The 144,179-nt window shown below is 43.8% G+C and overlaps 4 protein-coding genes across 10 annotated transcripts in view; 3 read left to right on the forward strand and 1 right to left on the reverse strand.

The window, feature by feature from the left end:
• Nucleotides 1-1,737, forward strand: part of LOC106584450 (DNA-directed RNA polymerase, mitochondrial) — a 48,936-nt gene extending 47,199 nt beyond the window's left edge. The window contains exon 21 of the mRNA XM_045706004.1: nt 1,314-1,737. Within this exon, the coding sequence (XP_045561960.1) occupies nt 1,314-1,363 (50 nt within the window). The 3' untranslated portion in view covers nt 1,364-1,737. The remainder of the gene's footprint in view (nt 1-1,313) is intronic.
• A 23,444-nt stretch (nt 1,738-25,181) lies between these two features.
• On the forward strand, nt 25,182-32,654 carry LOC106584459 (homeobox protein DBX2). 2 transcript variants are annotated; one of them, XM_014169816.2, is made up of 5 exons: nt 25,182-25,326; nt 25,428-25,780; nt 28,599-28,688; nt 31,279-31,463; nt 32,070-32,654. In XM_014169816.2, exons 2-5 carry the CDS (start codon nt 25,489-25,491, stop codon nt 32,352-32,354), a joined length of 852 nt encoding a protein of 283 aa, XP_014025291.1. In that variant the 5' UTR covers nt 25,182-25,326; nt 25,428-25,488; the 3' UTR covers nt 32,355-32,654. The 2 variants fall into 2 exon arrangements, with proteins under 2 accessions (XP_014025291.1, XP_014025289.1); XM_014169814.2 differs by having other exon boundaries at nt 25,182-25,780.
• An 855-nt stretch (nt 32,655-33,509) lies between these two features.
• On the reverse strand, nt 33,510-72,813 carry LOC106584456 (RNA helicase Mov10l1). 6 transcript variants are annotated; one of them, XM_045706427.1, is made up of 8 exons: nt 72,582-72,813; nt 45,071-45,164; nt 44,205-44,345; nt 41,262-41,705; nt 40,811-41,043; nt 34,973-35,207; nt 34,351-34,616; nt 33,510-34,195 (listed from the first exon to the last, which is right to left on the reverse strand). In XM_045706427.1, the coding sequence occupies exons 6-8, from the start codon at nt 35,152-35,154 to the stop codon at nt 33,885-33,887; spliced, it is 759 nt and encodes a 252-aa protein (XP_045562383.1). In that variant the 5' UTR covers nt 35,155-35,207; nt 40,811-41,043; nt 41,262-41,705; nt 44,205-44,345; nt 45,071-45,164; nt 72,582-72,813; the 3' UTR covers nt 33,510-33,884. The 6 variants fall into 6 exon arrangements, 5 of the variants coding, with proteins under 5 accessions (XP_045562383.1, XP_045562384.1, XP_014025287.2 ...); XM_045706429.1 differs by lacking the exons at nt 33,510-34,195; nt 34,351-34,616; nt 34,973-35,207 and adding an exon at nt 44,533-44,578 and having other exon boundaries at nt 38,726-41,043; nt 41,262-41,369; nt 41,563-41,705; XM_045706428.1 differs by lacking the exons at nt 44,205-44,345; nt 45,071-45,164; nt 72,582-72,813 and having other exon boundaries at nt 41,262-41,369; nt 41,563-42,099.
• Nucleotides 71,453-110,368, forward strand: LOC106584478 (NUAK family SNF1-like kinase 1). The gene is made up of 7 exons (XM_014169848.2): nt 71,453-72,807; nt 81,037-81,157; nt 90,467-90,618; nt 98,890-98,955; nt 99,179-99,298; nt 104,902-105,034; nt 105,538-110,368. The coding sequence occupies exons 1-7, from the start codon at nt 72,517-72,519 to the stop codon at nt 106,620-106,622; spliced, it is 1,968 nt and encodes a 655-aa protein (XP_014025323.2). The 5' UTR covers nt 71,453-72,516; the 3' UTR covers nt 106,623-110,368.
• Nucleotides 110,369-144,179: the final 33,811 nt, after the last annotated feature.

The following is a 144,179-nucleotide window of genomic DNA, read 5'->3' on the forward strand; positions in this document are numbered from 1 at the left end:
TAAGTGTGCCTTGAATTCTTAATAAATCACAGACAGTGTCACCAGCAAAGCACCCCCACACTATCATATCTCCTCCTCCATTCTTCACGGTGGGAACCACACATGTGGAGATCATCCGCTCTCCTATTTTGCGTCTCACAAAGACACGGCAGTTGGAACCAAAATCTCAAATTTGGACTCATCAGACCAAAGGAAAGATTTCCACCGGTCTAATGTCCATTGCTCGTGTTTCTTGGCCCAAGCAGGTCTTCTTACTAGTGGTTTCTTTTCAGCAATTAGACCATGAAGGCCTGATTCATGCAGTCTCCTCTGAACAGTTGATGCTGAGATGTCTGCTACTTGAACTCTGAAGCTTTTATTTGGGCTGCATTTTCTGAGGCTGGTAACTCGAATGAACTTATCCTTTGAAGCAGAGGTAACTCTGGGTCTTCCTTTCCTGTGGCGGTCCTCAAGAGCCAGTTTCATCATAGCGCTTGATGGTTTTTGTGACAGCACTTAAAGAAACTTTAAAAGTTATTTGAAATTTTCCGCATTGACTGACCTTCATGTCTTAAAGTAATGATCGACTGCCGTTTCTCTTTGGTTATTTGAGCTGTTCTTGCCATAATATGAAATAGGGCTATCTTCTGTACACCACCCCTACCTTGTCACAACACAATTGATTGGCTCAAACACATTAAGAAGGAAAGAAATTCTACAAAATGAACTTTTTAAGAAGGCACACCTGTTAATTGAAATGCATTCCAGGTGACTACCTCATGAAGCTGGTTCAGAGAATGCCAACAGTGTGCAAAGCTGTCATCAAGGCAAAGGGTGGCTACTTTGAAGAATCTCAAATATAAAATATATTTTTTGCTTACTACATGATTCCATATGTGTTATTTCATAATTTTGAGGTCTTCACTATTATTCTACAATGTGAAAATAAAGAAAAACCCTGGAATGAGCAGATGTCCAAACTTTTGACTGGTACTGAATGTAAATAAGGTATTTCCGGGTTTTTTTGTACCTTTTTTTGCTTTGTCACTTTGGGGTATTGTGTGTAGATTGGTGAGGGGTCTGAATACTTTTCGAATTCACTGTATATAATGGTAGGGAGAACATTGACTCCTCCTATATAGTGTCCTATAGAAGTCAACAGCGTTGCGTTCACTGCGGCTCCAAAGGTAGATGGATATTAGACTTGATCAAACACTCAGAATTGGACCACAATATTTGACCGATCAAAACGTAGACAATCATCACCCATTAATGTATCCTCCACTACGTCCCACCCCTTTTCCCTGACGTGAGGTTGTGTTCTTGTCTCCCAGGCGACTTTGATCTCCAGCAGGTGAAGGAATCCACTTACTTCTTCAGCTAAGAGGAACAGACTGACAATCAGACCAACAGGATTCAAAAGCCAATGGATGAGATGAGTGGGATTGACAGACAGTGAGGCTGAACACTGAGAGGGCTGTGTGGGGACTGGGAGGGCTTGTCTCCCTCAGCCGTCAGATGATTGATCCACTGCCCGCTGGGTGAAGCCAAGGCTTTCTGCAACAGCTCCATCACACATAATGACATTTCCCCTTTTACCTTTTGTGTGTGTGTGTGTGTGTGTGTGTGTGTGTGTGTGTGTGTGTGAGAGAGAATGAATGATATCCCTTGTCAGAAAATGTGAGCGTTGTTATACGTGTGTGTGTGTTCCGCGCACCTCTGTGTCCTCCCATAATAAACACCTTCACTATAAAGAGACTTCGAAGAATGTGAGTGATCAGTGTGTTCCCTTCCTATCTATCTCTGTCCACAGTGTTCTGATCTGCCCGTTCCCTCCCTCCCTCTAACACCTGGCTGATTAAGCACATGATAGTGCCTCTCATTGATTGAGGCACCCAGGAAGAGATGCCCACTCTGACATTTAGAGCCACACCTCATTTACCTCGCAGGTTTCCACTGGAGACAGTTACTCTCACTCACAGAGAGAGGGAAGAAAAATAGTAATGATGGATGGATGGATGGATGGATGGATGGGAAGGTGGCTGTGAGGGAGGACGTCATGAATTGTCCTCACAAAAACAATTCAGTTTTCTAAAAATATCTGCAGCTGCCATCTGTCTCCTGAGATTGTTTACCAAGTCCTCATAATGTTCACAAGGGATTACAAAGAGATAATATTTACTCTATAGGTGTGGATACATCTTATTCTGAGAATAACTTTAACTCCAATGCCTTGTTTCATATCAGAGCCATCTGTATTCATGCTTCATGCCACAGTTGTTGGATTGGGTACATTTTCTAATTTAAACTGAACGGGCTGGTTTTTATTCGCCCGTCCCCGATATGCCTCTCGCTGTGCTATAAACCTGTTGATTGTGAAAGGTCTGTTACCACTGACATTTCAATGACAAGCAAACCAATCGAGCGTCATCGAATGGCATAAAGCACTCCCCTACATGTCTCTTCTCCCCGGCAATGTTGATGTTCAAGGGAACAGCTCTATTTGTTACTGTGAAGTGCTTTCAGGTTCTCAGACACTTACGCATATCCCCTTTCACAACTTGGTCACTGACGCATAGCGGAGAGCTCTGTCTGCAGGACCTGAGCAGAACACTATGGAGTGGATAGTGAAAGGGTTTAAGTTGTCAGATCAATAGTATTGACTCATACGGGGGGGAGTGTGGGGGGGGGGAGAATGGTTCACTTCTGAGAGGGATTAATTTTTTTTTGTCAGTGAGCATTTCTCCTTTGCCAAAATAATCCATCCACGTCACAGGTGTGGCATATCAAGAAGCTGATTTAACAGCATGATCATTACACAGGTGCACTTTGTGCTTGGGACAATAAAAGGCCATTCTAAAATGTGCAGTTTTGTCACAACACAATGGCACTGATGTCTCAAGTTTTCAGGGAGCGTGCAATTGACATGCTGACTGCAGGAATGTCCACCAGAGCTGTTGCCAGATAATTTAATGTTAATTTCTCCAACGTCGTTTTAGAAAATTTGTCAGCACGTCCAACCGGCCCAGACCACGTGTAACCACGCCAGCCCAGGACCTCCACATCCGGCTTCTTCATGTAGCCTGGCGAAAGTAAACAGGACACAAACTAATTTGGGGTTTATTCTGTCGAAGCATACATTTTAAATAGGATAATGTAGAAGGGAAATCTCCACAAGATGAAGTCACCAAGTAAAGTTCAGTCTAAATTACAACCAAGTGAAATAAATCTGTTTTAATAAAGTGCATAAAACAATGAGTACAATAAGTACCAAGTGAAATGCCTAAACGGTAGTGGCTCTGCTTTCTATAGAAAAACAAAATACAGAGACCACAATGTTCAGTTAGAATGGACTTTCTAACATTTCAAATATCTGGGTACAAGATGTCCTTAAATAAAATGATAATGTGCATGACATAATTATTATAATTTTTTTTTTAATTGTCATAAAATATGAATACTTGCCAACACACATGATACCCTAACCCCATATGGAACAATAGATCCTTATCTCACCCATACTGTACTGGGGGAAATATCGTATCAACAGAAGTTACAATACTAAAATGAAACAAAATACAACACCCTGAAGCTTTACACGAAGTAGAATGTCATTCTGATAATTACTCACGCTTCAAATAATGTTATCAACTCCACAACGTGGTTCTTAGAGCTCTGGTATTCAGCTAGCAAGAAGCTAACTTCGTCATGTTAATCTGAAAGTATCAACAGGTTAACATGACCGTCTGGCATAAATATTACAAAACAAACTTATACAGTGCAGATGATGCAAAATATGATATTCCGGTACAAGAGTAAGACAAAAAGTATAATTTTTTTCCACACTGAGCATGCGCAATCCCATAACCGCTTGCTCACCTTATTTATGGATCTCTTAAAGGAACAGTACTATCTAGTGGATATAACTGAGTGCAGGCTCCCAAGTGGGTGGGCCTATACCCTCCCAGGCCCACCTAAGGCTGCGCCCCTGCCCAGTCATGTGAAATCTGTAGATTAGGGCCTAATTAATTAATTTCAACTGACTGATTTCCTTATATGAACTGTAACTCAGTGAAATTGTTGAAACTGTTGTATTTTGTGCTCATATTTTTGTTCAGTATACAGTGCCCTCGGAAAGTATTCAGACCCTGTGACTTTTTTTCCATATTTTTTTTTTCTTCTCAGCAATCTACACACAATACCCCATAATGACAAAGAGGAAAAAGGTTTTCTGAAATTTTTGCAAAAAAACAGAAATACTTTATTTAAACATAAGTATTCAGACCCTATGCTATGAGACTCAAATTGATATCAGGTGCATCCTGTTTCCATTGATCATCCTTGATGTTTCTATAACTTGATTGGAGTCAACCTGGGATAAATTCAATTGATTGGACATGATTTGGAATGTCACACACCTGTCTATATAAGGTCCCACACTTGACAGTGCATGTCAGAGCAAAGACTAAGCCATGAGGTCAAAGGAATTGTCCGTAGAGTTCCGAGACAGGATTGTGTCGAGGCACAGATCTGGGGAATGGTACCAAAACATTTTTGCAGCATTGAAGGGCCCCAATAACACAGTGGCCTCCATCATTCTTAAATGGAAGAAGTTTGGAACTGCCAAGACTCTTCCTAGAGCTGGCCGTCCGGCCAAACTGAGCAATCGGGGGAGAATGGCCTTGGTCAGGGAGGTGACCAAGAACCCAATGGTCACTCTGACAGAGCTCTAGAGTTCCTATGTGGAGATGGGAGAACCTTCCAGAAGGACAACCATCTCTACAGCACTCCACCAATCAGGCATTTGTGGTAGAGTGGCCAGACGAAAGCCACCCAGTAAAAGGCACATGACAGCCCGCTTGGAGTTTGCCAAAAGGCACCTAAAGACTCTCAGACCATGAGAAACAAGATTCTCTGTTCTGATGAAACCAAGATTGAACTCTTTGGCTTGAATGCCAAGCGTCAGGTCTGAAGGAAACCTTGCACCAACCCTACAGTGAAGCAGTATGGTGGCAACAACATGCTGTGGGGATGTTTTTCAGCGACAGGGACTGGGAGACTAGTCAGGATCGAGGGAAAGATGAACGGAGCAAAGTACAGAGAGATCCTTGATGAAAACCTGCTCCAGAGCACTCAGGACCTCAGACTGGAGCAAAGGTTCCCCTTCCAACAGAACAACCACCCTAAGCAAACAGCCAAGACAATTCTCTGAATGTCCTTGTGGCCCAGCCAGAGCCCGGACAGGAATCCGATTGAACATCTCTGGAGAATCCTGAAACTAGCTGTGCAGCAATGTTCCCCATCCAACATGACAGAGCTTGAGAGGGTCTGCAGAGCGAAATGGGAGAAACTTCCCAAATACAGGTGTGCCAAGCTTGTAGTGTCATACCCAAGAACACTCGAGGCTATTATCGCTGCCAAAGGTACTTCAACAAAGTACTGAGTCAAGGATCTGAATACTTATGTAAATGTGATATATATACAGTGCCTTGCGAAAGTATTCGGCCCCCTTGAACTTTTCGACCTTTTGCCACATTTCAGGCTTCAAACATAAAGATCTAAAACTGTAATTTTTTGTGAAGAATCAACAACAAGTGGGACACAATCATGAAGTGGAACGAAATTTATTGGATATTTCAAACTTTTTTAACAAATAAAAAACTGAAAACTTGGCCGTGCAAAATTATTCAGCCCCCTTAAGTTAATACTTTGTAGCGCCACCTTTTGCTGCGATTACAGCTGTAAGTCGCTTGGGGTATGTCTATCAGTTTTGCACATCGAGAGACTGAAATTTTTGCCCATTCCTCCTTGCAAAACAGCTCGAGCTCAGTGAGGTTGGATGGAGAGCGTTTGTGAACAGCAGTTTTCAGTTCTTTCCACAGATTCTCGATTGGATTCAGGTCTGGACTTTGACTTGGCCATTCTAACACCTGGATATGTTTATTTGTGAACCATTCCATTGTAGATTTGGCTTTATGTTTTGGATCATTGTCTTGTTGGAAGACAAATCTCCGTCCCAGTCTCAGGTCTTTTGCAGACTCCATCAGGTTTTCTTCCAGAATGGTCCTGTATTTGGCTCCATCCATCTTCCCATCAATTTTAACCATCTTCCCTGTCCCTGCTGAAGAAAAGCAGGCCCAGACCATGATGCTGCCACCACCATGTTTGACAGTGGGGATGGTGTGTTCAGGGTGATGAGCTGTGTTGCTTTTATGCCAAACATAACGTTTTGCATTGTTGCCGAAAAGTTCGATTTTGGTTTCATCTGACCAGAGCACCTTCTTCCACATGTTTGGTGTGTCTCCCAGGTGGCTAGTGGCAAACTTTAAATGACACTTTTTATGGATATCTTTAATAAATGGCTTTCTTCTTGCCACTCTTCCATAAAGGCCAGATTTGTGCAGTATACGACTGATTGTTGTCCTATGGACAGAGTCTCCCACCTCAGCTGTAGATCTCTGCAGTTCATCCAGAGTGATCATGGGCCTCTTGGCTGCATCTCTGATCAGTCTTCTCCTTGTATGAGCTGAAAGTTTAGAGGGACGGCCGGGTCTTCGTAGATTTGCAGTGGTCTGATACTCCTTCCATTTCAATATTATCGCTTGCACAGTGCTCCTTGGGATGTTTAAAGCTTGGGAAATCTTTTTGTATCCAAATCCGGCTTTAAACTTCTCCACAACAGTATCTCGGACCTGCCTGGTGTGTTCCTTGTTCTTCATGATGCTCTCTGTGCTTTAAACGGACCTCTAAGACTATCACAGAGCAGGTGCATTTATACGGAGACTTGATTACACACAGGTGGATTCTATTTATCATCATTAGTCATTTAGGTCAACATTGGATCATTCAGAGATCCTCACTGAACTTCTGGAGAGAGTTTGCTGCACTGAAAGTAAAGGGGCTGAATAATTTAGCACGGCCAATTTTTCAGTTTTTTATTTGTTAAAAAAGTTTGAATATCCAATAAATTTCGTTCCACTTCATAATTGTGTCCCACTTGTTGTTGATTCTTCACAAAAAATTACAGTTTTATATCTTTATGTTTGAAGCCTGAAATGTGGCAAAAGGTCAAAGTTCAAGGGGGCCGAATACTTTCGCAAGGCACTGTATATATGTTTTTTTTATGTTCATAGATATGCAGAAGGGGGAAAAAATAACTGTTTTTGCTTTGTCGTTATGGATTATTATGTGTAGATTGATGAGGAAAGTGTTTTTTAATCAATATTAGATTAAGGCTGTAATAAGGCAAAATGTGGAGAAAAAAATCTAGGAGTCTGAATACTTTCCGAATGCACTGTATTACTGAATCTCATCTGGGCCAAGGCACAGGAATTGTAATTACTTCGTATTGCCCACAAGTCATAATTTCCTAAAGTGCCGTCAGGAAAAGAAAGTCATAGAAACGTGGCCATGCAGCCAAGAATGAAAAGCAATTCAAACTTATGACAGTGACAGGGAGAACTCGTTCTCTGGGACTCTCCTAATAGACAGATGGAGGATGCATAGCCTAAAATGCTCTTGGGAGCTCACCCACTCACTATTATCATACTGTACCAACGAGCAATACTAATATCAAAGAGGGTATAGCAGTCAAAAACAATCTTTTGGTATTTTTTTCATTTGTCCGCTGTTGATACACTCCCAAAAATGTTTTGGGATGCGTTTTGCATCATCATAATGATGTGGTCAGTGACACTTTGCTTCTTCAAAGTCCAATATCTTGAAAACATGACTGCTGACATGTAAAACATTTTACGACTGTATCAACAGTGGACTAGTAATAAAAATACAAAGTACATTGTTTTTGATTGGAGTTCCCCTTTAAGCAGTGAGAGTCAGTGTTGGTTGCTACCTCAGGGTATTTGTGTGTGAATTAAAAATAGCTGGGGGAAATGGCTATATTCTCTGTCCGCAGAGCTTTCTTCAGCTCCTCTGGGCTATAATACGGTAACATAATACTGTACAAGCCTCATAGTGACAGTCCTCCTTGAATGTCACATGTCACTTCCTATAACAGACTTGTCATTATACGATCTTCATTTGTCCTGTGCAGGAGCTATGACAGTTGACTTGTCTGGAAAGCATGTATTTGAATAATTGGGATAAGACCTATGATTTCAAGCAGGAAGCATTCCCAGTCTGGCGTGATCCAAAATACAGACAATTGTTATTTGGGGCAGCAGGTAGCCAGCCTAGTGGTTAGAGCGTTGGGCCAGTAACAGGTTGCTGGATCGAATCCCCGAGCTGACAAGGTGAAAATCTGTCGTTCTGCCCCTGAACAAGGCAGTTAACCCACTGTTCCCCGGTAGGCCGTCATTGTAAATAAGAATTTGTTCTTAACTGACTTGCCTAGTTAAATAAAGGGTAAATAAAAGATACTATTGTTAAGATACTTCAAATAATTATTGATAAGCCTGTAGGCTTGTTACCTACACGCTTCAGGTTTGCAATACAGCTGAATGGTAAGTACAAATCCTGCATTTGGAATGGATATTGGTTTGATTTCTTTTTCTTGGTGCCATCTAGTGAGCATGGTTGGGAATTACAGAAATTTTACCAATATATTAGTAGCAGTACTGGATCGGAACAGGTGGTGTCGCTATGGTTCCACTGCATGCAGTGGAAGGCAGTTGACACTGCTATCAGCATAGGTATATTTCTACATTCATCAATGTACATTTTATGATGTCTATTTTTTCCCCCCCCACACTATCATATCTCCTCCTCCATTCTTCACGGTGGGAACCACACATGTGGAGATCATCCGCTCTCCTATTTTGCGTCTCACAAAGACACGGCAGTTGGAACCAAAATCTCAAATTTGGACTCATCAGACCAAAGGAAAGATTTCCACCGGTCTAATGTCCATTGCTCGTGTTTCTTGGCCCAAGCAGGTCTTCTTACTAGTGGTTTCTTTTCAGCAATTAGACCATGAAGGCCTGATTCATGCAGTCTCCTCTGAACAGTTGATGCTGAGATGTCTGCTACTTGAACTCTGAAGCTTTTATTTGGGCTGCATTTTCTGAGGCTGGTAACTCGAATGAACTTATCCTTTGAAGCAGAGGTAACTCTGGGTCTTCCTTTCCTGTGGCGGTCCTCAAGAGCCAGTTTCATCATAGCGCTTGATGGTTTTTGTGACAGCACTTAAAGAAACTTTAAAAGTTATTTGAAATTTTCCGCATTGACTGACCTTCATGTCTTAAAGTAATGATCGACTGCCGTTTCTCTTTGGTTATTTGAGCTGTTCTTGCCATAATATGAAATAGGGCTATCTTCTGTACACCACCCCTACCTTGTCACAACACAATTGATTGGCTCAAACACATTAAGAAGGAAAGAAATTCTACAAAATGAACTTTTTAAGAAGGCACACCTGTTAATTGAAATGCATTCCAGGTGACTACCTCATGAAGCTGGTTCAGAGAATGCCAACAGTGTGCAAAGCTGTCATCAAGGCAAAGGGTGGCTACTTTGAAGAATCTCAAATATAAAATATATTTTTTGCTTACTACATGATTCCATATGTGTTATTTCATAATTTTGAGGTCTTCACTATTATTCTACAATGTGAAAATAAAGAAAAACCCTGGAATGAGCAGATGTCCAAACTTTTGACTGGTACTGAATGTAAATAAGGTATTTCCGGGTTTTTTGTACCTTTTTTGCTTTGTCACTTTGGGGTATTGTGTGTAGATTGGTGAGGGGTCTGAATACTTTTCGAATTCACTGTATATAATGGTAGGGAGAACATTGACTCCTCCTATATAGTGTCCTATAGAAGTCAACAGCGTTGCGTTCACTGCGGCTCCAAAGGTAGATGGATATTAGACTTGATCAAACACTCAGAATTGGACCACAATATTTGACCGATCAAAACGTAGACAATCATCACCCATTAATGTATCCTCCACTACGTCCCACCCCTTTTCCCTGACGTGAGGTTGTGTTCTTGTCTCCCAGGCGACTTTGATCTCCAGCAGGTGAAGGAATCCACTTACTTCTTCAGCTAAGAGGAACAGACTGACAATCAGACCAACAGGATTCAAAAGCCAATGGATGAGATGAGTGGGATTGACAGACAGTGAGGCTGAACACTGAGAGGGCTGTGTGGGGACTGGGAGGGCTTGTCTCCCTCAGCCGTCAGATGATTGATCCACTGCCCGCTGGGTGAAGCCAAGGCTTTCTGCAACAGCTCCATCACACATAATGACATTTCCCCTTTTACCTTTGTGTGTGTGTGTGTGTGTGTGTGTGTGTGTGTGTGTGTGTGTGTGTGAGAGAGAATGAATGATATCCCTTGTCAGAAAATGTGAGCGTTGTTATACGTGTGTGTGTGTTCCGCGCACCTCTGTGTCCTCCCATAATAAACACCTTCACTATAAAGAGACTTCGAAGAATGTGAGTGATCAGTGTGTTCCCTTCCTATCTATCTCTGTCCACAGTGTTCTGATCTGCCCGTTCCCTCCCTCCCTCTAACACCTGGCTGATTAAGCACATGATAGTGCCTCTCATTGATTGAGGCACCCAGGAAGAGATGCCCACTCTGACATTTAGAGCCACACCTCATTTACCTCGCAGGTTTCCACTGGAGACAGTTACTCTCACTCACAGAGAGAGGGAAGAAAAATAGTAATGATGGATGGATGGATGGATGGATGGATGGGAAGGTGGCTGTGAGGGAGGACGTCATGAATTGTCCTCACAAAAACAATTCAGTTTTCTAAAAATATCTGCAGCTGCCATCTGTCTCCTGAGATTGTTTACCAAGTCCTCATAATGTTCACAAGGGATTACAAAGAGATAATATTTACTCTATAGGTGTGGATACATCTTATTCTGAGAATAACTTTAACTCCAATGCCTTGTTTCATATCAGAGCCATCTGTATTCATGCTTCATGCCACAGTTGTTGGATTGGGTACATTTTCTAATTTAAACTGAACGGGCTGGTTTTTATTCGCCCCGTCCCCGATATGCCTCTCGCTGTGCTATAAACCTGTTGATTGTGAAAGGTCTGTTACCACTGACATTTCAATGACAAGCAAACCAATCGAGCGTCATCGAATGGCATAAAGCACTCCCCTACATGTCTCTTCTCCCCGGCAATGTTGATGTTCAAGGGAACAGCTCTATTTGTTACTGTGAAGTGCTTTCAGGTTCTCAGACACTTACGCATATCCCCTTTCACAACTTGGTCACTGACGCATAGCGGAGAGCTCTGTCTGCAGGACCTGAGCAGAACACTATGGAGTGGATAGTGAAAGGGTTTAAGTTGTCAGATCAATAGTATTGACTCATACGGGGGAGTGTGGGGGGGGGGAGAATGGTTCACTTCTGAGAGGGATTAATTTTTTTTTGTCAGTGAGCATTTCTCCTTTGCCAAAATAATCCATCCACGTCACAGGTGTGGCATATCAAGAAGCTGATTTAACAGCATGATCATTACACAGGTGCACTTTGTGCTTGGGACAATAAAAGGCCATTCTAAAATGTGCAGTTTTGTCACAACACAATGGCACTGATGTCTCAAGTTTTCAGGGAGCGTGCAATTGACATGCTGACTGCAGGAATGTCCACCAGAGCTGTTGCCAGATAATTTAATGTTAATTTCTCCAACGTCGTTTTAGAAAATTTGTCAGCACGTCCAACCGGCCCAGACCACGTGTAACCACGCCAGCCCAGGACCTCCACATCCGGCTTCTTCATGTAGCCTGGCGAAAGTAAACAGGACACAAACTAATTTGGGGTTTATTCTGTCGAAGCATACATTTTAAATAGGATAATGTAGAAGGGAAATCTCCACAAGATGAAGTCACCAAGTAAAGTTCAGTCTAAATTACAACCAAGTGAAATAAATCTGTTTTAATAAAGTGCATAAAACAATGAGTACAATAAGTACCAAGTGAAATGCCTAAACGGTAGTGGCTCTGCTTTCTATAGAAAAACAAAATACAGAGACCACAATGTTCAGTTAGAATGGACTTTCTAACATTTCAAATATCTGGGTACAAGATGTCCTTAAATAAAATGATAATGTGCATGACATAATTATTATAATTTTTTTTTTTTTAATTGTCATAAAATATGAATACTTGCCAACACACATGATACCCTAACCCCATATGGAACAATAGATCCTTATCTCACCCATACTGTACTGGGGGAAATATCGTATCAACAGAAGTTACAATACTAAAATGAAACAAAATACAACACCCTGAAGCTTTACACGAAGTAGAATGTCATTCTGATAATTACTCACGCTTCAAATAATGTTATCAACTCCACAACGTGGTTCTTAGAGCTCTGGTATTCAGCTAGCAAGAAGCTAACTTCGTCATGTTAATCTGAAAGTATCAACAGGTTAACATGACCGTCTGGCATAAATATTACAAAACAAACTTATACAGTGCAGATGATGCAAAATATGATATTCCGGTACAAGAGTAAGACAAAAAGTATAATTTTTTTCCACACTGAGCATGCGCAATCCCATAACCGCTTGCTCACCTTATTTATGGATCTCTTAAAGGAACAGTACTATCTAGTGGATATAACTGAGTGCAGGCTCCCAAGTGGGTGGGCCTATACCCTCCCAGGCCCACCTAAGGCTGCGCCCCTGCCCAGTCATGTGAAATCTGTAGATTAGGGCCTAATTAATTAATTTCAACTGACTGATTTCCTTATATGAACTGTAACTCAGTGAAATTGTTGAAACTGTTGTATTTTGTGCTCATATTTTTGTTCAGTATACAGTGCCCTCGGAAAGTATTCAGACCCTGTGACTTTTTTTCCATATTTTTTTTTCTTCTCAGCAATCTACACACAATACCCCATAATGACAAAGAGGAAAAAGGTTTTCTGAAATTTTTGCAAAAAAACAGAAATACTTTATTTAAACATAAGTATTCAGACCCTATGCTATGAGACTCAAATTGATATCAGGTGCATCCTGTTTCCATTGATCATCCTTGATGTTTCTATAACTTGATTGGAGTCAACCTGGGATAAATTCAATTGATTGGACATGATTTGGAATGTCACACACCTGTCTATATAAGGTCCCACACTTGACAGTGCATGTCAGAGCAAAGACTAAGCCATGAGGTCAAAGGAATTGTCCGTAGAGTTCCGAGACAGGATTGTGTCGAGGCACAGATCTGGGGAATGGTACCAAAACATTTTTGCAGCATTGAAGGGCCCCAATAACACAGTGGCCTCCATCATTCTTAAATGGAAGAAGTTTGGAACTGCCAAGACTCTTCCTAGAGCTGGCCGTCCGGCCAAACTGAGCAATCGGGGGAGAATGGCCTTGGTCAGGGAGGTGACCAAGAACCCAATGGTCACTCTGACAGAGCTCTAGAGTTCCTATGTGGAGATGGGAGAACCTTCCAGAAGGACAACCATCTCTACAGCACTCCACCAATCAGGCATTTGTGGTAGAGTGGCCAGACGAAAGCCACCCAGTAAAAGGCACATGACAGCCCGCTTGGAGTTTGCCAAAAGGCACCTAAAGACTCTCAGACCATGAGAAACAAGATTCTCTGTTCTGATGAAACCAAGATTGAACTCTTTGGCTTGAATGCCAAGCGTCAGGTCTGAAGGAAACCTTGCACCAACCCTACAGTGAAGCAGTATGGTGGCAACAACATGCTGTGGGGATGTTTTTCAGCGACAGGGACTGGGAGACTAGTCAGGATCGAGGGAAAGATGAACGGAGCAAAGTACAGAGAGATCCTTGATGAAAACCTGCTCCAGAGCACTCAGGACCTCAGACTGGAGCAAAGGTTCCCCTTCCAACAGAACAACCACCCTAAGCAAACAGCCAAGACAATTCTCTGAATGTCCTTGTGGCCCAGCCAGAGCCCGGACAGGAATCCGATTGAACATCTCTGGAGAATCCTGAAACTAGCTGTGCAGCAATGTTCCCCATCCAACATGACAGAGCTTGAGAGGGTCTGCAGAGCGAAATGGGAGAAACTTCCCAAATACAGGTGTGCCAAGCTTGTAGTGTCATACCCAAGAACACTCGAGGCTATTATCGCTGCCAAAGGTACTTCAACAAAGTACTGAGTCAAGGATCTGAATACTTATGTAAATGTGATATATATACAGTGCCTTGCGAAAGTATTCGGCCCCCTTGAACTTTTCGACCTTTTGCCACATTTCAGGCTTCAAACATAAAGATCTAAAACTGTAATTTTTTGTGAAGAATCAACAACAAGTGGGACACAATCATGAAGTGGAACGAAATTTATTGGATATTTCAAACTTTTTTAACAAATAAAAAACTGAAAACTTGGCCGTGCAAAATTATTCAGCCCCCTTAAGTTAATACTTTGTAGCGCCACCTTTTGCTGCGATTACAGCTGTAAGTCGCTTGGGGTATGTCTATCAGTTTTGCACATCGAGAGACTGAAATTTTTGCCCATTCCTCCTTGCAAAACAGCTCGAGCTCAGTGAGGTTGGATGGAGAGCGTTTGTGAACAGCAGTTTTCAGTTCTTTCCACAGATTCTCGATTGGATTCAGGTCTGGACTTTGACTTGGCCATTCTAACACCTGGATATGTTTATTTGTGAACCATTCCATTGTAGATTTGGCTTTATGTTTTGGATCATTGTCTTGTTGGAAGACAAATCTCCGTCCCAGTCTCAGGTCTTTTGCAGACTCCATCAGGTTTTCTTCCAGAATGGTCCTGTATTTGGCTCCATCCATCTTCCCATCAATTTTAACCATCTTCCCTGTCCCTGCTGAAGAAAAGCAGGCCCAGACCATGATGCTGCCACCACCATGTTTGACAGTGGGGATGGTGTGTTCAGGGTGATGAGCTGTGTTGCTTTTATGCCAAACATAACGTTTTGCATTGTTGCCGAAAAGTTCGATTTTGGTTTCATCTGACCAGAGCACCTTCTTCCACATGTTTGGTGTGTCTCCCAGGTGGCTAGTGGCAAACTTTAAATGACACTTTTTATGGATATCTTTAATAAATGGCTTTCTTCTTGCCACTCTTCCATAAAGGCCAGATTTGTGCAGTATACGACTGATTGTTGTCCTATGGACAGAGTCTCCCACCTCAGCTGTAGATCTCTGCAGTTCATCCAGAGTGATCATGGGCCTCTTGGCTGCATCTCTGATCAGTCTTCTCCTTGTATGAGCTGAAAGTTTAGAGGGACGGCCGGGTCTTCGTAGATTTGCAGTGGTCTGATACTCCTTCCATTTCAATATTATCGCTTGCACAGTGCTCCTTGGGATGTTTAAAGCTTGGGAAATCTTTTTGTATCCAAATCCGGCTTTAAACTTCTCCACAACAGTATCTCGGACCTGCCTGGTGTGTTCCTTGTTCTTCATGATGCTCTCTGTGCTTTAAACGGACCTCTAAGACTATCACAGAGCAGGTGCATTTATACGGAGACTTGATTACACACAGGTGGATTCTATTTATCATCATTAGTCATTTAGGTCAACATTGGATCATTCAGAGATCCTCACTGAACTTCTGGAGAGAGTTTGCTGCACTGAAAGTAAAGGGGCTGAATAATTTAGCACGGCCAATTTTTCAGTTTTTTATTTGTTAAAAAAGTTTGAATATCCAATAAATTTCGTTCCACTTCATAATTGTGTCCCACTTGTTGTTGATTCTTCACAAAAAATTACAGTTTTATATCTTTATGTTTGAAGCCTGAAATGTGGCAAAAGGTCAAAGTTCAAGGGGGCCGAATACTTTCGCAAGGCACTGTATATATGTTTTTTTATGTTCATAGATATGCAGAAGGGGGAAAAAATAACTGTTTTTGCTTTGTCGTTATGGATTATTATGTGTAGATTGATGAGGAAAGTGTTTTTTAATCAATATTAGATTAAGGCTGTAATAAGGCAAAATGTGGAGAAAAAAATCTAGGAGTCTGAATACTTTCCGAATGCACTGTATTACTGAATCTCATCTGGGCCAAGGCACAGGAATTGTAATTACTTCGTATTGCCCACAAGTCATAATTTCCTAAAGTGCCGTCAGGAAAAGAAAGTCATAGAAACGTGGCCATGCAGCCAAGAATGAAAAGCAATTCAAACTTATGACAGTGACAGGGAGAACTCGTTCTCTGGGACTCTCCTAATAGACAGATGGAGGATGCATAGCCTAAAATGCTCTTGGGAGCTCACCCACTCACTATTATCATACTGTACCAACGAGCAATACTAATATCAAAGAGGGTATAGCAGTCAAAAACAATCTTTTGGTATTTTTTTCATTTGTCCGCTGTTGATACACTCCCAAAAATGTTTTGGGATGCGTTTTGCATCATCATAATGATGTGGTCAGTGACACTTTGCTTCTTCAAAGTCCAATATCTTGAAAACATGACTGCTGACATGTAAAACATTTTACGACTGTATCAACAGTGGACTAGTAATAAAAATACAAAGTACATTGTTTTTGATTGGAGTTCCCCTTTAAGCAGTGAGAGTCAGTGTTGGTTGCTACCTCAGGGTATTTGTGTGTGAATTAAAAATAGCTGGGGGAAATGGCTATATTCTCTGTCCGCAGAGCTTTCTTCAGCTCCTCTGGGCTATAATACGGTAACATAATACTGTACAAGCCTCATAGTGACAGTCCTCCTTGAATGTCACATGTCACTTCCTATAACAGACTTGTCATTATACGATCTTCATTTGTCCTGTGCAGGAGCTATGACAGTTGACTTGTCTGGAAAGCATGTATTTGAATAATTGGGATAAGACCTATGATTTCAAGCAGGAAGCATTCCCAGTCTGGCGTGATCCAAAATACAGACAATTGTTATTTGGGGCAGCAGGTAGCCAGCCTAGTGGTTAGAGCGTTGGGCCAGTAACAGGTTGCTGGATCGAATCCCCGAGCTGACAAGGTGAAAATCTGTCGTTCTGCCCCTGAACAAGGCAGTTAACCCACTGTTCCCCGGTAGGCCGTCATTGTAAATAAGAATTTGTTCTTAACTGACTTGCCTAGTTAAATAAAGGGTAAATAAAAGATACTATTGTTAAGATACTTCAAATAATTATTGATAAGCCTGTAGGCTTGTTACCTACACGCTTCAGGTTTGCAATACAGCTGAATGGTAAGTACAAATCCTGCATTTGGAATGGATATTGGTTTGATTTCTTTTTCTTGGTGCCATCTAGTGAGCATGGTTGGGAATTACAGAAATTTTACCAATATATTAGTAGCAGTACTGGATCGGAACAGGTGGTGTCGCTATGGTTCCACTGCATGCAGTGGAAGGCAGTTGACACTGCTATCAGCATAGGTATATTTCTACATTCATCAATGTACATTTTATGATGTCTATTTTTTCCCCCTTTGGAGAGAGTGTACATCTAAGAATAAATATTCATACACCTTACTCAGGACAGTATTTTGACCCTATGGGGCAAAACAATCAAAACAAGCTCTAAATGCATCCAACAAGTTTGTAGTCACAAGCTTGATGTAGTCATTGCATGCTAGGAATATGGGACCAAATACTACACTTTTTATTACTTTAATACACTAGAAATGAATTTGTCAAAATACTGATCACTTCTTCAAATTGGGGGACTGGATACATCAAGTGCTTTCATTTCTAAACGGTGAAACAGATATGTATGAAAATACCTTAAAATAAAAGGTGACATTTAGTACTGCCCCCTCATATGAAACATTTGATCACAAATCCAAAATCCTGGAGTATGGAGCTACAACCCCTGACATCTGGACTGAGCTGAAGAACCCGAGAGACATGATGGTGGGACAGAGAATAGAGCTGAGGCCAGACTGAAGGACAGCTTAGGCTGACCTTGAACGAGCGTCACTAAGAGTGTCACTAAGGCTGAACTGCTGTTCCAAAAGATCAAGGTGGAGGAGCTGAAGAGAGAACGCATCCCTGAAAGCCAGAGTGACAGCCAGTGAGAGAGAGGTGGAGGAGCTGAAGGCCGATGACAGCCAGACCAAAGGTGGCTGTGTCAAACTAACTTCTCTGCTAGTTTGGCGAATTTAGGACATGTTGGACCCTTCAATACTGACATTTTACATTGGTCCACAATAGAGACTTCAACAAACATTGGCACAGCCTACAACCCTACTTCAGATTCACTGACTATGATCCCTGCACTCCTGCATACATTAGTGTATTCCACAGGAGGCTGCTGAGGGGAGGACAGCTCATAATAATGGCTGTAATGGAGTTAATGGTATCAAATATGTGAGGACGGGTCATTACTATGAGCCTGTCCTCCCCATTAAGGGGCCACCAGCCGCCTGTGGTGTATTCATGTATCACAATACCCAGAAAGTTATGTTTAATGCCATATACGATTCTAATGGATAGAATGCACCTGCGTCTAATGCATTGTCTTCAGAGCTAGAGAATGGGGATGTGGTCTACATGCTTCTCTCCCCAAAGGCTACAGGCTCTATTGTGATATTGATTCCCAAACCCCCTTCAGTGGCTTGTAATGGGAATTTCAATGTGCTTTCCTTATAACTAATTTCTGTGTTCTATTCATGTGTTGTTCTAATAACCAATTTGTGTGTTCATGCAAGTGACTGATTTAACGAATTGTCACTTATCAGTATCTGCAATTTGGCAGTACGCCCAGACCTTGTTTTGAGAACTACAAAATATATCTCAGTTTCAAGGTCTCAGCTTAGAGAGAAGAAGCCTCATGAGATATTGGTCTGTCACATGTTATGAACCAGTATTTGTCGGTCACATGAATGAAACAAAACGGTAATGATTAATTAATTATGCTAAATCATGCAAATATAACTTGTCTGTGTATAGCCATATATAAGACAACTGTTGGGGCTGCCAAAGGGGAGATTAATATGTGTACTATGGTGTATTGAGTTGGTTGGAACCTCTCCAGCGCTCTGACAAAGGATGATTCATTTACGATTGACTTCGAGTGTCCCTGTGTTAGAATTTCCCCGACAGGCTTCCTGCTCTTTCCTATGTTAGGGGGGCACCAAGCTGTAATGTTGTAATTAACAGCTATCTCGTGAGCAGTTGTGGGGTTAAGATGTACCTCTATAATGATAAATATGCTTTTCTTTTTAAAGAAAACAATCTTTTTTTTTTTTTTTTTCCCAGGGTGAATTACAGAGCATTTATTTATTTTCCCTCATCTTTAATTGCAATTTCCCAATTTTTTTAAACCTAGTTTAGGCCCATTCTGTTGGATGTAGTCACTGGATGCAGACTAATTCAAGGTGATAATGAAGAAGAATGCTTCCTCTCTCTGCAGCAGTTATGAAGATGTCCGGTCCTTAGGCTCATGGATAATAATCATGCAAGTCTGAGGAGACATGAGCCCTGTGTCACGGTCACGTGCTGGGGCAACAGCACACACACACACACACACACACACACACACACTATGATACTTCTGGCCCTTCTTTGGACACTGTGTTACGTAACCTCCAGAGGAGCTTCATTTCCATACAACTCTCCTTCCGTGGCCTCCAACTGCTCTTAAATGCAAGTAAAACTAAATGCATGCTCTTCAACCGATCGCTGCTTGCACCTGCCCGCCCGTCCAGCATCACTACTCTGGACGGTTCTGACTTATGTGGACAACTACAAATACCCAGGTGTCTGGTTAGACTGTAAACTCTCCTTCCAGACTCACATTAAGCATCTCCAATCCAAAATTAAATCTAGAATCGGCTTCCTATTCTGCAACAAAGCATCCTTCACTCATGCTGCCAAACATACCCTCGTAAAACTGACTATCCTACCGATCCTTGACTTCGGCGATGTCATTTACAAAATAGCCTCCAAAACTCTACTCAGCAAATTGGATGCAGTCTATCACAGTGCCATCCGTTTTTGTCACTGCGACCTGTATGCTCTCGTTGGCTGGCCCTCGCTTCATACTCGTCGCCAAACCCACTGGCTCCAGGTCATCTATAAATCTTTGCTAGGTAAAGCCCCGCCTTATCTCAGCTCACTGGTCACCATAGCAGCACCCACCCATAGCACGCGCTCCAGCAGGTATATTTCACCGGTCACCCCAAAGCCAATTCCTCCTTTGGCTGCCTTTCCTTCCAGTTCTCTGCTGCTAATGACTGGAACGAACTGCAAAAATCCCTGAAGCTGGAGACTCATATCTCCCTCACTAGCTTTAAGCAGCAGCTGTAAGAGCAGCTTAACGATCGTTGCACCTGTACATAGCCCATCTGTAAATAGCTCATCCAACTACCTCATCCCCATACTGTTATTTATTTATTTTGCTTCTTTGCACCCCAGTATCTCTACTTGCACATTCATCTTCTGCACATCTATCACTCCAGTGTTTAATTGCTATATTGTAATTATTTTGCCACTATGGCCTCATTATTGCCATACCTCCATGATCTTACCTCATTTGCACACACTGTATATAGACTTTTTTTACTGTATTATTGACTGTATGTTTGTTTATTCCATGTGTAACTCTGTGTTGTTGTTTTTGTCGCACTTTGCTTTATCTTGGCCAGGTCGCAGTTGTAAATGAGAACTTGTTCTCAACTAGCCTACCTGGTTAATTAAAGGTGAAATATTTGTTTTTTTTAAATGATGGGTGGATGTACAGTATGTACTTATGTAACAGTTTAGTTTACGTCCCTTGCCTCGCCCCAACCTGGGCTTGAACCAGGGACCCTCTGCACACATCAACAACTGACACCCCACAAAGCATCATTACCCATCACGCCACAAAAGCCGCAGCCCTTGCAGAGCAAGGGCAACAACTACTTCAGGTCTCAGAGCGAGTGACATCACCCGATGGATACGCTATTAGCGTGCACCACCGCTAACTAACTAGCCATTTCACATCGGTTACACTTAGATGACAGATTCAATTAATTCAAAACAATGAATGCATCTTCAAAACCACACATTTCAGTATTTATTCAGCATGGGGTTATATTTTATCTCTCTTATTCGTGGGTCTTGTAATGGCTTAGCTTTGCAGTGTTACTGCAGTGCGGTGCCTGCCTGCCTCCGCTCCTCTGGCTTCCATTGTGTGGGTGTGCACAGAGCTCGCTCCCTGGCCCTTACACTGAAAGGCCCCGACCATTCATCCTCCACACTGAAGCTCATTAGAACTCTATAGAAGCACAATTGTGAGCCCCACATTAGACACTTCCTCACTGCTGCCACAGACACCACACAAAGAGCCAGTTTGCTGCTAAGCTAAGCGCATTGTCTTCTGATTCATAGAGTCTGGACCTCCATTCATGATATTAAGTTTGAGTGGTGGAATATCAATTGAGTGTGCAATGGCCCAGTATCTTTTTTAGAGACCAGGGACAGAAAGGAGCTCAGCTGGTCTGCAAGGTGCTGGATCTCAACAGGACCATTGTGGAGCTCTGAATGGGGGACCCCACTTTTTCTCTCCAATAGAGAGCAGAATGGACATCAAATGAATTCACAGGAACTTGTTTTCAGGGTATTTTCAAGAGCCGCAATACCAATGTCTCAATTATACCTCCTTCCCTTGGAATGCTACCTTGGAATCTGTCCCATTAACAAGTTGTGAATCCTAACGATGCTTTTCATGCCAAATATCAAGTCTTAAAAGATTACAATCCATGGGCAATCCATTTGTTGATAAGCATAGTCAATATCATCGAGGAAATCATCCTTGTTGTTACTTAGCAGAGTCATAGCCTGTTACCCCGTAGATTTATCCAAAGCGTTCGACACAGTTGATCATGAAATATTATTTGCTAAATTGCATTATTACAGTTTTCATGATCTTATATAATTATGTTTATGATAGAGAACAATTTGTATATGCAAATGGTTGTGCATCTACCAGGGCCAAGATATCCTGTGGCATTCCACAGGGTTCGATCCTTAGACCTGTGTTATTCCTAATCTATATCAATGACCCATTCTCTTTGCTGATGATACCAGCTTGATTTTATCCCACAAGAATTTCGATTCACTAATCTGAATGGTTCCATATAATCAAATTATCTTTAAATGTAAATAAGAATCTAACTTCTGTCACGGTCGTGATAATGGACGGACCAAGGCGCAGCGTGAGTTGGGTTCCACATATTTATTAGCAGTGAAAACTTAAACAAAAAACAATAAACATACAACTAACGTGAACTACATGGTGCTGAATGCACTCACACAAAACAATATCCCACAAACACAGGTGGGGAAAAAGGGCTACCTAAATATGATCCCCAATTAGAGGCAATGATTACCAGCTGCCTCTAATTGGGAACCATGCAAACCACCAACATAGAAATACAAACGCTAGAAACCCCCCTAGTCATGCTCTGACCTATATATGGTTAGGGCGTGACAACTTCGTTGTATTCACTGGTAAGAATAAGAAAGAAAAAAAATGGAAGAGCCAGAATCTCAATTGGTGGGAATTAAATGGACCAGGTTTAATTCACTAGATTCCTAGGTGCTGTAGATGATGGAAAGTTATCCTGGAAAAAGCAGCAAATTTGTATGATCAGAAAGATTAGTGGTTTGGTTCATCAGCCTTGCTTCCTAACACTATACTACAGCTTAAGTTACCCATATCTAATTTACTGCAATATTGTCTGGGCTATTACACGTGCTTCCTACCTACACAAATGACGCATCACACAGAATAAATTTGCAGGACTAGCCACCTCCTCTAACTACTTGGCTCCATCTGCCCCTCTGTTTAAGAAACTCAATATATTGTCTATCTACAACATTAATATACTCCATGAACCTTCATCTACAAATACGAATACCTCCCAGACAGCCTACCTAAACCTTCAATGGATTCTTCCACGTTAATTCCCAAATCCATGCATTCAACACATGACACTGCAATAACCTTCACCCTTCCCTCTGCCGCACCTCACATAGTCAATTCTCTAGCTAGCAGATACAGTGGTTCCATACTCTGGAATTCCTGTTTTCACATTGACAAAACGTCATCATCACTCAATAACTTCAAGTGAAGACTAGGGGTAAGCCTGATGATCCAAACTACCCAGTCATCTTTCCATGTAGCCTAACTCTCACACACACACATGCACACTTTCACATAATCAAACATGTTTTTTCTTGTATATTCAGTACATTATCAACATTTATAATTAGTATTCTTTGTTTAACTGATTGAACAAACTTTTGTTTTACTAATATTTGTATATTGGTTTTTGTGGTGTGGTTTTCATTTAAGCACTTTTGGGTTTCCAACCTCACCTGCACACCCGTTTTTTTATCTGTACTGTTTTGTCTTTAACTTGTTTTCTTTGGTACAAATAAATTAAACCTTAAACCCCCAAACCCCAAAAATAACAAATTGTTTATCCCTAAAACTGAACAATCTCAAACACATTGCAGACCAAAACAACATTGCACTCATCTTGCAGGCAGTACCATCTGAGATGCAGCTTATTGTACTCTATTATGTTTTTCATTTGCAAGGTTTACTTATTTAGTGATAAATAGTCCCACACTGCTGCCTGTGGCTCACTGTGTCATGAACAAATGGTTCCTGTTGGCAACAGACAAAAGCCTAGGGCAGTATCACAAACAGCGGCCCATGTGGAGCATGTAAACAGGCATTAGGTACACACAGAGGTAGATAGCACAGCCTGAGCCCACTAACACCCCTCAAACGAGACACCACAGTCGCTTTTTCCACCAGTCTGGAGAATATAAAACCTCAAATCTGATTACAAGCAACCTTTAGCTCCCTGGCGGCTAGACAATGGGCCTGGCGGTCTGGGGCAATTTCCATGCCCAGCATGAGGTGTCCCCCGAACCGTGCACCCCCTCGCCTCGCTTTGCCTGGACATGCTTGTTTACTGTTCCACAATTTAATTTCCTCCTTTCCCCCAGCTCCTCTATTATGAGGCTGAGTATCATTAGCCGGAGCAGTCAGCTCAGGGTTATATGGTTACACATGATGCCAGCCACCCATTGGCTAATATATACCACACGCGCATTTACGGATAAACCCCCCCCCCCCCCCCACACACACACACACATACACACACACACATATAAAATCATGCCACACACATATCACAACTATTGCTAATACTGTATTTCATACCATTCCACTCATTCCTCTCCAGTCATTACCATGAGCCCGTCCTCCCCAATTAAGGTGCCACCAACCTCCTGTGCCCTGAATATGTTGTAGTATTATATACAGCTGCTTCTCACATAACCAATAGTATTTCAACTACACAGTTCTATCAATGTTGACCTCTTTTTCCCTTTCGTCCACATCAGGACCCTAACGTTAACCGCTGTAGATCCTTCACAGCTTTTTTGTGCATATTTCTGTCAAGCTGGACGAAAGGTATTTTTAAAACAGACGGAATCGATTCTCTATCTCAAGCAGGAACGAATAGGCCTGTTAAGTCTGTGAGTGACAAACCATAGTAGGCCAACCAAGTCACTAAAAAGAGGAGGAAAGTGGTGGGAGAATACCACTTAGACCATTACAGAGGCAATCTGAAAGACATATTCATTGGTTTGAATTCATAGAGTAAGAAATTAAATATGAATGACCTGATGAATCGGTCATTCACAACATTCATATTCTGTATCTGGTGGTCAATTAAAGTTAAGTGCAATTGCGATCAAAATCCATTCTTGACCAAAACATTTCATTTAAAAAATGTAATAGATATTTAAATTCTATGTCAAATTTGCACACTATTACTCAATCAGAATAATTATAAAATTATTAACTCTTGAAAAGTAAAGATATGAGAAGGCAATGTACAGGATCACATTCCTTGTGGGAATTTACTTTTTTTCTAGTTCGGTTATCTTGCATCAAAATGAAATCGTAAACAGTGACCTAGATCAAACCAAACCAAATAATATTATTATGCATTGTGTGCACAAATGAGCTGCAAACTATTTAATTGCCTCCATGCCTTTCTATGGGACACAATGGCTGCTCTAAGGTAGCTGCAGAAAAGAGAAAACTATTTACTGCAGGAATGAGAAATATGCTTGGTGCACGTTAAACTTTGGCCAGCAGTCCATTTTATCTGGTGTCTATCATTTAATAGGCAAGTTGACATAATGAATGGAGACGGACCCACCTTCTGCCACTCCTGAATGCACCCAGTCTTATCTGAATTGAGAATCACATTAGAGCCTCTTAGCCAATCACGCGGCAGCCCTGGAGCAAAGTGCAGACCCTGGAGGAGAAGAGGAGAGAAGAGAAGAAGAGAGAGAGAGAGCTTTTCTTTTCCTGGGACTTTAATGAAGTTGGCCATGGTCTGGGGTGTCTTGGAGGGATTATATCTCAAACTTGTGTCTCTTCTGTCACTTGGCTCTGTGACTGCTGAGACTAATGGGCTGTGCTGTGAGGTGAGTGAATGGGAAAGGGAAAGGGGGATACCTAGTCAGTTGTACAACTGAATGCATTCAACTGAAATGTGTATTCCGCGTTTAACCCAACCCTGAATCAGAGAGGTGCGGGGGTTGCCTTAATCGAGTGAGGGAGCGTTCCTTAGGGTCACAGTGAACAGGATGATCGGTGGTCAGAAGGAGAATATGGCAGCAAGATCACCTCCTACTCATCCTGGCTTTGGCATCTCTGGGAAGAGCTTCCTCATCGACAACCTGCTGTGCTCGGCAGGGCCATCCTTTCCCTCATCCTCTTCCTCACCCACATCAGGTGGGCCAACAAGTGGGCTCTTCAAGGGGCCCTCGACCGGCCCCTACAGGAGCACCTGGGGCCCTCAGCATGTTGTCTATGAGGGCCAGAGTAAAAACTGTGAACGAGCCAAAGACAGAGGGCTTCCTCCTCAGCCACACTCAGGTACAATGGTATATAATACACCACATGATGATATTATTATATTACATTAGTGATTGTGAGATCTAATGTGTAGGCCTTTGAAACCATACATGGGGGAAATGTGATTTGATTTTATATATATGTTTATTAAAAATGTATGTGCTTTAGATTTGACAAAACCAGTTGTTTCGACTCTGTGCTCTCCCTCATGTCAAAATACATGCAACATGATTTGAAATGTTTAGAATCAGTCGAATTAAAGCACATTTTCAAAAAATACTTATTGTTCAGAACAAATCCTATTTATTTAGATTTGTCATTAAAAAGACACTGTAAGGAAGTGCAACCTCTTCATCCTATCAACGTATTCTTCCATGCCTTCAGTTCAAAATATCAGAAAATTATATCAGATACAAATTCCATTTGCTATATTGCCATTTAGGTAACACTTTATTTGGATGGTCCATCTGCAGATGCTCTACAGACTATTAGTAATATTTCAACTATCTACTAACCGTAGCCCTAATCCTTATTCTAACCCTAAACTTAACCCTTACCCTAGCCCTAATCCTTATTCTAACCCTAAACTTTACCCTTACCCTAGCCCTAACCCTAAACTTTACCCTTACCCTAGCCCTAACCCTAAACTTAACACTTAACCTAGCCCTAATCCTAATCTTAACCCTTACCCTAGCCCTAACCCTAACCATAAACTTAACCCTTACCCTAGCACTAACCCTAAACTTAACCCTTACCCAAGCCCTAACCCTAAACTTAACCCTTACCCTAGCCCTAACCCTAAACTTAACCCTTACCCTAGCCCTAACCCTAAAATTAACCCTTACCCTGGCCCTAACCCTAAACTTAACCCTTACCCTAGCCCTAGCCCTAAACTTAACCCTTACCCTAGCCCTAACCCTAAACTTAACCCTTACCCTGGCCCTAACCCTAAACTTAAGCCTTACCCTAGCCCTAAACTTAACCCTTACCCTAGCCCTAACCCTAAACTTAACCCTTACCCTAGCCCTAACCCTAAACTTACCCTTACACTAGCCCTAACCCTAAACTTAACCCTTACCCTGGCCCTAACCCTAAACTTATCCCTTACCCTAGCCCTAACCCTAAACTTACCCTTACCCTAGCCCTAACCCTAAACTTACCCTTACCCTAGCCCTAAACTTAACCCTTACCCTGGCCCTAACCCTAAACTTAACCCTTACCCTAGCCCTAAACTTAACCCTTACCCTAGCCCTAAACTTAACCCTTACCCTAGCCCTAAACTTAACCCTTACCCTAGCCCTAAACTTAACCCTTACCCTGGCCCTAACCCTAAACTTAACCCTTACCCTAGCCCTAAACTTAACCCTTACCCTAGCCCTAAACTTAACCCTTACCCTAGCCCTAAACTTAACCCTTACCCTAGCCCTAAACTTAACCCTTACCCTAGCCCTAACCATAAACTTAGCCAGCAGTTGTTTATCAACAGATAATTTCTGTCTAAAAGATAACACGTAGTAGTTATACACATGACAATAATGAAAGTCAGAGTCCATTTTTTTGAACAGTTTAGTTGCTCCTCTAATGTTTACCGTTTGACTACCCAAAACATGCAATATGTAATATTTGTATTGAATGAATAGATTTTGGCGCAGAGAAATGTACATGCTTACACACCACATGTCGTAAATGTATCTCATACCAGCTTCCATCTCAAATCAAATCAAATTGTTTTGGTCGCATACACATATTTAGCAGACGTTATCGCGGGTGTAGCGAAATGCTTGTGTTCCTGCAGCAGTGCATTAATACCAGACAATACAAAACAATACACACAAATCCAAAAAAGAAAAAGAAAATAAATATGATGTGTGTATGAGGTGTATATAGACATAATGGCCAGTATATGAATAGAAAAGGTGTGTACAGCAGAGGTTTTATAGGATAGGCCTTGACTAGAATACAGTATATACACTGAGTGTTCAAAACATTAGGAACACTTTCCTAATACTGAGTTGCAGCCCTTTTGCCCTCAGAACAGCCTCAATTCTTTGGGGCATGGATTTTATAAGGTGTCGAAAGCATTCCATGAGGATGCTGGCCCATGTTGAATACAATGCTTCCCACTACTGTGTTAAGTTGGCTGGATTTCCTTTGGGTGGTGTACCATTCTTGATACACACGTGAAACTGTTGAGCGTGAAAAACCAAGCAGCGTTGCAGTTCTTGACTCACTCAAACCGGTGCACCTGGCACCTACTACCATACCCCGTTCAAAGGCACTTAAATCTTTTGTCTTGCCCATTCACGCTCTGAATGGCACACATACACAGTCTCCTCCCCTTCATGTACTCTAACTAAAGTGGATTTAAGGGATCATGGCTTTCACCTGGATTCACCTGGTTAGACTACATCATGGAAAGAGCAGATGTTCCTAATGTTTTGTACACTCAATGTACATATAAAGTGGGTAGCATCCACCGGTAGTTATAAAGTGAGAGAGGCACTCTTAACTGCACCATTAAGTATCTCTCCTATTCCCCTTGAGCAACTGTAGAGAATAATGGAACATGTGGGGAAAATCTACCAGGAAACTCCAGTATATAAAATCCAGTATAATTAAGTGTGCGGGGCTGGGGGACGTAATAAAATCCACTAAAAGAGATCCTGTCTTTCCTCTGAAATTACACCTTATATGTCTCTCTGTCCATGTTATTTTTTACTTTAATTTACCCCCTCTCTCCCCCCTCTCTCCATATTCTCTCTCCCTTTCCCCCTTATTTCTCTCTCCCCCCTCTCTCTATCCCTCCTTCCCCCTCTCCCTCTCTCTCTCCTCTCTGCAGGCCTGTTGAGCAGTGTGTTTCTACGGGGCCCTCAGTATGTGCTGGCAGCAGTGTGCTGTGGTGGGTCCAGCCCTCCACCTGTCTTCTCCAGTGAGTGTTTAATACTTCATCAGCGATGCCTCAGCTGCTCTCTAAGCATTAACAGCAGGGTCTCCCATATTCTCTACGGCTAATTACTGATGCAATGCCAAGGAGCTAATTCTCCACTCAACTCTCTGCACTGCCATTCATGACCATTCACGGCTATTTAGACCATTTAGGGGTGGGGTGGGGAGGAGGTTGTGGAGCGGGGTGGGGGGGTGCTTTTATGGCCATTAAGGCCCCCATTTGCAGTCATATAGATACGCACACAGGCCCACTCAAGTGTGCAGAGCGTCTCGTCTCTGTCAGATTAGGACTGTAATAATAAGTGGTATGCCACTGTAACTGTTATTGGTTTCTGTGTGACATTCGTATTGCATCTCTGTGAGCTGAGTCTCAGCACATAGGACAGTTTGGCTGATAGTTGGTCCAACTGTGATAATTGAATCAGTGTGACCAAACTGCTAATGTTCCGACTTGCCAAAGGAGGGGATTGTTTGTGTTTATAATGAGGCTCCTAAAATTACTTAGTGTAGTTGATTATCTGAAAATATTTCCATGAAACCAGAATCTATATGGATTTGAATTGTGTTATGTAATTGGATTTATTGTGAAATCTGAATTAACCTTTCATAGTGAAAGTCTCATGACGAGGGCAGCATTGATTTCTCCTGACTTCTGTCAGGGTTGTGATGCTAGTTGCTAAGTCTTTTGACTCCTGACAAGTGAGGCAGCAAATATAATCCCTCAGTATACCCCCTGGTGCCCCACACCCCCTCCCTGGTTCCCTGAGCCTTCTTAGTGGGCTGACACTTTCCCACAGTGCCCAGCAACAGGACAATGCCGTGACCAATCAGCACTTTCACTCCCCCATCCACAAGTAACCCCGCTGCAATTTTTCACTGCAGTAATAAACTCTGTGAAGCACAAAAACACAGAAAACAGCTATTCCTCTGCAGAAAGGGGGCTGCCCACTACCTCTTTGTGTGGCCACAGAACCCAGCTCCTCAACTCCCTCCTTTCTCCTGTCAACTCACTCTCATTCCTGTACATTTAAAGTCCCCTGACTGGAACAAAACACTCAATGAAAGTGTATAGACTTATTCGAGCTCATCTTCCCATAGAACCAGGCCCATACCTGCAAGAGATATTATTTGTTGAGGAGCGCTGAGCCAGCGAGTAGTGTCCTTTCAATGAACAGCCTTTGTGGCAGGACCCTCAGGGTTGTGCGCTCAGACCATTAAGCCCTTGGGAGTGACCTGTTAAAACTCCATTTAAGTGGTAGCCATTGAGGCCTGAGGAGCGCATCTAACCGGTTACTCGCACCCCAGAGGTGGTCTGTGTGCAGATTTGTCGTACAGATTAAAAAGGCATTGCTCAGTGGGATTTGGTTAAATGTTCCATTTGACTCTTGTTGTGCGTGAGTCAGGCAGTGTGGGATTGCTCTTCACCAAATCTCTTTCTCCTCTGTGAAAATGGGTCTCCATTCTCTCTTTAGTCACCCCCATTTTGTTAAATTAGACAGATTGATGCAAAGTAAGTAGTGGAGAGTAAGTGTGTATAAGATTGACGGAAAATGGACACAATCCATGTAGATAGTGAGTGACGAAGTGAGCCAGTAAGTAGATGAGTGAGTCTGCCTTTTACACTGACCAAAATGTGTTGGTACCATGTTGTTTGAGCGAGTGTGCAATTGACATGCTGACTGCAGCAATGTCCACAGCGCTGTTGCCAGAGAATTGAATGTTCATTTCTCTACCATAAGCCGTCTACAATGTAATTTTAGAGAATTTGGCAGTACATCCAACCGCCATCACAACCACAGACTACGTGTATGGAGTCGGGTGGGCGAGCGGTTTGCTGATGTCAGCATTATGAACAGAGTGCCCCATGGTGGCGGTGGGGTTATGGTATGGGCAGGCATAAGCTACTGACAAACACAATTGCATTTTATCAATGACAATTTGAATGCACAAAAATATTGTGACGACATCCTGAGGCTCATTGTGAGGCCCATTTTTTTAAGGTAACTGTGATCAACAGATGCATATCTGTATTCCCAGTCATGTGAAAGCCATAGATTAAGGCCAAATAAAAAATTTTAAATTGACTGATTAACTGATATGAACTGTAACTCAGTAAAATCTTAGAAAAATGTTGCATATTGCGTTTATATTTTTGTTAAGTATATAATCAGTATAAGGATATATTCAGTGCTTTGGACTGGACTGGATATGATAGCCAGAGTAATAATGCATTTCAATACCAAAATGCCCATTCATTAATTAGGATAATTTTCTATTTCAGTCCACTTGATGTGGGACTATACAGTAATACATTTATCTTGTGTATTAAAATGCTTTCTTGTTACTGACTTCATTCACATTACATCCATTTCTATATTAAAAAATTGGTACTTGTATCTAGTAGGGCAATGTTCCATTGCATTCATGCAACAGAGAACATATGTCAATGAAAATGAATTTACTTATCCATAATAACCCAATGCAAAAAATGACATTTGCCTTTCCTCAAGTCAGGTTATTTTTAGTTGGAATACAAACATTAATATGAATGATTCTGACCTCTGACCTTCCAGAGGGAGCCTATATTCCCATGTGGTCCCCGGATACGAGCTCCACACCCCGGCGAGGGATCCTGAGGAGGGCGGTGTTTTCGGATGAGCAGAGGAAGGAGCTGGAGAAAACGTTCAAAAGACAGAAATACATCAGCAAGATAGACAGAAACAAATTGGCAGCAGATCTCAACCTGAAGGAATCCCAGGTAGGATACCATATACTGTATCTACAGTCTAGGTCGGAGGTCACCATTACAACCCCATTTTACATCCCATGCTACATCATATTTTTTTCTCATCTCACCTCTTCATTGAATGCAAACACATCTTACTGGGTCTGTGTGCTCCAGCCTAGATTTAGTAAATATCTAGAGTCACTTCTATTGTAAGTGTCCCTCATCTTAAAATGTTATTGCAATACTGCTATCACTACTGTGATAATTGTAAGAAGTAGACCAAGATGTCATACCCTCTAAGCTTTTGTCTAAAGTACGGGGAAAGTGGTCAACATTTCAGTTGTAGTTGAGGTGGTTACTAAAACAGCTGTAGCATTTGATTGGAAGAAGATATTTCTGTTCTTATTTTAGATTTGAAATGCAGAGAAGTCGACTAAAATTGCATATGCTCTAAGTGTTTGTCTAAGTTAGAAAAGTATAATTGTGGCACTACTTAGAAAAGTATAATTGTGGCACTTCAAACAGACTGAATAAATAGAGATAATGCTCCCTGCTGTATCATAGACTTAGATTTGACTAAACAAAACAACTGGCACCTCAAAATGAACCTCTCTCTGACCTGTGTGTCTACTGTAGGTGAAGATCTGGTTTCAGAACCGGAGAATGAAGTGGAGGAACTGTAAGGAGAAGGGGGGCCACAGCTGCCGCTCCCCCATGGAGGAGCTCATGTCCCGGGGCTGCAACCAGGAAGAGGAACGCAAGGGGGCACCAGAGAGCACGGGCACGCCATCAGACAGCTCACCATCACAGCAGCGGGACACGGACACAGGAGTTACCACAGAGAAAGAGTTATGCAAGGAACCTGTGACTTTGAAACAGCCATTGAGTCCGCACAGACACACTATGACCTCTGACCCCTGAGAGGATGACAGACTGAAAGACGGGCGTTGAGCATTGGATAAAGTGACTAACACTCCATAACAAGAAAATACTTGTCTTTTTAATATTTTGTGGATTGCTATTGTGTAGTAACATTTTGTAGACTGACTACAAGTGTTTTGGAAACTTTTATTATATCATACACTGTATATGAACACAAACTGAAGGTTAGTCAGCTACACACAACCATGTACAAATGCTTTAACATGTAAGACTGTATTCATAATATTTATTTTACTCTTTTAACTGAAACAATTTCTGTAAATAAAATGATTCATTCAATGCTGATTTCTTCATTCCATGTTAATATTCAAGATGTTGAGTATGCAATAGTAATACAAGACAACCGTAATAAGTTATAGTATTTAAAGGCTCAATGTAGGCATTTTTATCTCAATATAAAATTATTTCTGTGTAACAATTATGTATCTTACTGTTATTAATTAAAATTGTTACAAATAAATAAAAATAGCTTCTAAGCAAAGAACAACTTCACAAGCTAGAATTTTGCTAGGACTGTCTGGGAGTGGTCTGAGGGGTCTAATTGGATGAGCCTAATGGGAGGGATATGTAACCTGAAAACTAGCTGTTATTGGCAAGAGAGGTTTGAAACTCTCTTTGTTATTGGTCTATTAACTTATACTGTCTGATGATGTCACCAGGCAGGCCAAAACTCCATCCAACTAAAACAGGTCTTTTCAACCAGCTCTTACACTTAAATGACATTATCATTTTCACAGTATTATTCCAATCTCATAGTGTGAAAATATATATAAAACACAAGTTTTGGGCAGCACTGGGCCTTTAATATTCACACAAAAATACAGTACATCAATAAAGATAGTGCTTGCTACCAAGGACCTCAGGGACAATATCAAATAAATGACAGATATTACAAATATAAAATGCCAATTAAATGTAACATTGTACAATCATGGTGAATGCCAGATGTTATGCTGGAACTGGGTTGTTTGTAAGACAATTTTATTTTTGGACTTTGTCTTTTCCTCATCCATTCACTATCTGGACATCCTGCACTCCTGCACCATTCTTCATTCACCTGCTTGGCTGTAAGGTTCTGGCTATTTCACATGCTGTATGAATCATATAGAATAACCAACACTAATTCAATAGAAATAGATTAAATATTGACATTTTATTATCATATCATTTTCACTCACTTAACAGAAAAATCCAACATACGAAACACATAAATACGGCATTATCTAAATAGAAAATAATACTCTTTAGAAATAATTTACATTTCGCTATTACTATGTACAGTTTTTAGAGTGCATTCTATTACTGTGTGCTGTAGCTGAGCTACTGTGAAGGAGCAGAGGGCAACAGAGGGCCAATGAGAGAGTCCAGCTCTAACACCTCTGACATCAAGTCAGTATCTTCAGAAAACATCACATACTCAACTGACCTTCTACTCAGGACGCCATTCTAAGCAACACAGATTCAACAGAGATCATATTTTTCATTATATCACTCCTATCATCCAGTCACTCAACACTTGTGGTGTTTCCACTTGCGCGCAGCCACTGTGATGCTGTTGTTCTTCTTGTGCCAGGGGAAGAGGCGGGTGAGGGCCAGGGTGCCATCGGACTGCACGGCGCCAGTCAGCAGGTAGAGCTGGGTGCGGCCGGGCCGGACCAGTACGTTGGCACAGGGCAGGTTGATGAGCAGCCACTGATGGAGGAGGTGCTGGGTGTCGTAGGGAAGCAGGGGGCCCTGGCGGATAAACTCTACCCGGCCCTCCACCTCAAACTCTGGCTCCCCCGAGGGCCGGCGCCGGCGAGACAGCTTGGCTGTTACAGCTGAGGGAGGAGAGAGAGGACAGAAGGTGAGTATGCTAGCTGAGACAGAACTACACACATATGTATGGTACAAATATACACACTAATAAACTTGCATAACATACTAATCAATGCAAACAGACACATACATACAGTACATTATTGCACATGCTTACCAAAATCATCCTGGCACAGAGCGTCCAGAACTGTCTTCAGTGAAGGGTGCTCCTCCACAGAAGGACATGCTTGGCATGCGGGTTTTGGCAATGCTTTGGCAAGGTGGCTGTTGCTGTGTTTGGGGTGGGGGGTCAGGCACATGTCTTCCTGGGTAGGGAAACGGTCACAGTCTAGCGCCTCTGGCCAGACGTGGCCCTGACAGGCCAGTACTGGGGCACAGCTGTCCCTGACGGCCACACACAGGCTACGGCACGGCTGGATAAAACTGGAGATGGAGAGACAGACACGGGGTCAGGGTTCAAAACACACTGGACACTGGGTGAAAATGATAGGAATGTTCCATTGTAAACACACTGAGGGTGAAATATAAGTGATGGAGGAGTGGATAGTTCCCTCTTGAGAAGGAGTTAGCAGTGGGATGTTCTCAAGGGGAAGGTAATAGGGAAATAGACAGAGAGAACAGCCAAGTTGACAGAGAAGGAAGAGAGCAGCCTAGTATGGAGACACACACACACACACACACACACACACACACACACACACACACACACACCAGGAAGGACATAGAAAGATAGAAGAGGACATGTATAGGTAAAAGGCTAACAAAAGCTACAGACTTACGCATCGAGGCAGACGGGGGCGATGAGGGAGCAGAGGAAGGCCTGGGCCTGGGGATGGCAGCCGGTCTGCAGCAGGGGTCTCCAGTCCTCTGAGCGGGGAACCACCTCGCCCTCTAGGCTGCTGTGCCCCAGCAAGTTAGGCAGCCTCATCTCCGAGTAGCCCACGTCCTGGCACACACTCATCTGGTGAGGGATAGGCACGCAGCGGGTCGACTGTCCCAGGTCGAAGCCCCAGGCTGGGGCCAGGAGAACCAGGAGAGTCAGGGTGAAGGAGAAGAGATCCATAGTGAAGAGAAACAAAGTCCTGACTGAAAATCCAATTAAGGAGAAGACAGGTGCTGCTGTTGCTTGCGGTAGGAAAGGTAATGTCTCTCTGTGCCAGTGGTCCCCCTCTATATATACAACCAGCCCAGACCCATCAGACTGTTATCAACTACCTATCAAAGAGGCTGGGACGAGGTGTGAGAGGAGACAACAGCTAGTTTTGTGATGACTGCAGACATAGGGGGTAATAGTGAATGGAGGCGGGGGGCATTATGAGAGCAATCACAGCCAAGGCATTACAATGCAAAACTATCAGTCTCCGGGGCTTATTTTCTCCATTAAATCTATTGACTTTTACATTAGAAATACCTCCTGCTGATTGGTTCACATAAGCCACTTTGCTGAGCAGCTATGTATTCATGTATATATAATTTTTTCTTGTGAGACATTGTTTTGAGAACACTGCTGTAACGACAGAAGTACATGAAACGCGTTTATATTTGAGACAAAGTTCTGGAACATTGACTGGCATTTAAATACGACATGTCAAATCAAGAATGTTTATAATTCATACTTTACTCAGGAGAAACAGTGTAGGCTTATTTGTTCTGTGTAGACAGACAGGCAGTCTCCTCAATATTGAGTCTCTTTCATGTCTCCTCCTTTGCTAATTTGAGGGTTTCCTGAGAAGAAGGGTCCTGATCAGAGCCCAGCTCTGATCACACTCCCATTAGCGGAGTCGTGTTTCTGTCTGGCTCACTGGGCTTTGATGTGACCCTAGATTACAGTCTGATGCACATGCTAAATGCTACAACAACATCAAGCTACAGCTCTGTCTACCTACTGTAGCAATCAGATCAAACTTGACTGCAGCAGACAGACACATACTTTTTATTGTTTTTATTTAACCAGGCAAGTCAGTTAAGAACAAATTCTTATTTACAATGACAGCCTACCCCGAACCCGGACAACGCTGGGCCAATTGTGTGCCACCCTATTGGACTCCCAATCATGGCCGGTTGTGATACAGCTTGGAATTGAACCAGAGTATGTAGTGACGCCTCTAGCACTGAGATGCAGTGACTTAGACCACGGCGCCACTCGGGAGCCCCCAGACAATCATATAATGACATACACTCCCCTCCATATTTATTTGGACAGTGAAGCTAAAATATGTAAATGTTGCTCTATAATCGTAAAATAGTAGTGATGATTAATGATCTTTGTTCCTATGTAACTTAGTCACTCATCATTATTCAGGATTAATTCATTGTTAGATACTATTGCACTGTTTGGTGCTAAGAACACAAGCATTTCGCTACACCCGCAATAACATCTGCTAAATATGTGTATGTGACCAATAAAATGTGATTTGATTTGATTCATGTAGAAGTGTTCAGGAAAATAAAAGTGACTTAAAAAGGACACAAGAGGTCTACATTAATGTCATTCAGTTCCTATTGGGCAAAACATAATCCGAAACACAACCAAAACAAACTGCAAATGCATCCAACAAGTTTGTAGAGTCACAAGCTTGATGTAGTCATTGCGTGCTAGGAATATGGGACCAAATAATACACTTTTGAGTACTTTAATGCAGTATAAGTGAATTTATCCAAATACTTATGAAAAACAAAATACACATAAAAAAAATACTAGATACATGAAGGGATTTCATTTCTAAAAGGTAAAAGATATATATATGAAAATATACAGTCAAAAAGAAGGTGACATTCTGTACTGTTGCCTCATATGAAACACTTGATCTGAAATCCAAAATGCTATATGTTGTCAAATTTTAGCTTCATATTCCAAATAAATATGGAGGGGAGTGTAAATCTTGTACCTTATGTTGCAATGACATTCAAAACATACAATTTCTCTTGTCAATTATTGACACTTTCAAGTCATAGAGCCAACTTCACTATTTTACTTTTAAAAAGCTTGTGCAAAAAGTAACTAATGTAATTTCATACCTTTTCTGCTTTATATCTCACGTTAGGGCAGTGGTTCTTAACTCCTGTCCTCATATACCTAGTACAGTACACATTTTTATTATAGTCCCTGACAAGCACATCTGATTCAACTTGTGAATTAATCATCAGGCCCTCACTTAGTTGATTCAGCTATGTTTGTCCGGGGCTACAACAAAAATGTGTTTTGTTGGGGTTACTCGAGGACCGGAGTTGGGAACCACTACATTAGGGTATAAAAAGTATTCAAGGAATTCCTGTAGAAGGATGATTATCACAGAAAAATTATTTCAATACAGTTTGGGAGGAACACTATGTCATATTGGCGGCAGACAGCAACAGGATGCTCCTAACCTCTCATCCTAGCCTCTCATCAGACAACTAGAAGAGATCTCCCACTGCGATGCAGAATGGTGGTCCAGGCTCCGCTTCTAATGACATGCTGATTCTCTCACTCCCTCCGTCTCGCACAAACTTCTAATGGCAGCACAAAGTTAAAGCACAGTTGATAAGTAACTCAATTCAATTGTTGTGTGGAATATGTCTGCCTCCACAGCCATGTTCAGATGTGTATCTCTGATGGGCTTGCGCCCAGAGGGCTTGAGTCAGTAATAGGGCTTGGTCTGAGTGCTGCCACACACACAAGGAATGGTGCCAAGGCTCAGACTGTAGAAGTGCCAGGCAAATCAATCTAAGCCCCAGGTCCTATATTCATAAAGCGTCTCAGAGTAGGAGTGCTGATCTAGGATCACATTCCTTACGATATTAAATGCAAAACTGATCCTAGGGCAATACCCCTTCTCTAAGACTCTTTCAATTCTATTCTACTGTATCTTAGTCTATGCCGCTCTGACATTGCTTGTCCATATATTTATATATTCTTAATTCCATTCCTTTAATTAGATTTGTGTGTCTTGTGTGTATTTTTGTGAAATTGTTAGATATTTCTCGTTAGATAATACTGCAGTGTTGGAGCTAGAAACACAAGCATTTCGCTACACCCGCAATAACATCTGCTAAACACGTGTATGTGACCAATACAATACAATTTGATTTGATTTGTGAATATAGGCCCAGCCAGTCTGGCTGGCCCCTATCTCTACCACAGCCTTCATTCTCCAGTCAGAGCTCCATCGTCCCCAGCCAAGCGACCATCTTGTAAGACTTTAGTGCCTGCCCAGCCCTAGTCTGATCTGAGCCGGGGCCCTGGGTTCAGACGATGAGAGCTACTGAGGGGACTAACTGGGCAATTAGAGTCACAGACCAATTTGTCAGAACAATAGTGCCATACATTTAACAAGCTCCCTCTGCCATTATCCCAGCAGGGGACTGTTTTTCTTTCTAACGGCCCCCTGCCTATCTGTAGACGGTGTGTTTGTGTTGGTAATGGGGACTACGGTTCCTTTGGGCACCTGTCTATCAAAGACCAGTAAGGAGTCACAGAGGCACACTCCCACACAGACAAATATGTTCACTGATGATCACATTGGTTAACATAGTAGTCTTTATGTTAATGGTCATCTTATTCGGTATGGTTTTATTGAACAAAAGGTGTTCAGACAAACTGGTCATTGAATCAGTACAGCACTAGCGGAATGAGCTATGTACACTGCCAACCACGTGTCTACTGTTAAACCTATATGTCCATGTCAGCAAGTTCTCATTTATGAATATGGCAACACCTCTCACCTGGCAAGCAAAAATAATGACAAACCAAAATCTCTTTATACTTAAATGTCAAATAAAAGTACTTGGAGCTGTGGATCATTTGTAGGTATGTTAGCTTGGCTATCCTGAGAGTAGTCAGTCAGCATGTTGCCCCTTCCATACAGAATGCCTAAAACATGGGAGTAACACATTAAACTGTTGTCTTTTCCACCTGAATGTAGTCAACACAACTTCTTAGCAAGGTTAATACAGTAAACTAAAACTAATATAAAAATAATAATGAAAAAAATATTTTGTCAACCGAAATAAAATAATTAACAAACCAGTTTGAAAAATTCTAACTACACCGAAACTATTATCGTTGAAACCAAAAATAAAATAGAAGTTTGAGTTTTTTTCCCCTAAACTTTGGTCAGAAATGGGGGTTTCAAGCTTTTGTGAAGTTTTCAAGCTTTTGAAGCTGGCAGGTAAATGTTGTTAGGAGTTGGTGTTTCAAATAGAAATCGGTAGCTAACTTGATACTCCTTACAAGTTAAAAATCATTGGATTGGTGTAAACCCCTACTCCTCATTGGTGTAAACATGGGCGAGAGAGAGAGTTACCATATTTTTTGCACCAGTCTCGGCGCTATTCATTTTAAATCCAAGTCACAGATAGTTTATCATTTAAACCTAACCTATGATCTGACTCATTACTTTATCTATTGTTTCACCCCCAGTTGCAAGAAGTTACATTCCAAAAAACAAAACAAAAACACAAATGTCTTCTAGTCTCCCAGGCATGCTTTCTGTCTCAAACACTAAAACTAAAATGAAACAGAAATAAAAACTAGCAAATCAGGTCTGAAAACATACTGAAACTACACTTAAAAACAAATATAAAAACACATTATAACCCTGTCTCTTAGGTCCCTGGCTGTTGTCATATTTAGCCTGCTGGCAGTGAAGGGAGACCATTCTATTGAGTGACTATTATTTTTAAGTGTCTCAGACACTTTTGAGCAATGCGAGTAATAGCATATGCTAGGCTGCAGGAGACAGTGTGTCTAAACACCCCGGCAGGCAGCGTCTGCCTGTGTCTGCCTATAGGTCCACCCGGAGACTGGATGTGACAACTGAGTGCTACTGACAGGCTGACTCGCCTGTGACAGTCAGCCCTGGTGGAGCCCAGCGAGAAAGTAGAGGAGAGGGGGTGGTGCTGGGACTGAATCACAATAGGACTCTAATGAGTTGGGAGGTGACAGCTTTTATTTGAATGTGCCACACTGCCAGGGAGCTTCACTGAGTTTACCTGAGGAGCTCTTTGATGTGGGACTCAGGTACCATGGAACGGTCCCAGTACCTCTCTTACGCGTGATAGGTTTCTCACAGGTAGCCACTGGCACCAGTCCTCTTCTATTATAGCAGGATGTTTCTAAAGCACACCTTTGGAAGTGTTGCTAGATATAGACTCATTGACAATACAACAATGACCTAGCTAGCACAAAATGAAATAGACACTGGTGTCAAAGTCCAATAATCCAATAAGAAAAATGAACACCGAAGTCTTGTATCATCATATGTACTACTGCCACCCAGTGGACTGCATGACAACTGCATCTAAAGTTTGCCGTTACAGCAGTTTGGAGTTGGAGTGCATTCTCCAAAGACATCTCAATACATATTTCCATTGATTAACACATATGCAGCTCACTGTGTAGAAGAACAAATGTAGAGAGCCAAGTCATGGTAATGTGATAAATGAATGAAGAAAACTCTATTTGAACATAATGGGACCGATAGTGTTGGAGTGATGGACAGCTGGGCAGTAGTGAGCACAGCAAACTCTGTGTGTGTGTGTGTGTGTGTGTGTGTGTGTGTGTGTGTGTGTGTGTGTGTGTGTGTGTGTGTGTGTGTGTGTGTGTGTGGGGGGTGCATAATACACTCTAAACACACCCGTGTGCAGCCCTGATAGAGGTTAGGGGTCACCGCCCAGGAAGGCCTCATTTTCAAAAGAGTACTGGAGGAGAGCGTTGAAGCATGGATCCTTGACGATGGACGTGCGAGTTTCCCATGACGATGAGCAGGGCTTTGGACCGAACGACTGCCATGTTGAAGCACTTGTGGTTGGACAGCAATCACAGGATGCTTTGCAGGTCGTTGCCCTGCACTGACTCATTCGCCCTCACCTGGAACAAGAGGTAATTATTTTAGATGTATTAAGATAGGGGTCATTTACATCTACAATTCAGTCAATTCAGCAAGTGAAGTGATATACAACTCGTACAAAAGTGACACATAGTTTTTTATATTTCAGAATGTATTCCCTGAATTGATAACGAATGGACCTGAGACCCTGTAAAGGGAGAAATTAGTCACGTTCAATAATGAAGGAGGGGAATGTTACCGTGGACAAGATGATGACCAGGAACTCCCGTCCCAGGAACTCCTACACAGAGCCCAGCTTGATGTCAGACAGGCCCACCCTGTGGAGCAGCACACGGATCTTCTCTGACTGAGGAGGAGAGGTTCAGGTGGTCAGACCGGTGTTCAGGGTTAAGGGAAAGGGACCACTGTACTAGTTGTGACAGAATAATGAACTTGTTATGTTTTTTTAGGCCTTTTACAGCAATACCAGGTGAGTAACAAGCAAACTGAAACAGAATGGTGCCCTCTGTTGACAGTCTAAATGGTCATGCCATACTGACCTGTTTCCTGTAGGGAGCGATAATGCCAATGTCAGTGGCAGCTACAGGATTGTAGAGCTTCTTGGCCAGCTGGCAGCAGTACAGCATCATCTGTACCACCTCTCCAGGGTTGAACCACGACGGGTTGTTTCCCTCCCTCATCTCTGTGCCCAGAGAGAAGGAAAGCTGACTGGCATTATTGGTGTTCAACGTCTAGGCTCGGTGCCGACAAGATAGGAAAACCTGTATTTGTCAAAATGTTCTCAACATGTCAGTGGGAAACGAGGAGAGGAAACACAGACAATGAGAAATGGGAGGACAGAGGACATGACGAAGACACAATCAATCAAATGTATTTATAAAGCCCTTTTTACATCAGTCGATGTCACAAAGTGCTGTACAGAAACCCAGCCTAAAACCCCAAACAGAAAGCAATGCAGATGGAGAAGCACGGCGGCTAGGAAAAACTCCCTAGAAAGGCAGGAACCTAGGAAGAAACCTAGAGAGGAACCAGGGTCTGAGGGGTGGCCAGTCCTCTTCTGGCTGTGCCGGGTGGAGATTATAACAGTACATGGCCAAGATGTTCAAACGTTCATAGATAACCAGCAGGGTCAAATAATAATAATCACAGTGGTTGTAGAGGGTGCAACAGGTCAGCACCTCAGGAGTAAATATCAGTTGGCTTTTCATAGCCGATCATTCAGAGTTAGATACAGCAGGTGCGGTAGAGAGAGAGAGAGAGAGAGTTGAAAACAGCAGGTCCGGGACAAGGTAGAACGTCCGGTGAACAGGTCAGGGTTCCATAGCCGCATGCAAAACAGTTGAAACTGGAGCAGCAGCACGACCAGGTGGACTGGGGACAGCAAGGAGTCAACAGGCCAGGTAGTCCTGATGTCACGTCCTGATCCTAGTAAGATGTCATTTTACATTTACATTTTAGTCATTTAGCAGACGCTCTTATCCAGAGCGACTTACAGTAGTGAATGCATACATTTCATACATTTTTTTTTTGCTTTATTTTTTTTGCTTCTGTGCTATAGTAGAGTAGGCCAGGGCGTGACAGGGGGTGTTTTGGGTTGTTCTATGTTTTCTATTTCTATGTTTAAGTTCCAGTTTTTCTTTTTCTATGTTGGGATTGTTTGGGTTGATCTCTAATTGGAGGCAGCTGATCCTTGTTGCCTCTGATTAGAGATCATATTTAAGTAGGGGTTTTTCTTCTGGGGTTTTGTGGGTAGTTGTTTTCTGTTTAGTGTATGTCACCTGATGGAACTGTTGTCAGACGTTTTGTTAAAGTGTACTCATTAAAAAGGAAATATGAGCACTTCACATGCCGTGCCTTGGTCCCCTTTATATGACCCATGTTACACCTGAGGCATGGTCCTAGGGCTCAGGTCCTCCGAGAGAAAGAGAGAGAATTAGAGGGAGCATATTTAAATTCACACAGGACACTGGATAAGACAGGAGAAAAACTCCAGATATAACAGACTGACCCTAGCCCCCGACACATAAACTATTGCAGTATAATTACTGGAGGCTGAGACAGGAGGGGTTGGGAGACACTGTGGCCCCGTCCGACTATACCCCCAAACAGGGCCAACCAGGCATGATATAAGCCAAACCCACTTTGCCAAAGCACAGTCCCCACATCACTAGAGGGATATCTTCAACCACCAACTTACTACCCTGAGACAAGGCCGAGTATAACCCACGAAGATCTCCCCCATGGCACGAACCCGAGGGGGATGCCAATGCGAACTGGAAGATCACGTCAGAGACTCAACCCACTCAAGTGACGCACCCCTCCTACGGACAGCATGGAAGAGCACCAGTAAACCAGTGACTCAGCCCCATTAATAGGGTTAGAGGCAAAGAATCCCAGTGGAGTCCCACAAGGATTCAAGGAAAGACTATTGAGAAAGATCCCATTGTATTGAGTCTATTTTGGACAGAGAAAAACAGAAAGAAACATAACGAGAGAGCGAGAGAAACAGATAGAGCCCTCATCCTGACTCCATGGAAGATGAGGGGTAATCCCTTGATGGGCAGACGGCCCTCTGGGCCCTGACACACAGCTCCCCACTGTAAAACAGTCTAAAGGGCCGGGCCAGGAGGGCCTCCTGGGAACGGTAGTTAAACACCAGCTTGGTCACCTGGAGGGAGAAGAGAGGACACCATGGGAATGCAATAAAATTTGGAGCCATCTATTTACAATGTGATCCTGTGTAGCTCAGTCGGTAGAACATGGCGCTTGCAACGCCTAGGCTTGTGGGCTCGATTTCCGCTGGGGCCACCCATAAGTCGCTTTGAATAAAAGTGTCTGTTAAATGGCATATATTATCATATATTACAATGCAAGTCAAAACATTATGTAGAAAAAGATGCATCATCTGGATTTAGTTGGTGACACACTATGCATGATTTAGATGACCATGGCACTGACAGGGAGTGTGTGTGTAAATGTGTATGCAATTCTGACTCTTGCACGTGCTCATATGCGTTTGTAATGCTGTAGATGTTGCCAGTACGGAGGTGTGTGTGTGTGTGTGTGTGTGTGTGTGTGTGTGTGTGTGTGTGTGTGTGTGTGTGTGTGTGTGTGTGTGTGTGTGTGTGTGTGTGTGTGTGTGTGTGTGTGTGTGTGTGTGTGTGTGTGTGTGTGTATTCACCAGCTTTGGGTTTTATCCCCCTCTCTCTTGTGTACAGGGGGTTGGCCATCAGTCTCTCCAGCATGGACACCCCATGGCTCAATGCCTGCGCCAGCTTGGTCTTCACAATTGGACCCATCTGCCTGGGGTCTCCAGACAGAACTATGTGAACGGTGGGGGTAGCAACAGAACATATGATTCACTTTTTGATCAAGAGGCCACAAAATACAGTGACTTGTTATGACTTCTGTCAGTCATGTGATGTGCAATGTTTTTTCAACGGTTGCACCACTTTAGTAAGGGTGTTCCAGGTTTTTTTGTGGTTGTAGTGTACTCTGTTTAGTCTAACCTGTCCGTCTCTCCCTGACAGAAGCCCTAGGGGTATCAATGCCACACTGAGGAAAAAACAACAACGTTCATTATTTTAATACACGTTTTATTGTGATCATCTTCAGAGTAGTTCATCTGATGATGAAGGAGGTTAACAATGGACCTTAAAGGCCCAGTGTAATCAAAAATGTGATTTTTCTGTGTTATATATTTCCACACTATGAGGTTGGAATAATACTGCGAAATTGTGAAAACTATGATACTGCACTTTTACTGTAAGAACTGTTTGAAAAGACGGCCTGAAATTTCAGCCTGTTTTGATGGGAAGGAGTTTTGTTAATAGACCAATAGACCAAACCTTTTCCAATAACAGCTAGTTTTCCATTTTCTCCACACTCAGACTACTCCCCTACAGTCCTAGCAAAATTCTTGCTTGAGAAATTGATCTTTGCTAAGAAGCTATTTTTGTTTCTTTTTGACCATTTTAATCAAAAACAATCACAGTAAGGTACTTTCATTTTAAAATAGGATCGAGGCGGTGGCGGTGGGTGCAGTACCTCTTCCTGTCGACAGGAGGTGTTGACGCGGGCCAGGCTCTTAGCGTGCAGGAACCCACTGTCATGGAGCTGGATACAGATGAGGTCAGCAGCACTGTTGAAGGGAGTGCACACCAGAACATAATTACTGGGCAGGAGGTAACACACCTACAGTATGGGAACAAGAGGAGACATTTCACTGTTTATCCAGAGAACTAGAATGAGGGCAACTTTTGTAAATAACCAAATACAACCAATCACAAGAAACTTGACTGAGCTTGCCAGGTGCAATGGAATCAATGGAACATAGTAAATGTGCAACTCCTGCTCATCTGGCACTCCAGGCAGAACCAAACAGTCAAGTATATGAATGAAAATAAATACTATTTGAATGCGGGCCTGGTTGTCAAAGCTCTTCTCTGTCCTTGCACCCCAATGGTGGAACGAGCTTCACCCTGATGCTAGGACAGCAGAGTCCCTGCCCATCTTCCAAAAACCTCTGAAACCGTACCTCTTCAAAGAGGATCTTAAATAAGACATCGCAGTCTTATCACCCCCTCCCCCCACTATAAAATATCAAAACCTTGCATGTGTCTTTTCCTACTAGCACTGATGTGGCTTATAACTGAAAATTGTACTGACTACGACTGTGATATGTGGTTGTCTCACCTAGCTATCTTAAAATGAACACACTAAGTCACTCTGGATAAGAGTGTCTGCTAAAATGACTCAAATGTAAATGTAAAAGGTTGTGATATCCATTGGGTTGAGAAGTGTACAGTACAGAACCTGCAGTATGCCTCCATGAGGGTGATCATCTTTCCTGTCCCTGGGGATCCAAACAGGATGTACTGGGTGGGCCGGCACTCCCGTGCCAGGATATGCTTCACTGCCTCCCTCTGAGACAGGTTCAGCTGCTGGTTGAAAAGCTGCCCTGAAATTGGGATGGGCTTAGACTCCATCCCTTATCGCACTGCTGCCAACAACGGGTTGGGTCTCACAGTGCTTCCCTAACAGCATTGCACCTGTACTGTCACTGTAGCTCAATTCAACCTCACAAAATTCGCATTTCATCACCTTCTCAATAAACTTCTCAAAGTATTGCCACTACAGGACTTTGCTGCTGTCGCTTTCCTGTCTCACTCTTCAATTGTTCCAACTGTTAGTGACGGTGACGTGTGGAGAGCTTTATATACGTGGCAAATAATTTAAAAGATGCATATCTTATTCTACTAATGTTACAGCATTGTTGCATGAGGTATTTGTTGAATTTTAATTTTACCCTTTATGATGATGATCGGGACCTGTTAGTGGTCGTATTGTGATAACTGCACTGTGATTGAAATTTGGAGAAAAGAAAATCCTACGTTTTTTGGTTAGGGATTTGTTCTAAACGTTAACGATCCCAATGTCGTTTAAACAATCACTCTCCTACCCAGAACCAGGAAGGTACCTGTTGAAGGTGAACCTCTAGAGGCTTTCCCATGTAGCCATGCTGAAACTCATGTTCACCCTCAGACTCACTTCCTCATTACTGATTCGTGAAATACAACATAAGAAGTCATAGGCTAGGGACTTCATCTAGCTACACAGGAGAGAGGTGTAATTCAACAGTTTGGACCAAACTGTCATCATTCAACATGTCCGTCATGGGTACAGTAACTAGGTTAGGGAAAAAAGCTTTTCTGATTATACAGAATTTTAGTGGACAGCGTATTCAAGGTTATCTTTATAATTCCATAGGGAAATGTGGTTAGTACGCTGAACATGCTGTACTTCATTACATAATACAGAACAGAGAGAGTGAGGTGGATGTGAAGCCATCACAGTGACCATCTGGGCAGCTTGAGGAGGGGGCAATGGGGCTGCCGAGCAGTAGGGCTGCCGAGCAGTAGTGAGCAAAGTGCAGGAGAAGACTCTCCTCTTTACTGCCAACTGTGACCTAAAGGCGCCTCCCAATGTTGAAAGAGGGGAAGTGCAGCAGCTCTGCACAACACCCCAAGTTCCTAGAATAGGACTTTTTTTTGTTACCTTTATTTAACTAGGCAAGTCAATTAAGAACAAATTCTTATTTACAATGATGGCCAAATAACGGACAACGTTGGACCACTTGTGCACCGCCCTATGGGACTCCCAATCACGGCCGGATGTGATACATTCTGGAATTGAACCAGGGACTGTAGAACAAGTGCCTCTTGCACTGAGATGTAGTGCCTTAGACCACTGCGCTACTCAGGAGGATGGAGGGACACAAATCATTGTTCAAAAAACGGAATCTACATAAGCAATTGATTCAGTCAGATAATAGATAAGACTGCATTACACGTGATGCCGCCAGAAATTGACGACCATATCAGATTTATGTTGTAGCGGCTAGCTAAGCATGACTTACTTGGCTCGGCAGCCCACTTTCACACATAACTTCTCCCCTGGTGCGATCTCCACGTCTCTCTTTTCTGCTCATACGGCAGGCTTGTGAACAATGTTCTGATGAGCCTCGGCATTCTCTACAACCACATCTCCATTGATCTCACTCCTCTCCTTCACAACACTATTGAGCATTGCAGTAGGACCAGTAGACCGTATCAATTCATAAACCATGAGCCATGGAATGGGTACATCGAAAATCTCTTCCCAACTACTTAGCAATTTATATGGCACAGCTGTCAGTTTTTGGTCCTTAAATGAAATTGGTATATGTTTTTATTTATCACACTTTTCTTTAGCCATTTATGTTCTTTAATACAGGGCCGACATACAAGTTCCATACTTTTTTCCCCTTCTACTTGCCTCTTCCATTTTTGTGGTAATGCTGTAATTAATTGGTTGTAATTTTGGGTAGAGCAGACATTTCCATATGTCTGTGTTAGCTGCATGTGTGAGATCACTCCACCAGTCCTATTTATAATATAATTCACTGAAATTATACCTTTTTTAAACATTTCTTCGAAAAATACAGTTTTTTTTAATCAATTACTATATTTGAATTTAACCACAATATTTGTTGTATTATTTGTTCTGTCTTTTCAGGTGGATTAAACTGAAATTGCAACCAACTTTCTAAGGCTTGTTTAAAAAAATAAAGATATTTTGGAGATTATTTCCTTTTCAAACAACCGAAAGTGGGCAGGTGTAATCTGAATAAAGGGAAAAAGGCCCTTCTTGAACATAGGATGAGACATTCGTACCAATTTACTAGAAAACCAGTTTGGATTTAAGTATAACTTTGGTATGACTGATGCCTTTAGTGAGAGGTCTAATGCTTTAATATTTAATCATTTCTGCCCTCCAAATTCATATTCGTTATATAAATATGCCCTTTAAATTTTATCTGGCTTGCAGTTCCAAATAAAATTGAATATTTTTTGTTCATATAATTTAAAAGGCAGGTCACTAGGTGTAGGCAAAACCATAAGCAAATAGGTAAACTGTGATATGATTAAAGAGTTAATCAGGATGATTTTTCCACAAATAGACAGGTATTTTCCTTTCCATGGTAGCAAGATCTTATCTACTTTTGCTAACTTTCTATAAAAATGATTTGGTCTCTTTGTTGCCTCTCTGATTTAATGCCCTCCTTGCCTGGTCCGTGAGATTTGGTGGGCAGGTCTCTCTTGGCAGGTTTGTTGTGGTGCCATATTCTTTCAATTTTTAATAATGGATTTAATGGTGCTCCGTGGGATGTTCAATGTTTCTGATAAATATTTTTAACCCAACCCTGACCTGTACTTCTCCACAACCTTGTCCCTAACCTGTTTGGAGGGCTCCTTGGTCTTCATGGTGCCGCTTGCTTGGTGGTGCCCCTTGCTTGGTGGTGTTGCAGACTCTGGGGTCTTTCAGAACAGGTGTATATATACTGAGATCATGTGACAGATCATGTGACACTTACAGTAGATTGCACACAGGTGGAATTTATTTAACTAATTATGTGACTTCTGAGGGTAATTGGTTGCACCAGATCTTATTTAGGAGCTTCATAGCAAAGGGAGTGAATACATATGCACATACTGCTTTTCCATTAGAATTTTTTTATAATTCTTGAAACAAGTAATTTTTTCCATTTCACTTCACCAATTTGGACTATTTTGTGTATGTTCATTACATGAAATCCAAATAAAAATCCTTTTAAATTACAGGTTGTAATGCAACAAAATTGGAAAAACGGCGAGGGGGATGTATACTTTTGCAAGGCACTGTATCTGTCAGATAGCAATATGACATGGCTATTATTACTATCTAACAGCAGTTATTAGTATGGAAATGTTTTGTAGCTTTTGTTTTGTCCCATTTCAACAAAAGTAAATGAACTTGGCTAGCTTTCCCCAGTTGATGCGCCGTTACGAGAGAGAGAGAGAGAGAGAGAGAGAGAGAGAGAGAGAGAGAGAGAGAGACTTTTGACTTTTTGTCTTTCTTTACTGAAACATTCTCATTTCATTCAAAACTCACCACCCAACCTCCCCCTTAAAAATAAAACCAAAAATACATCCTGTAATGCATACATGTACCATACTTGCCTTTCCAGCAACCACATGATACAAGCCAACATCACAATACTCAAGACAATACCAACTTCTACAACCGTATATCCAAGACATCTTCCCCAGCTATACAGACAGCCCCCCCAACACACCATATCTCCTGAAACATCTCCACACTTTTTATCATTTTATAGAACTCAAACTCAACCCTAAGGCGCGCAGAGACCATCCCATTAAACAATAATAAAGGGTCTGTTATCCCCCCACCTTTGACCCTGTTCCTCCTTGTTAGCCAAATAGCTAACTTTGCCTGAGCAAACAGAAAATTCAACAAAACACATTTTCCCTTCTCCTTACTTGAATACCTGTATCCCATTATGAACACCCCAACAGTAAAGACCACCCCCAACCTCTCACACAGACATTCCAACAGAGACATTAATGGCATTAATCTGGTGCACACAGAAAACACATGAATCACAGTTTCTTTCATTTTACAGAAAGGACACTCCTGCCCGACTCCCGGTTCAACCCGTGCCAACCAGCTGTTAGTGGCCAGGGCTCCATGAAGAACACTCCACTGGAGGTCCCCTGACCTCTTTGGTACTGGGGGTTTGTAGAGCCCCCTCCATCTAAAACCCACCATACTCTCCACCCCACATACCCCCTGCCACTGATGTGCCTTCACTCCTGTTAGGCTCCTAATGTTCCTCACCTTAACACAGAGGTTGTAGAGGGCTTTACCTCCCACCCCTTCAAACTCCCCCAGGCTCGGAGTGTTAAAATCTAACAAGTCCTCCAGACACCCTTGCCAGTCTCCAGTCTCTGCCGTCACCTGCAGTGGCGGAAACATTGGTGGCCCCTCTCCCTTTGGCTGCTCAAACATCCCCCTTACCGGCTCAGACAGTGCCTCCTGGACCTCCTCCAGGAATCTCTCCAGCAGCCTAAGAGACGTTATTCCTGTTTGCTGTGCCAAGACTTACGGGCTTTTCCACCCCTCCTCTCCCAGGAGTCTCAAGTCACCCAGCCTTTTTACACCCCCTGCAGGGTGGCCGACTGGACCGATCTCAAAGGGATGGCTGGGTTGTGGAAGATAGGCTCCTCCCACACCCACAGCCCAGGCTCCACACCCCCTTCTCGTGTGTGCCTTAGCAGCTGCCAGGCCCTCAGCACCGCAGAGTAAAAATCTGTGAGACCTGCTGTACTCAGCCTCTCCAGCTTCATGAGGAACAGCTGCCGGTCCAACCCTAAATCTCCAGCTCTCCTCAGCAGCGCGCATGCTGGTTCCCTCCAGCCAACATCAGTATGGTACAGCAGTCTCTGCACCGCCTTTAGCCGGAAAGCAGCCATCCTGCTCTCCAGTTCCACCAGGCCCTGTCCTCCTTCGTGGACGGTCATATACAACACTGCCGCCCTCAGCCAGTGATGGCCCAACCAGAAGAAGTCCACCAGCTTGCGTTGCAGGTCTGCGAGCAGACCGGCAGGGGGGTTGAGGACAGCCAGTTTATGCCACAGGGAAGATGCCACCAGGTTGTTAATTATCAGCACCCTCCCTCTATATGACACTTGGGACAGGAGCCACCTCCACCTGGCCAGTCTTGACACCACTGCCTGTGACAGCCCCTCCCAGTTCTTCCTGACCCACCTCTCCGAGCCCAGGTACACCCCAACACTTTAAGCCCTTCACAACCCCACTGCAAACTCCCTGGAAGCAGAGGAGGAGCCCTATCCCCCCATGCCCCACATAACAGAGCTTTGCTCTTGCCCCAGTTTACCTTAGCTGATGAAGCTCCCTCGTACACCTTCAGACTGGTCTCCAGTGCCTGCATATCCTGACCATCCCTGACCATCACAGAAACATCATCTGCATATGCTGACACTGCTATGCCTGTCACCACACCCATACCTGTCCAGCACACTCCCTGCAGTCTCCTGCGTAGCAGGCCTAAAAAAGGCTCAATGGCTAATGTGTATAACTGCCCAGATAGAGGGCATCCTTGTCTAATGCCCCGTCTCACCCAGACTGGCCTACTGAGCCCCCCCTCCCACCTTAACCATACATGACGCCCCAGCATACAACAGCTTCACACAGGTCAAAAAACTCTTCCCAAACCCAAACACAGACATCACATTAAACAGATACCCATGGTCCACTCTATCAAAAGCCTTCTCTTGATCTAAAGAGACCAGTCCAAAGTTCACATTAGAACCTCTCGACAAGTCCAACATGTCCCTAATTAAGAACAAGTTGTCCGTGATTGAGCGTCCCGGTACACAATATGTTTGGTCCTTATGTACTATCGAGTCCAAGTGGGACTTCAGTCTGTTAGAGAGGACCTTGGCAAATATCTTGTAGTCCGCACAGAGCAATGCCACAGGCCTCCAGTTCTTAAGTTCACACAAGTCCCCTTTTTTGGGCAGTAGAGTCAGAGCCGCCCGACGGCAGCTCATCGGCAACTCTCCTACCCCGACGCATTCACGCAACACGCAAAAGAAGTCCTGTCCAATTATTCCCCAGAATTTTTTATAAAACTCCACTGGGAGTCCATCGACCCCCGGTGCACGACCGGGGGACATCTGGGTTACGGCCTCTGCCAGTTCATGGGACAACAGAGGAACGTCCACATCGTCCCTCTGTGCCAGAGAGAGTTTAGGGAGTCCTGTGAACAAGACCTGAGCACACAAAGGATCACACACTTCTGCCCTATACAATTCAGTATAAAACTCCACAGTCCGCTCCCGCATCTCACCCACCACAGAGGTCACCCGCCCATCAGACAGCCGTAGACAATGCATACCCTTGGCTTCACTGCTCTGTCTTTCCAAACCAAAGAAGAAGGAGCTGGGAGCATCCATCTCCTTGAGCATGGAGAATCTAGCTCTTACAAGTGCTCCCTTTGCTTTAACCTGGAAAAAACTGCCCAGGTCCCTACGTAATTCAGCTAAATTAGCCTGGAGGCCTACATTGCCTTGCCCCACCATCTCTACCTCCATCTCACTAATACACCGCTCTAGTTCCCCCAATACTCTCCTAGCCTCTGAGGATGAGAGAGCTGTGTATTGTTGACAGAAAAGCCGAATTTGGACTTTCCCCACATCCCACCATTGGCTCAGAGACTCATACTCCTCTATTTGCTGCCTCCACCTTTCCCAGAAGGTCTGGAAACCTGCACAAAAAGTGGCATCTTGTAAGAGCTTTACATTGAATTTCCAATAGGATGCCTGCCGGGGCCCTGGTGAAATAGACAGCCGAGCCATGGTTATGTGATGATCGGAAAACCCCACCGGGAGAATGGTAGCGCCCAACAGCCTATTGCTCCGATTCCTAGACATATAAAACCGATCAAGTCGGGCTGCACTCACCCTAGCCCCAAAAACCTTCACCCATGTGTACTGTCTTGTGTTCGGATGTTTAGTTCTCCAAACATCCACTAAGTCGAACTGATTAATAATGTCCCTTAACACTCCCACTGACACTGAATGAGGCTCTTCCCCATTTCTGTCTTTTGTAAAATCCATTGTGCAGTTCCAGTCCCCTCCAACCACCAGTGTCTCCTCAGGCGCTACCTGTGAGAGTTCCTGTCTAAGACTCCCAAATAGAACCCCTTTTTCTCTCCCTGTGTTAGGCGCATACACATTTATAAAGACAAAACCCATGTTGTTAATTTCTGCTTTAACAACAAGGAGCCTACCCCTACACACCTCCTTTGAGGAGCAAATTTTTACAGACAGACCCGGTGCAAAAAGGACTGCCACTCCTGCACTAAGATTTGTCCCATGGCTCAACACACTTGCCCCTTTCCACCAGAGCCCCCAATCGACTTCATTCAACACATCACTATGTGTCTCCTGCAGAAACAACACCTGTACTTTTTTTTGTTTTACATATTCACCCAACACACTCCTCTTTCCCGCATCTCTGGCGCCATTTATATTGAGCGAGCCTACCCGTAGAGTCTCCATAAGAAGTGGGAGAAAAGCCAGCAGAGAAAAAAGACCAATAGCAAAGCTCAAAAACCCCAGTGTCAGAAAGAAAATATACATCTAAACAGTGTCCGAAGGTAAACCCTTACGCACTGTTGTGACCCACTTCCTCAACCTAAACTGTTTCCTGGGTGAGAGGACACCATGCCCCTCATTTTTCACAGCATGTTGTACTGATCGTACAAACTTTCTTGAATCAGGGAAAAAAGCCTCAAGATTAACTTTTTTCCCCTTTGTCTCATTCAGGAACCTTGTCAGTTCTCTCAACGTGTACTTAGACCCCTCTGCTTGACTGGCTGTCAGCTCCGGGCCTATTGAAGAGGAGTCTGAAAAAAAGATCTCCTCATCCTCTTCCTCAGACTCACTTTCCTCCTCATCTCTATCTCCCACCCTGACCACCTGCTCTTCCTCTCTGGTCATGGCATCCCCCACAGCAACAGGCAAAATTTCCATTGTACCTTTAACCACACCCTTTTTCCTTTTCCGCTTGGCACCCTCCTCCTCCCCCCCTAGTCTCTTACACTTCCCCACTATACTCTCCTCATCCACTAGCATAACCTGACTAGACCTAGCATCCTCTACACCACCCTCCATAGCATGACTAGGCCCAGCATCATTTACACCATCCTCCATATCATAGCTAAGCCCAGCCTCAGCTACCCCACCATCTCTAGCCTGACTAGGCTTAGCCTCCACTACCCCACCATCTCTAGCCTGACTAGACCCAGCCTCCGCTACACCACCATCTCTAGCCTGACTAGACCCAGCCTCCACTACACCACCATCTCTAGTCTGACTAGACCCAGCCTCCTCTACCCCACCATCCCTAGTCTGACTAGACCCAGCCTCCTCTACCCCACCATCTCTTGCCTTACTAGACCCAGCCTCAGCTACCCCACCATCCCTGGTATGACTAGGCCCAGCCTCTGCTGTCTGCATCTCATTTCCCCCTGCACTTTGACCTCGATTTCCCCCACCGGCGCTTGTACCCTCACTTTGTCTACGGCCTTTATGTGGGCACGCAAAGCTCTTATGCCCCAAATCCCCACACTCAAAACACCGTAGACTGTCTGTGCTGGCAAACCCTGCATAGAGCCCCTCCCCATGCCTCACTTTAAAATGCACATTTAGCTGTTGCTCATTGTTGTTCAGAAACATAAACACTTGCCTCCGGAACGAAACAACGTGCTTAACAGCAGCTGCCTGAAAACCTGCCGACAGTACACGAAACCCGCTAGCAAACTTACCAAAACGACTCAGCTCTTTCCTGATTTGATCGTCCGTAATAAACGGAGGTAAATTTGCAACAACTACTCTTGTCGAAGGGGTAGAAAGAGGTAAAACTGGCACCAACACATCCCTTACAAATATTCCGCTAGCAATTAGCCTACCAACCAAATTTTCTCTTTTCATGAACACCACCACCGCTTTGTTCATTCTAGAAGCAGAATGTATAAATTCAGCTCCTACCTGTTCGCCGACCGCGAGCAGAACCTCCTCCACCTTAACTCCATTCTCAGGAACACACCTGAATCCATGCCGTATCGACAGCGTCTCCTCCGCGCTAGGCTGAGAAGCCATCGCGCATACCACACCTTGCAAACCCCAGAAACCTTACTCTGTCCTCTTCCACCCTAACTCTGAAAAAAAACAGTGGATACCGCTAAAACAAATATTGCATTAACCGTACACCATAGAAAATAAAATGTAAGAAAAAGATCAAGAAAAGAGTCTAGAAAGTTAGTTAGGACAGAGTCCTCCGCACCAAACACTCAAACTCCAAAAAACTCCCAGCATGCACACACACAGAGAGACAGAGACAGACACAGAGAGACAGAGACACAGAGAGACAGAGAGAGAGAGAGAAAGAGCTGGCCAAAAGTTGGCTAACGTTGGCTATTCTTTTTGCCTCAATCACACTGGACCTGAATCAAACAATGAAACCATCAGCCAAATTATTTGAATATTGGTATTCTGACGTTTATGCAGTGCAATGTGAGTTTTTATTAGTCAGTATGGCAATGTAATGTTATTGATCTGTCAGTTTTCCTAGCTTATTCCCTACTTTCACGGTAACACAGTAATAAACAGCTCTAACGCTACAGGCTTCACTGTCATGGTGCACAGCAGAGGTCTGCACAGGACCGATTTCTTCATCCCGCTCCTGTCTGCACCCGCTGGCTTTCTGTCTGACTCCCACCTTCTACCGCAAGAACTGGTCCAAAACCCAACCGCAATGTTATTTTAGACGTACAGTACCAGTCAAAAGTTTGGACACACCTACTCATTCAAGGGTTTTTCTTCATTTTTAATATTTTCTACATTGTAGAATAATAGTGAAGATATCAAAACTATGAAATAACACATACGGAATCATGTAGTAACCAAAAAAGTGTTAAACAAATCAAAATTGATTGTATTTTTGAGATTCTTCAAAGTAGCCACCCTTTGCCTTGATGACAGCTTTGCACACTCTTGGCATTCTCTCAACCAGCTTCACCTGGAATGCTTTCCAACAGTCTTGAAGGAGTTCCCACATATGCTGAGCACTTGTTGGCTGCTTTTCCTTCACTCTGCACTCCAACTCATCTCAAACCATCTCAATTGGGTTGAGTTTGGGTGATTGGGGAGGCCAGGTCATCTGATGCAGCACTCCATCACTCTCCTTGTTGGTCAAATAGCCCTTACACCGCCTGTAGGTGTGTTGGGTCATTGACCTGTTGAAAAACAAATGATAGTCCCATTAAGGGCAACGCAGATGGGATGGCGTATTGCTGCAGAATGCTGTGGTAGCCATGCTGGTTAAGTGTGCCTTGAATTCTAAATAAATCACAGACAGTGTCACCACCAAAGCACCCCCACACCATCACACCTCCTCCATGCTTCATGCTGGGAACCACACATGCGGAGATCATCTGTTCACCTACTCTGCGTCTCACAAAGACACCGTGGTTGGAACCAAAAATCTCAAATGTTTGCTTCAAATTTGGACTCATCAGACCAAAGGACGGATTTCCACTGCTCGAATGTCCATTGCTCATGTTTCTTGGCCCAAGCAAGTCTCTTCTTCTTATTGGTGTCCTTTAGTAGTGGTTTATTTGCAGCAATTTGACCATGAAGGCCTGATTCACCCTGTCTCCTCTGAACAGTTGATGTTGAGATGTGTCTTGAATTCTGCATTTATTTGGGATGCCATTTCTGAGGCTGGTAACTCTGAACTGGCACGTGACACAGCTCACTTGCCAGGCATGGTCCCACCAATTTTGCACCCTATAGGCAATATCAAATAAGAAAAAATGACTTAAGAAATAGTTTAAATTACCAGAGATCTGTATTCTTGGGCTATGTCAGGCAATATGCTAGATGTAGTTTGAAGAGAGTGTAGTATGAGAGACTCACACTTTCTCTTTAGCTATTTTTATATACCTTTTAGGAGTGGGAATATTTTCAGACAGAGAAATATGGGTGATCAATAGTTAGGCCTATTTCGAGGCAATGTAGTAAAGTTTTTAGAAAGTAAATTTCCTTGGAAAGATAACTGCCTTTTCTTAGGACAATCAGATGGTGACAGGGGTCTCAGCAGGGTCAGGCAGCCAGGGAAGACCAGTCTGTGACGGAGCTGAGGGGAATTATTGCAGATACAACACTTTATTCTCTCTGTGCAGCAAACACTGGACAATCCCAATGCTATTTATGGCAGTCGGACCAACCTCCAAAGTTTATTTCCAAACTGTATCAAGGGCATTTCCAAACTGTAGAGGCTTTTCCCAATGACAAACAAACACATTTTGAGAAAGGCCTGGTAGAAGCTATTGATGAATGGATACATATATATTTGAATGCCCAGTCAGGTTCATGTCTTCTCAGACATAAATGACTGAAGTTTAAGACCATCCATAGAAAGGGAAAGGAAAGGGAAAGAACCTACTGTCACAAAAAGAGCCGTGTTGAATAGACCAAACTGCAGCGGGAATATGGATGCTCATGTTTTAATTCAAAAAAGGAGTAACGCATCCACTGGAAAACAATATACACGACAGGAACAGTTTTGCAGGCACACAACACGCAGTGCAAAAACAACTACCCACGAAAACCAAACAAACACACACCTACTTATGGGACTCCCAATCAGAGGCAACTAGAAACACCTGCCTCCAATTGAGAGTCCAGCACCCAAAACTACACATAGAAAAACAAACCTAGAACCTATACCAAACTAATACACCCCACTACACCACACACAAAACCCCATAATACAAAACAAATATACCTCTGCCACGTCCTGACCAAATATAATAGAAATAATACCTAAATATTGGTCAGGACGTGACACCTACTATATGCCAATGAAACTGAATTACATGCACTCAGAAATGTAATTCCTGTGCTGGAGGTATAAAACACAAAAGGGGAAATACAGTGCCTTCGGAAACTATTCAGACACCTTGACGTTTTCCACATGTTGTTATGTTACAGCCTCATCAATCTACACACAATACCCTCGAAAACAGGTTTTTAGACATGTTTGCAAATTTAAAACAGAATCTTATCTTCTTTAGATAAGTATTCAGACCCTTTTCTATGAGACTCGAAATTGAGCTCAGGTGCATCCTGTTTCCATTGATCATCCTTGAGATGTTTCTACAACTCGATTGGAGTCCACCTGTGGTAAATTCAATTGATTGGGCATTATTTAGAAAGGCACACACCTGTCTACATAAGGTCCCACTGTTGACAGTGCACATCAGAGCAAAAACCAAGCCATGAGGTAGAATGAATTGGCCGTAGAGCTCCGAGATAGGATTGTGTCAAGGCACAGATCTGGCACTGATTTCTGCATCATTGAAGGTCCCCAAGAACACAGTGGCCTCTATCATTCTTAAATGGAAGAAGTTTGTAACCACCAAGACTCTTCCTAGAGCTGGCCACCCAGCCAAACTAAGCAAACGGGGGAGAAGGGCCATGGTCAGGGAGGTGACGAAGAACCCGATGGTCACTCTGACTGAGCTCCAGAATTCTTCTGCGAAGATGGGAGAACCTTCCAGGAGGACAACCATCTTTGCAGCACTCCACCAATCAGGCGTTTATGGTAGAGAGGCCAGACGGAAGCAACTCTTCAGTAAAGGGACATGACAGTCCACTTGGAGTTTGCCAAAATGCACTTAAAGGACTTTCAGACCATGAGAAACCAGATTCTCTGTGCTGATGAAACCAAGATTGAACTCTTTGGCCTGAATGTGTATTGAGTCTGGAAAAATCCTAGCTCTATATGGTGAAGAATGGTGGTGGCAATATCATGACTTCAAGCCGATCGGTACATCTCTGGAGAGACCTGAAAATAGCTGTGCAGTGACGCTCCCCATCAGTCAATGAAATGTATTTATAAAGCATTTTTTACCCAGCCTAAAACCCCAAACATTAAGCATTGCTGATGTAGAAGCACAGTGGCTAGGAAAACCTCCCTAGAAAGGCAGGAACCTAGGAAGAAACCTAGAGAGGAACCAGGCTCTGAGGGGTGTTCAGTCCTCTTCTGGATGTGCTGGGTGGAGATCATAAGAGTGCATGCCCATTAAGACCAGATTGCTTCAAGATGTTCAAACGTTCGTAGATGACCAGCAGGGTCAAATAATAACCACAGTGGCTGTAGAGGGCGCAACAGGTCAGTACCTCAGGAGTAAATGTCAGTTGGCTTTTCATAGCCAAGCATTCAGAGGTCGAGACAGCAAGTGCGTTAGAGAGAGAGTCGAAAGCAGAGGTTGAGATGAGGCGGGGGGTCGGGGGACACTGTGGCCTTGTCCAGCAATAGCCCCTGACAGGGCCAACCAGGCAGGATATAAGCCCACTCACTTTGCTAAAAAAAAGCCCCCACACCACTAGAGGGATATCAAAAGATCACCAACTTACTACCTTGAGACAAGGCAGAGTATAGCCCACTAAGATCTCCTCCACCACACAAGCCGAGGGGGCGCAAGACTGGACAGGAAGATCACGTCAGTGACTCAACCCACTCAAGTGACGCACCCCTCCTAGGGAAGGCATGGAAAAGCACCCATAAGCCAGTATCTCAGTCCCCATAATCAAGTCAGAGGCAGAGAGTCCAAGTGGAGCGAAGGGAGCCGGCCAGGCAGAGACAGCAAGGGCGGTTCGTCGCTCCAGTGCCTTGCCGTTCACCTTCGCACCCCTGGGCCAGACTACACTCAATCGTTGGACCTGCTGAAGAGATGAGTCTTCAGTAAAGACTTAAAGGTCTAGACCGAGTCTGCGTCTCTCACATGGATGAGCAAACCATTCCATAAAAATGTTGCTCTATAGGAAAAAGCCCTGCCTCCAGCGGTTTGATTCGAAATTCTAAGGACAATAAGGAGGCCTGCATTTTGTGACCGTAGCGTACATGTAGGTATGTAAGGCAGGACCAAATCGGAGAGATAGGTAGGAGCAAGCCCGTGTAATGCTTTGTAGGTTAGCAGTAAAACTTTGAAATCAGCCCTAGCATTAAACAGGAAGTCCAGAGGCTAACACTGGAGTAATATGATCACATTTGTGGGTTCTAGTCAAGATTCTAGCAGCCGTGTTTTGCACTAACTGAAGTTTATTTAGTGCTTTATCCGGGTAGCAGGAAAGTAGAGCATTGCAGTAGTCTAATCTAGAAGTGACAAATGCATGGATTAACTATTTTGCATCATTTTTGGACAAAAAGTTTCTGATTTTTGCATTGATACAAAGATGGAAAAAAACGGTTCATTAAATATTCTTGATAAGTTCGTCAAAACTGCAGAGAAGAATGGGAGAAACTCCCCAAATCAAATCAAATCAAAGTTTATTTGTCACATGCTTCGAATACAACAGGTGTAGACCTTACAGTGAAATGCTTACTTACAGGCTCTAACCAATAGTGCAAAAACGGTATTAGGTGAACAATAGGTAGGTAAAGAAATAAAACAACAGTAAAAAGGTGTGCCAAGCTTGTACCGTCATACCCAAGAAGACTCGAGGCTGTAATGGCTGCCAAAGGTGCTTCAACAAAGTACTGAGTAAAGGGTCTGAATACTTATGATATGATATTTCAGTTTTGTATTTTTTTATAAATTTGCTAAAAATTAAAAAAAACTGTTTTTACTTTGTCATTATGGGGTATTGTGTGTAGATTGATGAGGGGAAAAAACAATTTCATCAATTTTAGAATAAAGCTGTAATGTAACAAAATGTGGAAAACGTCAAGGGGTCTGAATGTTTTCAGAATGTCCAGTATTTGCATATGTAATGGCAAAGTATCTGTTCTTCTATATCAGCATGTCTACAGATTATCCCTTTTCCCTGTTGCTTGGAAATGTTGATACTGGAGATTGTTATCTGTTGAAACTGTGTAAGCAAGCATTTATAGCAGCTAAGAAATGCAATGTCAAGATATGTATCACTAGATTTTATTTATTACAAGATTAAGGGTATACTGGGCAACTTTCATAAGGTCTGGATACCTTATATGAATGACTAAAGGAGTCTATATTGAAAACATGCCCACGTCAGGGGAGATACATATTTAGGCAATCCCTAGCTGCTGGGCTGCTCATTGCTGGCCCTGTGGATCTGCCGTCCTGTGGGTTGTCACTCTGGCCTTGGCCTAACACACCTAAAACCAATAAATTTATGTTTCGCAAAGATCCTAAAGCTGAGTGGGGTGTGCTTGGTTGGGGCGCTGTAGGGTGGTGGACCCCTAGGGACAGGACGGGGCAACCCAGCTATATTGTGTGTAAAAAGAGCTCTACAGTACTATTAGGTCAATGAGATTAATTATATGAGGATTTGCTGTTTCTGTGTGTTATTGTATATATATTTATTTTGGTGTGGTTTTTTTTGTTTCCAAATGTGGGAACTGGGAAGGAAATTGTGTTGGGAGAGAGTTGAGTTATTGACTAGACTGCTGGGGGTCGGGCGTGCAGGCGGCTCGGGCTGGCTGGTCAGTCAGGCTGACATTTGATATAGAGGATTAAAGACAATCAAAAGTTTTTGTATTTTTTCAAGAGTTGTTCATTTGTTAGGCTATTGGTTAAACGTGCACACACTATTTATTATTGAATTACCTTTGACCAAGTTCAGTCTTATTAATCACTTAAACATATTTAATAATGATCTCTTACCTAACTTGATGACTGTGGGCATTGTTGCTTACTTTTTGTTCTAAATAGAGATGGCATATTGAATTGTGTAAAAATGCAGGAAAGGAGCTTTAGATGGCCAACAAAAATTCTGGGGTAGGATCTGCCAGGTTATGTCCCTCCCCCCCAATTCTAAAACCAAAGTGGCACCTGTGGTTGTCATATTCAAAAGGTTTAAAATATGACTGGAACATTATCTCCTCAACATCTTTTATTTCAACAGTTTTATTATCAATAAATATGAATAGATACTTGGACATAAAACAGGCAGATTAAAATGGCTAAAACAATGATAAAAAGTTCAACGAATAGGAGTCTAAAAATGTGCAAACACTTCTTACTTCATCCTTGCATTCTTACAAACATATGCCTCTCACACCTTTATCCACCAGCATTTAATCAGCAGGCCAAATTGATGGGACACCATTAGCCTAACCATTGCCTGTCCAAACGCAAGAGCCGGGACAATACAAGTATCACAATATATTTTCCATGGTAAAATTAAAACACAAAGCAGACCAGACTCTTTGGTCCTTTTAAAACCTACTGTATGTCAAATATTGTGTGATATAGCTTGTAAAATAAATGTGACTCTGCATGACAAAATACTACTAAACACACATTAAACAATTTTACAATGAAGTATAGACTGAATGGGATGAAATTATTAGATATATTTAAATTATTGTTAGAGTTGGTAACAGGAATAATGGCTGTTTGAGAGGTGAAAATCTCATCCTCACTCCCCCTTCTTGTGACCTGCCCCCACCCTGTTCCTGCTTCCCCTTTCTTGCGACCTGTCTCCCCCTCTTTGTGACCTGCCTCTCCATGCCTGTGACCTCCTTTCAAGATGTTACTCTACATCACGTGTCAAACTCATTTCACGAAGGGTCGAGTGTCTGCGTGTTTTCATTCCTCCCTTGTACTTGATTGATGAATTAAAGTAATCAGTTTGTGACGAACTCCCCACACCTCGTTGTCTAGGGCTTAATTAAAAGGAAAAAACAAAAACGTGCTGACATTAGGCCCTCCATGGAATGAGTTAGACACCCCTGCTCTACACGAACACTCCACTGACATGTTGGTTGTCCACATCATGCTGTATCTGCAAACTCTATGCCCCAACATTTGCCTCTACTGCCATTAATTCCAATTAGACTGGTTTTGGATTTCGCCCTGACCAAGATGGCTGCCATTTTAACCCCCATTATGGAACTTAGAGGGTTTATGACACACCCTTCTAGTAATAAAAGGATCTCTATGTCCTTATCAATGAAACGTCACAATACGGTATAGACCGTTCGATTTGAATGCTGGGGGGCAAGGAGAAACCCCAGCTCCACTTAAACCATTGACAAGTATATGCCATTTTCAAGGGATTGTTAAATAAATTGTATAACAATTTGGTTTTAATATCATCACCTCTTGAAGAGCATAGTCAGAAATGCACATTTCTGATTATTCCACAGTTAGCTCTATCATCAGTTAGACAGCAAGTAATTGCATTCTTTTCATAATCAGTAAACATGAATTGATTATGTAATTTCAGATATGTGTGGGTAGCCTATCCATTTGGCATCTAGCCTCTCTGGGCTAGGCGGGACGAATTCGTCCCACCTACGTAACAGCCACTTGAAGCCTGTGGCGCAATTTTCAAAACCTTAAAAATCCTATTACTTCAATTTCTCAAACATATGACTATTTTACAGCTATTTAAAGACAAGACTCTCGTTAATCTAACCACACTGTCCGATTTCAAAAAGGCTTTACAACGAAAGCAAAACATTAGATTATGTCAGCAGAGTACCAAGCCAGAAATAATCAGACACCCATTTTTCAAGCTAGCATATGTCACAAAACCCCAGAAGACAGCTAAATGCAACACTAACCTTTGATGATCTTCATCAGATGACAACCCTAGGACATTATGTTATACAATACATGCATGTTTTGTTCAATCAAGTTCATATTTATATCAAAAACCAGCTTTTTACATTAGCATGTGACGTTTAGAACTAGCATACCCCCGCAAACTTCCGGGGAATTCGCTAACATTTTACTAAATTACTCACGATAAACGTTCACAAAAAGCATAACAATTATTTTAAGAATTATAGATACAGACCTCCTCTATGCACTCGATATGTCCGATTTTAAAATAGCTTTTTGGTGAAAGCACATTTTGCAATATTCTAAGTACATAGCCCAGGCATCACGGGCTAGCTATTTAGACACCCGGCAAGTTTAGCACTCACCATAATCATATTTACTATTATAAAAGTTTGATTACCTTTTGTTGTCTTCGTCAGAATGCACTCCCAGGACTGCTACTTCAATAACAAATGTTGGTTTGGTCCAAAATAATCCATCGTTATATCCGAATAGCGGCGTTTTGTTCGTGCGTTCCAGACACTATCCGAAATGGTAAAGAAGGGTCGCGCGCAATTCGTGACAAAAAAATTCTAAATATTCCATTACCGTACTTCGAAGCATGTCAACCGCTGTTTAAAATAAATTTTTATGCCATTTTTCTCGTAGAAAAGCGATAATATTCCGACCGGGAATCTTCTTTTCGGCAAACAGAGGAAAAAATCACAAAGACGGGGGCGGTCAGGTCACGCGCCTAAGCCCAGAGTCCCTTGATCGGCCACTTGAGAAAGGCGATAATGTGTTTCAGCCTGGGGCTGGGATGACGACATTCAGGTTTTTCCCGGGCTCTGAGCGCCTATGGACGACGTAGGAAGTGTCACGTTAGAGCAGAGATCCTTAGTAAACGATAGAGATGGCAAAGAAGTTCCAGAAATGGTCAGACAGGCCACTTCCTGTAAAGGAATCTCTCAGGTTTTGACCTGCCATTTGAGTTCTGTTATACTCACAGACACCATTCAAACAGTTTTAGAAACTTTAGGGTGTTTTCTATCCATATGTAATAAGTATATGCATATTCTAGTTACTGGGTAGGAGTGGTAACCAGATTAAATCGGGTATGTTTTTTATCCAGCCGTGTCAATACTGCCCCCTAGCCCTAACAGGCTAGCTAGGCTTTTGGAAAGAGCTTGACATTGGCAACGCCTCCTCCTGGTAAAGTTGTCAGTCGGAATTCTTTCAACACCATTATAGATGGCAAGCAAATCAAACAATATTTGGATATTGCCATCTATACTGAACAAAAATATAAACGCAAAATGCAACAATTTCAAAGATTTTACTGAGTTACAGTTCATAGAAGGAAATCAGTCAATTTAAAGAAATTAATTAGGACCTAATGGATTTCACATGGATGGGCAGGGGCACAGCCATGGGGGGCCTGGGAGGGCATAGGCCCACCCACTTGAGAGCCAGGTCCACCCACTGGGGAGCCAGGTCAATCAGAGTTTTTCCCCGAAAAATTGCTTTATTATAGACAGAAATACTTCTCAGCCCTCCCCATCACCGCAGGTGAAGAAGCCGAAAGTGGAGGTCCTGGGCTGGCGTGGTTACACGTGGTCTGCGGTTGTACTGCCAAATTCTCTAAAACAATGGAGGTGACTTATGGTAAAGAAATGAAACTTCAATTCTTTGGCAACAGCTCTGTTGGACATTCCTGCAGTCAGAAAGTAAATTGCACGCTCCCTCAAAACTTGACATCTGTGTCGTTGTGTTGTGTGACAAAACTGCACATTTTAGATTGGCCTTTTATTGTTCCCAGTACAAGGTGCACCAGTGTAATGATATGATATGTGATATGCCACACCTGTCAGGTGGATGGATTATCTTGGCAAATGAGAAATACTCACTAACAAGGACGTAAACAAATTTGTGCATAACATTTTGGAGAAATACGATTTGAGTGTATAGACAATTTCTGTGATCTTTTATTTCAGCTCATGAAAAATGGGACCAACACTTGTTTTGCACTTATTTTTGTTCAGCATAGTTTATCCCCTGAAAGTTAGCTTGTTAACTAGCCATATTGACGTAATCTGTAATCACCAATCTAGCCAATTTGACTTGGTCCATCAATCAATGTAGCCTGTCATGTCTGTCAGCAGCAATTGTGATTAAACACTCTTAAAAACAATGATGAAAATGGGATAATGTTAGCTAACTTTACTAGGTAGGCCTACTTAGGTTGGAGAAAAAAGTACATTAGGTCTACCTACCAACCACTATGTTCAGCCAACTGTACAAAGCTTCTACCGGTATCTTACAAAGTAAACATTATCAGCTAACAATACATTGACAAATGCGCCCTTCTGCTGCTTGACAGGCAGAGCCCACAAAGGACGGGAAATGAACCACTCATACTTGTCAGGTATAGTTCACTATTATATCACACAAATATCCAATTAATGGTGGACAATATTGAGAGATATGAGGCTACCTTCACGTACCTGAAATTACATACTGATCACATATCAAAAATATATTATTTTTTTCTTCACAAAAGTAGTGCACTGGGCATTTACTAGTCATGTATTAGCATACCGATATAGCACAGGCAAAAACAATCTCACCACCTCCAAACATCTGAAATAGAGCTAAACGTGCACGATTGTTTAGCATGGAATAATCTGAAATGTGTAGTTTGACAATGCTCTTCAAGAGTTGATGCTACAACCAAATAGTTAACATATATTTATATTAACAATCCCTTGAAAACAGCACGCAGATGTCAACACTTCTAATCGGAACAATAAGGTCCAGAGCGTTCTGGACCTTATTGTGGCATTTTATTGATAACAACCTATTAAGAAATTTACAGCATGGTGATGTCACCATGGAAGGCCAAAATGCCATCCCACCAAAACAGGCAGACATATCTGGTATTTTCAAACAGCTCTAATGCTAAAGTGGCATAATCATCATTTTCACAATTTCACCGTATTTGTCCAACCTCAGTGTGAAAATGTATATAAAACACAGGAACATTTAGTTTTACTAGGGGCCGCAAGTACCCTGGTGGGTAGGACCGTTGGGCCAGTAACCTAAAGGTTGCTGGAGCGAATCCCCTAGCTGAGCAACGGTACAGGACAGAAGGCAGGCTCAGGCAGAGTTCAGTAATCCAGAGGTGGAGCATAGGTACAGGACGACAGGCAGAGTGGTCAGGCAGGCAAGGGTCAACAACCAGGAGGACGAGAAAAAGAGACGCTGGTAAAAGACATGCGCTGACAGGGCAACCACTGGTAAGCTTGACAAACAAGACAAAATGGCACAGACAGACAGAAAACACAGGTATAAATACCCAGAGGATAAGTGGGGAAGATGGGCGACACCTGGAGGGGGGTGGAGACAAGCACAAGGACAGGTGAAACAGATCAGGGCGTGACACCTATTCCCTATATAGTGTGCTACTTTTGAGCAGGGCCCATAGGTCTCGGTTCAAAAGTAGTGCACTATAGGCCTATAGGAAATTGGGTGCCATTTGGGATGTAACCATGCGTTTCAAGGAGATCACTGCTCCAGAGTTCAGAGATATTTTTTTCAGATTCACCAAGAGCACAATGTGAAATTGCCGTTTAGAAATTATTACTCATTCATTTTATTTGGTGTTTTGTAACCATGAAGTTAAAGAAGGTATTTTATAAATATATTTTATAACTTTTTGGTCGAGTACATTGCAGAGAAAAAGGAAATGGACATTTGGAACAGGACAAGTGTCCTCGTGTTAAGTGTCATAGCTTACTGTTATTGAACACACTGGCATGGAAAATTAAGACTTGTCTTTCTTTATCATGTTCCAGTGTTATGAAAATGATCTATAGTGACATCTGTTTTAGAATATTCTTTGTAAAATATGATATAAGGGTACATATGTTCCAAGAGGCGGCTGCGACAAATACAAGAATATTAACATCTCTATTTTTTATGTAGAAGCCATTACATTTATTTCCACAGGTGCTGCCCAGAATATATTTTTATGGTCGTTTGGCAGCCATGCTCGTCTGTCTGATGGTTAATTCATTAAGTTCTGACAGTCTGGGAACTCTAAAATCATAAATTCGTAAATCAAAAACCCTAGTGGAGAGGAGGAAAATTGAGAAAGTATGACCATTAGTTATGTAAAGACTGGACCTCTTGGTTGACTTTGGTAAATGTTGAGATGAGTTTATGGGATGTCTCCATACCTCTCCACAGTAGAGGGCAGTATTTACATTATATTTGTCCAAGAACATATTGTCTGAGAGTGCAAATAAGGCTGTCTGCATCATATCAGATACACATCTCTGACTGAGTCAGTGTTGCTATAAATGGATACTCCGATGACCATGTTTAGAGAGAAAAAAATACCACAAATGTTTTAAATGTATTAATCTATTGTAGAGATCAAAGTAAAACGGGTCACTCTAATCAGATGCTGTTTGACATAAACTTCCCCTTTCTCTGTATAAATTACACCATACACAACACAGCTATAACAAGAGCCATTACAGTAAACCTAACGAGATGATTCAGTGAGGAGGCTGCAGGCTCCATCAGGTCATCTCCTGGTAACCTCTGGGAGTCTCGGTCTAGATTAGGACCAGAAGTGAATTGAGGAGCTCTGGGCATAGTAGGTCTGTTCAGGGGTGTGCAACACTTGGATATAACAGTCGGCTATATATGTATTGTGTAGAACTATGATCATCTGTCAAGTAGAATTTAAGGTAGATTTCATTTCTAGCTGCAACATTGTGAATGTTTCATTGAATACACTCCCAGTGGACTGGTGGTGAGGCTCCCGGGGCAGATTGGCACTGGCCCATCTGATGCTGCAGTTGGCTGGAGGATGAGGGCCCAGAGGAGAGGAGTACCCTTCCATGGCTATTATTGGCAAAGAGACATTACAGTAACATGTTTTCTATAATAAAGGTAGTAGGAACATCTTGAAATAGTTAATACATTTGAAATATAATAGCCAATAAAAAATGTATAAATATAATATGTGTTAGCTGTATTTAAATAAGCAAAAACCACACCTTCGTTTGACCTCGGCTACTTAATTGATTTGATTTAATACAATTTACAATACAATGTATCTCCACTAAGTGGCCATGTAATAACAAGAGATATTCTTGCATGCAGTGCTCAGCAGTATTATCCAATGTAGCCTTCAGCAAAGTGGTCTATTAATTAGATAATCTCTTCTGAGATTCTGTTGCATTCCATTCTAAGAACCAGATGTAACAAAAATCTAATTCATTATGCATGATGACATAATACTAAGTTGTTCCCAGGGACAGACAGGAACACTGAGCCAGATTCTGAATTTTGAATTCTGCAGAGCCAGATTCTCAATGTGTCTCACTGCCTGTCTTCCATCACTGTAAAGTCCATGGAGAATAAGAGCACCTCCTCCCAGCTGCCCACTGCTCTGAGGCTAGGAAACACTGTTACCGCCGATAAATTTCAATAAGCATTTCTCTACGGCTGGCCATGCTTTCCACCTGGCTACCCCTACCCCGGTCAACTGCCCGGGCACCCTCCACAGCAACCCGCCAAAGCCCCCACCATTTCTCCTTCACCCAAATCCAGATAGCTGATGTTTTGAAAGAGCTGCAAAATCTGGACCCATACAAATCAGCCAGGCTAGACAATCTGGGCCCTCTCTTTCTAAAATTATCTGCCGAAATTGTTGCAAACCCTATAACTAGCCTGTTCAACCTCTCTTTCGTATCGTCTGAGATTCCCAAAGATTGGAAAGCTGCCGCGGTCATCCCCCTCTTCAAAGGGGGTGACACTCTAGACCCAAACTGCTACAGACCTATATCTATCCTACCCTGTCTTTCTAAGGTCTTCGAAAGCCAAGTTAACAAACAGATTACCGACCATTTCGAATCCCACCGTACATTCTCCGCTATGCAATCTGGTTTCAGAGCTGGTCATGGGTGCACCTCAGCCACGCTCAAGGTCCTGAACGACATCATAACCGCCATCGATAAGAGACATTACTGTGCATCCGTATTCATCGACCTGGCTGAGGCTTTCGACTCTGTCAATCACCACATTCTTATTGGCAGACTCGACAGCCTTGGTTTCTCAAATCATTGCCTCGCCTGGTTTACCAACTACTTCTCTGATAGAGTTCAGTGTGCCAAATCGGAGGGCCTGTTGTCCGGACCTCTGGCAGTCTCTATGGGGGTGCCACAGGGTTCAATTCTCGGGCCGACTCTCTTCTCTGTATACATCAATGATGTCGCTCTTGCTGCTGGTGATTCTCTGATCCACCTCTACGCAGACAACAGCATTCTGTATACTTCTGGCCCTTCATTGGACACTGTGTTGACTAACCTCCAGACGAGCTTCAATGCCATACAACTCTCCTTCCGTGGCCTCCAACTGCTCTTAAACGCAAGTAAACTAAATGCATGCTATTCAATCGATCACTGCCCGCACCTGCTCGCCCGTCCAGCATCACTACTCTGGACGGTTCTGACTTAGAATACGTGGACAACTACAAATACCTGGGTATCTGGTTAGACTGTAAACTCTCCTTCCAGACTCACGTTAAGCATCTCCAATCCAAAATTAAATATAGAATCGGCTTCCTATATCGTAACAAAGCATCCTTCACTCATGCTGCCAAACATACCCTCGTAAAACTGACCATCCTACCGATCCTCGACTTCGGTGATGTCATCTATAAAATAGCCTCCAATACTCTACTCAACAAACTGGATGCAGTCTATCACAGTGCCATCCGTTTTGTCACCAAAGCCCCATACACTATCCACCATTGCGACCTGTACGCTCTCGTTGGTTGGCCCTCGATTCATACTCGTCGCCAAACCCACTGGCTACAGGTTATCTACAAGTCTCTGCTAGGTAAAGCCCCGCCTTATCTCAGCTCACTGGTCACCATAGCAGCACCCACTCGTAGCACGCGCTCCAGCAGGTATATCTCACTGGTCACCCCCAAAGCCAATTCTTCCTTTGGTCGTCTTTCCTTCCAGTTCTCTGCTGCCAATCACTGAAACGAACTGCAAAAATCTCTGAAGCTGGAGACTCATATCTCCCTCACTAGCTTTAAGCACCAGCTGTCAGAGCAGCTCACAGATCACTGCACCTGTACATAGCCCATCTGTAAACAGCCCATCTATCTACCTACCTCATCCCCATACTGTATTTATTTATTTATCTTGCTCCTTTGCACCCCAGTATCTCTACTTGCACATTCATCTTCTGCACATCTACCATTCCAGTGTTTAATTGCTATATTGTAATTACTTCGCCACAGTGGCCTATTTATTGACTTAACTTACCTCATCTCACTGTAGATAGACTTTTTGTTTTCTTTTGTTCTACTGTATTATTGACTGTATGTTTTGTTTATTCCATGTGTAACTCTGTGTTGTTGTATGTGTGAAATTGCTATGCTTTATCTTGTCCAGGTCGCAGTTGCAAATGAGAACTTGTTCTCAACTAGCCTACCTGGTTAAATAAAGGTGAAATAAAATAAACTGTAATCAGAGAGAATGAATGCACTTATGCAACATTTATTTAGTGATAACATTGCATTGGACTACCTGTTCTTGTTTTTCCTTACGGATTTGTTGTTATAGCAGCTGACTCTGGACTGACTGACCCACAGTACATGGCACAGTTATATTATTGATGGAAAAATCAACCAGTCAGGGTTTGCACTTGCAGAACTCATTTCATAAGGCTTCATTAAGGTTTTAGCAATATTAATTATTAAACGAATATATTAAACTTTGACTCGCTCTGAGTTGCCCTTGAAAACTGAACTCTAAGGTTTAGGCTATAGTAAAATGACTGTAGCTTGCCAGAGAGAGGGCTATACTTCCACCGCCTCAGGGAGAAAAGCAGTCAGTCAGTCAGCAGCAATCGCAAAAGAAGGGGAGAGGTATGGAGCACAAAGAGAGGGACAGAGGGGAGGAGGACTGTAACTCCGCCTCCGGACTCGATCATCTCACATTCCTTATTCACAGCCCCTCACGTTAGAGAATAAAGAGAAAGAGAGACGAAGGGCACACGATTAAGGAGAGCAAAACGACCATGGCAATATTCAAAACGTCTGAGCTTGACATATCTGATCATAGCGCATCTCTAAAGTCGACTTGGGCATGGAGCACTCGCGCCATACACAGAGTTCAGCAGCTGAATGACGTTGCACCTGAGGACAAAATGAGGGTGATCTTCATCCAGAACGCCGGTTTCGTCGCTGCTTTCTCGGGAGGCAATGACGCTGAAGGTTTCGCCTGTTAGTTTAGAGTTAACGATGTTGGCAGCACTTTCACGGTAGATTATGTGAACGACCCAGAATAAACGAAAGACTGCGAGATAGATAATGCCAGTTACTATACGGATAACGAGAATAGAATAGCCCGATATTTTAATAAACCTAAATATGTTTTCTTTTTGGATTGCTCAATTTTGAGCACCATTGTCCATACCCGAGGAGACATCAATCGAAAGTGGATTCAGCTTCTGACATGCATTGGTCTGTCGAATTCTGAATACATATTCAGAGGACTGTTGCCCTAGAATATACCTTTATAGTTAGACATACATAATATACATTGCATTATGTATCAGACGCGTCAAGATAGATGATGTCTCCTTTGTAATATTTAGCTGTTTTATTTAACCATATAATAATGACTCACTCTTATAAGGCGACAAATGGATGAATAGATATGGAGAGAATTCTTTCATCAGGAAAAAATGAACAAAGGCAGTGATCATTAGACAATCGGAATAATGTATATGTTTATTAATATAATATTTACGCATTGTTCCTTGTAATTTATTGTATTTATTACGACTATTATTAGGCCTATAATAAAGTATTACTATAATATCAATATTTGTAACAAATAGCTTAGATCTTTAACTGTGGGAAATTAGTTTTAATACTTCCCTAGAGAAGATGGATACAGCTTTTCTCTCGGCCCACCGAGGGCTGACCCGTCCTGAGTCCAAACAAACCGTCACCTCATCGGGTAAACCATCTGGCGGTGACCTGTCCCCTCCACCGCTACCTGTCGGTCATTCAATTGCAGAGACACCGGCAGCTGGCGATGGCAGCAGTAGAAATTCAGGCTTCAAGAAACACCACCACAAGCATAACCTGAAACATCGCTACGAATTGCTCGAGACTTTAGGAAGAGGGACCTATGGCAAAGTAAAGAAGGCAATTGAACGACACTCAGGGAGAGAGGTGAGACACTTTACAACTATGTTTATGGATAGGGGTGGGGGTTAAAAACGCTCTTTCCGCATAGGGGTTTTTAGCACCCTGTACATAACCTCTGTAAAGGTTCTTAGAATGCGGCTCAGACTGCAGGCTACTGTTGAGACCCAATACGGAGTCATAGAAAACATAACTACAACAAAGTGGCCCTAAATACCCAAATAGCTACTTTGTTGCGCTCTAGGCTTGTGAGTCTTTTTCCCTCTCTGGGAATTCCCCCGTGCTCATAGGGCCCTAGAGGCCCTGGGAATCTCTGCAGCACGCGCGCTGTCCCCAGCAGTGCCTCGCGACCGGATGCTTAAGTGCAGATGTTCAACTAGCTACTGATTTATTGATGAACCCAACCATATGCACCATTGAAACCGGCCAACAGTCCTCCAAGACACTTCCCCCTACTCACATTGAATGGTCTGGAATTGTGCAAGGTATGGCTTTAAGGTGAAGAGGTTCCTAGTTTGACAAACTCAAACGTGAGAACTGGCCTAGAACAACAACTCTGTTTTTTTTATTTAACTGCATGTTAAAATAATAGCTTCCTAAATGACCTGTCATTTTGACCAATGTCCCTTAACTGTTTAGTTTTTGTTTGTGTCTTGGTGCTGTTTTGATCAACATGTTCTTCATGTTTTTCTATGACTTTTTTTGTCATTGAATGCTCACCATCTGCCCTCATGCACCATACTTGGAGACCAGATTTTTCCTCATGCTGCAGAATTTGACCCATGTTCCCCACTGGCAGAACGAGATGAACTTTCCATATGTGTGTTCAGATTCAGAATGCCAGAAGGAAAACTCAGTAGGGTCAGCATGTCCAACGCTCCTGACACACACATACATGCTTGGTGGGGGCACCATAAACCCATAGCTCAAATAGCTCCTTCAGATGGCCTGCCTGGCTGGTGACTGGTGCTTTACAGCAGCCAGTGCTTTATAACCCATTTCTCCACTCATTAAACCCACAGGGTGCTTGGGTCTGTTTGAGTAGCCTAATCACTTCTTGTGACATTTTTAAGGCTATTATGTTATATCCCTTTATAACCTCTGTAATACCACTTTGTATGTCATTGCCATCTCCACATGCCCTGACATCATTCTAGAAATGTATGGAGTGATGGTATTCCCTGATCCCCGTGCATTCCTCCTCTATCAGTGAGCCTGGCCTAGCTTAGTTCTCCAGCCCTTAATGGTTCCACTTCAAATGGCAGGCAGCAGAGCTGATCCAGGAACAGTGTGTAGCTAATAATAAATCAACCTTTCCATTGAATGTGTCACAACATTATTAGCAGCACAAGTGGCCATGGGCCCTTTGTAAATCAACACTTGAGTACATTCGGTTAAGCATCACCCAGACAGAGACAGAGAGAGAGAGAGAGAGAGAGAGAGAGAGTGTGTACAGCCCCAGAGTGTGTGTGTCTGGCCTGGTGTTTAGAGAGCGTTGTACATGGTCCCTGGCCTAAAGAGCCCCTGGTGTCCATATGATAGAGATTAAAACAGGGAGACAGACCGTTATGCAATCCCTCTGCTCTGGCTCTGCCTGTTTTACTTTCCCTGGTTGGCGTGCAGGCTTCTTTAACAGCTAGACTAAATGAGAAGAGCATAAGGGGAAAGAGATTGAGAAGAGAGTGTGTGTGTGTGTGTGTGTGTGTGTGTGTGTGTGTGTGTGCTTGCGTGTGTGTGAGAAGCTTGGAAGGGACTGTCATTAAAGAGAGATTGATTAGATGTGTGGGTGCATGAGCATATGTGTTAGTGAAAGTGTGACTGAGCCTGTAGACATAGGATCTGCAAACCCTTCTCTTGTGTGTGTTGGCTGCTTGGTTTGGATGGAAAGTCAGACTGTCTGTCCTCATACTGTATGTCTGGTCTGATTGGACTACTGTAAATCTGGTCTGATTGGACTACTGTATATCTGGTCTGATTGGACTACTGTATGTCTGGTCTGATTGGACTACTGTATATCTGGTCTGATTAGACTACTGTATATCTGGTCTGATTGGACTACTGTATGTCTGGTCTGATTGGACTACTGTATGTCTGGTCTGATTGGACTACTGTAAATCTGGTCTGATTGGACTACTGTATATCTGGTCTGATTGGACTACTGTATGTCTGGTCTGATTGGACTACTGTATATCTGGTCTGATTGGACTACTGTATATCTGGTCTGATTGGACTACTGTATATCTGGTCTGATTGGACTACTGTATGTCTGGTCTGATTGGACTACTGTATGTCTGGTCTGATTGGACTACTGTATATCTGGTCTGATTGGACTACTGTATGTCTGGTCTGATTGGACTACTGTATGTCTGGTCTGATTGGACTACTGTATATCTGGTCTGATTGGACTACTGTAAATCTGGTCTGATTGGACTACTGTATATCTGGTCTGATTGGACTACTGTAAATCTGGTCTGATTGGACTACTGTAAATCTGGCCTGATTGGACTACTGTATGTGGGCATGAGCTTGGATGTGCAAATGTAAATGTGTATGCAATTCTGACTCTTGCACGTGCTAATGTGCGTTTGTAATGCTGTAGATGTTGCCAGTACGGAGGGGTGTGTGTGTGTGTGTGTGTGTGTGTGTGTGTGTGTGTGTGTGTGTGTGTGTGTGTGTGTGTGTGTGTGTGTGTGTGTGTGTGTGTGTGTGTGTGTGTGTGTGTGTGTGTGTGCTTGCATGTATGGGTGTGCGCACGTTTGTACTTTTTGGGTGTGTGTTCGTGAAAAGGTTGTGGTGACAGCAGGGCCCAGACGGAGCAGTGACACATGAAAGGCCATCCCCAGCAGGAAATGAGAGACAGGGATGGAAAGTTAATATCCTGTTGGGGTCCAAAGCAGAGGGAGGGGAGGAAGGAGGGAGGGAGAAAGGGGAAGAGGGCGGGTTTGGTGGGTGAGGTAGGTAGGAAGGTAGGGAGATAGGGGCGAGGCAGGGAGAAAGGAGGAGGGAGTAGGGGAAGGATGGAGGGAAGGGAGAGCAGTTTAAAGAGAACACCACCATAATGGTAGGGGTGGGCTTCACTTAAGGGGTTACAAAGTCACATTAATATGAGTTTAAAGCACTAGATTACCTCACCCCAAACAGTGGATTCAGTGAGGATTAACTGGGAGGAGAAAAATACAGAGATTCACTGTTATTGGCTGTAGTCGTGCAGTTATCAGCATTCTTTCTTCTTCTCTCTGGCTCTGTGGTAAACATACTACACTGAGAGATGGCTCTGCTCTCGTAATCAGTCATAGAGTCCTCCCTGCTATTGTCAACTCCCCTAATACACACACACACACACTATCTCTCTCTCCATCCACACACATGAACATGATCTTCAGAGAGAAAGGGTGAACTTGTGATGTATACCTCATCTATTTTAATGGGCTGAGAAAACACCGGCCGTTGTCAGGCTCTAGTGGAGCGGAGCGTGGCCTCTCACATCAAACACACTTTAGCATACAGCCTAGCAGGAGGAGTGTACCTGGCAGAGGGTGGCTGGGCCAGGCCGGCAGGGCAGCGATCTGTTTGACTGACAGTAATAGCCCACCACTTAAAGACAGGCGTAGGGCCGCACTATACTGTGACAGCCAGCTGGCAAATGGATGATTCACAGTAGAGCTGGGACAATAAACCGAAAATGATCGACACCAACCATACTGATCACTTATCGCAGGCATTTTGCTGATATCGGTCATTACGATAAGTAGCCTATACTAGAGAAGTAGTTTAAAGGAGAATACAAATAAACTGTGATGCACATTCATGTTATAAAATTATAGCGTAGCACCCCGAATTATCGGCATTTTCAACAGCATTTAAGAAACATATTACCTTCAAACAGTGTTATCTTGTGATCAAGCCATCAATGTTTTGTGATTATTAATGTTGTAAAAATGTTAGCTAACGGATGAGCAATTAGCATGTTTGACATTTCAGTGGAAATACTACTACTATCAGCTATTTGATAAGCGGTTTAGCAAAGAAAATACGTCCTGTATTATTGGCCACCATACTATTTTGTTCAATCACAGTTATTTTGTTCAAAAAACAGACACCAACCTCGTATCCAAAGTGTTTACTAGATAGTTGACTAGTTGGCTAGCCTTCCAGTAAAAAAAATGACTTGCCTGTCAACTTTTCATTGCGTAGCCCGGTGCGCCTTCCTGTAGACTCTTATAAATGGTTTTTCACTAACATCTTCAGTGTTGGATTAATATTATGTTTTGAGAAAGTAGATAATAGTTTAATACTAACATATAATTGAATATGAATAATTTAGGTAAAAAGTTGGATATTAAATGATGTGTGGTCTGTCGCCAGTCGAATGTTACAATATACAGCGTGTCCCACAAAATGTGTATATTTATATAACTTTTTGGAAACAACCAAAACCTAACTTCATTTACATAAACTGCAATGAAAATCGGTGGTCAGCTAGCAAAATGTACCGTTATTTTCTAGGCTATTTAAATGTTGAACTCAAGGTGATTTAATCTTCCAAGCGCTGGAGAGAGTCCGAAGTTAGGGGCTGTCCGATGTTGGGGGAAAATTAGCTAGTTCTATTTATCATTATCGTATCAATTCAGGCAATTTACCGCTATATGGATTTGTCCATATCGCCCAGCTCTAATCTACAGACCTGCATGTTTAGTGACCCACTACAATACAGGATCCCAGGGGAATAAAAGATGAGCCTAGGCGGATGGAGGGATGGAGGGATGGATCTCTTTGTCTGCTCTCTGTATTGTTGGGATGCTGTCTCTCTAAGCTAATGAGTTTACAAACAGTCTAATTTGAGGGTCAAAGAGCAGGGTCTGTTGATACTGTACTCTACTGTACTATCTGCCAAGAGAAAGTACATCCCGTCCACATATCTCTGTAGAAATTAAACCCCACACACACCACTGTACCCATGACTTTAGGGCAGGTGTGTCCAACTCATTCCATGGAGGGCCGAGTGTTTGCGGGTTTTTGTTTTTTCCTTCCAATTATGACCTAGACAACCAGGTGAGGGGAGTTCCTTACTAATCAGTGACCTTAATACATCAATCAAGTACAAGGGTGGAGCGAAAACCCACAGACACTCAGCATGCCGTGGAATGAGTTTGACACGTGCTTTAGGGTCATGTCAGACCTTGGTGAATTGATACCGTACCGTCTCCAGGTAGACTACCTTCTCCTGTACTGCATTTTTATAGGGACTTAAAACCACACCCTCTTACTTTTAAATAAAAAAACGCAAATGTGAAAAAAGTGACCTGCAATGCAGACAGTGCTGCTTCAATGGAGACAGACTATGGGCTTACAGTCCTACTAGTTTACGATTTGGCATGATGTGAATACAGTACTATTGCTGTTGATGACCCCATGAGGTAATGGAAAACACAAAACAATGGAGGTATAACACTTACAATAAAGACCAGTGAATAATTAACAGACTAAAGACTACTACTCAGCATGTGAAAACAAAACAGGGCCTTTACTTGTTTATACATATATCTTTTTTTATTCTATGTAATCAAGTCATGCTCTGGATGAGGAGTTTTTCCGGCCTGGGTTATTTTTATTAAGGTACACCGTAATTAGCTTGGAACAGTGACTGTATGTGGTTTCTACTCCTGCCTGGCCCTGGAGTAGAACTGGCCTTCACTATAATGGACCTTTCTCTTAGTAAGGAAAGTTTGTGTCCTCCCTAGCTAACAGAGGCAGTCTAAATGAATATACAGTACAGGTATACAGTAGTAAGAATAATCCATGGGGCTCGAACCTGAGTGTTTGGTATTTGTGAATTCTAGGGCTGTCTGCGACTAAAACAAATATCGGTCGACCAAGAGTCGTATGTTCTTTCAACCAATCCACTTGTTGAAATTTTAAAACATGTATTTTTTTCCATATAAAGACACACCCTATGTGTTTTAATAAAATCAACTATATGTAGGCTACTGATCTTGTCTGATGCTTTGAGCACAGTGTGATTAAATAATTAAGACACACAAATTACTCAAGAGAGCCTAACCAGAAGAAAGAAACTTGTTCTCAAAACTCTTCCTCCTGCTGCTGCTGGCCTTTGCAGATTCTGCCATTACGCTCCCAAAGTTGTCGGTAATAGGCTACACCAGGGGTCGGCAACCTTTTCCATTTGGAGTTCCAATTTATCTAAATCTAAATTATACAAATCTAAAAGTAACTTCTATTGCCATTGCCAACAATGTAAAAATAGCCTACATAAAGCCAACAAATAGAAACATTGCAGCCTGCAGGTAGAAAATATCACATTGGCTACGCATGGCTTGTCTGCAAGGAACTTGAAACATTGTATGAACTATCAACTTGGTTCAGACTGAAGCTTTCTCTAACGAACTTGAAACATTGTATGAACTATTAACTTAGTCCAGACTGAAGCTTTCTCTAACAAACTTGAAACATTGTATGAATTATCAACTTGGTCCAGACTGAAGATTTCTCTAACAAACTTGAAACATTGTATAAAGTATTCTGGACCCTCAAATGTTCCTGTGCCAGTGAGCTCCGGACAGACATACCAAGTAATCAGGTAGACATATTTTATGTCGCTTCCACCAGATCAGAGCATGACATTTTTTCCCCTTTCATGCTGAGTGGATTTCGAAAGGGAGAGAGCTGGAAAGATTTTTCAAATAGGCTACATTGAGGAACTATTGTCATTCTGAAATGATGTAAAAGCAGACTTTGTTTACTTGCTGTTTGAGGTGAATAAGAAATTACTTTGAGAAGCTTCACCGCTCATTAGTGGTATTGAGTTAAGACAATCAAAAATACTATCAGATCCCCAAATGGGCACAATTTATAAGCCTACATTTGCACGCAGGCCAGGTAGCCTAGGCCTACCTCTAGGCGTAATCAGTTGCGCATCCTTACTGAACAACTCATAAATAGAATGAAATAAACCATCACTTTTTTCTCATAAGTGTAGCCTAGGTTGTGCGCTCTGTAAACAAGATGTCCACTTCGACAATGACAACGGTAAGACTGTAATAATAATAGATTGAATGCATTGACACAAATTACAGTAAACAAACAATGTAGATTACAAATGATGGTAATTACCGGTAGATGTACTATTGGTGATACTGTCATCCCCGTGGCCTCCACAATGGATTAGTCCACTAAATTTGACCAGTGGACTAAATGGGGTCAGCCCTAGTGGAGTTTATATTATATGATGATATTACTATTATTAACTCTCTGATGTAGATGTAGACCTACACATTGTACGATGTGTGTAAGTGTTTGTGAGAGGTATAGTATAAATCCGCACCCTCTGTTAGCCAGAAAATGTGTTTGTTTGTCACTCGTAGTGTCTTCACGGACTAGTTTAGAAGGTTCAGCTCGCTCATCAATCCACTTCCCCTGCTGGGACACACACACACACTGCCAGGAGTTGCAGTTGCCATGGAAACCCACAGCACAGAAACCCCCTATTCTTCTTGATGTGCTACCTGATATATCCATAAGACTGCGGTCAGGTGCCCCTGCCCCACCCTGCTCCACACACACACACACACACACACACACACACACACACACACACACACACACACACACACACACACACACACACACACACACACACACACACATCACAGACTTGAGAGACCAAGCTGTCTGTTAATACCAGGGTGAACACAGTACAAAGGAGTCCTCCATTACTGCACCACGTGCCAAGTTGTTTTTCCTCAGAGAGCACCTTCATTTTCTCCTCTAAAGAGACAGTAAATTACACAGCAAGAGCCTGTGATGACTGTGATGACTGAGTCTCAGTGTCTCTCAGTCAATTGACCGCCTCCTGTCTGTGTGGACTGGATAAATGGGAGAGTAGGGGTCAGAGGTCACAGTGTTCAGGGGCTCTGGGGAGGAGGGTTATGTGGTTGAGGTTCAGAGAGTATTCATTTAGATTATGTTATGTAAGACATTTTACAATGGTCAACAGAGTGTTCTTCATTCCCTGGCTGTCCAAATGTGTTTGCTGATGTGCGATCACTGTGATTAGTTGTCTGTGATTTGCTGTGTGGGTGTGTTGACTCACCTGAGTTGGTCATCATAACAATCCGTTTGGATGTATTGCTGATTTTGATTGACCTAGCCCACTAGTCATTTTGTCATACTTGTATCCATGTGATTTTTAGTCCACTTTAACTGACCAGAGCACGTGCCTGTCCTCTCTGTCCTCAGGTGGCTATCAAGTCCATCCGGAAGGAGAAGATCAAGGATGAGCAGGATATGGTTCACATCCGCAGGGAGATAGAGATCATGTCATCCCTAAAACACCCCCACATCATCTCTATTAATGAAGGTGGGTCTCTGTTCTCACACACACACACACACACACACACACACACACACACACACACACACACACACACACACACACACACACACAATTCACTCTCTCTTCCCTCCCCCAGTTCTGCCTCGTACCGCTGTAGGACTGTCATGACAAGCAGATGTCATAATAAGATCTGACCTCAGCTTTTGGATGTTACTTATCTTTTCTTCTTTGTCTGAGCCCAGTCAGAGAGCGGATCCATTGTGTGTGTCTGTGTGTGTCTGTGTGTGGCTGCACGTGTGCGTTTCTGGATGTCTTTCAGAGAGTGTATGTGTGTGCACGTTCACGTGTGTGTGTGTGTGTGTGTGTGTGTGTGTGTGTGTGTGTGTGTGTGTGTGTGTGTGTGTGTGTGTGTGTGTGTGTGTGTGTGTGTGTGTGTGTGTGTGTGTGTGTGTGTGTCAGGGGGGTGTCCGTGAGGTTTGCCTCTCTCTCCCACATCTAAGAGGCCTCTTCTTATGTCTTCCCTGGTCTTGATCTCAGGGCCAGACATCTGCTGGTACTTAGAGAGATCTCCAGCTAGGAGCCAGACTGAGACTGAGGGCAGTAGAGGGAGAGAGAGGAGACTAACTCTACCCTGCTAACCCTGAGTCTGACTCCACAGATATGGACAGGGAGAGAGGGAGAGAGAGGAGGCTAACCCTGAGTCTGACTCCACAGATATGGACAGGGAGAGAGGGAGAGAGAGGAGGCTAACCCTGAGTCTGACTCCACAGATATGGACAGGGAGAGAGGGAGAGAGAGAAGGAGAGAGAGAGGAGGCTAACCCCACCCCACTAACCCTGAGCCAGACTCCATAGATATGGACAGGGAGGAGAGGCCCTTAGCTCACGCTAAAGCCGCCTCCGCTTACAGTATATCTGTCCCACTAGACCAGTGGTTCCCAAACTGTAATTATTATTATTATTTTATATATGTTTTTAGGAACTCAGTCCGGCTTTCAACTTACCCTTGAAGGTTGTAATAGTAGAATGCACAAGGTGCAGTTTCTAGGGTAGTGCATCATCAGTTCCTCTTGTCATGTTAGTCATTGCAGACCTTAGAGAGCTATTTATAACTGGTCAGAATGTCCAGATCTACGAGTCCATGTCAGCTAGTGTTTTTTCGCTAGGTTTTTTAACTCATAGATTTTGTTGTAATGTTTGAGTCACTCAAATATCACATGAATACACATCAGCATTAGACATAGCAAAATGTATAGAATTGCAAGAAATCTCCGCCAACAAGAGGGGTGTGAACAGTTTGTGTCATGAACAGTGAGTGCTTGTGCCCATAGAAAAGACGTGACGCGCACGAGCAATGGGGGCGAGATATTTTCCCCAATATCGGAAGGGGGACCTGAGTGAAAAATGTAGGAAATCCTGCACTAGACAACCCTCCAAAAGTCAAAGGCTTCACTCATATTGTGTGTTGCAAATCTGCTCTTTTGGTTTGAGCCCACATCTCAGTTTGAGAGGGGAAGTGTGATTTACAGAGAATGTTGATGGAGGTGACATTACCTTACAATTTCCATCACCAGTTTGACCCACAAATGAACCTCCATCTCAAAGGGCAGTTAAACCTAAAGCACATAGATGCGGTAAATCAGATCTAGTGTCTGTTTTTATTTCCCACGTCATCAGAACTGTTGATCTAACAGCACTGCTCAAACAGGCTGACTTCTGACACTGCTTTGATTGGGTTCAAAGTCTGTCACTCTTTATTGACCCAACAAACAGTCAAACGGTGCTATTTGTCATGGCAACTTGCCGGTCTTCAGTGAGTGTTGTGGTTGCTATGGTTCAACTTAGTTTGTATGTGTCAGAAAGGCTGATTAGGAGAACACTCCTATAAACTAGCCTATAAGGAGTTGGGCTGCTGCTCCCTCTTATAAACTGGCCTATAAGTAGTTGGGGTGCTGCTCCCTCCTGTAAACTAGCCTATAAGGAGTTGGGGTGCTACTCCCTCCTATGCGTTAAGAGCAGCCTGCCCCTCTGTCTGCTACCAACCATTGCTGGTCGATTTTTTGCAGAGGTTCCTGATTTCTGGTGTTTCTCTTTAACCAGTGGTTACCGTTGTGAGCTGGCCCCTGCCCAGAAAAGTGTTGCAAATGTATAGGCCCATACAGTATGTGTATCCGGCAACACCCGTGTCAACAGATAACTGCTTGTGTGAACAAAGCTGAACCAGATGTGCAGCGTTGAGATTTTCCTGCTCTGCATCCATTCTGCATCGATCAGCAGGCCTGTGAGCATTTAAAGCACATTTGCATGTCACTTCCAGCACAATTCATAACCTCATAACTGGATTTTAAAGGAACATTTTCCAGAGAGGTCTTCCTGAAAGTCAATTTGGTTCATTCAGTTTAAATGGTATTCACATCATCTATTTGTGTAGTGTATTGTGTAATGCTATTTGCCCCCAGCACACTTATAGGCTGTCAAACAAGCCTGGCATGACAGGGATAAGGACCTCCCTCTGGTTTAGAGAAGACGGGACTTTGAGAAAGGATAGATTTTAAAGGGGGTAGCCCTCCTCCCACTCATTTTCTGGTTTGAGTGGAAAAAGCACTGCGTTATGAGTACTGTCACTATCCCTCCATGTAAAATATAAGACAAATAACTAATGGGGGAATTCTGACCCGAGTTAAATACTCGTAGTTAGAATGTAATTCCTTTTTTTAATGCACTTCTCTCTATGCGTATTCTGAACTTGAGCTTAAGCATGTAAGTGGAAAAGGCGTCTACTTAATTTTTTCCCAAATAAATAACACCATTTTCCATGCACTGTAATTTACAACATGATAAGAGGTAAATGAGTAATCTGTTTGGATAAGGGAATTGTAAATATATATGACACTTGTTATATCTTTCTGTTTTACCTTATCACTGGAGACAAATGTGAAACTAGGCATATGGCAGTAAACTGAAGCATATCAACATATCAACTTTCCCAGAGTGAAGTTTACGAAATGCTGTGCCATTATGCCGAATTAAAATTGTAAGTCCTTTTAACTTGCAAGGATGGGCACTCTCGAATGTCTTAATTATAGGTTACCCCAACTTACTCAGTTTCCTATTTTTATCATGTTAAATAAACTCAGCAAAAAAAGAAACACCCTTTTTCAGGACCCTGTCTTTCAAAGATAATTTGTAAAAATCCAAATAACTTCACAGATCTTCATTGTAAAGGGTTTAAACACTGTTTCCCATGCTTGTTCAATGAACCATAAACAATTAATGAACATGCACCTGTGGAACGGTCATTAAGACACTAACAGCTTACAGACGGTAGGCAATTAAGGTCACAGTTATGAACACTTAGGACACTAAAGAGGCCTTTCTACTGACTCTGAAAGCACCAAAAGAAAGATGCCCAGGGTCCCTGCTCATCTGCGTGAACGTGCCTTAGGCATGCTGAAAGGAGGCATGAGGACTGCAGATGTGGCCAGGGCAATAAAGTGCAATGTCCGTACTGTGAGACGCCTAAGACAGCACTACAGGGAGGCAGGACAGACAGCTGATTGTCCTCGCAGTGGCAGACCACGTGTAACAACACCTGCACAGGATCAGTGCATCCGTACATCACACCTGCGGGACAAATACAGGATGGCAACAACAACTGCCCGAGTTACACCAGGAATGCACAATCCCTCCAATAGTGCTCAGACTGTCCGCAATAGGCTGAGAGAGGCTGGACTGAGGGCTTGTAGGCCTGTTGTAAGGCAGGTCCTCACCAGACATCATCGGCAACAACGTCACCTTTGGGCACAAACCCACCGTCGTTGGACCAAACAGGACTGGCAAAAAGTGCTCTTCACTGACGAGTTGCGGTTTTGTCTCACCAGGGGTGATGGTCGGATTTGTGTTTATCGTCGAAGGAATGAGCGTTACACCGAGGCCTGTACTCTGGAGCGGGATCGATTTGGAGGTGGAGGGTCCGTCATGGTCTGGGGCGGTGTGTCACAGCATCATCTGGCTGAGCTTGTTGTCATTGCAGGCAATCTCAACGCTGTGCGTTACAGGGAAGACATCCTCCTCCCTGATGTGGTACCCTTCCTGCAGGCTCATCCTGACATGACCCTCCAGCATGACAATGCCACCAGCCATACTGCTCGTTCTGTGCGTGATTTCCTGCAAGACAGGAATGTCAGTGTTCTGCCATGGCCAGCGAAGAGCCCGGATCTCAATCCCATTGAGCACGTCTGAGACCAGTTGGATCGGAGGGTGAGGGCTAGGGCCATCCCCCCCAGAAATATCTGGGAACTTGCAGGTGCGTTGGTGGAAGAGTGGGGTAACATCTCACAGCAAGAACTGGCAAATCTGGTGCAGTCCAAGAGGAGATGCACTGCAGTACTTAATGCAGCTGGTGGTTACTTTTGATTTTGACCTCCCCCCCTTTGTTCAGGGACACATTATTCAATTTCTGTTAGTTACATGTCTGTGGAACTTGTTCAGTTTATGTCTCAGTTGTTGAATCTTGTTATGTTCATACAAATATTTACACATGTTAAGTTTAAAATAAACGCAGTTGACAGTGAGAGGACGTTTATTAGCCACTATGAGTATCGACTGTCAGTAGACCTAATAACCACACATATTCAACTGCCAATTTACTGTTAGTTCCTATAATTGGTATTGCCTAAATTATCTTTCCATTTAATTATATTGTTTAGTTTACCTTTATTTGCTTTCTCTGTAAACGCTGTCATGGCTGTGTGGTTGTTGCTGAGGATTATTAGTAACAGTTCATCATATTTTTTTGAAGACGTAGGACATCACACTGCTTGCTTTGTGAGTACCTCTTCCTCTCGATTAGGCCCATACTTGACACAAACTCGGGATCTCTGCCTTGCTAGCACCCGTGACCGCCCTCCTGAAGCGTCTTACCAGTTGACGCCACCCGAAAAGCTAGCTATTTGCTTGTGCAAGTGGCGACATTTTGGGCTGAGGCATAAGCTTCACGCATCTCCATGTGCTACATAGGCTAATTAAATCATTATGGAGCAGACCAAGCTGTAATAGTTTGAACACGACGCACGGCGCAATACTTGGCCATTTCATCACACAGTTTCATGATTAGTGCAAGCAATAGTATAGTCTACTGTTGTACACTATTCTGTCTATTATAATTCTATGTACACTAATCTTCCAACATTAACATGGGTTGAAGAACTGAATGTGGCTATTTTCAGAATGATTCAAACCACCGTTTTCTTTCTTTCTAGTGTAAATGCTCTCCAAACCTGTTTTTTATGATTAATAAACACTTTCCTAACCCTAAATAATCTACAAGATCAGAGTATTTTTTATCTATCAATTGGTGCTGAAACAGAGACAAATATGGATATATTTAGATGGTTTCTTTCATTGATCCCTAATATTCTCAACGTTTTCTCTGGCTGGCGAAAGTATTCACCCCCTTGGCGTTTTTGCTATTTTGTTGCCTTACAGCCTGGAATTAAAATGGGGTGTTTGTATCATTTGATTTACACAACTTTTAAGATGCAAAATATTTTTTCTTGTGAAACAAACAAGAAATAACACAAAAAACAGAAAACTTGAGCGTGCAGAACTATTCACTCCCCCAAAGTCAATTCTTTGTAGAGCCACCTTTTGCAGCAATTACAGCTACAAGTCTCTTAGTGGCACATCTAGCCACTGGGATTTTTTGCCCATTCTTCAAGGCAAAACTGCTCCAGCTCCTTCAAGTTGGATGGGTTCCGCTGGTGTACAGCAATCTTTAAGTCATACTACAGATTCTCAATTGGATTGAGGTCTGGGATTTGACTTGGCCATTCCAAGAAAAGAAAAAATGTTTCCCCTTAAACCACTCAAGTGTTGCTTTAGCAGTATGCTTAGGGTCATTGTCCTGCTGGAAGGTGAACCTCCGTCCTAGTCTCAAATCTCTGGAAGACTGAAACTGATTTCCCTCAAGAATTCCCCTGTATTTAGTGCCATCCATCATTCCTTCAATTCTGACCAGTTTCCCAGTTCCTGCCGATGAAAAACATCCCCACAGCATGATGCTGCCACCACCATGCTTCACTGTGAGGATGGTGTTCTTGGGGTGATGAGAGGTGATGGGTTTGCACCATACATAGCGTTTTCCTTGATGGCCAAAAAGCTCAATTTTAGCCTCATCTGACCAGAGTACCTTCTTCCATATGTTTGGGGAGTCTCCCACATGCCTTTTTTCTTTAAGCAATGGCTTTTCTTCTGGCCACTCTTCCATACAACCCAGCTCTGTGGAGTGTATGGTTTAAAGTGGTCCTATGGACAGATACTCTAATCTCTGCTGTGGAGCTTTGGAGCTCCTTCAGAGTTATCTTTGGTCTCTTTGTTGCCTCTCTGATTAATGCCCTCGTGCCTGGTCCGTGAGTTTTGGATGTTGGCCCTATCTTGGCAGGTTTGTTGTCGTGCCATATTCTTTCAATTTTTTTATAATGGATTTAATAGTGCTCCGTGGGATGTTCAAAGTTTCAGATATTTTTTTTATAACCTTCCCACCACTTTGTCCCTGACCTGTTTGGAGAGCTCCTTGGTCCTCATGGTGCCGCTTGCTTGGTGGTGTTGCAGACTCTGGGGCCTTTCAGAACAGGTGTATATACACTGAGATCATGTGACACTTAGATTGCACACAGGTGGACTATATTTATCTAATTATGTGACTTCTGAAGGTAATTGGTTGCACCAGATCTTATTTAGGGGCTTCATAGCAAAGGGGGTGAACACATATGCACGCACCACTTTTCCGTTTTTTATTTTTGAGAATTTTTTTAAACAAGTTCTTTTTTTCATTTCATTTCACCAATTTGGACTATTTTGTGTATGTCCATTACATGAAATCTAAATTAAAATCCATTTAAATTACAGGTTGTAATGCAACAAGATAGGAACAATGTCAAGGGGGATGAATACTTTTGCAAGACACCGTATTCTAGTGAGTCTGTTGACAAAATTCAAACTAAAATGTACACCGTATTTAAAGGGATGTCTTAAGATAAATGGACTGAAAACCCTATTGAATGAAAACTCCACAAGAAAATCTGTTGGCCAGCAAGTGGGAGAGGTTTCACCAGTTTAATGCAATTTATTCAGTGCGTGCAAGGTAGCCACACCTGCAGAGTGCGTTACGCAAGTGAATCAGGTAAGTCTGAATGCCAAGTACTGATAAGTGCGTAGGAAAGGCGTAAATGGCTCCTAAATGTTTATGTTAAAGACCTCACTTCAGACATTAACACACTATCAGGGTGTTATTTTAGCTTTTATGTTACAATATAGTCATTCTTATTTTTTTTACATAAAAGCTGCTTCTTAATAACTTCATTGTCTATCTAACTCTGCTAAGGCAGTGATTAGCAACCCCCTCCTCATGTTAACAGCTCAGAGGCCTAGCCTAGTGGACCCAGCGGATAGCAGAGCAGGGCATTGGGACAATGGGTGCTAATTCGTGTGATCTATGGCCTGCTGGCCTATTGAACAAAGACCGAGTGAGTGATGGACAGAGGGGGCACTCCATTATGTAAGCCAGGTAATTAACCCAGTGAATCATGGGGGAGGGTGGCACGAGGGGCATGGGTCAGAGGTAACGAGCGCCCACGCTGGGCTCTCAAACGGACCCCCTCCACGGATCGCCAGAAGGGTCGTCCCGGGTCACGGCTCCGTCGGCCAATCAGAACCAACCCCCAGGTCGGCTGGCCCAGTTCCCGTGCTGCCTGCCCTGCCCAGCGGAGAAGTCACAATCAGGGAGGGTTGCCATCAATCAACATCAACATGTTTTTACCACAGGATTATTCTCTGAAAGGGAGGGGAGGGTGGGAGGAGAGGAGAGTGGATGGGTGGGCCTGTGAAGGTGCTCACTCATGGGTGCAGAGAGTTGACTAGGCCTTCACCCCTGGAGCCCCTGTAGTGTGGGAAAATACACTGACAATAAGAAGAACATGGCCGATGGTTGTGTCATCATCCCCTCTCTCTCCGCCTGACTAACAGTTCTCATCCCCCATATGATGCACTGCTGTTGGGTCGGCAACTTGCTCTGGCAGTAGGCGAAATGATACATTGGAGGCTAGATAGAAAGTGGAACAATACAGGACAGGTTGTCCTGTGTCTAGTCTGTGAGGCGTTCCTATCTCTTACTCAAGTAATGCACGCGTAAATGGAACTTAATTCCATTTTTTTTACTTTTCTCTCTATGCGTACTCTGACCTTGAACTTAGGCATGAAGTAACAAATGTTTCAGCCAGCTATTCTTTTGGGGTGGAGATAACAGAAAGGAAGGTGGGGCATAGGTGTGTCTACAGATAGGCCGTATTCTGACCTTGACTTAATTACCTCGTAATTCCACCACCTTTATGCACGATGAAACCATGAATAAGGTCCAACAACCTAACCTGTCTGTTCCAAGTGAAACAGCATCTACTTTCTTTGTTCCGATAGAAATAACACTGTTCTCCATGCACTGTAATGTACAAGTTAATAAGAGCTATTGATAAGAGCTAGGTACATGAGGAAGACGTTTGTATAAGGGGATTGTAAATATAAATGACAATTGTTTTAATTATTTTACCTTATGATCGCTGGAGACAAATGTGAAACCAGTCATATGGCAGCAAACTGAAGCATATCAACATACAGTGCCTTGCAAAAGTATTCATCCCCTTTGACGTTTTCCCTATTTTGCTGCATTACAACCTGTAATTTAAATGAGACTGGTGAAAGTTAGTGACATGATGAGATGTTGATTTACTGTCCAGGTCAGGATGACACTATGGACCTTCTGTTAACCATGCTCTTCTCTTCTTTTCCCTCCCTCCCTCCCTCCCTCCCTCCCTCCCTCCCTCCCTCCCTCCCTCCCTCCCTCCCTCCCTCCCTCCCTCCCTCCCTCCCTCCCTCCCTCCCTCCCTCCCTCCCTCTCTTCTCATTTCTCTCCCTCTCTCCCTCTCTCTCTCTCTTCGCCTTCTCCTCTCCAAGGGGTTTGGGTGTTACTAAAACACACCGCCATCCCCTCCCTTCCAGTTGTGTTGTTAAGACTCAAGCCAGACACATGAGGTGGGATTGGTGATGTAATGTAATCATAGAAGCAGTGCAGAGAGAGTGTGAATACAGCCAGTTGGCTCTGAAACTGGGAGGGGTACTCTTCTCATTTATTCAACATACTGTCCACTGAAACTATGAAGTTAGTTGTTTCTCTTCCTGAATGTTTTCTATGATGAAACCTCTGCTGTGAAACAAATGGTTGCTAACTGTTTGTCCACGCTAACTGTTTGTCTATCCCAACTGTGTGTCCATTCTCCTCCAGTGTTTGAGAACAAGGACAAGATCGTGATCGTGATGGAGTACGCCAGTAAGGGTGAGCTGTATGACTATATCAGTGAGCGCCGGCGCCTGAGCGAGAGAGAGACGCGACACTTCTTCAGGCAGATAGTCTCTGCCGTGCACCACTGTCACAAGGTAAAATCCTCCAGAGAAACGTGCACACGTGCACGCACAAACACACCCACACATTTCTGCTAATCAGATGCAGGGCAAAATATCGTAACCTTATGACTATAACCGTATATATTCCTCACATAGAGGAGAAGTCTGCAGTATGAGCTATGCTTTTAGTGGCCTCTTGGTGTCAAGGAGGACTGTAAGGGACTTAACACAATCCAGTGTTGTCCATTGTGCACACAGTCCCAGCTCATCTGTTGTCATGACTCCATATCCCTGGATCCCCTCATAGCTCCCCCAGGACACCCCCCTCCCCTCCCCCCATAGCGTGGATCCTAGCCCCCCCCACCCCTTTCCTCTCCCTTCCCTCGTTAAACCATGGTCCCCCAGGGACGGGGGATGTTTGGGTGGGCTCCCCACTAGTCATCATCTCTACAGCTGGGATGGGATGATGTCATCTTCCCAGCATAAGGGGGAGCACCAGACATACAGCCAGCGAGTAAGGATGAGCCTCTAGGGGCAACCACACTGAGGGGTGGAGTACCATGGTGTAGGGTAGTGGGGTGATATAGTGTGGTTGACTGACATAGGAAGCAGGTGCACTGTGAGAGTGCTGATTAGACCCACCTCATCCCCTCCATTTATAAGCATGTGAACATGTGTTCCCTATCACATCCTAACCAATTGGAGACGCACAGTACAGTGTAGGCCCGGCGGTTACAGCTGTAGTGAAGTCACCCCATCACTTCCAGATCTGAAATGGCTGCTTGTGTTTCCAGTTGCTGTGTGTATACCACAATGTTAATGCATGCCTTGAAAGGGCCACTAACCAACATAGTTGCTTTTTTTGTGAGAAGATACAGTACCAGTCAAAAGTTTAGAAACACCTACTCATTCAAGGGTTTTTCTTAATTTTATACATTGTAGAATAATAGTGAAGACATCAGAACTATGAAATAACACATATGGAATCATGTAGTAACCAAAAAAGTGTTAAATAAATCAAAATAGATTTTATATTTTATATTCTTCAATGTAGCCACCTTTTGCATTGATGACAGCTTTGCACACTCTTGGCATTCTCTCAACCAGCTTCATGAGGAATTATTTTCCAACAGTCTTGAAGGAGTTCCCACATGTGCTGAACACTTGTTGGCTGCTTTTCCTTCACTGTGCGGTCCAACTCATCCCAATCCATCTCATTTGGGTTGAGGTTGGGTGATTGTGGAGGCCAGGTCATCTGATGCCGCACTCCATCACTCTCCTTGGTCAAATAGCCCTTACACAGCCTGGAGCTGTGTTTTGGGTCATTGTCCTGTAGAAAAACAAATGATAGTCCCACTAAGGGCAAACCAGATGAGATGGTGTATCACTGCAGAATGCTGTGGTAGCCATGCTGGTTAAGTGTGCATTGAATTCTAAATAAATCACAGACAGTGTCATCAGCAAAGCACCCCCACACTATCACACCTCCTCCTCCATGCTTCATGGCGGGAACCACACATGCGGAGATCATACGTTCACCTACTCTGCATCTCACAAAGACACCGTGGTTGGAACCAAAGATCTCAAATGTGGACTCATCAGACCAAAGGACAGATTGTCAACGGTCTAATGTCCATTGCTTGTGTTTCTTGGCCCAATCAAGTCTATTCTTATTGGTGTCCGTACTGGTTTCTTTGCAGCAATTTGACCATGAAGGCCTGATTCACGCTGTCACCTCTGAACAGTTGATGTTGAGATGTGTGTTACTTGAACTCTGTGAAGCATTTATTCTGGCTGCAATCTGAGGTGCAGTTAATTCAATTGAACTCATCCTCTTATCCTCTTATCCTCTGCAGCAGAGGTAACTCTGGGTCTTCCTTTCCTGTGGCGGTCCTCATGAGAGCCAATTTCATCATAGCGCTTGATGGTTTTTGCGACTGCACTTGAAGAAACGTTCAAAGTTCTTGAAATTTACTGGATTGACTGACCTTGACGTCTTAAAATAATGATGTACTGTCATTTCTCTTTGCTTATTTGAGCTGTTCTTGCTTGGTCTTTTACCAAATATGGCTATCTTCTGTATACCACCCCTACCTTGTCACAACACAACTGATTGGCTCAAATGCATTAAGAAGGAAAGAAATTCCACAAATTAACTTTGAACCAGGCACACCTGCTCATTGAAATGCATTCCAAGTGACTACCTCATGAAGCTGGTTGAGAGAATGCCAAGAGTGTGCAAAGCTGGCATAAAGGCAAAGGATGGCTACTTTGAAGAATCTCAAATATAAAATATATTTTGATGTGTTAACATTTCTTTTGGTTACTAATCAAATCAAATCAAATGTATTTATATAGCCCTTCTTACATCAGCTGATATCTCAAAGTGCTGTACAGAAACCCAGCCTAAAACCCCAAACAGCAAGCAATGCAGGTGTAGAAGCACGGTGGCTTGGAAAAACTCCCTAGAAAGGCCAAAACCTAGGAAGAATCCTAGAGAGGAACCAGGCTATGAGGGGTGGCCAGTCCTCTTCTGGCTGTGCCAGATGGAGTTTATAACAGAACATGACCAAGATGTTCAAATGTTCATAAATGACCAGCATGGTCAAATAATAATAATCACAGTAGTTGTCGAGGGTACAACAGGTCAGCACCTCAGGAGTAAATGTCAGTTGGCTTTTCATAGCCAATCATTGAGAGTCTCTACCGCTCCTGCTGTCTCTAGAGAGTTGAAAACAGCAGGTCTGGGACAGGTAGCACGTCCGGTGAACAGGTCAGGGTTCCATAGCCGCAGGCAGAACAGTTGAAACTGGAGCAGCAGCACGGCCAGGTGGACAGGGGACAGCAACGAGTCATCATGCCAGGTAGTCCTGAGGCATGGTCCTAGGGCTCAGGTCCCCCGAGAAAGAGAGAGAGAGAAAGAAAGAGAGAATTAGAGAGAGCATACTTAAATTCACACAGGACACTGGAGAAATTCTCCAGATATAACAGACTGACCCTAGCCCCCCAACACATAAACTACTGCAGCATAAATACTGGAGGCTGAGACAGGAGGGGTCAGGAGACACTGTGGCCCCATCCGATGATACCCTCGGACAGGGCCAAACAGGCAGGATATAACCCCACCCACTTTGCCAAAGCACAGCCCCCACACCACTAGAGGGATTATCTTCAACCACCAACTTACCATCCTGAGACAAGGCCGAGTATAGCCCACAAAGACCTCCGCCACGGCACAACCCAAGGAGGGGCGCCGACCCAGACAGGAAGACCACGTCAGTGACTCAACCCACTCAAGTGACGCACCCCTCCTAGGGACGGCATGGAAGAGCATCAGTAAGCCACTTACTCAGCCCATGTAATAGGGTTAGAGGCAGAGAATCCCCGTGGAGAGAGGGGAACCGGCTAGGCAGAGACAGCAAGGGCGGTTCGTTGCTCCAGTGCCTTTCCGTTCACCTTCACACTCCTGGGCCAGACTACACTCAATCATGGGACCTACTGAAGAGATGAGTCTTCAATAAAGACTTAAAGGTTGAGACCGAGTCTGCGTCTCTCAAATGGGTAGGCAGACCATTCCATAAAAATGGAGCTCTATAGGAGAAAGCCCTGCCTCCAGCTGTTTGCTTAGAAATTCTAGGGACAATTAGGAGGCCTGCGTCTTGTGACCGTAGCGTACGTGTAGGTATGTACGGCAGGACCAAATCGGAAAGATAGGTAGGAGCAAGCCATGCAATGCTTTGTAGGTTAGCAGTAAACTTTGAAATCAGCGCTTTTCGTAACAGGAAGCCAGTGTAGGGAGGCTAGCACTGGAATAATATGATAAATTTTTTTGGTTCTAGTCAGGATTCTAGCAGCCGTATTTAGCACTAACTGAAGTTTATTTAGTGCTTTATCCGGGTAGCCGGAAAGTAGAGCATTGCAGTAGTCTAACCTAGAAGTAACAAAAGTAACAATTTTGGACAGAACATTTCTGATCTTTGCAATGTTACGCAGATGGAAAAAAGCTGTCCTTGAAACAATCTTGATATGTTCGTCAAAAGAGAGATCAGGGTCCAGAGTAACGCCGAGGTCCTTCACAGTTTTAGTTGAGATGACTGTACAACCATCAAGATTAATTGTCAGATTCAACAGAAGATCTCTTTGTTTCTTGGGACCTAGAACAAGCATCTCAGCCAGTGGAATCCTGTGGCACGTTATTCAAATACCTTAGAAATGCTATTACTTCAATTTCTCAAACATATGACTATTTTACACCATTTTAAAGACAAGACTCTCGTTAATCTAACCACACTGTCCGATTTCAAAAAGGCTTTACAACGAAAGCAAAACATTACATTATGTCAGCAGAGTACCCAGCCAGAAATAATCAGACACCCATTTTTCAAGCTAGCATATAATGTCACATAAACCCAGAAGAAAGCTAAATGCAGCACTAACCTTTGATGATCTTCATCAGATGACAACCCTAGGACATTATGTTATACAATACATGCATGTTTTGTTCAATCAAGTTCATATTTATATCAAAAACCAGCTTTTTACATTAGCATGTGACGTTCAGAACTAGCATACCCCCCGCAAACTTCCGGTGAATTTACTAAACATTTACTAAATTACTCACGATAAACGTTCACAAAAAGCATAACAATTATTTCAAGAATTATAGATACAGAACTTCTCTATGCACTCGATATGTCCGATTTTAAAATAGCTTTTCGGTGAAAGCATATTTTGCAATATTCTCAGTAGATAGCCCGGCATCACAGGGCTAGCTATTTAGACACCCAGCAAGTTTAGCACTCACCAAAGTCCGATTTACTATAAGAAAAATTGTATTACCTTTGGTGTTCTTCGTCAGAATGCACTCCCAGGACTTCTACTTCAATAACAAATGTTGGTTTGGTTCAAAATAATCCATAGTTATATCCAAACAGCGGCGTTTTGTTCGTGCGTTCAAGACACTATCCGAATGGTAAATAAGGGTGACGAGCACGACGCATTTCGTGACAAAGAATTTCTAAATGTTCCATTACCGTACTTCGAAGCATGTCAACCGCTGTTTAAAATCAATTTTTATGCCATTTTTCTCGTAAAAAAGCGATAATATTCCGACCGGGAATCTGCGTTTAGGTAAAAAGACGAAAGAAAATAAAGCATGGGGTCGACTCGTGCATGCGCCTAAGCCCATTGTCCTCTGATCGGCCACTTACCAAAGGCGATAATGTGTTTCAGCCTGGGGCTGCCTGATATCATTCAGCTTTTTCCCGGGTTCTGAGAGCCTATGGGAGCCGTAGGAAGTGTCACGTTACAGCAAAGATCCTCAGTCTTCAATAAAAAGTGCCAAGATGAACAAGAACATGTCAGACAGGGCACTTCCTGTTCAGAATCTTCTCAGGTTTTTGCCTGCCATATGAGTTCTGTTATACTCACAGACACCATTCAAACAGTTTTAGAAACTTTAGGGTGTTTTCTATCCAAAGCCAATAATTATATGCATATTCTAGTTTCTGGGCAGTAGTAATAACCAGATTAAATCGGGTACGTTTTTTATCCGGCCGTGTAAATACTGCCCCCTACCCCCAACAGGTTAAAAGGTAATTTACCACCTTCCCAAGTGCAGTCTCAGTGCTATGATGGGGTCTAAAACCAGACTGAAGCCTTTCGTATACATTGTTTGTCTTCAGGAAGGCAGTGAGTTGCTGAGCAACAGCTTTTCAAAAATTTTGGAGAGGAATGGGAGATTCAATATAGGCCGATAGTTTTTTAGATTTTCTGGGTCAAGGTTTGGTATACATCCGGTGGATAGAGAGCCATTTATTATGATCAATATAGGAGGGCCAAGCACAGGAAGCAGCTCTTTCAATAGTTTAGTTAGAATAGGGTCCAGTATGCAGCTTGAAGGTTTAGAGGCCATGATTATTTTCATCATTGTGTCAAGATATATAGTACTAAAACACTTGAGTGTCTTCCTTGATCCTAGGTCCTGGCAGAGTTGTGCAGACTCAGGACAACTGAGCTTCGGAGGAATACGCAGATTTAAAGAGGAGTCCATAATTTGCTTTCTAATGATCATGATCTTTTCCTCAAAGAAGTTCATGAATTTATTACTGCTGAAGTGAAATCCATCCTCTCTTGGGGAATGCTGCTTTTTAGTTAGCTTTGCGACAGTATCAAAAATACATTTCGGATTGTTCTTATTTTCCTCAATTAGGTTGGAAAAATAGGATGATCGAGCAGCAGTGAGGGCTCTTCGATACTGCACGGTACTGTCTTTCCAAGCTAGTCGGAAGACTTCCAGTTTGGTGTTGCGCCATTTCCGTTCCAATTTTCTGGAAGCTTGCTTCAGAGCTCGGGTATTTTCTGTATACCAGGGAGCTAGTTTCTTCTGACTAATGTTTTTAGTTTTAAGGGGTGCAACTGCATCTAGGGTATTGCGCAAGGTTAAATTGAGTTCCTCAGTTAGGTGGTTAACTGATTTTTGTCCTCTGACGTCCTTGAGTAGGCAGAGGGAGTCTGGAAGGGCATCAAGGAATCTTTGGATTGTCTGAGAATTTATAGCACGACTTTTGATGCTCCTTGGTTGGGGTCTGAGCAGATTATTTGTTGTGATTGCAAACGTAATAAAATGGTGGTCCGATAGTCCAGGATTATGAGGAAAAATATTAAGATCCACAACATTTATTCCATGGGACAAAACTAGGTCCAGAGTATGACTGTGGCAGTGAGTAGGTCCAGAGACATGTTGGACAAAACCCACTGAGTCGATGATGGCTCCGAATGCCTTTTGGATTGGGTCTGTGGACTTTTCCATGTGAATATTAAAGTCACCAAAAATGTGAATATTATCTGCTATGACTACAAGGTCCGATAGGAATTCAGGGAACTCAGTGAGGAATGCTGTATATTGCCCAGGAGGCCTGTAAACAGTAGCTATAAAAAGTGATTGAGTAGGCTGCATAGATTTCATGACTAGAAGCTCAAAAGACGAAAACGTCTGTTTTTTTTTGTAAATTGAAATGTTCTATCGTAAATGTTAGCAACACCTCCGCCTTTGCGGGATGCGCGGGGGATATGGTCACTAGTGTAACCAGGAGGTGAGGCCTCATTTAACACAGTAAATTCATCAGGCTTAAGCCAGGTTTCAGTCAGGCCAATCATATCAAGATTATGATCAGTGATTAGTTCATTGACTATAACTGCCTTGGAAGTGAGGGATCTAACAGTAGCCCTATTTTGAGATGTGAGGTATCACGATCTCTTTCAATAATGGCAGGAATGGAGGAGGTCTTTATTCTAGTGAGATTGCTAAGGCGAACACCGCCATGTTTAGTTTTGCCCAACCTAGGTCGAGACACAGACACGGTCTCAATGGGGATAGCTGAGCTGACTACACTGACTGTGCTAGTGGCAGACTCCACTAAGCTGGCAGGCTGGCTAACAGCCTGCTGCCTGACCTGCACCCTATTTCATTGTGGAGCTAAGGGAGATAGAGCCCTGTCTATGCTCGTAGATAAGATGAGAGCACCCCTCTAGCTAGGATGGAGTCTGTCACTCCTCAACAGGCCAGGCTTAGTCCTGTTTGTGGGTGAGTCCCAGAAAGAGGGCCAATTATCTACAAATTCTATCTTTTGGGAGGGGCAGAAAACAGTTTTCAAGCAGCGATTGAGTTGTGAGACTCTGCTGTAGAGCTCATCACTCTCCCTGACTGGGAGGGGGCCAGAGACAATTACTCGATGCCGACACATCTTTCTAGCTGATTTACACGCTGAAGCTATGTTGCGCTTGGTGACCTCTGACTGTTTCATCCTAACATCGTTGGTGCCGACGTGGATAAAAAATAGCCCTATACTCTCTACACTTGCCAGTTTTAGCTTTAGCCAGCACCATCTTCAGTTACTACATGATTCCATATGTTTTATTTCATAGTTCTGATGTCTTCACTATTATTCTACAATGTAGAAAACAGTAAAAATGTAGAAAAACCCTTGAATGAGTAGCACTGGCACTGTAAATTATCCTGGTCCATCATTATAGGCTCTTGTTTATGTGAGGTGAGTTAGAGGGAAAATCACTACAGATGTCAACACACAGACGATAGAGGGCCAGGCAGGGCAATTAAACCTACTAGACCAATTGGCCCACTCTAACTATATCCCCTGAGAATAACACTGGAGTTTGGTCTCACCTCACGGGCAGCAAGCGAATGAACGAACAGCGAATGAACGCTCCCCTACTGTACAGACCGGCAATCGGTCTGGTGATTTTTCTTCTAGAGCCAACGGATGTACTGTTTGTCTTTTACAGAATGGGGTGGTGCACAGGGATTTGAAACTGGAAAATGTGCTACTGGATGAAAACTGTAACATTAAGGTAAGAAAGAGTCATTTTTATTCAACTCTACAGACTCTTGTCCATACATTGTTTGAATCTGTAATTGTGTAACAGTCTGTAACTTTGAGTGCTATTTAGATATGGAGGCACTACTAGACAACTTTCTTTTTTAGAGTCTGTAACCTTGTCAGTGCCATGAGACTTTTAATGACATTTGTTATGATGTTTTACCAAACCTCGATGTGTCTCTGTCTCCCACCAGATTGCTGACTTTGGACTGTCCAACCTCTACCACAAGGACAAACTGCTGCAGACTTTCTGTGGCAGCCCACTCTATGCATCACCGGAGATAGTCAATGGAAGACCTTACTGCGGCCCAGAGGTAGGCACTAGGCAGGCACCACAGAGGTCAGGGGCCACAGACAGACACAATGAGACAGACTGGTTTTCTTTTGTCCCTGGGAGAAGTTATTACTAATCCCCAGGACCTGGCACTGTTGGGTGGGAGTCCCAAATCAGATATAGAGAGGGAGGGAGAGAGATAGAGAAGGTTGGTGGTAGAGGGAGGGAGTGGAGGGAAGGGAGGAGGTGTAACAGCATTGTTTCCGTCCTTCGCGCCCCAACCTGGGCTTGAACCAGGGACCCTCTGCATACATCGACAACAGTCACCTTCGTACCATCGTTACCTATCGCTCCACAGAAGCCTTGCAGAGTAAGGGAAACAACTACTTCAATGTCTCAGAGCGAGTGATGTAACCGATTGAAATGCTCCCAGCACGCATCACTAACTAGCTAGCAATTTCACACCGGTTATAGAGGCATGAGGTATCCTCTTCTATGGGATGCTCCCTACTCAGTTACTACTCCCAGCAACTCTCACATCCTTAGTGGAAGGCCACAGATGGTGGCTTGGCTCCCTTTGAAGACTATAGTGTAGTTGTTGCTCATAGTATCCTGGCGCTGAAGATCATGGCTGACATTTAATGTTCTCCCAACCAATTGTGCTTTTTTGTTGGTTTTTTTGCGTTTTGTGTAACTTATTTTTTTACTTATTGTGTACATAATGTTGCTGCTACCATCTCTTATGACCGAAAATAACTTTTGGACATCAGAAAAGCGATTACTCACCGCGGACTGGAAGAAACTTTTTCTGTTAACGAGTCCGAGGAGAAGTATATCCTGCTTTCACTGGAACAGGCCCAGATCCACGCCTTTTGCATGAAGAAAAGAGGCCAGAAAAGGGGCCGCAGATCGGGCAGCCTTCTGAGAATCCAGAGGCGAGCGAGTAAACTCCCACTAACATCCGTTCTTCTTGCTAACATGCAATCATTGTAAAATAAAATTAATGACCTACGATTAAGATTATCCTACCAACGGGACATTAAAAACTGTAACATCTTATGTTTCACCGAGATGTGGCTGAACGAAGATACGGACAATATAGAGCTAGCGGGATTTTCCATGCACTGGCAGAACAGAGACGCTACCTCTGGTAAGACGAGGGGTGAGGGTGTGTGTCTATTTGTCAATAACAGCTAGTGCGCGATGTCTAATATTAAATAAGTCTCGAGGTATTGCTCGCCTGAGGTAGAGTACCTTATAATAAGCTAAAGACCACACTATCAACAAAGAGAGTTCTAATCTGTATTATTCGTAGCCGTCTATTTACCACCACAGAACGAAGCTGGCACTAAGACCGCTCTCAACCAACTCTATAAGGCTATAAGCAAAGAAAATGCTCGCCCAGAAGTGGTGCTGCTGGTGGCTGGGGACTTTAATGCACATTTTTACCGCATGTCACATGTGCAACCAGAGGGGGAAAAAATCCTAGACCACCTTTACGCCACACACAGAGATGCATACAAAGCTCTCCCCCACACTCCATTTGGCAAATCTGACCATAATTCTATCCTCCTGATTCCTGCTTACAAGCAAAAACTAAAGCAGGAAGTACCAGTGACTCGCTCAATACGGAAGTGGCCAGATGACGGAATGCTACACTACAGGACTGTTTTGCTAGCACAGACTGGAATATGTTCCGGGATTCATCCAATGGCATTGAGGAGTTCACCACCTCAGTCATCGGCTTCATCAATAAGTGCATCGATGACGTTGTCCCCACAGTGACTGTACGTACATATCCCAACCAGAAGCCCTGGATTACAGGCAACATCCGCATCGAGCTAAATGCTTGAGCTGCCGCTTTCAAGGAGTGGGAGACTAATCCGAACGCTTATAAGAAATCCTGCTATGCCCTCAGACGAACCATCTAACAAGCAAAACGTCAATACAGGATTAAGATTGAATCCTACTACACCGGCTCTGACGCTCGTCAGATGTGGCAGGGCTTGAAAACTGTTACGGAAAGGGAAACCCAGACGTGAGCTTCCCAGTGACGCGAGCCTACCAGATGAGTTAAATGCCTTTTATGCTCGCTTCGAGGCAATTAACACTGAAGCATGCACGAGAGCACCAGCTGTTCTGGATGACTGTGTGATAAAGCTCTCGGTAGCCGATGTGAGCAAAACCTTTATACAGGTCAACATTCACAAAGCCGTTGGCCCAGATGGATTACCAAGACGTGTACTCAAAGCATGCGCGGACCAACTGTCAAGTGTCTTCACTGACATTTTCAACCTCTCCCTGACCGAGTCTGTAATAACTACGTATTTCAAGCAGACCAATATAGTCCCTGTGCCCAAGGAAGTGAAGTTAACCTGCCTAAATGATAACTGCCCCGTGGCACTCACGTCGGTAGCCATGAAGTGCTTTGAAAGGCTGGTCGTGGCTCACATCAACAGCATCCTCCCGGACGACCTAGACCTACTCCAATTTGCATACCGCCCCAACAGATCCACAGATGACGCAATCTCAATTGCACTCCACACTGCCCTTTCTCACCTGGACAAAAGGAACACCTATGTGAGAATGCTATTCATTGACTACAGCTCAGCGTTCAACACCATAGTGCCCACGAAGCTCATCACTAAGCTAAGGACTCTGGGACTAAACACCTCCCTCTGCAACAGGATCCTGGACTCCCTGAAGGGCCGCCCCCAGGTGGTAAGAGTAGGCAACAACACATCTGCCACGCTGATCCTCAACACTGGGACCCTCAAGGGGTGTGTACTTAGTACCCTCCTGTATTCCCTGTTCACCCACGACTGCGTAGCCAATCACGACTCCAACACCACCATTAAGTTTGCTGACAACACATCACCGACAAATATGAGATGGCCTATAGGGAGGAGGTCAGAGAACTGGCAGTATGGTGCCAGGACAACAACATCTCCCTCAATGTGAGCAAGACAAAGGAGCTGATCGTGGACTACAGGAAAAGGCAGGCCGAACAGGCCACCATTAACATCGACGGGGCTGTAGTGGAGCGGGTTGAGAGTTTCAAGTTCCTTGGTGTCCACATCACCAACTATCATGGTCCAAACATACCAAGACTGTCGTGAAGAGGGCATGGGTCCCCAGATCCTCAAAAGGTTTTACAGCTGCACCATCGAGAGCATCCTGACCAGTTGCATCACCGCCTGGTATGGCAACTGCTCGGCATCTGACCGTATGGCACTACAGAGGGTAGTGCGAACGGCCCAGTACATCACTGGGGCCAAGCTTCCTGCCATCCAGGACCTATATAATAGGCGGTGTCAGAGGAAAGCACATAAAATTGTCAGAGACTCCAGTCAGCCAAGTTATAGACTGTTTTCTCTGCTACCGCATGGGAAGTGGTACCGGAGCACCAAGTCTAGGACCAAAAGGCTCCTCAACAGCTTCTACCCCCAAGCCATAAGACTGCTGAACATTTTATAAAATCGCCACAGGACAATTTACATTGAACCTCCCATCCCATTTGTACACTGCTACTACCTGCTGTTTGTTTGTTATCTATGCATAGTCACTTCGCCCCCACCTACATGTACAGATAACCTCAAGTAGCCTGTACCCCCGCACACTGACTCGGTACTGGTGCCCCCTGTATATAGCCTCGTTATTGTTATTGTTATTGTGTTACTTTTTATTATTACTTTTTATTTTAGTCTACTTGGTAAACTAGTCTACTGTTGGTTAAGGGCTCGTAAGTAAGCATTTCACGGTAAAGTCTACACTTGTTGTATTCGGTGCATGTGACAAATGAAGTTTGATTTGATTTGCATAGAATATGAATGAGTTACACAGACAGGCTCAGCAACTTCACTTCCAAAGATGGGTGGGATTGAGAAGTTGTTTGATTAAGAAAAAGGGAGAGAGAATGTGACAAAACAGCCCCAAAACTATTTATTGACTAATTTGAAAGTAATTCTTTAGGGCTTTTCCAAATTGCAAGAAAAATGGTGCATTATAAAGCAAAGTTAAAGTCGTATTTTTAGACTACAAAGTCCAACAATTCAATTTAGTATAATTCACTGTCATTTTCTTCAGTGTGCTAAAAAAAACAACTCAGAGATTGTAATGAAAATTACAGAATCCAGTTGGGGAAAAGCCGCAAATTACAGCTAACACTGGAAACAAAAACAGAACACAACAATGGCACTCACTCCGTCTCACCCTCCCTGCAGCCCTGCCAGTCGACCAATCACAGAGGAGCGCTCTCAGTCATTGAACCAATGACAGAGCGGCTCCAGTGTGAGACATTCCAAGCATGGGCCCTAAAGGAAGTCCAGTCTGCCTAATTGCAGAACCCAGTCCCAGTGCTCAGTCCCAGACATGGGCTGGCTATATCCCCCTGACCATCAACAAGCAGCCACATTCCTCCAGGAGTCTTGTCCTCCTCTTCCAAAGCCTGACGTCTGGCTAATCAGTGACCGGCATTGTGTCTCCTGAGATCTGTCAGGGCATCATGGCTCTGCCACCTCTGCTGGACTCATTACACCCCTCTCCACCTCTCTGTCCCCCCTCCTTCCCCCTCCATGCCCCAGACACTGGTCTTGCATAACCCGTTTACTGAGACAGTCACATTGCATTAGATTAGTGGTCACAAAGCGCAGGTTGACACATAGAGAAAGACAGAGGGAGAAATAGAGTTCTATTTGCATGGAAACAAACTGGCACACTCCAGACTCTGGTTCTATGGCTGAGAGGATGGAAGTGGAAATCAGGGCTTAGAGCACAGCCCATTATCAGCCTGAAAACGTCATCCTGGCACGTTTTTGCAAAAAGGTAAAATGAGTGGAGAGAGAGAGTCAACAGACAGACAGAGGTGGGAGAGAACAGGGAGAGAGAAGAGGGAAAGAGAGAGAGATGAGAGGAAAGGGAGGCAGGGAAAGGAGGGAGAGAGAATGGGGGGAGGAGGGAGAGTGAAGGGGAGAGTGAGGGAAGGGGAGAGAAAGAGGGAGAGGGTGAAGGAGGGAGAGAGAGGAGGGTGAGGGAGGGGAAGTAGGTGGGAGAGGGAATGGAGGGGGAAGAGGGAGGGAGAGACTCATATTTTCAAATTGTGTTGAGAAAAACATCAGATTATTGTAACCTTTCGCCTTTTTGCAAAAATGTGCCAAAATGAAGATTTCCTATGATATTATGTTGTAGAGCAATATGGTACACTCTTAGAAAAAAAGGTGCTATCTAGAACCTTAAAGGTTTCTTCGGCTTTCCACATAGGAGAACCCTTTGAAAAACCCTTTTTGTTTGCAGGTAGAACCCTTTTGGTTCCAGGAAAAGCCCTTTTGTGTTCCATGTAGAACCCTTTCTAGAGTGTATAGCTGTGCAGTGCTTACACTGTTTCAGCTGGCGCAACAACATATGTCGTTCCAGTTCAGATACAGTACGCTCCTTGTTAATGTTTTAATGATCTGTTGCTAACCCAGTAATGGCATTGAGCCTCATTTACCAGTTACTGGGAATTGGAAAAGGGAAATGAGAGATTCCTATTTTTTTCAACTGTGTCTCCAGTGACGGATTTGACTGACTGATCTCTCACATTCAGTCTATCTGATCGTGATCCTGATCTGTGTAGTTACCTGTGTGTGTGTTTTGTTGTTATAGGTGGACAGCTGGGCTCTGGGGGTGCTTCTATACACCCTGGTCTATGGGACCATGCCGTTTGATGGAGGAGACCACAAGAACCTCATCCGCCAGATCAGCAATGGAGAGTACAGAGAGCCCACCCAGTCCTCAGGTACAGAACAAGACCCTCTACCTATAGTCTGAGACAGGGATACCCAATTACATTCCTCTGTGGGCCATGTTTCCTTGAGCGGATGGTCGGGGGGCACAACATTGTTAGAAATCATTTGTACACTGCAAATTGAGTGCAAGAATCCCAAACAGAATCATTTCAAACGTTGATTACATTGGGATCACATATGCCTCTCTATTTATGCGTGGGAATACTTGGGAACAGAATTCCTAAATTAAAATCACTTTGAGCTGATTTCCTGGTGATTTTACAGTCTTTTATGTCCAACAACTATTATTTGTTTTTAGAATTTGGCGGGACGCCTATTGGGAAACCCTGGTCTAAGATCTAGTTTCCCTCAACACACTAAGTATAATGATTATTAGATAATAAATGCTCTGCAGCAAAAAACAACAGTGAAGTGTAACCCAGCTCCTACATACCCCCTGTTGTGCTCAAATCCAGAATGTTAAACTCTGCTCCCCTCCTGTTGCCCTTCCCAGATGCCCGCGGTCTGATCCGCTGGATGTTGATGGTGAACCCAGAGCGGCGGGCCACGGTGGAAGACATCGCCAACCACTGGTGGGTCAACTGGGGCTGGAAGAGCAGCGTGTGCGACTGTGAGACCCAGCGAGACAACGGCACCTCCTCTCCCATGCTGGCCCGCTTCATCGACTGGCAGAACCGCACAGAGCCCCGGCCGGGCAAACCCACCACCCTGCTGCCCCTGGTCCTCCGCCAGCGCCCCAAGAAGTCCAAGAAAGAGAACGAGGTGGGAGATGGGCCCCACGGTGGAGGAGAGGGGGAGAAGCCCGGGCTGAAGAGGCCCAAGGGGATCCTGAAGACACGGCTGATGGAGAAGCAGCATTCGCCCAGCCTGGAGGAGGTGGAGCTGGGGAGCGGTGGAGCGATAATGGGCCTCAGGCCAGCCGAGGGAGAACCAGGTTGCTCTAGCCCCGACAGAGAGGAGGAAGAGGAGGAGCCCGCCCTGGCAGGGGGCTCGCCGGCCAAGATGGTGCCCACCCTTCCCAGGAAGGGCATCCTGAAGAACAACCAACAACGTGAATCAGGGTACTACTCCTCCCCGGAGCGCAGTGAGTCCTCCGAGCTGCTAGTGGGTGCCACCATGTCCCTGGTTGCTGCCTGCAGCTCCCCGCCCAGGAGAGTGGTGGGGAGGAAGGGCATCTTGAAGCGCAATGGGAAATATTCCACCTACAGTGGCCCCCCCTCGGCTGGTGCTCTCGGGGAACCCTCCCAGGGTGACTCTGGCCTGTCCCGCAGCCAGAGCCGTCCATCCAGCATGGTGTTGGAGGATGGCGTTGTGTCCCCCAGGCTGTCCCCCGACTGGCCCCCCACCGCCCCACACCGCCCCAACATCAGGGCTTGTGTGTCAGCCGAAAACCTGCTGCAGCTGGCCAGCTTCAAGGGCTTCCAGGCAGCCCCTCTGCTCCACGGGTCAAAGTTCGGCCGGACCCCCAGAGCGCGGGGGTCTCCGGGGGACAACGGCAGCTTCTCCCTGCTGGGGGACCTGGACGACATGACTCAGGTGTACCAGCAAGCCCTGGACATCAGCAGCAACCTCACCTAGCCGAGGAGGGGATAGAGGAAGCAGCCAGGTGGCCAGGCTGAGGCTGTAACATCTGTCTCTGTTGGTGTGTGTGTGTCTGTGTGTATATGTGTGTACATGTATGTGTATGTCATTGACGACCAGTGACCCATATGTTGCTGGGATAGCCTAACTAAACCTTTTGGGAGGTTATAGTTTTCTCACCGGGGTTCAAATCCTTGTTGGAAACTATATTATACACACACTCATACATACAATACATGACTATTATGCACTTCTCAGGCCAAAGGACATTCAGTTAGCAGGGTTTTCAAACGACGTGAGTGGAGTGAAAAAACAACTGGCATGAGAGAAATCCGCCCAGCCTTCCTCCTCCATCCGCCCGTAGACTTTGCTGTGTTCAAATGTTTACATGTTCAGCAAAAGGCAAGTTAGAATCACATGCGCAGCAACCAGACACTGGTTGGCTCTCGAAGCGAACCATGAATTGAGTTTGAGTTTACAAAAGCACCTTAAAACTCACACAGAGCACATGTTTTTGTGATCTTTTACTTCATGTAAAAAACAAACCAGGGTCTTGCTACATAATAACTGACGATGTTAATTATTTATTAATATTTGCGTAGATTTAGTTTGAATACAAAACTGGTGGGTTCTGGCAGTACTGGAATAGTCCAAAGCTCAATGTCTCCAACCCTTTGTGTGGATTGTCGAACTGACATATATAATTATTATGTTACCCAAGAAAGTGAAACATGTATACATGATATATTAATATGGCCGCATATGTAAAAAATGTGGCTATGTATATCACCATAAAAGCGTATGTCCTATATATGAGCATATGATATTAGGGAATATGTAATTTAGGATCTAAATTAAATTATGTAAGTCATTTCCTGAAAGTGGAGCGAGATGGATGCCAGGCCAACCTGTCACCATTTGTGCTGTTTTGATTCTTATACATGTGAATGTGGTGTGAGAGAGAGAGACCCAGGACCTTAACGGAACACACTGTGGCCTATTGCATTACATAGTCACAGGTCAGGGGTCACACAATGGCCTATAGCCTTACACAGTCACAGGTCAGGGGTCACATAGACATTAAACAGTAGTTGAGATGAAACAGTCCTGTCTCCATCCCAAAATACACACTGTCAGGAACAAGAACCAAGCCCAGAGAGATGACAGAGTCTTAAACAATTAGGCTTTTCGTGCAGTGCTTTCTTGCTTGACATGTCAGCAGTTTGATGATTTGGTTAAACATAAGGCCTGGTCAGGCCAGCACGAGGGGTCTGGAGCTGCTCACCTTAGAAGGTAGACAGCCCAGACACCCTCTCATAGCCCCGAAATGTTCCTGGCAAATAAACAGCCATGTCTGTGGTTGTTTTGTCTGTATGCCTGTAGTGCAGTGTTGGAGTTGCCTCTGCTGAGGCCTTCTCACTCAATTGGCATAACTTGGCTACAGAGTCATACCAGCTGGAAATGGCAGAGAAACCCTACAAGTCGTGTACACAATGCTCAGGTTGTTATTTGTGGATATTGTTATAGCCTAGTTTAATTTGTTTAAACCATCCCCCTCCAACTCCACAAAGGGCTTAGTAGAAGGATTTGTTTCAGTGCTCTGATGACACTGCACATTCCACAGACAATGGCTGGAGACGTGTTGGTGCGGGAGATGTTATCCGCACCGGGCAGGTGGGTTCTGTGGTCTGTGCTGTCAGGTCTCCAGCTGTGTGTACAGGGCCATTTTGTCAAATAAGCACCATTAGCCAGCTATTGTTTTTATTAGAGGGAGGTATAGTGTAGTAGAGAGAAACATAATAATGGTAGAGAGAGGTAGAGAGTAGTAGAGATTTTAGAGGGAAACAAGCGTTTGAGTGAAAGAGAATGTTCTTAGTGAAGGTGAGATTTGAGAAGCCTTTCCTGTCAGAAAGGGTGAAAGAGTTGAGTTGCTGAGTTGAAGGAAACAGAGATGTAGACTAGAGAAAGTAACAGAGAAAGTGAGTTCTGAGTAGAAAGGAAGGAAGGAAATGGAAAGTATTTTATTAAATGTTTTACCAAATATGAGAAGAAGCTTCATTGATGCAGGGGGTGAAATGGATTGGGTACTGTATGTGCTCCTGGAACCTTTATGATAGCTGGGAAACCCCATCTGAAAATTAATTTGTTTTTTTGCAACAATAATAGCCTGACAGGCTTTTATTATGTTGTCACTTTTTTGTTAAGAGGTTGTTTTAGGCCAAAAGCTAGAGGTTGGCAAAGCAACTTGTGTCATGGGCTGAGTGTGTTCTTTGGAGTGTGTTTAGAATGGCCTTAGTGTGCAACACATTTAAACTGGGATGAAGAGGGAGATCTGTGACTGATACATGTGACTGATACATTGATTATACTGTATCATCAGAATATGTGTATGGAAAACCATAGCAACCCCCAAGCAACAGAATTAACATGATGAATGATTTCAAAGGTCCGCTAGTGCAAAGTCCTGGTTATTGATTGAAACGACAGACCCGTTCTGTATTATATTGCATTTTATTGCCCTTTGTATTGCCTTTTATTGTCAACTGGATTTACAGTGATGAAATTATACTATGTTAGTATTTTGTTTTATTACGCTTCTGTTTTTGATTCTCCAAAATATAGAAACTTTATATTGCTTTATGTTATGGCAGAAAGTATTTCTTCCCTGAGTTTGGCCGTAAGAGATCAGGGGACTGATCTGATGTCAGTGAGATCTCAGTGTTTCCCCTGTTTTTGGTACACCTGAGGGGTCAGAGCAGCTGACCTGAGTTCAGTCATGTTGCAGAGTGTTTACCTGTGAACTTACATCAGATAGAGAGTCAACTTACTAATACAGCCTGGTGACCCAACCACAGAGAACAGGGCATTTAAACCTACCCCCTTCCAAAGAAAGAGGTGCCCATTGACACCACCGAAAGGGGAAATCCATGGCTTATTATTATGATAGTAATCTTTCTAAAATGCTAACACATATTAGCAACACAGAGATAAACACGTACATGTATGTGCCATCACATTGACAACCCCTTGTTTGATCCCAAAGAAGTAGTCAGAGCCCATCTGTACCAATGCAAGGAGATCCGAAACGAAGGAATGACATCAGGAGAAAACAATGGAAAAAATCTGATTAAACTCTCTATCTGCCAAACTGGAAATAACTGGTGCATATACATTAGTTAGTAGCAGAATGTCTAATCATAGGAAAACTTGACTGGATATTGTTATTAAGACAGTAATAATAGTATTATTATGTTATTTAAGTATTATTTTTGTTGGCTATTGCCACGGTTATGATTTTGTTTTGGTATCAGTTGATGAACCTGGACTGCTGAGGTGGTTTAAGTTGAGTGGCGTTGCTCTCTTTTATGATCGTGTTTCATTTTATGATCATGAGAATTATTATCAAGGTGTTTTTTATACTTGTATTTATTGGTGATTAAGCCATTTTCATTTGACGTATAAAGCTACTCTGTCCATGATTTGGCCTGCTTGGGACTGTGTTGACTGCATACATGGAGAGATATCATTGTCTGGGGTATAGCATTGAGGGAGTGAAGATGACATTTCATTGTGAAAGCGTTGGTCAAATATACGTTTTGGAGTTACAACCAATCAGATTTCATCATATATGACTAAGTCTTAAGAAATGTTCTTGGAAGGAACCAAACTTCATTGATCCCTCTACTTCAAACCATGCTTCTGTAGTACTGGACCAAGTCAAATAAATTGATCACGTTAAAGAAGGTTTTTCCTGTCTGACTTTGTGTATTCAGTGTTGTTCAGTTTCTATCTTTCTTGCTTTTCTTGGCATTTAAATCCTACTGTAATCTACTTTTAAGAATTGGAAAAATATCCCAGAGAAACTTCAGGGACAAGAAAGTGAGTAAGTGTGTCTGTCTGTCTTGGGGAGAAAGAATAGTCTGTTTTTGAGAGCAGAACAGAGACAAGCGGTTGGTAGTCAAGAGAGAACATTGCTGCTGTTAGGCTAATTTGATCCACATTTACTTTTAGGGGGAGTGGGTGGCTGACTGGCTGGCTGGCTGATCTGGCCGTAGGTAAGGAGTCTTTGGGGCTTCGGTGTTGATATGTGAGACACCACCCCTGCCTCATGCTGTCCAGACCAGACAGGGCAACAGGCCCAGGAAGGGAAACTTGGTTTATCTACACTGATCTAGGAACACCTAACCAAATCCCATGCTAGGTAGATAGCTAACTTTATTTCTATACAGGGTATAATCTGTCATGTGAGATTATATCTACAGAAAGAGTTACTGTAGTTATTCCTCTCACATAGTTGAATTTATGTTTTGTGCTTCATATACTGTAGCCTTCGGTGCCCAGAAAACACGGTAACAAAGTAAAGCATTCATTAAACACCACTATGAATCAGTCTTTTTAATATGTTTCTAGTTGTGGAGATTCCTGGTATACCTAATATGTGTTTGGGAAAGCCTCAGAGGGAAAATAAGAGGTGAATGAACAAGAGCAGAGTGAGCAGTTGAGGGGAGGGCGGCTCATGATAATGGCTGAAACGGAGCAAATGGAATGGCATCAAACACATGGAAACCATTTGTTTGATGTATTTGATACCATTCCACTCATTCCGCTCAGCCATAAACACGAGCCCGTCCTCCCCAATTAAGGTTCCACCAACCTCCTGTGGCTTAGAGCCATCTTTACCTCAGTGCACTAAGAGCAATTTTCAGCCAATGGTTTCCGAAATGAACGTCAGGTCAGAATAGAGATAGGAAGTTACAAAAAACTGTAGTTAGGTACTTAGAGTACAAAGGAATAATACAGCATTATGTAATACATTGGATGTCTGTCATCTATGTAAGAGAATGCAGGCAGTCAGTGATGGCATGGATTAAAACGGCAATTTTCAAATCAGGACTGCACACAGTAACTACACCCTTGACATGATATTGACCTGAGTTTCAAAGGGATTTTTTCCCTTCTGGCTTCTTCAGAAAAATCAGGTTCACTTTTTCACCCTCAAATAAAATGCGTCTGGCAAACTTTCTGAACTACTCCCCTCTCTGTTTAGGTAAGCCTGTGAGTATCCAGACTCAAACCCCCATCCGGTCCTTTACTTTGACCCTGAGTCTGCCTTGGAGAGATGGAAGTTGGCACACTGACTACACATTAGGGGCTTGATCCTACTTCAGCTTGCCTTGGAGGGTCCACTCTAAAGAGGCCACTGCTTTTCCCACTCTATTTAACTGAAATGTAAAGGACAAAAGACATCCCATAGAGAGGATTTTAGAATATAAAGAATCTATAACGTTTAATTAATACTTCAGTTAAGTTTACCAGTCTTTTGCTGAAGAAAAAGGGTTTTGAATGAGGGAGGAGCATTTCTACCTATAGAGCAAAAACAGCAGTTGAGATCTGGCATATCCAGATATGCCAATTGCCGCGTTTGGCTGCTGTTGCAAGCAGCTGGCAGGAACATTGAGGGTTTAGGCTGGGTGTTGTAAACTGAGCTGCCCGTTCATGGCAGGAAAAATAAACACAGGGCGGGGCCTAGAGCAGGCCTGGGTACAGGGAAGCGTGTGTTCCTCAGATAGCTGACACATATTGTTTTAAAAGGAGCTAGGGGCTGTGAGTGAAGGCCACTCTACATACACGCCGGTCACATTCAGATCTCCCCGGCACTCCTTTTCCTCTGAGCCGCTGTGATAACATTGTGAATGGAGGTGGAATAAGCCTCAATCCCTTTTCCATTCCCTCTGCTCTCCTCCTGTCCTCTCTCATCTTTGTTCCCCCTATCCTGCACTCGTCCCACTCCCTCCCTGGCTCTCCTGGCCAGAGGACTATTTTTAGTGACGGCGCTGCTATTCTGGAATTTGGTGCTGACTGGCTGCTGCTGGATGTCTGGGCGGCGATCTCTTCAGGAATGTCTGGCCTGCTCTCAAACCACTACAGAGCCGCAGCGCAGGGCGGACGGCCCGGGGCTCTGATTACAGACCCTCGCTCTGCTCTGCTCGCCTTCTCTTTCCTCTCCACCAGCGCAGAGCTACAGACCCAGAAGAAAATAAAGGAGAAGTGCACATGTGTCTATTTTTCTGTCTCTGGATCCAGTGTGTGTATGTTTTTGAGGAAACTCATGCTTGTATGATTTCATGTTGTTTATGATTGACTTCCGAAGAGGATGTGCCGCGTGTGTATGTGTGTGTGCGTGCATGTGTATGTACACATACATGTGAGTGTGTGTGTGTGTGTATGTGTGTGTGTGTGCGTATGTGTATGCGTGTGTGCGTGTGTGTGTGTGTGTGCGTGTGTGTGTGCCGTGTGTGTGTGGTCCATGAAAAGAAAATAAGCAGCACTAATGTGACATTCTTCCTGTCTTGGATCAGCTTTTCAGTTTCAAAGAAACTTGTTTGCAGTGGAAGTAAAGACATCCAGCCCACCTGTTGTTCAGGATCGCTCAGATCCGCTGTAGCTAGTCTCTGTGCGGAGAGACGCACTGCATGCCACTCAGCTACATCAATGGACCAAATCTCTTCCACACGGCTAGTAAACCATAGAGGAAGATGCTTTACAATGCTGGGGAACTCTGCAAGAACAATCAATGTAGAGCAGCATTGACTAATTGATTGAACAAACAGAACTGTTGTGTACAGTATGTCAGTTGTTTGAAGGGAACTTTGCAAGAAACATAAATATACAGCAGTCGATTGAAGTCAATTGGTTGAGTTGTCAACTAGCGCAAATTCAACGTGAAATCCAAAAAATAAGTCACCATGTCATTGGATTTAGGTTAAAAGTTGGGTGAAAAATTGACAATATTCCCTTAAGCTGATTACCTTTTTCAAATACAATACATTGATTCTACATAATCATACAGAATGATTTGGTTGAAATGACGTGGAAACAACGCTGATTCAACCAGTTTTTGCCCAGTGGGGTGTTTCAACATTACAGATAACAGTTTTGTAGAATCTCTCTCCTTCAGGCCAAATCAAAAGCCAAGAACATACCTCTCACACAGACCTTCAGAATGTCCCCGAAAGTTCATCTGGTTTGAGAAGGGAAGGGATTCCTCCCAAGGGCAAGTGGTTTGGGCATGCCCAGAAGGGGGTATATATGATGAACTGACTGACAGCCAAGCCCGTAAAGCAGTGTTACTTGGAGCCTTTCAGTTCTTCTGGAGCTGACAATGGAATAGCACAGCAGCAAATAACTATTTAATTGGAATAGCAGTGTCAATTAAATACTGTGCATTGTAAGTCTATGCATGCTCAAGCTGATGAGAAAAAGAAAGTGTTTCTTTTCTCAATCCCTTCAATATTCATCTTAACATAGTGTGTGCATACAGTAAGAGAGGATGAAATGTGAACAGTGTGCTCTGTTAGCATGTAGCCTACAGTGTGTGCCTCAGTGGCCTGGCTCCCAGTGCAGAAGGGGATGTGGGTTAGCTCCAGTATGCAGCTAGGCCGTGGAGACAGGCCGGCCCGGGCCAGAAAGGAGGAAGCCTGTCAGACAGACGCTGCTGTGGCCGATCCTGCCGGCTGGATGGGCCAGTTAGGTAACTAAACAGCCCTGCCATCTGCCTCTCCTCTCCTTTCCTTTCCTTTCCTTTCCTTTCATTTCCTTTCCCATCCCCTCTTCTCCTTTCCTTTCCTTTTCTGTCCTCTCTCCCTCCTTCTCCCCTCCCCTCCCCTCCTCTAATCTCCTCTCCTTTCCTCTCCTTTCCTCTCTCCTCTCCTCGCCTTTCCTCTCCTCTCCTCTCTCCTATCCTCCCCAGGGTGTGAAGTCCAGAGGGAAGGCTGAGAAAGGGAAAGGAGTCTTGACCAGGGCCCAGAGATGTGCGGCCGGCCTGCCTGCAGCTCTGCACCTCTGGGACCCAGTCCGGGCCACAGGGTTTTAGCTGTGCTGGTTTTAGCTCATCCTTCAAATTGGCTTTTGTTTTGGGACCTTTCCCTTCCCCCCACCACCATCCTCTAGCTCACTCCTGCCTCCCATTAAAATGCAGCAGAATGGGCTGGATGGGCTAGATGGGATAGATGCATCCCCCAGCTGGCTAGCATTCCTCTGGTTTCCACTTGTGTCTGCCTCTCCTTTTTTCTGGGTCTGTGTTTCTGTGATTAAAGTCTATTTTCCCCTCTTTCCATTCACTGACATTTTCCTTTCTGACACGCAATTTTTCAGATTAAGTTTAAGTCTCAAAACTGGAGAAGGAAACTCCACTCACGATACTAGGCCTGAAATACTAGGTCCCGTGTGGCTCAGTTGGTAGAGCATGGTGTTTGCAACGCCAGGGTTGTGGGTTCGATTCCCACGGGGGACCAGTACGGAGAATTTTTTTTTAATGAAATGTATGCATTCACTACTGTAAGTCGCTTTGGATAAGAGCGTCTGTTAAAATGTAAATACAGTATAACAACAAAGGATAGGCCTGCAACACTTCTGCTTGGGAATGTGCTCATTAGAAGGTAGAGAAAATCAGAAACAACTCTAAAAGTGCTAGCTTTGTTAATGTTTTAGTTATCATAATAGAGTTTCCATAGCACAATTTACGTTGATTTATAGGATTTTAGTCATTCCAGGATGGGGTATGTGATAATGTACAGTACTGTAGTGTCATATCCTCCATCCTCCATCCCTGACACTCTTTCTCACGCTTTGCCATCTTGTTCCTGACACAATGGCTCTTGTTACATGCCCTTATCAAGACAGACTGCACATCTTCAAAATGTCATGATGATGATTGATGTGACCAGTCCAGGGGTGTGGCCTCCTTGTTTCACTTCCTCTTCCTCTCTGTCCTACATAAGTGGCCATTCACATGGGGGGGAGGGGGGCTCTGATATGACCCACCGTCCCACAAAGATAGATGGAGGTTCCCGCTTTGGAGTAGAATATCAGCAGACACAAACAGGTTAGTGTTTTGGCAGATAAAAGGTCCTGCTAAGCAGGGGATGGAACCGGTACAGGGAACAGTACCGAAAACCGGAAAATAACAACATTTTCCCGAGAAACAAAAACAGAACCGAAAACGGAAGTGATCTAATCTGTTCCAGAAAAGAACTGTGATTTTAAAAGCATGGGAACCGGTTAATAAAGTTATTTTACGTTCCAGGCATTGTTTTCTAGTCCCACAAACTCGTAACAAAGCACCTATGCAAAGCCCTCACTCTGTCACTCAGAAACTTCTTCTAGTGTCTGACTGCCAGCAGAAAATCTTTGCCAGTGTGTGTGCGTGTGTTGGCTGCCTGCACCTACCTCTTCCGAATCATAGGCTACTGTGCTGACGTTAGAAGCGTGATTCAGAAGATAGGGAGTTTAATTAGAGAAGAATTAATCAATTTTTTCAATGCCAGTTAAGTATACTATAGTTATCACGTTTCACATTGGATATATTAACTACAAAAAGGTAAGACATGTTTTTAATTCTGCTTATTAGAGCTCTGGTCCAGCGTTATGCCAACTCTAGCAAGTTCAAAGGACATTCAAAGTTTCTCCATAGAAGCCGCTCCTCTGTAGGTGTAATTCAGTGGGCCTAATTCAGATAATACATGTCATAACAACATGCCCAGTGCTTCAAGCCAAGCCTCCTCACCCACCCTCTCTCGTTCTCCCCCCACTCGCAGAAATGTCAGTCGCATCTCGCGCCCTGCACTTGTCTGTCCATCACCCATGTAAACGACTGATTGGTGAAGTCATTTAATTAGCTAAATGTAAAAAACTGTCAATTTCACAGGTTAAAAAAGGAACAGAAAGGGACGATATAATCAGCACTTTATTTTGTTGGTCAGAACAATGTAATGGAACGGGAAAACAAGTGGTTCTGTTCAGTTCCAACCCCTGCTGCTAAGTGTAGATGATTTGCTTGTTAGATGCTAAGAAACTCAGGTTTAGTTTAGCCTGCTAGCCACGTCAACAGACCTGTCCACTCCAAGACAACTGTCTGCTCTATATACAATACAACTGTATTAATCCCCAAGTGGCTATTAGTTCAGGGCTGACAGGATGCTTCAAACAGGATAAACACTCACTGAGAGTATAAAAAATGTATATTAACACTTATTAAGGCATCAGTTAAAGGTGCATAGTGCAATTTAAGAAACTAAAAGTTTGTAAGCCACAATTTCTAATTAATTGCAGGGATAAACTATCTCTAGAATAGTCCCTAGGTCTTCCTTAATGGTCCTGTTAACCAAGCGGATGGCCTCAGGCACTAACGAGGCCCTGCGCATATTAGTGGGGCACTTGAGACAGCGCAGGCGGGGTCCAACGGGGAGCAGTTGGAACTTCAGGTTGAAGACATGGGTGCAGGCCCCCAGGATGTCATAGGTCTTCCTCCTGGCCTGCCTTTTAAAGAACAAGGTCAGAATTCTGAGAGGCCTACACCGGTGATCTTAGAACAGGTGTTCACAATGGCTTGGAGGCAGTTCCTGTTCTTGACAGAAAGGGAATGAACCAGTAACCAATATTGATTTATAGACACTGAATGAGTTCAGTTTCCTGAGGAAGTATTGTCTCTGGTGAGCTTTTTTGATGATGGAATCTGTGTATTTTTTTCAAACTTCAGGGTGTTATCAAAGATGGTACCAAGATATTTATACCAGTCCGAAATGTCAACCTCCTCACCATGGATGATCACCTGGTCCATCTTGGGGGCTTACTCCTGAAGTTGACAACCATTTCCTTCATCTTGGAGACATTCAACTCCAGCAGCGCACTGTCACACCAGTCAATGAATTCCTGGAGGGCTGGGCCGTGGTCCTGCTCAGACGCTGAGAGGAGTGAGAGGAGGACTGTGTCATTGGCAAACTTCACAAGATGGCAGTGGGTGTGGGCACTCTGACAGTCATTGATGTAGAGAATAAACAGAAGGGGTGACAGTAGACACCCTTGTGGTGAACCTGTGCAAGTGAGTAGGGTGTCTGACATGGCATCATTAGCATAGACTCTCTAAGGCCTATGAGTTCAAAAACTGAAGCAGGATTCAGCATGAAGCAGGATTGCAAATCCACACAGACCAAAACACATGAATGTCTACCAAGATCCCTTTCTAGCCTACATGCTGTAATGCTGTAATGCTGATAGCTGGCTTGCAGAATCTGCTAAACTAGCGGCTCCAGGTTGCCTGACACCAGGGTGGTCTATGGGTGTCTACGGAACAAGGGGGAAAAGAGTGAGTATGTGGGGCCTGACATCCCCTATCCTGTTACAGCCCACCAAAGACACAGTGGTTCACATAAAACAACATGAGACACACGGTAATGAAGTGCTAACAACTGAGGTAATCCCTGTCTCTTTCTCTCTCTCTATCTCGCTCTCTCTCTTTCTCTCTCCCTCTTTCTCTCTCTCTCTTTCTCTCAGAGCAGAGACCCTTCCCCTCATCGTCCTCCTTCCTCCCCCTCTCTCCTTTTGCACCAGGGTTCATGCTTTAATGCTCTCAGTCACGACCGTATGTCAATGTCAGATGATATAAGATCCCTTCAGAGAAATCCAAAGGAGGCGTGTGGGAATTGAGGGATCTTTGTGGCTTTATGGTTGTTCTGATGATGGTGGATTTAAACAACACTCAGGGTGACCTATCCATACATCCTGGTTTAATTTGTAGGATGTATTGTCTCAGACCGATATCTAACCCTCTTAAAACATGTTGGGGCTAGGGGGCAGTATTTGCACAGCCGGATAAAAACGTACCCGATTTAAACTGATTACTACTCTTTCCCAGAAACGAGAATATGCATATAATTAGTAGATTTGGATAGAAAACACTCTATAGTTTCTAAAACTGTTTGAATGGTGTCTGTGAGTGTAACAGAACTCATATGGCAGGCCAAAACCTGAGAAGATTCCATACGTTTGCGTCCCACCTAGTCAACAGCCAGTGGAATCGTGTGGCGCGAAATACAAATACCTCATACATGCTATAACTTCAATTTCTCAAACATATGACTATTTTACACCATTTTAATGACAAGACTCTCGTTAATCTAACCACACTGTCCGATTTCAAAAAGGCTTTACAGCGAAAGCAAAACATTAGATTATGTCAGGAGAGTACCCTGCCAAAAATAATCACACAACCATTTTCAAAGCATGCATATATGTCACAAAAACCAAAACCACAGCTAAATGCAGCACTAACCTTTGATGATCTTCATCAGATGACACTCCTAGGACATTATGTTATACAATACATGCATGTTTTGTTCAATCAAGTTCATATTTATATCAAAAAACAGCTTTTTACATTACCATGTGATGTTCAGAACTAGCATACCCACCGCAAACCTCCGGTGAATTGACTTAATTACTCACGATTAACGTTCACAAAAAACATAACAATTCTTTTAAGAATTATAGATACAGAACTCCTTTATGCAATCGCGGTGTCAGATTTTAAAATTTCTTTTCGGCGAAAGCACATTTTGCAATATTCTGAGTAGATAGCCCGGCCATCATGGCTAGCTAATTTGACACCCACCAAGTTTGGCCCTCACCAAACTCAGATTTACTATAAGAAAAATTGGATTACCTTTGCTGTTCTTCGTCAGAATGCACTCCCAGGACTTCTACTTCAACAACAAATGTTGTTTTGGTTTGAAATAATCCATAGTTATATTGAAATAGCTCCGTTTTGTTCGTGCATTGAGGTCAGTATCCGAAGGGTGACTCGCGGGCGCATTTCGTGACAAAAAATTTCACAATACTCCATTACCGTACTTCGAAGCATGTCAAACGCTGTTTAAAATCAATTTGTATGCAAATTTTCTCGTAAAATAGCGATAATATTCCAACCGGTCCACGTTGTATTCGTTCAAAGAGAGAAAGAAAAACATGGAGTCCTCTCATGCACGCGTGTTCCCTGCCTGACCACTCACAAAATCTTCTGCTGTTTTTCGCCCAGAGACTGCAGAGCTCTCATTCCACTTTCTGGCGCCTTCTGAGAGCCAATGAAAGCCTTAGAAAATGTCACGTTACAGCAGAGATGCTGTATTTTTGATAGAGATGCCCTAGAAGGACAACAAATTGTCAGACAGGGCACTTCCTGCATGGAATCTTCTCAGGTTTTGGCCTGCCATATGAGTTCTGTTATACTCACAGACACCATTCAAACAGTTTTAGAAAACTTTAGAGTGTTTTCTAACCAAATCTACTAATTATATGCATATTCTCGTTTCTGGGTAAGAGTAGTAACCAGTTTAAATCGGGTATGTTTTTTATCCGGCCGTGAAAATACTGCCCCCTAGCCCCAACAGGTTAAGGTGACAGCTGGAAACGGAGAGGTGCTTTGCTCTTTGGGCACAGATACTATCTTCCCCTTCCCTGGCAGCCACAAGCATGGGGAATGTATTCTCCTAATGCCGAGAGTGAGTCGCCCATGAAAGATTCCCTTTATGACTGGGGGGTTTTTCTCTCTTTTTGTTTCTCCTCCCTTTTTTTCTTCTCCTCCCATTTCTAGCAGTGAAATGTTGAAGGAAAACAAATGAAAAGATAGCCCTTTGAAAATGTATCTGTCCCAGAAGCCCCCTTCCCCTCTTCTGCTGCTTTCACTCTTCTCAATCTTCCCTCTCTCCCCTCATTCTGACCCCCTCATTTCAATTGTGCGGACTTGACAAAAGACTACACTTCTCCCCTTTGCATGCAACGCTACAAACCTGTCTGGGGATTGGTTGATTGGTTGAAGGGGAGAGGTAAGAGTAGAGTGAATGATGACCCATAAAAGGGGGGGGGGGGGTGTATTGGAGTGGTCTGGATAGGAAATTAAGTCCGGGGTGGGGGGGGACAAAGGGGGAATATGATGAAGGGATAAAGAGAGGGATAGAGAGCAGGAAAGAAAGGGGAAAAAGAGGGAGAGAGGGAGAGAGGAGTCTTTGTTCTGGACAGCTGAAGAATATTAGAGGGTTCAGACGGTTTGAGTGCCAGGGGCTACGGGTGGAAGAGAGTCAGAGGGTGTGGAACAGAGCAACAAATGAGAGGGGTGCACGGCACGCCCCTGTGGTTTGAGGAGAGTGAGAGGAGGAAGACAATGGTAAACCCTGGAGAACAGAGAGAGAGAGGGGGCGAGAAAGAAAGGGGGAGTGAGAGAGAGAGAGAGAGAGAGAGAGAGAGAGAGAGAGAGAGAGAGAGAGAGAGAGACTACCCACTGGGCACACACTGGTTGAATCAATGTTGTTTCCACGTCATTTCAATGACATTACGTTGAACTAACGTGAACTAGATGTTGAATTGACGTCTGTGCCCAGTGGGTCTGCTTTACATTCACATTAAAGGGGATATTCCATATCATTTCCCAGTTGCTGAAGTGTTGCTTTTCTTCAAACCACTGTCTTTAAAACTACAATCTCTCATCATCACTCTAGCAACGACTGTATGATTTGCCAGTCAGGAGCTGCCATGTCTTGGTTCTCTTTCTGACTGCAGTAAAATATTTATGCGTAGGTATTCAGGATCTGACAAACATCAAAGACAGTAATGCACACCTCCTACATGTCCCCTTCTCAAAAACAAAGATATTTCATAGGGTAATGATACACTACACTCAACTATGTGTTGAGCAGGGTGGGAAAGATTAGTGCGTTGATAGACATTCCTAACAACTGATGTCAACACAGTATTAGGAGTATACACTGAGTATACAAAACATTAAGAACACCTGCTCTTTCCATGAAATACACTATATATACAAAACTATGTACACACCCCTTCAAATTAGTGGATTTGGCTATTTCAGCCACACCCGTTGCTGACAGTGTATAAAATTGAGTACACAGCCATGAAATCTCCATAGACAAACGTTGGCAGTAGAATGGCCTTACCAAAGAGCTCAGTAACTTTCAACGTGGCACCATCACAGGATGCCACCTTTCCAACAAGTCGGTCATCAAATTTCTGCCCTGCTAGAACAGCCCCGGTCAGCTGTAAGTGCTGTTATTGTGAAGTGGAAACGTCTAGGAGCATCAACAGCTCAGCTGCGAAGTGGTAGGCCACACAAGCTCACAGAACGGGACCACCGAGTGCTGAAGCATGTAGTGCGTAATAATCGTCTGTCACTGTCCACTCACTATCGAGTTCCAAACCGCCTTTGGAAGCAACATCAGCACAAGAACTGTTCCTCAGGAGCTTCATGAAATAGGTTTCCATGGCCGAGCAGCGGCACACAAGCCTAAGATCACCATGAGCAATGCCAAGCGTCGGCTGGAGTGGTGTAAAGCTTGTCACCATTGTACTCTGGAGCAGTGGAAACATGTTCTCGCGTGAGGAATCATGTTTCACGATCTCGCAGTCCGCCAGACAAATCTGGGTTTGACCAGACTGGCCAGATTAATCCAGGTAAAAGCTATGATCCCTTATTGATGTCACATGTTAAATCCACTTCAATCAGTGTACATGAAGGGGAGGAGACAGGTTAAAGAAAAAAGGTCAATATTGGGAAGGTGATCCTAATATTTGGTATACTCAGTGTATTCTCAATATGCCCTTATTAACCTGTACAACGTGAGACATGAGCTGTTGGGTTGGAGCAGGGTGGTATCCCTCTCTCTCTCTCTTCCTCTCTGTCCCTCTGCCACTGCCTGTGAACTGGGTCTCTCTCTCTCTCTCCCTCTGCTTTTCTCTCTCTCTCTCTCTCTCTCTCTACCTCTCTCTCGCCATTTCCTCTCTCTAATGTGTCATTTATCTAATTTTTCTTTACCAATCGTCTCTCTCTCTTTCCTCCTCTCCCACTTCTTCTCCCTCTCCACCTCCCCATCCCTCTCTCTCTCTCTCACTCCTTCTCCCAACCCTCTTTCTCCCTCCCTGGTCTCAAGGGGCAATAACACATCTCCTGACAGGACATTGCTCAGTCTGTGCCCAGAGAGACAGAAAAGCCTCTGAAGAGTTATTTTGACCTGGGATGCCTCAGATGGATGGCTGGTAGACTGGCTGACCGCCCTGGCCGACTGACCAGTATTGAACTCAACATTCCTAACATTATGGCCCCAGTCAATGAAGTGAAATCCCGTAGGCCTTCTGTGGACAGATGTCCCCTTACACCCTGAGAGAGAGAAAGAGAGAGAGAGAGAGAGAGAGAGAGAGAGAGAGAGAGACCCAGTTCACAGGCAGAACGTGGGAGAGTGAGCAGGGGAACAAACAATTGTTTTTAGGCTACTGTGGTCTGCAGGATTGTGCTTTAAGATTGTTCCAACCCGCTCAGAGATGGTCTTCTAGCCCCCCTAACTCTACCCTTCCAGGTAGCTCTTCCATGTATTCAGAGGCTGTGAGTATTTCCAGGATATATGATCTGTCTGAGGAAAAACTCCCAGCCCTAGCCTATTTTGCTGGGGCCCTGAGTTTTTCCTGATCAGGTATTTCCTGATCATGGCACATGAACAGTTTCCACCAGTTTGAGCTATGTTCCTCATAAAATCAGTGTAAATTATAATAGAATATGCATGTAGCAGACGCTTTTATCCAAAGCGACTTACAGTAGTGAGTACATACTTTTCATAATGTCTCATAGAGGGAGGACAGAGTATGGCTGGAGGAGTCTGACCACGCAGTCCCAGGTGCAGATATTTAGGACAGCGTAGTTTCTGTAATTTCCAGCTTAAAGCTGTTTGATCTGGAATTGCCTCTGATATAAAGCAGCTGCATAAACAGGAAGGCCAATTTGGGTGCATGTGATGTCAAACGCAAGCACCGGTCTGTCCGGAGGTTTCCTCCGAAACATTTGTGCCTCAGAAAATGTCATCAACAGTTTAGAGTGAGATCTTTTTTTATCTACTGGTACAGTACTTTCCCCTGTAGAGAGAGAGAGACAGAGAGCAAACAAACGAAAGAGTGGGCAAGAGTGACAGAGAGAGAGAGCAAGAGAGAGAAAGAAGGATAAATAGGGGGGAGAAAGAGAGAGAGAGGGGGAGAAAGAGAGAGAAAGAAGGAAAAAGAGGGGGAGAGAGAGAGAGAGAGAGAGAGAGAGAGAGAGAGAGAGAGAGGGAGAAAAAGCGGGAAAAAATAGAGAGAAAGAGGGGGGAGAAAGAGAGAGGCAGAGATAGAAAGAGGGAGAAAGAGGGGGAGAAAGAAAGAGACAGAGAGATAGGGGAGAGAAAGAGGAAGAGAGAGAGAGAGAGAGAAGAGGTGGGAGAAAAAGAGAGAGAGAGCCCTTTAATTAAGAGGATTCTCGGTCCTCCCTTCCATTAACCTGTCTTGTGGCCTTTATTGATAAAACTCTGGTAGGGCAGCAAGTCCATCCATCCAACCAAACACTGGCCTTGTTTCCCTTGAGTAAACAGCACAATAATTGGTACCCTTCGCATTGACTCACTACAAAGGGATTTCTCTGGCGCTGTCACTGTGTTTGACTTCCATTCCAGGCTGCACACATGACGTGTCTTTTCAGTCAGGCCAGACCCACAGCTCGAGGTCTATTGGTCACTTCCCGTAGGAGAGAGAGAGAGAGAGGTGAAGCTGAAAGGTTAAAGAGGAGTCCACTGACCCACATAACAAACAGCCAGGGCCATTCATGCCTACTCCCTCATTTCTGAGCCCTGACTCACAATGTTCAAATAACCAGACCCACACTAGCTAGCTTAGGTCTCAGTCTCTCAGTCCAGCCTCCCCCAATCTCTCTATCTGCAGTACAAACAGTCTTATCAACCACCCCGTCCCCACTCCCCCCCAGCTCAAAAAAAAAAATGCTGTGAAAGAGAGAGCGGTCAACATAACTCTTTCTTCCAAGAATTCAGCAGAAGTTTATATCACCATTGGATAAGGAGAGAGAGAGAGAGTGATGCATCTTGGGTGAGCTCAGATGAGCAATTATCCTTTTCAACACACAGAAAGGCTTTATTCTGGGAACGTGCCTCTCACCGACCCATATTTATACTCCAAACCGCCCGGGGAGGAGGCTACAGCAATATTTGGACTAAATGGGTAAATGTCGACCGTCACAATGTCATGCCATTGGAATGTGTTATTTTTACTGTGTACTAATTTTAGCTTGGGTTATTTTTATTGGTCCAAGTTTAACATTTTACATTGGAAACGAAAGATGTGCCTTAAACGTTTTGCCTGGAGATCAGTTTTCAAATGTTATTAAATTGGAATGCTTAGAATATTTAGTATTTAGTTTATGGTTGTAACAGCTTGTTATTTACCAAGATATGGTGACATCACAGTGTCATAGGGGCGACAGGTAGCCTAGTGGTTAGAGCGTTGGAATAGTAACCGAAAGGTTGCAAGATTGAATCCCTGAGCTGACAAGGTAAAAATCTGTAGTTCTGCCCCTGAATAATGCATTTAACCCACTGTTCCTAGGCCGTCATTGAAAATAATAATTCTTTCTTAACTGACTTACCTAGTTAAATAAAGGTTTAAAAAAAAATAGCTCTTTACACACACAATAAAGACATCTACATATAAGCTGTTATGACGGAAAACAAGCTGTAACCACAGCAACAAATACAGGCTTCTGCTTTCACAAAAGGAGGCCTATGATACTCAGAAAACTTCTTAACATGGTTAAATGTTTTGGGTTGGTGAAGGGCCCACCCCCATCTACTGTAACCAATTGGACCAACCATACAACATCTGGAGACAAGTCACAACACTGCAGGGTTTTAATTTAAAATGTACCAAACTCTTCCAACTGGTCGTCACTGTAGTGGGGTAATATTTATCATATAGCCTAAGCATATACAGTGCCTTCAGAAAGTGTTCACACCCCTTGAATTCTTCCATGTGTTACGAAGTGGGATTAGAATGGATTTAATTGTAATTTCTGTCAACGATCTACACAAAATACTTTCTAATGTCAATGTGGACATTTTGTAAAAACATTTGTACAAAAATTATGAAAAATTAACACTAATATACACTACATGACCAAAAGTATGTGGACATGCTCGTCGAACATCTCATTCCAAAATATGGAGTTGGTCCCCCCTTTGCTGTTGCACTCTTCTGGGAAGGCTTTCAACTAGATGTGGAACATTGCTGCGGGGATTTGCTTCCATTCAGCCACAAGAGCATTAGTGAGGTCGGGCACTGATGTTGGGCAATTAGGTCTGGCTCGCAGTCGGCGTTCCAATTCATCCCAAATGTGTTCAATGGGGTTGAGGTCAGGGCTCTGTGCAGGCCAGTCAAGTTCTTCCGCATCGATCTCGACAAACCATTTCTTTATGGACCTCGCTTTGTGCACGGGGGCATTGTCATGCTGAAACAGGAAAGGTCCTTCCCCAAACTGTTGCCACAAAGTTGGAAGCACAGAATCATCTAGAATGTCATTGTATGCTGTTAAGATTTCCCTTCACTGGAACTAAGGGGCCCGAACCATGAAAAACAGCCCCATACCACTATTCCTTCTCCACCAAACTTTACAGTTGGCGCTATGCATTTGGGAAGGTAGCATTCTCCTGGCATCCGCCAAACCCAGATTCGTCCATTGCACTGCCAGATGGTGAGGCGTGATTCATCACTCCAGAGATCGTGTTTCCACTGCTCCGAAGTCCAATGGCGGTGAGCTTTACACCTCTCCAGCCGACACTTGGAATTGTGCATGGTGATCTTAGGCTATTGTGTGGCTGCTCAGCCTTGGAAACCCATTTCATGAAGCTCCTGAGGAGCAGTTCTTGTGCTGATGTTTCTTTCCAGAGGCAGTTTGGTACTTGGTAGTGAGTATTGCAACCGAGGACAGACGAGTTTTACGCGCTATGCTCTTCAGCACCGTTCTGTGAGCTTGTGTGGCCTACCACTTCGCGGCTGAGCCGCTATTGCTTCTAGATGTTTCCACTTCACAATAAATGCATTTACAGTTGACTGGGGAAGCTCTAGCAGGGCTTATATTTTACGAACTGACTTGATAGAAAGGTGATTCCTATGATAATGCCACATTGAACGTCACTGAGCTCTTTGGTAAGGCCATTCTACTGGCAATGTTTGTCTATGGGGATTGCATGGTTGTGTGCTCAATTTTATACATCTGTCAGCAAAGTGTGTGGCTGAAATAGCCAAATCCACTCATTTGAAGGGGTGTGCACATACTTTGTATGTATAGTGGATCTTGATTATATAAGTATTCAACCTTTGGCAGCGATTAAATTGAGATGGAGTCTTTCTGGGTAAGTCTCTAAGAGCTTTGCACACCTGGATTGTACAATATTTGCACGTTATTCTTTTAAAAATTCTTCAAGCTCTGTCAAGTCGGTTCTTGATCTTTGCTAGACAGGCATATTCAATTCTTGCCATAGATTTTCAAGCCGATTTAAATCAAAACTGTGAGTACGCCACTCAGGAACATTCAGTGTCGTCTTGGTAAGCAACTCCAGTGTATATCTCCTAAAAAACTCCCTAGTCCTTGCCGATGACAAGCATACCCATAACATGATGCTGCCACCACCGTGCTTGAAAATATGAAGAGTGGGACTCAGTGATGTGTTGTGTTATATTTGCCCCAAACATAACACTTTGTATTCAGGACATAAAGTTAATTTCTTTGCCACATTTTCAGCAGGTTTACTTTAGTGCCTTATTACATACGGGATGCGTGTTTTGGAATATTTGTATTCTGTAAAGGCTTCCTTCTTTTCACTCTGTCATTTAGGTTAGTATTGTGGAGTAAAATGTTGTTGATCCATCCTCAGTTTTCTCCTATTACAGCCATTCAACTCTGTAACTGTTTTAAAGTCAGCTTTGGCGAAATCCCTGAGAAGTTTCCTTCCTCTCTGGTAACTGAGTTAGGTAGGATGCCTTTATCTTTGTAGTGACTGGGTGTACTGATACACCATCCAAAGTGTAATTAATAACTTTACCATGCTCAAAGGGATATTCAATGTCTGCTTCTTTTTTTATCTACCAATTGGTGCCCTTCTTTGCGAGGCATTGGAAAATCTCTCTGGTCTTTGTGGTTGAATCTGTGAAATTCACTGCTCGACTGAGGGACCTTCCAGATAATTGTATGTTTGGGGTACAGTGCTGAGGTAGTAATTCAAAAAAGCATGTTCAACACTATTAGTCCACGCAATTTATTATGTGACTTATTATGCACATTTTTAGTCCTGAACTTATTTAGGCTTGCCATAACAAAGGGGTCGAATACTTATTGACTCAAGACATTTCAGGTATTCATTTTTTATTATGTAGAAAAATAAATAAATAACATAATTCCACTGTGACATTATGGGGTATAGTGTGTAGGCCAGTGACACATCTCAATTCAATCCATTTTAAATTCAGGCTGTAACACAAGAACATTTTTGAAAAACTCAAGAGGTGTGAATACTTTATGTAGGCATTGTACTATATACACACACCTCACATGCAACCCGTAATAAGACTAAGCAATTCATGGACAATCTATTTAAAAGTATATCTGATTCCATTTCAAACCATGTGAAATCAGGTATTATGAGTTCAAGGAATGGTCATGAGAAGTGAATACCAAACCAAGTGTAATTGAATAACTTTGTAAAATGAATGGATTCACATACTGACGTTAACAAAACATAATTCTAGGCATCTTCACTGATTGACTCTGAAACTCACTTAGATAATACCTTTGATGATACAGTGGTAGCAATACATGGTTATTATATCTACAGAAAAGCCAATCGGAGCAGTGTTGCAGTCTATATTCAGAACCACATTCCTGTAAAGCTTAGAGAGGATCTCATGTTACATGCTGTTGAAATAGTATGGCTACAGGTTAATCTGCCTCACCTAAAGTCATTCTTGTGGCAAGCTGCTATAAACCACCAAGTGCTAACAGTCAGTATCTGGATAATATGTGTGAAATGCTTAGACTTCAGTGCGGCTTTTGACATTAATGATCATAGTCTGCTGCTGGACAAATGTATGTGTTATGGCTTTACACCCCCTGCTATATGGATAAAGAGTTACCTGTCTAACAGAACACAGAACATTACATTCCCCGATTGGCTTTTCTGTAGATATAATAACCATGTATTGCTACCACTGTTTTTTAATCGAAGCCTCTCCAATATAATCCAGATAGAATCAGGAATTCCCCAGGGCAGCTGTCTAGGCCAATTACTTGTTTCAATCTTTACTAACAACATGTCGCTGGCTTTGAGTAAAGCCAGTGTGTCTATGTATGCGGATGACTCAACACTATACACGTCAGCTACTACAGTGACTGAAATTACTGCGACACTTAACAAAGAGCTGCAGTTAGTGTCAGAGTGGGTGGCAAGGAATGACTACATGGAACTCTATTCCACATCAGGTAACTGATGCAAGCAGTAGAATTAGATTAAAAGAGCAGAGAAGAATACACCTTATGGAACAGCGGGACTGTGAAGAGACACTCACACAGGTACAGAAACATGCATACGCACACAAACGCTAACACTGTACACACACACGTACATTGAAATAAAGTTGTATGGTGATATTATACATTTCGTATTGTAGATATGTTGTGTTGTAATAATGTTATATGTACTGTTTTATCTTTTGTTTTACGTTTAATGTAAGTGCCTTAATGTGTTTTGCATTGGCAGCAGCTAATGAAGATCCCTAATAAATACAAATTATACAAAACGTTAAGGACACCTGCTCTTTCTATGATATAGACTGACCAGGTGAAAGCTATGATTCCTTATTGATGTCACTTGTTTCTTGGTTCTGTATAAGCACTTTGTGACATCTGTGGATGTAAAAAAGGCTTTATAAATACGTTTGATTTGATTTGTTAAATCTACTTCAATCAGTGTAGATGAAGGGGAGGTTAAATAATTATTTTTAAGCCTTGAGTATCAGGTATCAAAGTAAGACCCATATGCAGACCGTGTCGAAGTAACAAAGGTACAGGACAGCAGGCAGAGTGGTCAGGCGGGTGGGTACAGGGTCAAGACAGGCAAGGCTCAAAAACCAGGAAGATGAGAAAAGAGAGACTGGGAAAAAGCAGGAGCTGATATAAATACACAGGAGATAATGGCGAAGATGGGCGACACCTGGAGGGGAGTGAAGACAATCACAAAGATGATCACAAAGAAACAGATCAGGGTGTACCCGGGCTCTCCCCCAGGTCCTGGAAGGTTTTCTCTGTCTCCTCGGTCCACTTCACCTGGGCGGGCAGACAGATCCTGGTCAGATCTGTCAGGGGGCTGGCTAGGGAGACAAAGTGGGGAATAAATCTCAGGTAGTAACTAGTCAACCCCACAAACGTGCGTACCTGCTTCTTGGTAAAGGGGCGGGGCCAGTCACAAATCGCCTGCACTTTCTTCACCTGGTGTTTGACACATCCCCTCCCGATCATGTACCCCAGGTACTCAGCCTCCCGCAGGCCAAGCCGACATTTCTTTGGGTTTGCGGTTAGCCCCGCCACCCATAAGGCCTGCGCTACCGTGCTTACCTGGTTTATATGGGTCTCCCACTCACTCACATGGATCACAATATCGTCAATGTATGCCACCGTGTACTTCCGATGGAGTCGGAGAACCCGGGCCATCAACCTCTGGAAGATGGCCAGGGCCCCGTGCAGTCCAAATGGTTGCTTCTTGTAATGGAACAGACCATCCAGGGTGGCGAAAGCAGTTTTCTCCCGTGCCTCGGGAGCTAAGGGCACCTGCCAGAAACCCTTTGTCAGGTCGAACGTGCTGATATATCGGGCCGTTGGATTAATTCATAAATTCGGGGCATGGGGTGGGTAGGCGTCGAACTTTGAGATTTCATTTACATTCCTAAAATCATTACAGAATCGGATGGTGCCATCAGGGTTGCAATCCGATCTGTCATTTCTCCCACGTGCTCCACAAAGGTTCGGTGGGGCGACGGTTGCTGTTCCCAAGATGCTATAGCCACGTCCAGCAGTCCTCGGGGTCGTCTCCTGTACAGGAGTTCGAAGGGAGAGAATCATGTTGAAGCTTGGGGCATTTCACGGATCAAGAACATCAGGTAGGGTAGCAGCTGGTCCCAGTTCTTTCTGTCAGCCTCATCACCTTAGACAGGCACATCGCTCACCGCTCCCGAGCATATTACTCGCCAATGCCCAGTCTCTTGACAACAAGGTAGACGAAATCCGAGCAAGGGTTGCCTTCCAGAGAGACATCAGAGATTGTAACGTTCTTTGTTTCATGGAAACATGGCTCACTCGGAATACGTCATCAGAGTTGATACAGCCACCTGGTTTCTTCACACATCGTGCCGACAGAAACAAACATCTCTCTGGTAAGAAGAAGGGCGGGGGTGTATGCCTTATGAGACGAGACGGGGTGTGGTGTGATCATAATAACATACAGGAACTCAAGTCCTTTTGTTCACCTGACCTAGAATTCCTTACAATCAAATGCCGACCACATTATCTACCAAGAGAATTCTCTTCGATCATAATCACAGTATATCCCCCCCAAGCAGACACATCGACGGCCCTGAAAGAACTTCATTTGACTCTATGTAAACTGGAAACCACATATCCTGAGGCTGCATTTATTGTAGCTGGGGATTTTAACAAGGCTAATCTGAAAACAAGGCTCCCTAAATTTCATCAGCATATTGAATGCGCGACCCGGGCTGGCAAAACCCTGGATCATTGTTATTCTAACTTCCGCAACGCATATAAAGCCCTCCACCGCCCTCCTGTCGGAAAATCGGACCACGACTCCATTTTGTTGCTCCTAGCCTATAGACAGAAACTAAAACAGGAAACGCCCGTGCTTAGGTCTGATCAACGTGGGTCTGACCAATCGGATTCCACGCTTCAAGATTTCTTCGATCACGTGGACTGGGATATGTTCCGCATAGCGTCGGACAATAACATTGATGAATACGTTGATTCGGTGAGCGAGTTTATTAGCAAGTGCATCGGTGATGTTGTACTCACAGTGTCTATTAACCTCTCTGGGCTAGGCGGGACGAATTCGTCCCACCTACGCAACAGCCAGTCTAATCCAGTGGCGCGATTTTCAAATACCTTAAAAATCCTATTCCTTCAATTTCTCAAACATATGACTATTTTACAGCTATTTAAAGACAAGACTCTCGTTAATCTAACCACACTGTCCGATTTCAAAAAGGCTTTACAACGAAAGCAAAACATTAGATTATGTCAGCAGAGTACCAAGCCAGAAATAATCAGACACCCATTTTTCAAGCTAGCATATAATGTCACAAAAACCCAGAAGACAGCTAAATGCAGCACTAACCTTTGATCTTCATCAGATGACAACCCTAGGACATTATGTTATACAATACATGCATGTTTTGTTCAATCAAGTTCATATTTATATAAAAAACAGCTTTTACATTAGCATGTGACGTTCAGAACTAGCATACCCCCCGCAAACTTCCGGCGAATTCACTAACAATTTACTAAATTACTCACGATAAACGTTCACAAAAAGCATAACAATTATTTTAAGAATTATAGATACAGAACTCCTCTATGCACTCGATATGTCCGATTTTAAAATAGCTTTTTGGTGAAAGCACATTTTTCAATATTCTAAGTACATAGCCCAGCCATCACGGGCTAGCTATTTAGACACCCGGCAAGTTTAGCACTCACCAATATCAGATTTACTATTACAAAAGTTTGATTACCTTTTGTTGTCTTCGTCAGAATGCACTCCCAGGACTGCTACTTCAATAACAAATGTTGGTTTGGTCCAAAATAATCCATCGTTATATCCGAATAGCGGTGTTTTGTTCGTGCGTCCCAACACTATCCGAAATGGTAAATCAGGGTCGTGCGCATGGCGCAATTCGTGAAAATCGAAATATTCCATTACCGTACTTCGAAGCATGTCAACCGCTGTTTAAAACCCATTTTTATGTCATTTTTCTCGTAAAAAAGCGATAATATTCCGACCGGGAATGTCCATTTAGCTAAACAGAGGAAAGAAAACAAAGCTTTCGGGCGACGCTGGCACGAGCCTGAGTCTCACAGTACTGTAACCAGCCACTACCCAAACGCGCTACTTTTTTTCAGCCAGAGCCGGCAAAGCCACGATTCAGCATTTTGCCGCCTTCTGAGAGCCTATGGCAGCCGTAGGAAGTGTCACGGGACAGCTAAGATCCTCACTCTTCAATAAACAGAGACAAGAAGAACGACACATTGTCAGACAGGCCACTTCCTGCATGAAATCTTCTCAGGTTTTTGCCTGCCATATGAGTTCTGTTATACTCACAGACACCATTCAAACAGTTTTAGAAACTTTAGGGTGTTTTCTATCCAAAGCCAATAATTATATGCATATTCTAGTTACTGGGCAGGAGTAGTAACCAGATTAAATCGGGTACGTTTTTTATCCAGCCGTGTCAATACTGCCCCCTAGCCCTAACAGGTTAAAACATTCCCCAACCAGAAACCGTGAATTGATGGCAGCATTTGCGCAAAACTGAAAGCGCGAACCACTGCTTTTAATCAGGGCAAGGTGACCAGAAACATGACCGAATACAAACAGTGTAGCTATTCCCTCCGCAAGGCAATCAAACAAGCTAAGTGTCAGTATAGAGACAAAGTAGAGTTGCAATTCAACGGCTCAGACACGAGACGTATGTGGCAAGGTCTACAGTCAATCACGGACTACAAAAGGAAAACCACCCCCGTCATGGACCACAATGTCTTGCTCCCAGACAAACTAAACAACTTCTTTGCTCACTTTGAGGACAATACAGTGCCACTGACACGGCCCGCTAACAAAACCTGCGGGCTCTCCTTCACTGCAGCCAACGTGAGTAAAACATTTAAACGTGTTAACCCTCGCAAGGCTGCCGGACCAGACGGCATCCCCAGCCGCGTCCTCAGAGCATGCGCAGACTAGCTGGCTGGTGTGTTTACGGACATATTTAATCAAATCCTTATCCCAGTCTGCTGTTTCCACATGCTTCAAGAGGGCCACCATTGTTCCTGTTCCCAAGAAAGCTAAGGTAACTGAGCTAAATGATTATCGCCCCGTAGCACTCACTTCTGTAATCATGACGTGCTTTGAGACTAGTCAAGGATCATATCACCTCCACCCTACCTGACACCCTAGACCCACTCCAATTTGCTTACCGCCCCAATAGGTCCACAGATGACGCAATCGCAATCGCACTGCACACTGCCCTAACCCATCTGGACAAGAAGAATACCTATGTAAGAGTGCTGTTCATCGACTACAGCTCAGCATTTAACACCATAGTAACCTCCAAACTCGTCATTAAGCTCGAGACCCTGGGTCGCGACCCCGCCTTGTGCAACTGGGTCCTGGACTTCCTGACGGGCGGTGGTGAGGGTAAGTAACAGCATCTCCACCCCACTGATCCTCAACACTGGGGCCCCACAAGGGTGCATTCTCAGCCCTCTCCTGTACTCCCTGTTCACCCATGACTGCGTGGCCATGCACGCCTCCAACTCAATCATGAAGTTTGCAGACGACGCTACAGTGGTAGGCTTGATTACCAACAACGACAAGACGGCCTACAGGGAGGAGGTGAGGGCTCTTGGAGTGTGGTGTCAGGAAAATAACCTCACACTCAATGTCAACAAAACAAAGGAGATGATCGTGGACTTCAGGAAACAGCAGAGGGAGCACCCCCCTATCCACATCGACGAGACAGTAGTGGAGAAGGTGGAAAGCTTTAAGTTCCTCGGCGTACACATCACAGACAAACTGAAATGGTCCACCCACACAGACAGCGTGGTGAAGAAGGCGCAGCAGCGCCTCTTCAACCTCAGGAGGCTGAAGAAATTCGGCTTGTCACCAAAAACATAAACTTTTACAGATGCACAATCGAGAGCATCCTGTCGGGCTGTATCACCACCTGGTACGGCAACTGCTCCACCCACAACCGTAAGGATGTCCAGAGGGTAGTGAGGTCTGCACAACGCATCACTGGGGGCAAACTATCTGCCCTTCAGGACACCTACACCGCCCGATGTCACAGGAAGGCCAAAAAGATCATCAAGGACAACAACCACCCAAGCCACTGCCTGTTCACCCCGCTATCATCCAAAAGGTGAGGTCAGTACAGGTGCATCAAAGCTGGGACCGAGAGACTGAAAAACAGCTTCTATCTCAAGGTCATCAGACTGTTAAACAGCCATTACTAACATTGTGTGGCTGCTGCCGACATACTGACTCATCTCTAGCCACTTTAATAATGAAAAAATTGATGTAATAAATGTATCACTAGCCACATTAAACAATGCCACTTTATATAATGTTTACATACCCTACATTACTCATCTCATATGTATATACTGTACTCTATAACATCTACTGCATCTTGCCTATGCCGTTCGGCCATCGCTCATTCATATATTTATATGTACATCTTCTTATTCATTCCTTTACACTTGTGTGTGCATAAGGTAGCTGTTGTGAAATTGTCAGGTTAGATTACTTGTTAGATATTACTGCACGGTCGGAACTGGAAGCACAAGCATTTCGCTACACTCGCATTAACATCTGCTAACCATGTGTATGTGACAAATACAATTTGATTTGATTTGATTTGACCTGGGTTATTCTCATTAGCTTGTAGATCCTTCATGAGTCGTGACATGAACTGGGTGCCCTGGTCAGTCAATATCTCACCGGGAATGCCTACTCAGGAGAACAGCATAACCAACTCACGTGCGATTCCCTTGGTGGCCATGGTGCGCAGGGGAATGGCTTCTGGGTAACTGGTGGCATAATCCAAAATCACCATGGTGCTCTCGGTTGCTCTTGCTCTCGGTATTGGTGCTCTCGGTTGCTCTTGGGTAGAGGTCCCACTGGGTCCATTGCAATCCTGCTGAAAGGAACTGAAATAATGGGTAGGAGAATTAAGGGACTGTGGAAATGGGGTTTTGGAGCCACCTGCTGGCACTCCGGGAAATGACGGCAGTATTCTTCCACTGCTTTCTTCATCCCTGGCCAGTAAAATCGTGCCTTGATTCTGTCTAAGGTCTTTTCCACCCCTAGGTGAACCCCAAGAAGGTGGGAGTGTGCCAAATGCAGGACAGATGGTACAAAGGTACAGGGCACCAACAACAACTCCAGACATTTGTCATTCTTCTCAACCTGATATAGCAACTTTAGCTTCATAGCGAAATGGGGGTAAGTTATTTGTCTTACCCCTCCACGGGCATTCCGTCCACTACGGTCAACTGCTGGAGAGCGCTGGCCAAGTTGGGATCCTCCAGTTGGGCAATGCCGAACCAGTCCGCTAGAGAGGCGGACTCTGGTGCCACATTATGGTCCATTGGGAAAATGTCTTCCAGACTCGCTACCTCTCGCCATCTCTCCCTCCAGTCTGGGTTCAGAGTTCACTTCCTGGAATCCACACATCTGGGCATCACTCCTTCTGGTGTCCCTCCCACGTCTTCGGCTTCTTCTTCCCTTCTGGTTCCTTCGGGTTCCCCATGTCACCGGACATACTAGTGCACAGTTGGCAGAACATTGGGAAATCCCTTCCGATAAGGACCGGTACAGACATGTTTGGGATGACTCCCACTGGTCCTGCGTGTTGTCCCTTTGTGGTCTGTAGGTGGAGGAGTGCGGTAGGGTAGTCATTGGTCTCACTGTGTATGCATGTGATGGCCACAGTGTCCATGAGGTTCTGGGACTGGGCGAAGTAAGGTCGGATCAGGGTCACCATACTCCCGGAGTCCAAAAGTGCCATGGTGTTCTTTCCGTTGGCTCTTATCGGTGTGACAGGGGAAGGACCACTCTCCTCAGCCCAGCATGCCATCAGTAAGCCGCAGGGACGCCCTGTGGCTACCTCACTGGCTGAGGCATCAGGACATTGCGGTCTGGACAGTTCCATGCGATGTGTCCCGGCTCACCACACTCATGGGACATCCTGCTGTCCAAGTTCAGGAGGGGGTGTCAGCTCGGGGAGCTGGCTGTTGGGGTCCCCCCATCCTTGGCTGGAGTCCCGGTGTGGTCCTCCTTCCTTTTTCGCTCCTTCGGGCGAGTGGAGTGTTCCGCCTTCCGTGGTTGTCCGCTGCTCAGGACCTCCAAAGCCACCTGTTGTCCTTCCACCAGTTCCACCAGCTAATCTGCACTCTACGGGTTAGCTTGGCCTGCTAAGTTTTTAGCTTAGAATGGGAGAGAGCGTATACATTTATCTATGACCACTTTCTCGATGGTCATGAGCATTATGGGTTCAGCAGTTAGCCAGCTCTTGGCCAGCCTAATTAGATCTTGCATTTGGTGATCGGGGGATACTGTAAGATCATACGCCCAATCATGGAATCTTTGTGCCCTGTTAATCAGGGTGTAACCATAGCGGCGCAGGATCTCCTTTATCAGCACCTTGTAATGCGTCGCCTGGTCGACCGTCAGATTCTGAAGTCTTCTGTGCCACACCTGATAGGAAGGGTGCTAGCAGGCTGGCCCATTGCTCATGGAGCCATTTCTCCCTAGCCGCCGTCCTTTCGAAGGCCTGTAGGTAAGCCTCAATGTCGTCAGCCTCTGTCAGCTTCAATATTAACCTACTAGGTTTGGGACGAGAGAATGCTGCGCCCGCCATTATGCGGCTGTCAGCTGGCTGAGTTCAGCTGGCTGAGTTCAGCTTGCAGGAGAGCGGTCTGCTGACGCTGTTCCTCCAGCAGCTCCCGATGCATAGCCTGCTGTGCTTGGTTCGCCTTCACCAGCTGTCTCAACAATGCTTCCATTGTGCTCTGTGTCTGTTTAGTTATTGAGCTTGGTTTGCTTTGCCCGCATTCTCTACCATATGTAGCAGGCTCAAGGGTGTGGGGTTTCCACATCACCAAGTTCAAAAACAAAACATGCACCAGTAGCACAAATAGAATGGATATAGGGGGTTTATTAGGGATATTGGTACACTGGGGAAGAGGGGGAATTCAAGCCGTGTCCGTTGTCCGTTCCGTTTTCCAGGGGTAATCCTCAATCTCGGGTCCTCAGCCAATCCGGTCCGGTATACAAGGGGGTTAGTCCGACAGTCTAGGTCACAACGGGTAATCACAAAGATATAGTTCTCTCTTCTCTCACTCTTCATAACGTGCTTCGCTCTCTCCTACTCTGCCCCTTTGTGCAGGCTGCTTCCTCCTTTATCCCCAATTACCCCCTGGCTTAACAATTAACGACCTCGTTGGGGCAGGGAGTCCGTATAAGGCTCGTGGAGCCAGCAACCTGCAAGATATCTCCCCTCAATTACCACTCCCCTCATCTCTCCCTGCCGTCTGCCACAATATCGAACAGTGCCTCTTGAGTTCAAGCACTCTCCACTGCCAACGTGTGGAAATCCACCACATAATCAGCGACACTGCAGGAGTCCTGCTGAAGCTGGATTAGCTTCCAGGTGGCCTCTCGCCCGGAGAACGGGGCATCAAAGACCTTCCTCACTTCTCCCACAAACACCTCCAGACTAGCGCATATGGCCGGCTGTTCCCACACGACAGTAGCCCAGGTGAGAGCCCTCCCGGACATCAGCGTGATGAGGTAGGCTATCTTGGAGCGATCCAAGGGGAAGGAGGAGGGCTGAAGCTCGAAGACGAGGGCACACTGAGCTACAGGTAAACCCCACCTATTTCTACAATTGCTCTTCTTAAAATCTGATTTTGAACCTAATCCTAACCGTAACCACACTGCTAACCTTATGCTAAACATTAAATTGAGCACATTTTTGTTTCAGACATTTTTATGATATAGCAAATATTGACTTTGTGGCTGAGGTAAACTGTGACAACCCTTCCAACACCCTGCATCCTCCACATGCACACACATGCATACACACTCCACCTCTCCACTAATAGACAGTGTTTACTCCTAGCTTCCAACAACTACTCAACGAACAGCCAACCAACCAGCCAGCCAGCCAGTCACTGTATTGCGGCATTGTCTGTGGCATCACACGTATCCATTCAACTCAACCATCCAGCACATCCAGCCCATCCATCCCATCCATCCCATCCAGCACAGGCAGCAGAGTGGCAGCTGTATCATTTCCCAGGCTGATTTCTCTTGTCTCTGGCCAGCAGAACCATATTTACCCTCTCCTCTCCTCCATCCTCCCCTCTCCTCTCCTTCCTCCTCCCATCCCCTCTCCTCCATCCTCCCACTCTCCACTCCTCCATCCTCCCTCTCTCCTCTCCTCCCTCCTCCCCTCCACTCTCCTCCATCCTCCCACTCTCCACTCCTCCATCCTCCCTCTCTCCTCTCCTCCATCCTCCCCTCTCCGCCATCCTTCCCATCTCCTCTCCTCCATCCTCCCCTCCCCTCCCCTCTCCTCCATCCTTCCCCTCTCCTCTACTCCATCCTCCCCCTCTCATCTCCTCTCTCATCCATCTCCTCCAACATCACCCCCTCCTCCTGTCCTCCCACTCTCCTCCTCTCCTCCTTCCTCCCATCTCCTCCACCATCCACCTTCCACTTCCTCCCACTCTCCTCTCCTCTCCCTCTTCTCTCCTTCATCCTCCCACTCCTCTCCTCCTCCCTTCCTCCATCCTCATCCTCCATCCTCATCCTCTCCTCCATCCTCTCCTCCATCCTCCCCTCTCCTTTTCTCCATCCTCCCCCTTGCCTCTCCTCCATCCTCCCCCTCTCCTCCATCCTTCTCTTCTCTTCTCTTCTCCTCTCCTCCATCCCCCTCCTCTCTATCCTCACCCTCTCCTCCATCCTCCCCCTCTCCTCTCCTCCATCCTCCTCCTCTACTCTCCTTCATCCTTTCCTATCCTCTATCCTCTCCTCTCCTCCATCTTCCCCCCGCTTCTCTCCTCTATCCTCCCCCTCTCCTCCATGCACGCCTCACATCCATCTCACTCAGACAACCAGAGAAGAGTAATGTAATTGTTTTCTGGCATCCCTACTATACTCAGCGTGGCGAAATAGGAGGTATGCAGAGTGTTTACAGTTCATTTCTCCAGTTGGCAACTCAAACAGAATCTGTGTTTTGCTTTGTCTCTTCAACCCCTGGTAGGAAAACAAAAGAGCAGACATTACAGTCTAGGAGCTACATATATGAACAGCTCCTTCAAAACAAATAAATCACAGTCTCACTACTCTAACTATTAGGCCTGCAGCTGGACTATTTTCATTAACTCGTGCTGTGGCATTAGTGGTTGCAGTGTGTGCTTTGTCTGTCTATGAATGTGTGTCAACAGAAATGTGTGCGAAATTTCTCAACCAATTCTTTGAATTCCGACTTTCATACACTAGAATCATGTCTCATAAGAGGACTGAGAAATACAATGGTAGCAACTAAACTTGAAGCTACTCATTCCATTCTATAGAATTGTTATAAACTGGTCAGTACATAGACTCTATGGCAGGGGTCTGCCTTTGAACTGTTACGTCCCTCACCAGTTTTTGTGACCATCCTCCCAGAATGCATTGCGGATGGAGCTGGGATTCAGAAAAGGACTATGGGCCGTGGAGCAGAGAGGAGTAGAGGGTGGAGGGGGCGGGCTGTTTTCGGGAAGCTCCATCCCTGGATCAGAACACAGAGTGGGAGGGAGGTGGCTCATTTCCAAACAATTAAAGCGTGCTTAGCACCAAGAAGCTAAGCCAGCCATAGCATTAGTGAATAGGCTGACGCCATTGCAACTGGAGTGTTTACAGTTTACAGTGTTTTTTATATTTCATATATTGTAGACATTCATTATTCTACTAACTCTTTTTTATTTAGAAAATGTCATGGGAAACATAATCACACACACACACACACACACACACACACACACACACACACACACACACACACACACACACACACACACACACACACACACACACACACACACACACACACACACACACACACACAGTACACAGTAAAAACAGGGTGCTTACTCTCAACGTACGTCTAGGAATGTATATTTATTTATTGGTGTGGCGTGCCTACGCCAGCTGCAGCAATGCTGAGATGAGGCGTTAAAGTGGAGCAGGTGACAATTACAGTAGTGTGTTATCAGTGTGATTATAGACCTGAGAGTGTCTCACACTCTATTCATCACTCCAACATACTTCATATCTCCCAGAGAGAGGGCTGTCTGTACAACTCCGATTCATCACTCAAACATACTTCATATCTCCCAGAGAGAGGGCTGTCTGTAGAACTCCGATTCATCACTCAAACATACTTCATATCTCCCAGAGAGAGGGCTGTCTGTAGAACTCCGATTCATCACTCAAACATACTTCATATCTCCCAGAGAGAGGGCTGTCTGTACAACTCCGATTCATCACTCAAACATACTTCATATCTCCCAGAGAGAGGGCTGTCTGTAGAACTCCGATTCATCACTCAAACATACTTCATATCTCCCAGAGAGAGGGCTGTCTGTAGAACTCCGATTCATCACTCAAACATACTTCATATCTCCCAGAGAGAGGGCTGTCTGTAGAACTCCGATTCATCACTCAAACATACTTCATATCTCCCAGAGAGAGGGCTGTCTGTAGAACTCCGATTCATCACTCAAACATACTTCATATCTCCCAGAGAGAGGGCTGTCTGTAGAACTCTGATTCATCACGGATGTATGTGTGTATGTGTGTATGGCCTTTAGTATGTAATGTGTGGGTGTGGCGGTTGGGGTGGGGGTAGGTGGGTGTGTGTGTGTGTGTGGGTTATGATTGCAACGGGAGAGTATGTTACTGGAAACTTTCATAAATTAGGTGCATTACCGCCACTGACCTCGTTCGTCTTTCTGTCACCCACGTGGGTATAACCAATGAGGAGATGGCACGTGGGTACCTGCTTCTATAAATCAATGAGGAGATGGGAGAGGCAGGACTTGCAGCGCGATCTGTGTCACAAATAGAACTGACTTATATTTTATCCCTGGGCAACGCAGACGCTCGTTGGCGCGCGCAAGCAGTGTAGGTGCAATAATTGAATAATATTGAATAATAATTCTACATTTATTTTGTAAGGCTCTTGCACGCGACGTGAGCGGTATAGTCAGCCTGTTAGGCTTCTACTTCCAACTTATACATACTATATACATTTTACGGAAACAGTATATTTTACATTAGTTATCTTTTGTTTGCTTTTAGTCCCATCCTTCAGTTACCCTCAACCCCTCCCATCTATCTCTGAAGACCATCCCGTTTTGATTTCTAGCTATCATATATTTTTCAGTACATCTTTGTTGTAAATGTTTTTGTGCCAAACTGGTGGCAGTTGTGAAAAAAGTCAATAGTTGGAAAAGTTGCAGAGTTAACTGAAAATAATGCCATTGTTGATTAGATGCTTTTTCATTAATTGGGTTATTTTCTCTTGAACCATATGGTATATCTACTAGAAACAGATATTAAAAATGAATTCTAGATAAGATTTTTTTTTATTTTTTTTTATTCAAGTATAAAATACCAAAGTTACCATAGATTACTTATTAATTACCAAAAGTACAGAACATTAATGGTAGCTTTGCAACCCTAGTGTGGGTGCATGCATGTGTGTGTGTGTGTGTGTGCGTGTGCGTGCGTGCGTGCGTGTGTGCATGCTTGCATACCGTGCGTGCGTGCATGTTGATGTATGGGCATATGTGTGCATGGTCAAAATCAAATGATGATGCATGAGCAAAACACTCTGTTTTTAGAATACTCTCTTAGGTGATAAGCACTGGAGCATACAGGTGTTTGAGGCCCTCAAATGAACCATCTGCCATGCTCTTCCTATCCCATCTTCACATCTGATCGCCCTGTCAGATCCCTAATCCGTGGTCAAGCATCCATGACAGACTGACTACTCCCAGGGTATTTTTCCACCCGTCCACCCATTCCCGACACGTTCATGCCACAATCTTCCTGTTCCGATACCTGTTGGCATCCATTCTCGTCCTTGCTATCCGGAGTCCTTTGGACGTCCCAACTCTGACGTTACCCCATTGAAGTTGAAATTTAAAATGGTTAAGGTAAGGTTTAAGTTTAGGGTTAGGGTTAGGTAAGGGTTATGGTTAAGGTTGGGGTTGGAGTAAGGGTCGGAGTTAAGGTCAGGGTTAGAGTAGGGACATCCCAAGGAGCCCAGATAGCACAGTCTTCACCATCAGGAGACCAGGGAGGAACTGGGGCAACAAAAAGCCTCACAGCGTTCACAAACATCCTGCTAAGCTTCTCTAGAATGAGAGTTCTCTGCACTGGGAGTGGATTGGGTCTCCAGGGCATTACTGTAGTGTCTGTGATGGGAGAGAGTTGTCTGTCAGTATCGGAAAATAATGTCTACTGTACTTATACTGTATGAAGGATTGGAAGGACGATGTTATCGTCCACTGTAGTACAAAAGTTGGATCTTAATATGATCTGTCTTTTGTTTGTAAGAATTGTCGTGCAATGCAGGAAATGCAGATTAGCTTCGTGATTTACATGAAATCACTGAAAACCCACACTAATATATAAACAGAATTGTTAAAATGTTGTTGCTGCAGGATTACTTTGCTGTGACAATATACAGTACCAGTAAAACGTGTCTACTCACCTACTCATTCAAGGGTTTTTATTTATTTTTACTATTTTCAACATATAGAATAATAGTGAAGACATCATATTATGAAATAACAAATATGGCATCATGTAGTAACCAAAAAAGGTGTTAAACGAATCAAAATAGATTTTATTTTTTAGATTCTTCAAAGTAGCCACCCTTTGCCTTGATGACAGCTTTGCACACTCTTGACATTCTCTCAACCAGCTTCATGAGGAATGCTATTCCAACTGTCTTGAAGGAGTTCCCACATATGCTGAGCACTTGTTGGCTGCTTTTCCTTCGCTCTGCGGTCCAACTCATCCCAAACCATTTCAATTGGGTTGAGGTTGGGTGATTGTGGAGACCATGTCATCTGATGCAGCACTCCATCCCTCTCCTTCTTGGTCAAATAGCCCTTACACAGCCTGGAGGTGTGTTTTCAGTCATTGTCCTGTCGAAAAACAAATTATAGTCCCACTAAGGGCAAACCAGATGGGATGGCGTATCGCTGCAGAATGCTGTGGTAGCCATGCTGGTTAAGTGTACCTAGAATTCTAAATAAATCACTGACAGTGTCACCAGCAAAGCACCCTCACACCATCACACTTCCTCCTCCATGCTTCACGGTGGGAACCACACATGCGGAGATCATCCGTTCAACTACTCTGCATCTCACAACGACACCGTGGTTGGAATCAAAAATCTCAAATTTGGACTCATCAGACCGAAAGACAGATTTCCACCGGTCTAATGTCCATTGCTCGTGTTTCTTGGCCCAAGCAAGTCTCTTCTTATTATTGGTGTCCTTTAGTAGTGGTTTCTTTGAAGCAATTCGACCATGAAGGCCTGATTCACGCAGTCTCCTCTGAACAGTTGATGTTGAAATGTGTCTGTTACTTGAACTCTGTGAAGCATTTATTTGGGCTGCAATCTGAGGTGCAGTGAACTCTAATGAACTTATCCTCTGCAGCAGAGTTAACTCTGGGTCTTCCTTTCCTGTGGTCGGTCCTCATGAGAGCCAGTTTCATCATAGTGCTTGATGTTTTTTGCGACTGCACTTGAAGAAACTTTAAAAGTTATTGAAATGTTTCATATTGACTGACCTTCATGTCTTAAAGTAGCGATGGACTGTCATTTCTCTTTGCTTATTTGAGCTGTTCTTGCCACAATATGGACTTGGTCTTTTACCAAATAGGGCTATATTCTGTATACCACCCCTACCTTGTCACAACACAACTGATAGGCTCAAACGCA

The sequence above is a fragment of the Salmo salar genome, chromosome ssa23, assembly GCF_905237065.1.
Source record: "Salmo salar chromosome ssa23, Ssal_v3.1, whole genome shotgun sequence".
NCBI lineage: Eukaryota > Metazoa > Chordata > Actinopteri > Salmoniformes > Salmonidae > Salmo > Salmo salar.

Excerpts from the sequence above, each read along its gene's own strand:
- LOC106584456 (XM_045706427.1), bottom strand. The coding sequence starts at position 35,154 with ATGAGTGTGTGCCAGGACGTGGGCTACTCGGAGATGAGGCTGCCTAAC. Across the intron at positions 34,617-34,972 it reads GCCCCCGTCTGCCTCGATGC|TTTTATCCAGCCGTGCCGTA; the intron begins GTAAGTCTGTAG and ends CTCCATCTCCAG. Across the intron at positions 34,196-34,350 it reads TCTGTGCCAGGATGATTTTG|CTGTAACAGCCAAGCTGTCT; the intron begins GTAAGCATGTGC and ends CTCCTCCCTCAG.
- LOC106584459 (XM_014169814.2), top strand. The coding sequence starts at position 25,489 with ATGATCGGTGGTCAGAAGGAGAATATGGCAGCAAGATCACCTCCTACT. Across the intron at positions 25,781-28,598 it reads TCCTCCTCAGCCACACTCAG|GCCTGTTGAGCAGTGTGTTT; the intron begins GTACAATGGTAT and ends TCCTCTCTGCAG. Across the intron at positions 31,464-32,069 it reads TCAACCTGAAGGAATCCCAG|GTGAAGATCTGGTTTCAGAA; the intron begins GTAGGATACCAT and ends TGTCTACTGTAG.
- LOC106584478 (XM_014169848.2), top strand. The coding sequence starts at position 72,517 with ATGGATACAGCTTTTCTCTCGGCCCACCGAGGGCTGACCCGTCCTGAG. Across the intron at positions 99,299-104,901 it reads GACCTTACTGCGGCCCAGAG|GTGGACAGCTGGGCTCTGGG; the intron begins GTAGGCACTAGG and ends TTGTTGTTATAG. Across the intron at positions 105,035-105,537 it reads AGAGCCCACCCAGTCCTCAG|ATGCCCGCGGTCTGATCCGC; the intron begins GTACAGAACAAG and ends TGCCCTTCCCAG.